Below are 123,514 nucleotides of genomic sequence, written 5' to 3' on the forward strand. Positions count from 1 at the left end.
TCGCAACACGGGTGTAAGGGGACGAGATAGATATATGCTGCGATTGCTGCTGGATGAATGGCTCATGTAACAAGTGAACCCGGGACGATCTCCTTTTTAATGGTCTCAAGTACCTACCAGTCTAGGGTCCCGAACAAGAAACCCCAGTTCGGCACACGAAGAATGTCGCTGGGGCTGATCCTTTAACGCTAGGATGCTGTCAAAGTCACCGCCAAGATCGATCTCATCGTTTCTGTCCTGAAAGAGAGGAGCAACACCTTCTGTAAAAAATCGCGCACTGTCTCGGTGGCCTGTGGAACCAGACGGAGTGTAGACATTGATAAATCGCACCCTAGTACTGCGAGGGCATCATTCTGGAATTGGAAAGGTAGAACACACCATCAGACTGTAGTCCCGCATCCAGGAGTATCACTAGGCCACTGTCGGTGGGTGAAGCGTGGGACGTAAATGCATTTTGACCATATACGTTGGGGAAGACTGTTGTGCTGACCTATTTGAGGAAGACTATATTGACATCAGCTGCTTTTAACATGTCCCATAATAACAGTAACTTAGGATGCGTGGATATGATATTGACATTGATGGTCGCAGTTCTGTATACCTGAATTCCATCTCCTATGCGAAAAGCTACCATCAGCTACTAAGGTGCGCGAAGGCGACCCAAGAGCTGTGGTGCAACCATCGTTTCGTACGATTGCGATCGTTGTCCCTCTGTAGCATGGGGGCACCCTCAATCTATTCACCATCGGCCATCGACATCTCGGCCTATTTGGTATTGTCCGTCCACGCGATATGGACGGGCAATGATTATGGGGAGGTATCGTATGTGACGGTGTACTGCAGGGCGTCAGCTGCAGAGGTCAGCTGGTTGGGAGCGGACTTGGCTGGGAGTAGGATGCCAGGCGCCGTGACCTTTAGACGCACTTGAGTGTTGTGTGGCCTCGGCTCGCGCATTGCTCTCGGCGGCCGCAATAGTCTACCTTCCACGGTTCATGTTCGGAAGGGAATGTTATCGGAGGGTGTCCGACGTTGCTTTTTATGATTACGACACGCGTGTTCCTTGCAGACATGTGAATGCAGGTGATATGTTCCTCTTAAAGGAAAGCAGAGGTCGGCACAATCTTAGCATATAAATACATGACATCAAACTCTGGGACCGACAATGACAGCTGGTGGTTGCTCTGCCTCTGGTACGTTATTCAAATCTGGCCTTGGTGTGGTGTCGGAACGTCACACCCCAGGAAGAACGAAGATACTGGCTTGACTCCGCAGCGGGGGTTAGGGGTCGCATGATCCTGGCTCCTGCGACTGACCGCCCAGTGGAGGGCTTCATTTGAGACACGCTGACATGACTTGACCTTCCTGGCCTCAACCAGAACACATTCATGGCATACATTATTATTCCCCGACGGCCTCCAATGTTGATATATGTTTAGTTAGCTCCATCTTAACTTGCCTGGCTCCGTCAAGGACCAGATATGTTGTGAACTTATTCCATTTTTCGGCTACATGGTCGAGCACTTTCCCGTATTGTCGTAAGGCAGCAAAGGTAATGCAAGGTGGCACTCCAACGGCAAGCCCGAAGACGCGCAGAGAGAGTAGTTCTAGCCCCGCATGATCAACGGTGACTGTTCCTATGTGACCGTCGGCGTGTTTGAACTTAAGGGCGCCGGAATATGTGGACACTACGTCACGACAGGCGTGGACGCTTGTCATTTTGACATATAAAACGCTACTGGTCACAGGAAAGTGAGTGCTTGCTGTGTCCTTGGGATGGAGGTGAAATTCGTCGGGAAGGAAGTCCTCAGTTCCAAAGCCCCTGGGTCGTGGAAATTCCGACTTTAAACTTAATCCCCGTAAGCAAAGGTCATAGCAGTAAGCGGCAGCAAAGATGTAAAAGACCCTGCGAGCTGGCGAACATTGTGAACGAGACGCAAACAAGATGTCCTCGCCGCTACAAACCCGAAGGCACACTGAGACCACTCGTCCACGGCGACTTTAGGACAACACTTCCTCAAACTCCCTCAAGCTGTTCGCTTGCACAATACAATACATGCAGTTTCAATGGCAAATACGAAACTGGTGTTGTGAGGAACGTAGCATTCGTAGTGCTGGAACGCATGATGTCACATTAGAGCACGCGCAGTCGAAAACAGATGGCTGCGTTCCTTGTTTGAGCTGACCGTAATTTCAACACTCGACACTAGTCTCCAGTTATGACGGAGGAAACTCTACAAAACGTATTTCCGTCCGTTTTATTTGCATACCAGTAACCATTCAAAGAGAAATGAAGTAATTTTAGTTCGAATTCCAGATGACAGACGAGGAGAAATGCATAATTTTAGTGCGATATTTACAGTGTACTGTAGCACGTTAGCACATAATAACCGGACGCCACTGCCTCTATCGCTGGCTCCACCGTTTCCTTCTCAGGAGACTTTCGGCAGATCGCACCAATGTTCACAACAGGTGTGTTAGGAGATCAAGTCAACGCATCTCAAACTGCCAGTTAGCAGAAAATCTTAACGTAACCCAGAAATTAATAAAAGATTACAATAGCAAATGAGAAATTACACAAAAATTCAAATCTAAAATTTAGACGCTTTTGAAAGTATAGGAGTTTCTTCGATTGTTATCTTGCCAGCGTTGATACCGAACACAGGTAAAAGTTGTCGAGATTCTCGATTCTCAGGATGGATGAGCATTCTATATATATATATATATATATATATATATATATATATATATATATATATATATATATATATATATATATGTATCAGTTAAGTGTATACACAATCCTCAGGCGCGAGATTTTCTCGTAATAGTTCAGTTTTTTAAACTACACCTTTCAGTTCTTTTTATCTACCCAGGCATGTTTCGACACCTATGTCTCACCTTTTACGGGTCAAATTTGTTTCTGTAAAATACAATACAAAGTTCATGCTCATTTATCTATTTTAGGTTTAAAAATTATAACATGTGTATTTGAGATTTGTTTTTTTTTTTTGGATTGCTCACCTGAAAATTACACTGCTATCGAAAATTCCTTTTTTGTGTCTTTTTTGTCCTTTTTACAGCATCTCATCTGTAAAGCAATCGAGAAGAAATTTTGTGTAGTTTTGAAATACTTTTTCGTGGGTAGTGGTTATGTATGTTCACAGTACTTGCGTTTTGCACGCTGTTGTGTATACCTAGCGGAAAAAAAATGGTTCAAATGGCTCTGAGCACTATGGGATTTATTATCGATGGTCATCACTCCCCTAGAACTTAGAACTACTTAAACCTAACTAAACTAAGGACATCACACAACACCCAGCCATCACGAGGCAGAGAAAATCCCTGACCCCGCCGGGAATCGAATCCGGGATCCCGGGCGTGGGAAGCGAGAACGCTACCGCACGACCACGAGATGCGGGCATACCTGGTGGATATCTCTTCCTATTGCTATTTTGTACACTGTTTTCGTACCGCATTTTATACAATTTCACCCGCATCTTGTGGCTGCAATGCTTTTTGAGATGGTGTGAGATGATGAGTTTAATTGAAAGTATATTAGCAATGATCAGATTGATCGTCAATTTCCTTGTTCCCCTAATGAACTGGTGGTATTAAACTCCACCTGTCGTTCTTCTGCTGTCCCGATCAAGGTCAGCATCAGGCTCCATCAGTATCCCAATGATAATAGAAAGAGACAACAGGGGGAAACCACAGCCGAACGAGAAATGGACATATCCGGTAACATGTTGCATGTATATTGCCTCAGAACAACACATTAAATGAGAGGTAGTTCCTGAGTTAAGAGGGAATGCGCGGAGAGATACTTGAATGCCAGTAGTGTTAGAACTGAGCAGATCGGCCTGGGGCTGCTGACCGACCATACTGTTACGAGCCACGCAACCAACAGCCGCACCCGTACGTAATGCGGCCACGCACTCGCTGGCGATGGTCACGAACATGTCCCAACCGAGAACTGGGCCGGTGATGGCGTCTCACGTCACTTTTGTGTATGAAGACTCAACAGCACTGTATATTTCCTCCGGCAAGAAGAGGAGCCACTTGACCAACACATGAGGTGGGTCTCTTGCGAATTATTCCAGTTCGTGATTGCAATGCCTTCGGCAACACATTGGGAGACCTAGGATAGCGGGTTTTCTGCCAAAAGGGCGAGGTGGGGGGTTGTATGGGAGGGGGGGGGGGGGTTCCCTACATCGCCTGCGAAGGACTGAAACACGTTTTCCAGAAATACTCCCGGGTTCGATTCCCGGCGGGGTCAGGGATTTTCTCTGCCTCGTGATGGCTGGGTGTTCTGTGATGTCCTTAGGTTAGTTAGGTTTAAGTAGTTCTAAGTTCTAGGGGACTGATGACCATAGACGTTAAGTCCCATAGTGCTCAGAGCCATTTGAACCATTTGAACGAGAAATACGCCATATTGAACAAATTTTATGGTAATAAAACCACGCATCAGAAAATTATAATTTCTTCACGAGCCAGAAGTCCTGTGGTTAGACAAACTTACGGAGGTCCCTAATTGCTTGGGGAAAATTCATTTGATATGATTTAATTGGCCCTTGATTAAATCCACTTTTGAACTATTGGGCCAATTAGCCGACGACCTGTATCAGTCTACTTGTAATTTAGAGACATATCTGAATTTGCAATCAAAATTATTAATTAAATTTAATTTGGGCTAGATGCTATCGTACTTTCAAATACTTTGTGGCTAGATAGTACAATACATCAGCGCTACGCACGTATTTTCTACAAAACGTGATTTTAGCAGACATTTAGAACTCCATACACATTGGGAGGTGCTATGTTATTATCGCTGTTGACTTGCTCATCATTTTGCTTATGTTCAGTCTGGCGTTAATTTTGAACGTGTGTTTGTGTATGAGGAGGGGGGAGGGGGGGGAAGTGAGGGATTGAAAAAAAAAAGATACTTTTGGTTGTATTAGGGTGTTTTATTACTATGTTTTATGGGGGAATTTTCTTTGTGTATAAAAGACTCTCCACAACTAACACACATCAGTAGACCAAGAAGAAACGTTAGCGGAAACGTTGGCTTCTCCAGAAGAGATTTTTATATTATGACATTGTATCATACTCAGAAAACTTTTATGTCATCTGACTCTGACCATGGAAGCCTACACAATTACATTACCTTGTATAACTTATTGAGCGTTCCAAATAGTGTTTTGTTGCACAGTGTTGTGTTTTCATTCAAGACTTCCTTTCCTTGTATCACTGCTTCCCGTATGTGGCGGTTAATTGTGATTTATTGAAAGAGACTATTGATTTCTTTGAGGGTCTTAACTAACTAGCCTCAATGTTGTTTCGATGGTGGTTTTCTTGTCTGACATGATCTGCAAAAGTGGAGTGTAAAGTGTCACTTCTTAAGGCTCTGAGGCGTTCAGAATGTCTAGTTTTAAAATTTCTGTACCTTTGTTCTATATAGAGAGATTGACATGAATGTCGGGGTTAGTGATAGATTGCAAATTTGGTGTACTTGTCTGTGAATGTGTTCTCAGTGTTTAGATTTTTCTGTACTGTGCTGTTTCAGCGGAATGATATTTACAGTCCTTTTTCTTCAGAATGTTTCCTACCCTGTTTAATGTTTTAATGTTTGCTCCTCTTTAATTTGCTTTTTTATTTTGCTGTTCAATTTGTTTATTATTTGTGCGGTGTAACCATTATCTCTGGCTGTCTGGTGTAACGTGTTTAGTTCCTGTATTTAGGAGCTGAGCTCTTTTTACTTCGATAAGTATTTTTGATACAACTGTCTCATAGTCATTGACACCAGTTTCGATGTAGACATCCTCAAAGCTTAGGTCTATTTATTGCCAATAGAACCGCTCTCCATTATTTTAGTTTTCCTTTTGCTGCTGCTCGTTTTATTACCTCTCTAGTCGTTTGCCGTCTCTGATAGACTTAATACCGTCTCTCTCCCTTCTCAACTACTGCTACCCTTTCATTTCGTTCGATTCTTCTAACTGCAGTCTGATATCTGCAGAAATTTTAGATAGCTGTTCTGTCTCCTTACTGTCTTAAAAACTTCAACGAGTGTATTCCTGTCGTATTGACGAAAGCCTTATCTGGATCTACAAATGCTACAAACGTTAGTTTGCCTGTCTTCATTCTATCTTGTATAATAAATCGTAGGGTCGGTATTGTCTCTCGTGTCTCTTCATTCCTCTGGAACTCAAACTGAATTACCTTTAGGTCGGCTTCGCCTTCGAGAATCATCAGAACCGACGGCGCGGCGCCTCGCCGGTAACAATAATAGTCTGCCTCACTAAGCCGAGATGTAAAGCGATGTAAATGATGATGAGTCAACAACAGATCGCGCTTACATTGTACAAGTGTAAATTCTACATCCACAAATAAAGTGTGTGATTTTCAGTAGAATAGTCTGACGAATGGATCGTGACAGAAATTTAATTATTGAAGAAGAACTGACTGATGATGTCATTTTAAAAGTGTTTTAGACACACAGGAGTCATCGTGAACTGAAAGTGACGCAGAAGAAACGCTTATAATTCACATACTTTGGGCTGAGGTTTATGAAGTCTTAAACATTTTCGTGAGATCCTCTGAGAGCAGCCAAAAATACTGTACTGCAACGCCTGCAGTGTCAGCAACAAACAACACATCAGTGCTTCGAAGATGCACAACACACAGACAATTTTTCTGTTGGCCATGCTCAGATCGTGACCCACTGCCAGAGGCCGTGAGCGCATTGACTATTCTCTTCCACAGGTCATGTAGTCGAAGAGAGGCCCGGCTGTATCCCACTGTCCAGTGGTATTTAGGGCAGCTCTCGGGAAAGAAGAGACCAGTTCGCTTCGAGTGAGTTTCCTTGGCAAGACGTTGATTCTGCAAGGATTCTATCGGTCAGGATTCTGAGTCGACCGCCGTCTCCATAGCGTCGCTGACACTGACGTCAGACATCGCGACCCCAGAAGTTGCCAACTGTGGAGTGTTTGTGGCCTCCTCGCCGAAGAATACGGGAACTCTGTCATCGTGGCAGACTTGCGAACTTTTAAAGTTATTCGTTTAACTTTCAAACGGCAACACGTTTTACTTAGACAATTCTGCATCCTTTGGGACTATGACATTTATAAAGTGTGAGTTTAAGAAACTTAGACTCAGTGACAATCTAACCAGCCTCCAGTCACCAGAAGTATTATTGTTCTGTTTCAAGAACAGATTTATTTTAATGTTTTGTTTCAATACATATTTGAGTAGACGTGCTATTAATCTTCGATCGATAAACCTATTCTTTTTTCCGCTATAGGCGGACATATCACATTCGTAGAAACATGTTTTTCTGCAATGTTCCAGAGGGCTCAGAAGAAAATTAAGCTAAACCTTCGGCCGTACATACCAGTCCGACATCTTCCACACCCTCGACATTATCAGATATCTGTGATGTTCTTTAAGACAGTGATTCCAATTAACCTATACCAAATTCTTGGAACAATTTTTATTACTTAGCTTGTTCTTCGTCTTTTCAAATCAATGATGCTTTTCTTATTTTGTAACTGGTGTACATGAGATTATTTCTATATTTTGAATTTTTCTAAATCCTTAAGTCTTAAAAAGATCTAATAGAGCGGTTCACTATTCGAGATTAATTCAGTTTTGTATCTAAGAAGTAATGCATATTTCTAACTTTTTAACCGTAATGTCCCCTGTTTTGTTTAACAGATAGCAGTTGCTCGTTTTTTGTACGTTAAAACTAGAGATTGTGCTTATATCCCTTTTTCTAAACCACGTTCGTAAAAATGACCTTGATAATCCGGCATATTTCATAATCCCTACTGACAGATCCCCGAGCATGCCGGATTCTCAAGGTCATACTGTATTACCTCCCCCAAATACAAATACAGCGGAGGTGGTCGCTTATCGCCAGGCATACACGTCTTCCGATAAGGTTTATAAAACGCTCGGATCATAAACTCTCTGTCCTGGTAGATAGTGCTTTCCGGGAAGCATTCGGAGTTGCTCAACAGAATTCGAAGTAAACAACTCATTAGCAGAAGGAGGAAACAGTACCAGGTTCCCGGTGAAGCCCGAAAATTACATCAACAGTATTGTATTTCTTGCGGCAGACCACGAAAGCCAATGATGAATAAAAATCAAGTATCTCCGCTAATTATTTCAAACCTTTCCTACGATACTATCATATATATCTACAGACATACTATGCAAACCGCTGGGAAGTGCATGGAAGAGGGTACTTGCTAAGTAGCACATATTAAGGTTTCTTCGCTTTCCAGCCGCTTATGGTGCTCGGGTAGAATATCCGGGTAATTTCCTCTGTGCGTACTGCAACTAGCCTAATCTCTTTGCACACCCTAAGGGGCGAATACTCAATGGGCTGAAGAATATCAACAGATTTCTCACGTAATTTGAAATTCTTGAAATTTTGTATGTAAGCTTTCGCGTCAGTCTTCGGGTGTCTGCCAGTTCGAGTTTTTCAACATTTAGACGCTGCAGTCTCGTGAGTCAGACAATCATGTGTCCATTCCAGCCGTTTTCTTACATTCAGTAGCCCCCGTTAGCCCTGTTTGCTATGGATACTACACACTTGAGGAATACTATAACATAGGACGCACCAATTATTTGTTAGAAGTCTCCTTTGTAGAATGACTGCTTTTCCTCATTTTCCTGCCATGTAACTCAATTTTGCCACTTGCCTCGCCTACCACTGAGCCAACTGATTTCATATCCCTAGAAATTATTACACTTAGGTATTTGTATGAGTTAATTGATTCTCACTGTGAATCATTGATACTTGAGTCATAGGATACTAGTTTTTTTTAGTTTGTTTACTGTATAGTTGTACATTTCTTTATATTTAAAGCAAGGTGCCAATCTTTTCATTTCTCTGAAATCTGATGTCATCTGATTGAATATTTCTGATTTTTTCTCAGACAGTACTTCATTATAGTTAACTGCACCATCTGCTAAAAGTTAGAGGTTCGTATTAATATTGAAACTTCCTGGAAGGTTAAAACTGTGAACCAGGCCGAGATTCCAATTACGGCCTTTCGCGGAGGTAAAGCTCTTGCCCGCGAAAAGCAAAGGTCCCGAGTTGGAGTCTCGGTCCGGCACACAATTTTAACATGCCGTAAAGTTTCATTTCAGCGCACACTCCGCAGCAGAGTGAAAATGTCATTCTGGTGTTGATACTGCCTTCCAGAATGAACAAAAAGAGTCCCAATACCCTTCCCTGGGGCAACCCTGAAGTTACTTGTATTTCTGTCGATGACTTTCCATCCAAAATGGCATGCTACGTACTCCTCACCGAGAATTCAAACTCGCCACACATTTAGTTTGATACCTCATATAATTAAACTTTTATGAGCAGTCATTGTTGTTGTACAGCGTCAATTAATTTTGGAAGTCAAGAAATACTACACCCGGCTGATTACCTTGATTCGTATTTTTCAGGATGTCATGTGAAAAAAGGGCCACTTGCGAAGTAGGTCATTCTGTTGAAGATATTCAATATGTTTAGGCTCCGAATATAGTCTAGGATTATACAACAGAAGGACATCAATGAGAATGGACGGTAGTTATGAATAAATTCTGTTGCCTTTCTTGTAGCCAGATGTGGCCTGTGCTTTTTGAGAAACACTGCATACAGATTTTTATTCAAGGTATCTGCGGTTTATTATTGTTAAAAATGGATCTAACTAAGTTGTAAATTCTACACAGAGTCGAACATGGATCCCATCGGGGCCAGTTGGCTTGTCATCACACAGTCTTCCAACACTTGTCTAACATGTTCGACGGGTACCCAACAGTATTCTAAAGTTTGAAAGGCGCCATATATAAGTATCCTACTGAATTCTTTCTTCGTCAGTGATAAAAACAAAAGTTTTGGTAATCCGTCACGACACAGTCATACTCCGCAAAGTATTTTACTGAACCAAACCTCAAAGTGAAAAAAGGGAGGTTAAGGTATAATGTTCCGTCTGCAATATACTCCGCCTGCGATGCAACTTGCGCCCCGGTTAGGGAAGGTCTGCGCTGATAAGAGTCTGTGTCTTCCTTGAAGGTACTGGCTCACCTAATTCGGGGAACCAAAGTCTGAATGGCTGGACGACTGTTTAAACCAAGTGTGAGTGCGGTAGCTTGAGCACAACTAAAGAAGAAGATTATAGCAATTCTGGAACTGACCAGAAATTTGCTATTAAATTATGTGAGGATCTCTTACTGGTGTTTGTGCCAAATGAGAAAACTTTCTTTGGCGACTGATCTGATAATTTAAAGCAGAAAGAAATGACAATGTCAGAAATTTCCAGCCAACCGGTTGTAAACAGAATTTAAAATTCTTTAACTAATTTTCAACGCCAGCTAGGGGCGCCTTCTTCAGAAGAAACTGTTACCTTACCAAACAATATCACAGGAAGGTACATTAATAGCAGCATTAGAACAGACACCTAGTTTTTACAAATTAAATTGCATAAAATACTCACATGTGGTTAAAAGGAAACTTGAGCGACATCGCTCTAGTCAAAACATTAAAACCACAATTAAAACATTTTCCACCTGAATACATGACAGATACAGTAAAAATTTTAAAACAATCTGTAAATAAGCCACTAAGGGCACTACAGTGGTAAAGGACACGAGTGAGTAACAGCGACTGCGTGATCGGGCCTTAGCAAATGACGACGTGAACATGATACAGCTCGCGCCATCTAGTAGCAGGATTTACCAAGACTTAACAACATCTATACGAAATTAATATAATAATGATTGACAAATTAACAGGATCTAAATCATAAAAACAAGGGAGAGGAAAACAGCATTTAAAGGCCTAACAGGGAAGCGGATAACCAACATTAGCTATCACACATCTTTAAGTAACGGCTTTAAGCCATTGAAAAAAAATATTTTATTACACGACTGCAGTTGTTCATTTAATGTGAGGCCGTCATTCAGAGAAAGATGTTTCAAGATCTATTAACTCTTCCAAAATGTTTTATTTTTATTACAAACCTTTGAGCTTCTGTGGAGTAAGAAGCATAACCGAAATTAATGCTTGTCAGCTTACAGAATACATTTTACTCGAAAAAAATTTAATTGTGGGCACATTTGTACAGATCTGTCAATGAGAAATAACGACAACAAATGACAGGAGTTGTATGGGCACAAAATATATAGCATATCAGAGTAATTACAGAAAATCCCATTTTAAGTACCCACATGGAAATGGAAATGACATGTGGCTAGGGCCTCCCGTCAGGTAGACCGTTCGCGTGGTCATATCCTCCAACGCTACAAGCAACGGATACAAATATTTTTCTTCCTGTGGCTTCAACCACAATAGGGCCATGAAAATGTGTATGTGATCTGCTGATTCTAGTGAAACTTATATTATACGAGGTGCATTCAAGTTCTAAGGCCTCCGATTTTTTTTCTCCGGACTAGAAAGAGATAGAAACATGCGCATTGTTTTAAAATGAGTCCGCGTTCATTGTCAATACGTCCCAGAGATGGAAGATGAGAACTGTTTTAAATACTTAAAATGGCGACGTTTTCCTTACTTGAACAGCGTGCAATCATTCGTTTTCTGAATTTGCGTGGTGTGAAACCAATTGAAATTCATCGGCAGTTGAAGGAGACATGTGGTGATGGATTATGGATGTGTCGAAAGTGCTTTCGTGGGTGCGACAGTTTAATGAAGGCAGAACATCGTGTGACAACAAACAGAAACAACCTCGGGCTCGCACAAGCCGGTCTGACGACATGATCGAGAAAGTGAAGAGAATTGTTTTGGGGATCGCCGAATGACTGTTGAACAGATCGCGTCCAGAGTTGGCAATTCAGTGGGTTCTGTACACAAAATCCTGCACGACGACCTGAAAATGCGAAAAGTGTCATCCAAGTGGGTGCCACGAATGCTGACGGACGACTACATGGCCGCCCGTGTGGCATGTTGCCAAGCAATGTTGACGCGCAACGACAGCATGAATGGGACTTTCTTTTCGTCGGTTGTGACAATGGATGAGACTTGGATGCCATTTTTCAATCCAGGAACAAAGCGCCAGTCAGCTCAGTGAAAGCACACATATTCACCGCCACCAAAAAAATTTCGGGTAACCGCCAGTGCTGAAAAAATGATAGTGTCCATGTTCTGGGACAGCGAGGGCGTAATCCTTACCTATTTGGTTCCAAAGGGCACTACGGTAACAGGTGCATCCTACGAAAATGTTTTGATGAACAAATTCCTTCCTGCACTGCAACAAAAACGTCCGGGAAGGGCTGCGTGTGTGCTGTTTCACCAAGACAACGCACCCGCACAGCGAGCTAACGTTACGCAACAGTTTCTTCGTGATAACAACATTGAAGTGATTCCTCGTGCTCCCTACTCACCTGACCTGGCTCCTAGTGACTTTTGGTTTTTTCCAACAATGAAAGACACTCTCCGTGGCCGCACATTCACCAGCCGTGCTGCTATTGCCTCAGCGATTTTCCAGTGGTCATAACAGACTCCTATAGAAGCCTTCGCCGCTGCCATGGAATCATGGCGTCAGTGTTGTGAAAAATGTGTACGTCTGCAGGGCGATTACGTTGAGAAGTAACGCCAGTTTCATGTATTTCGGGTGTGCAGTTAATTAGAAAAAAAAATCAGAGGCCTTCGAACTTGAATGCACCTCGTAATGAAAACAAAAATTGTTATACTTACGGAACACCTATCTTCTGCGTGAGTCCTCAAATAAACCCATGTTTGCACCACAAATCCTCTTACAACTCATATTTAAATTTTATTTTAATTTATTTCGTGCCGTATGTGAGTCGTCTATAATTCTCAAAGATATGTGTGAATGTGAATAATTGTAAGGGACTTTAAAAGACTTACATGTAGCCATACTATCGGTCAGGTTTATTACAAAACTATTATTTAATGGGTACCCAGCGATGGTTATTGGTAGTAGAAGGCCTGAAGCATCTAATTTTACCAGGAAAAAACAAAGGAAACATAAATAACAACTTGAATGCAGAACACTGACGGAGTGAAATATAGTGATGATTTGTACCTTGTTATTCAGACGAGCTAAACAGAACTTGTGCTTCTAAAATACGCAGTCCCGAAATGCCACAAAGTTAATATCTGTCTGTTCACGAAACTATCTGATATTGACAAAATGAAAGATCCGAAAAAATTATGTGATGGCTGGAAGCACTAACAAACTCTTCTGAGTATTCATGAGCAGAATGAAAACGAAGAGACGACCAATTCTATTTTAGTTCAAGTGACTGCGTAAATGGACACTTGAAACCCAGATGTCAAATTTGTCTTTAATACGCACACACGCATTAGATATACATTACTGAGAGTACACAGGGGGAGAAGTAGATCCTCTGTAGCAGCTACTGCAGCTTATCTGATGAAATATGTTAGTCGGGGAAACTAACAAGAAACGTGATCAGTGTGACCGCTGCCTTGGATCGAGGAATCTGTATTACGTCTACGAAAACTGTCGTATACCCAAAGTTCTGTAAGTTTCTTTGTCTTAAATGTGAGGACACTGTCTACTAATATTATTCATCTTCCTAATACTTACGCGTGCAAAAGCTGATCGGAGTGGAGTTAAGGTTTCTCGTCCTTCAAGTGAGATTGTGGAGTATCTTTACTGTTATTCGGTAAAACTGATACTAAGATACAAAGTTTTCTGTTAAAATCATAATATATTTGTGACAAGTAATTCCAAATAATTTTTCATTGTATGGGAAGACAGTATATGTTATTGAAAAACATCCTATGGTTATTTCAGCTTACTGGCAGAAATACAATGTTGAAACATCAAACAACGTTTGATCCAAACGTTTTAATAAATTAATTACATTCGTACACGTATTCATAGTTACTATTTGCCTTTAGCTAATGTGAAGGCATTACAGTTTGTTATCACAGTGACTGATGTATACTACAAGATAACTAGTCAGTTATCAGTCGTGTTCTCTCTAGTCCTCGTATTCAGCACTGTAGGTCAAGAATCGGATTAAACATCTCTACTTCATCACTCTCATCTGCCAGAAATATTCGTAATCAGACCTAAGAACTTTTCCCGTACATCTGATTTTCATATCGAATTGTTCTTACTCATCCTTTTCACGTTCCATCGCTAGTGTGCCACAGCAATTATACAGCAGGAACATCTATAAAAAAATGAGAGTCATAAATGTCCATGAACTCTGCCTTTGACAGTTACCGTCTGGCTCGTGATGCGTCTAAGAAAATCATGTTCTATAAGTGGCAGATACACAAGCTCGACGATCCGTGACCAACGCCCACACAGTACGTCACGTAAACCACAGGCATAGCTATAAAATTTTCGCTGAGAATACAGTGCAAAGCCACTGTATTATACATTCCTTTAAGAAGTTACAGCTAAAAATATTGTCTTGGAAACAACGGATGCTGATGTGAAGGAAGAACAAACGGGCTTTTGCACTACTTGCCTAGTAGGTTGTTGTGTCAACAGTAAAGCACATAATTCCAATGGTGAGCGATGTTTCGATCGAGTCATGGCATATCCTGCTTCAGACAACAGCGGAATTGGCGAGTAAATCACACTTGCGTTTTGGAACTCGAGTCGAAAACTTTTGCGGAAGAAGATGCTTGCACCTTGCCGTCTGGTCCGAGACCAGCAAAAGCTTCAGCCACCGCTACTGTGGAATCCGGAAACTTAATGAGTAATGGTCGAATAAGTTCCGCGATGTTCGTGTTATTTGTATCTGTGCCACTGGCAACACTGCTTCCACTGGCACTGCCATTCCCCATGACACTGCCCGTGTTTCCTAAGATCGCACCGGCCCTCTCCCTCCCGTTTCCGCCAGAGGCTCCAACGCCTGCGATACCTGCCTTGCTGCTCTCTCCAGCGCCACCGCCGATGTGGCTTCCACTGGCGTTTCCAGCACTACTACCGTTGCTTCCGTCTGCAGCGCCGATATTATCTGCATTTCCGTGAGAAGTAACATGTGCACCAGGAGCTTTAAAGCTGCCGTTGAATGGGCCAGAATCTCCCTCTTTAATGGCGCTACTTCCAAGGTTGCTCTCTCCCAAACCGCCATCTCCAACACTACTATTTTTTATGTATAAGTTATCCAAATTCCCTGTGCTCTCCACAATTCCAGGTGGCGGAAAAACAGTAGTACCTATGACACTGTTTTTCCCAGATTCACTGCCATTTGCCCCACTGCTTTGAGTCATACTACTTCCAGACTCTTTATGTTCAGCACTATAACCTTCTGTGACAACATCAGCAGATGCTGCTTCACTCTCCCCAATGTTAGGCACTCCATTGCCTATGTTACTTTCTTCCAGTGCGCTACCTCCAGACCACTCTCCCACAGATGTCCCTCCACTTTCAGTTCCGTTCTGTGCACCTCCATTTTGTAGTATACTGCCTACTCCACTAGAGTCATATTGCCCTAAACCACCGCCTAACATACTGCTACCAAACGCCTCTTCTCCTATATTACCAGATCCAGTGCTGTCGACAAGTTTGTTAGCTCCAGCGTTATTGTTTGTTACACTACTGCCAGTAACTTCTCCAAGACCATATCCGATACCTTCTTCCCTAGTGTTACTAGAACCGCTGTTGTGTTCCACCCCTGTTGGTCCCGTCTGAGTTTTACTGGCTCCGAGTATCTCGACCCCAGTGCCCTGGTCCCCTGTTAGGTTGCCACTATCAATGTAAGTAACGCCAACAGCATCTCCGAGATTACCTGCAGTGAAATTTTTAGGTTCGGTATCTGTGCTGGCTTTCTTCTTGGTGGCACTTCCTAGGTCGGTGTCCATAGCTGTACTGCTCAGTTCACTAGCTCCAGTAGAGTCACCTGAAATGCCACCTCCCCATGTACCATACCGTGTAGTTTGCTGTTCCACACTAGACACAGGGTTTCCTCCTCCACTGGTCTGTTGTGTAGCAAAGGTGTCAGTAATACCTAAAATGGGGTTCGCTTGTCCCTGCTCACTCAAAAACACTGGAACAGCGCTGGGAGGTAAGTAATCAACTAAATCAGGATCTATACCGTATGCACTATAAGGATCCTCATCTGGCATGGACCCTGTATACCTGATCCCAGAACCCTCATTACCACTTGACAGCAAACCAGAGATCATATCATCTGTCAAGTAACCCCTCTTACCGTCACTACTATACCCTCCATATATGGGTTGCCATGCTTCATGATTCCACAGATCCTCATCTCGCAGATTATCTGCATCGTACGCCTGTGGTAACGTATCATGCACATGACCGTAGGGTATCCACACATTCTGCGAGATTCCTGAAGGAGGCGGCACTTCTACACCTTGTCCACTGAGATGATACAAATGAACATAAGTGTCACCTTCTGGAATTTCTTCATTCATCCATGTCGCACGCTCTCCGTCATCAGCACGGATAGGTTTCCAATACTGTCTATGCCTCTGAGTGTCCTGTGAGCCAATGTCCTTTAGCCATACGTTCCTTTGTGCGCTTGGCTGAAACCGTTGGGCGTATATTGTATCTTGTGGTCTCATCGAAGTTTTCCTACTCGCTTGGTCGCCAAGTTCCGAAACGTATGCTGAGGACCCGTAAAGATCGCTGCTGGGTCGTGGTGATGAGCCAAGGCGGTAGTGTGCTTCGCCGTAAAATGCATTGTGCCATCCACTGTTCGGCGCTGCAGCTACCAAGCTAACCACAGTTGTTGGCAGGAAAACCTGAAAAAAGACATATACCATAAGTACTTAAGAGCGCTGAATGGTGTTTCCAGTTACATATGCAGTTCATGTAGTGGTTCGACGTAGCTGAACCAAATGAAGTTTACATGCAGATTTTATACTGTCACTGTACAGGGCGTCCCAGGACAAATGTCAACATTCAGGGTGTAAGTAGGCTGTTTAGGTTTTTATGTTGGTAACACCACGTAGCGCTCTGTATGAAAATTACTGACTGTGCTGTGTGCAGTCTGTAGCTGGTTGGCATTGTTGAAATATTCGCTATTGTAGGGTTGGGCTGTTGGATCTGAACAGCGCATAGCGTTGCGTAGTTGGAGGTGAGGCGCCAACAGTGGTGGATGTGGAGAGAGAGATGGCAGAATTTTAAGAGCGGACGATCTGGACGTGTGTCCGCCAGAAAGAGTAAATTTCTAATACTAGATATCATGAACTGATATATATATATATATATATATATATATATATATATATATATATATATATATATATATGCTTTTGAACACTATTAAGGTAAATACATAGTTTGTTCTCTATCAAAATCTTTCATTTGCTAAACATACCTATCAGTGGTTAAGTGCCTTCAGTAGTTAGAAACTTTTATTTAGCTAGCAGTATTGGCTCTAGCTGTACTGCAGTAGTTCGAGTAACCAAGATTTTTGTGAAGTAAGTGATTCATGAAAGGTAGAGGTTACTGTTTGTCAGTTTAGTATTGATCAGAATAAGTAGAGAGTAATGTCTGGGTACGTTCAGTTTTGCTCAGCTGTTTGAAAATCAAATAACGTAGAGGTTTATCAGCACAGTAATTCATTAATTTTTCTAAGGGGACGTTTCAAGGGATATGACCAGTACGATCATTTGAAGCCAAAAAGTCTGGTAAACGTGCGCACTAAACTGCATACCTTAAGGGCTATGTGCATCTGTTCAGTAGAAGAGATGTCTTGCAGAGTAGCGAAAATGAGGAAGTGCTCTTAGGTCTGAAAGTACGCGCTTTAGAGCCTACTTTTACAGGACTACTACCACTCAAAATATAAAAAGCAAAGAACTCGCAGTAGAAGAGATTTCTTTCATAGTATCGAAGATGAAGTACTCAAAGCTCTTAAGGTGCGCATTTTAGCGCCTATGTTAACTGGGCTTGTTTGCTTCGAGTGATCGTTCCCATCGTGTCCCTCAATATTAACCATTCCTCCTGGAACACCCTATTATGTACTGTCCAGTATACATTACTGTTATTTGGTTTTTTTTTTTTTTTTTTTTTTTTTTTTTTTTTTTTTTTTTTTTTTTTTTTTTTTTTGCTCTGACATTGTAACCAATATTACGTATAGTACTATCATCCATTCCCTAGGCCACTGGACTATGTATAATGCGTAGTCGTACTTTATCGATATACACGTGTAGTGTTTTTGTTGTATCTTTGTTATACGTTAGAGCACTTGATTAGACTGCAGTCTGCACGTGGATGTATCGAGAGAATAAGTTGAGGTTTATGTACGGAATAGCACGATTTTGTAATGGTGGGGTGTGAAATATGCACTTTAGATTTATTGTACGTATTTTCCTTCATGTATTATGAACTTATTAGATAAGGATCATATTAATGTTTATGTGTGGTTCACATGTGTACTAATGAACTAATTTACATTTCAGAATGCATAGAGACAATCTAGACTAAGTACTACACTGAATCCTATGTCGGATTCACGACGCTACCATTTGGTATGTTTTTCAGATTTTGTATCTGTTATACAAGCTATATGTTTTACTGTTTTTGTGCTTGATACGTTTTGTAGCTTGCTTAATATGATTATGCAGACGAAATAGGTCAGTAGCAAATAAATTAAAACCATACAGCCCGTATCGAAAAGCATTTTCTTCTGAAAAACATATAGAAAAGTTCAGCTTGGCACGTATCGGATGCGCTATTTTGCTGTGTAAAAATTACCCACTCAAAAAAATCGCTTAACTTCGTTACATCCTGTGAACAGCAAGCATCTTGGTGTTGTTACCTGAGGCTTTCCCGACGGACTAGTTATAAAAACGGTTCTCGCGCGAAACGTCAGATATCATTGTGAGATCCCTACAATATTTCAATCGACGCAACTGACGTAGGGCTTCAGCTACAATGAACACACGGCAGAGCTAGGTGGCTCCAGTGAAAGCTGCAGCACTGTGATCGTCAGTTGCGCCGACGAAATATTGTGGCGATTTCACAATGATATCCGATTTTTCGCCCGAGAACTACTTTAATGTCTTAGAAGTCTTTAAAATACCGTTAGTCGTTTTACGTCGAGATGCTTTCATCCTCTTGACACTATTTCAAGTCCGCCTATAGGAACCGTTAAAAACTGACATTCGGAAAGGTTATAAGTGCTATAGACTAAAGTAAACTTTCCAGGAGCATAATTGGAACAACTCGAACTGAGATTGAACCATTTGCAAATTATTTTACGTTTTAAAATTATTGTATGTTTTCATTCACTGTTAGCAGTAGACGAGGCACATTTATTCCCTCGTGAGGCTAAAAAGAAGTTGTACAGATTTGATAAGCAATAATACAAAAGTGATCGGTACACATCTAATTAAAAACCTATAGCACCACAAAAAATTTAAAAAAGCCATTACAACAACACGTTCGCTGTGTGACATTTGGACGTTTGTGTTATTTACTTACGAAAAGTAATTTTCCTCCCTTTACTGTAACCCGTTTATCAAAAGAATAAACCTGATGTAAACATTGCACTATGTGTGATTCCGCGTTTGCTAGAACCTCATTGGATTTCCGTTTGACGCGGGACTGCAGCTAAGCTGTCTTGAGTACTGTCAAGTGCGAAAATAATGGTACGTTTTGTGCTGTGCGTTCCGCGCACATAGACTTAGCGATAATACTGGATACAACCTTACCAGAGCATTTAACTTGGACAGCACCGCGCCCGGTTAGATGGTACAGCTAGCCTGCAGTGATGTGGCCAGCTGCAGTTCATACCAAAAAAAGAGACGAGCAGAGGAGCAATACAGCATCGAATGTCATTTCATTTTTAAGTAGAACGAAATAATACATTGCAAAACTCCCACAACACGCTCGTTAGACGACTAGACGAAAACCGCAACACGTTATCGTTTCTAGCTAACTAGTTAATTAAGCTAAGAAGCTAATTAAAAACAAGAATGACGAAATTTCTTGACTTAACCACAGGGTAGTTTTTCTACATAAGCTGTGCGTAACGTAAGATAGTATTGAAGGATTTCACAGTATAGTTAAATATTGAAGCCACTGAAGGTATTACTTACAGTCAGTCGTTTGGCAATCTCTTAGCTCCTTCCCTATCCGAATCCGAGAAATACATTTCACTTCTGGAAGGGTCACCTGCTACGCTGATAACGAGCCTATAAACAACGGAATCCACGAAGCCAATCGGGCGCAGAATTTTCTCTTCTTTGATGACGATCCGTTCTGTATCCCGCCAGCGTTCGGCAGTGACGTGTGAAAATGCTGCGTGCTTTAGTTCCAGTACGTCTGGCAGCTTATCAGTCTTGTTACTTCTCGGGCCAAATCCCGCCGCTTGGCTGCAGATCAGTTCTGTTGCGTTCATATTGTAATGGTACAGTAGCAAATGTAAAAATACAGCATTCGTATGATGCGCTCATGCTGTGAAAATGATTGTTTCTCATGTTTCTTCGATATGTATTTACCGCTATGGTATAAAACAATGGGCATAGTCGAAATAAACACGATTTGGTTTTTCATTTTTGCTTTAAAAAATTAAATTGTTATGTTTTCTTAATTTAAACAACTTCTATGAACAGTCTTTCATAAAACATCGATAATTAAGAATTTGTATTTGCAAAGGAAACAGGAATTTCGCTTCCAGTATGCAATTAGTAACAAGAAGACGTGCATTATTGACAAAAAATGATTATGAGTTCTATAATAACAAGATGTAGGTATTTCAAATTGAACGAGGGAAAAAAATGATGCGAGAGAGATCTGAAGCAATGGATGAATAACGACAGTTTGTTTCCTCGCCATAACGCTACCAACTGCTCTACACGTTTATTGCAAAACACCCGGTCGCCTGCATTATATACATATCTGGGAAAACATACAACCGATTATCTCCGTAAATTTATGAAAAACATTAAGAACAGCCTGTTTCCCGGCACTTTTTAACCATGTTTCACGCGCATGTTTCACTACGGAACAAAAAGCAGCTTCAATCATTTTTATTCTGTGCATTCACAGCGCGACAATCAGAGTACAACGCTGCAGAGGCTATGACTGTAGCTAAAGCGTGACTAAAACAACTTAGATGGATGTTAATACATTTGAATCTCTTAAAGTTTCATGCAACGTAACTTAGTAATATCTAATACATAAGTAGGACCTACTTCCAAGAGCGGAACAGCATCAGTGTACATGTCCTGCGGCTTCTGACTAATCATCGCATTTTTGTTTGTTTACATCAGGTTTATTATTATGATGAGCGGATTGTGGTATCGATTTGCATCTGTGGCAGCAACAGGTATTCACCGTTGCAGTTACTAACAAAGAAAAGCGTGAAAACAGAGCAAATAACTGTAATTTCAGCGTTTCAGACTTCGCTCAAAATGTAAAGAGGCAGCGCTATCAATAAGTCATGTGACTATTTCGATTTGGTCTTGGCGACATGAGCAGTATGCTATGCTCACTCCATAGTTCATAGATATTCCTACTCCATGAAGATTCTATGAATTACGAGGCAAAGTTAAAAAGTAAAGAGATTTTTGAGAAAAGGAATATTTATTCTAATGACAGAAGTCTGAAACATACATTATTTTTCTACATAACGTCCCTGCGCTTCAACTCTCTTTGTCCAATACTTCACAAGTTTTTTAATTACGTCGGAAAAAGTCTTTTGGTTGCACCTATACGCAATCATGCACCGCATCAGTGACTTCTGCATCGGTTGCAATCCTTCTTCCGCTGAGTACTTCCTTCATGGCCCAAACGCATGGAAATCGCTTGGAACCATATCTGGAGGGCGAGTGTTCCAACAATTCGAATACCCAACTCCTTCATTGTTTCCGCCGTCCCTTTGGCAGAATGTGGCTGAGCGTTATCTTGCTGCAGGATGACACTTTAGCCGGCCGCTGTGACAAAGCGGTTCTGGGCGCTTCAGTCCAGAACCGCGCGACCGCTGCGGTCGCAGGTTCGAATCCTGCCTTGGGATGTGTGTGACGTCCTTAGGTTAGTTAGGTTTAAGTAGTGCTAAGTTCTAGGGGACTCATGACCTAAAGTCCCATAGTCCTCAGAGCCATTTGAACCCTTTTTCATGGAACTTTTTCGCAGTTTTCCGCGACGCTTGGATCTGATGCGGGTTTCAGTTTAGTTCGCAACACGTCACAGTAGTTCTGACTGTTCACATTTTCTCCTCTTGGGGTGAAATGAACGGCGACCACACAGAATAGTGTTAACATAATCTTACCAGCTGATGTTTGACTTTTAAACTATGCTCGCAGCCTTACTTTCCGGTTCGTGACGATGCACCCACGTTTGGTCTAAAGTACTATTTTAGGTGGACAATATCTTCTTATTAGTGCAATTCCCTTTCATCTTCTCTCTAAATTGAATCATCGTCAATTCTGAGCTGTAGCCCATAGAACATATTAGCTGTGAAGTCAATGAACATAAATGGCCCAGACAAACAACAGACGCGTGGGGTCGGCATTCGCGCAAAGCCGAGGAGGATAGGCGCTGCGCTGTAGGTTGTTGTTGTTGTTGTCTTCAGTCCTGAGACTGGTTTGATGCAGCTCTCCATGCTACTCTATCCTGTGCAAGCTGCTTCATCTCCCAGTACCTACTGCAACCTACATCCTTCTGAATCTGCTAGTGTACTTATCTCTCGGTCTCCCTCTACGATTTTTACCCTCCACGCTGCCCTCCAACGCTAAATTTGTGATCCCTTGATGCCTCAAAACATGTCCTACCAACCGATCCCTTCTTCTAGTCAAGTTGTGTGGGTGTCGACATCAAACCGCGCCCCTCTGCACAACAATGATAAGTTACGTGCAATGTCGGAACACTAAAGGGGATGCGCATTGTTTGGACGGCATTTCTCGTTTTCCATTGTTATTGACACACAAGCACGCACACACTTGAACACTGCTGGGCACCTACAAAGACTCTGCTCCATTCTCCGCAGATCTAAGCTGTTCTGCACCAATCCGAGCGGCGCTGAGCTGCGTTTCACATCCGATGTCGACTCTTCTTTAGATGGTCACATCGCGTGATATGATGATATCGTCTGAAAACAATTCCCTTCTTCGGCACGTTGATGATGTATCCTTTAACCTTCGGGCGCTCGCGTGGGCGGCATGTACACCGCCTAACTATTTACGCGCTTGATTCTCAGGAAATCCCTGTTTATCGGCTCAGTTTATGGCGCGTGACCTTGATAAATTGGAAATTTGTGGTAAGGTCTTATGGTACAAAACTGCTGAGGTCATCGGTCCCTAAGTCTACACACTCCTTAATCTAACTTAAACTAACTTACGCTACGAAGAACACACACACGCATGCCCGAGGGAGGACTCGAACCTCCGACGGGGGGAGCCGCACGGACCGTGACAAGGCGCCCAAGACCGAGCGGCTCCCGCGCGCGGCGTGACCTGCGTACTGACTGATTTGCTCTCTAGTTCGATGTAATAATGTATGGGTATTCGAAAACGAAAACCAATTCGTGGTGGAATAAATACCGCCTCTTGAGAGCTAACGTTGCTTCAAATTGAGCGAGCGCCTGAAGGTTAATAATACAACGAAACCTGACTCCTATCTGTAAACTAATCTTTAGGGTAAGAAATGAGTTGAATAAAAATATTTCTCGCTTCTTTACACCGGTACTGCAGTCTCCAAAAATCCAACCACAAAATCGAATGTCGGCTCTTGATCTGACCCGCTGCTATGATATTATTACATTAGACCTATTTATTATTTCAAGTCATTGTCGTGCCTTTCATTTGTGCGTTTGCAGTTAGATTGTTAACAGCATTAATCGTTAGCCACTGCACTGCCGGTACTGTTACTGTTGTTCAGTTTTCTTTTCAGTGAAGTTATTGCGTTGTGGTGAACAGCTCTGTAGACTCCTCCGGTTCTACGTATTACTTTGCCTTTTTAAAGCCGGCATATCACATTTTTTAACTGTAAACTGTATAAACTATACTTGAAAATGTAATTTTTCAATCTGAAATGCACTATAGTAGATTATTTCAGCAAATATAGTTCCGGGGTTTCAACTACAGAAGATGTTTCGTGTGGTTCGAAAAAACGTGAAGCTGATTTCCTTGTTGTATGGCAAATATAGTTCCGGGGTTTCAACTACAGAAGATGTTCCGTGTGGTTCGAAAAAACGTGAAGCTGATAACGGCCCAGACTTCGTATACGAATAGTGCCACCGGAACAGGTATTGTTGAAAATAAAAGCTAATGATGTGAAGTAATTCCTTGTTGTATGGGTTCCCAAAACATATCTAATCATTCTGTTCGTTGGAACGACGTTACATGGAGAGAGTTTAAGACGAAATTGAGTGGTTATTGTGTAGGAAATGCAAGTTGGGTAGCTGAGTGTGCAAAGACGTGCAGAACATTGGAGTGAGTAAATAACAGGGAATGTACATTTCTAAAGAACGGAGTAGTATTTCCGTGGGTCCACATTGTGGGAGTAAAGAGTTAACATCACTGGGAAAATAAATTCATAAAAATAGGAATTCTGAAGGCCATGTAACTGCATTCAGACAACGAAAAAAAAGACAAGATAATGTTCCACAAAACCTAGTAGCTGAACAGCACAAAGACATTTTTGAAGGTACTAGGGAAGTGTAGATGGGTTGATCATATAACTAATGAGGAGGTATTGAATAGAATTGGGGAGAAGAGGAGTTTGTGCCACAACTTGACAAGAAAAAGGGACCGGTTGGTAGGACATGTTCTGAGGCATCAAGGGATCACAAATTTAGCATTGGAGGGCAGCGTGGAGGGTAAAAATCGTAGAGGGAGACCAAGAGATGAATACACTAAGCAGATTCAGAAGGATGTAGGTTGCAGTAAGTACTGGGAGATGAAGAAGCTTGCACAGGATAGAGTAGCATGGAGAGGTGCATCAAACCAGTCTCAGGACTGAAGACAACAACAACAACAACAACAACAGGGAAGTGTTTCACACAGCATATTTTGTTGCAAAAATAACGAACTTTCACAATCTTGTGGATTTGAAAATTTGAAATCGTCTCAACATGGGCAAAGCACTGCATAGTAAACTCAGTTGTGCCAACATTATAGACTGCACTGCGGACGCTATGAGGACGAAGCTCTGTTCGTTCATAATATCGAAGAATTTCAAGGTCTCCGTAATCATTAATGTATCACATCTGTTGCTCCATAGTCAGTTTACTAGTGTATTTAATGTATGAAATCAATGATGATTGTGTAAATACCTTCTTCTTGGATATTATTGAACTTAAATGAACAGATGCAGAAACAATAGAAGCAGAACTTCTAAAATGTCTCTCGAAGTATGATTTTTCTTCAAGTTATTTGAATGACAAATTGACTGGAGGATGCAGTGATGATGCTAGAGTAATGCTAAGTAAGAATTCAGGTGTTTTAGAACGACTTAAGAACAAGTAAAACAAACTATTCAAATGGCATTGTTTCTATCACCGAAATGAATTAGGGGTTGCTGATGCAGTGAAGAGGTTCCTGGTGTGAATCATATCATTTCTTTTAACAGGCTATATTCGTTGTACCATCAGTCCCCAACGAATCAGCATGAACTGTCAGCAGTTGCACAAAAGTTAGATGCAGAACTTAAGAATATCGTATCTAAAGTATTCTCAATGCATTGAGTAGCCTCAAGCTTTAGAGCAGTGCAAACAGAGTGGAAGGCCTTCCAGGCTCTGAATGTTCATTTCAATAGATGATAGAACGACATGACTAGAAAATCAATTGTAAGGGAAGAGTTCAAGGGACTGCGGAAAACACCTCCAAGCCCTGAGTTTGTGAACAATATTGCACTGTTTTCTGATGTTGAAGAGATTGGTATCCTCTCGCAGTACCTCCAAAAGGACAGTGTTAATATTCCCTCATTATACAGGGCAATTGCGAGGTCAATGAGAGCTCGCAAGAAGAAAACAGAGAAAGCTATTAACGAATAGTGCTTCAAAGATGTTTCACTGGTTCCCAGAAGAGAACTGAGCATAATGGCTCCCCAAATTAATAGGAACCAGTGCTCTTAGAGCCCGACAATTTGAGGCAAAGACAGATTTCGAAAGACATTGAAGAATTCAAATCCTTGATGAAATGAATCGATATTTTGGACAGTAGAATGACATTGTGAGCCCAAGAATAGAAGGGGAAGGCAATCTAAGAAAAGTGTGTGACCGTTTTCTTCTTTCTTAGACTAATGTAAGAGAAGGTTTCAGAGATTATATAGACAACAGTGGAGAGAAAATTCCTAAGGCCGGCCGCAGTGGCCGAGAAGTTCTAGGCGCTTCAGTCTGAAACAGCGCGACCGTACGGTCGCAGGTTCGAATCCTGCCTTGGTCATGGATGTGTGTGATGTCCTTAGGTTAGTTGGGTTTATGTAGTTCTAAGTTCTAGGGGACTGATGACCTCAGATGTTAAGTCCCATAGTGCTCAGAGCCATTTGAACCATTCCTGAAACCTGACACCAGTTTTTGTTAGTGCTGACACACTCCCTGTGAGCGCTTCGGACTGTGAAAGAGGCTTCAGCACAATGAACTTAACTATGACAACAAGGCGGAATTCGCTTTCTGTTTGCCATCTCTCAGTCTTAATTGTAGGTCTCCGCTACATCTCTGGAACCCCGAGGATTAAGTCAAAGTATGGATCAAAAGCCGAAGGCATACCGAGGACAACGAATGCAAGAAGGCTGATTTACACAAGCAGAAATCTGACCGGTACTCCAACATATGGGATCTTTTTTAGGTGAGTCCACGCACTATTTTTGTTGGGAATGCAGCACTGATGACGTATGTAAAGTACTGACGATTTCGTCGACTGTGATTCGTCTGTTTTCCATCACCATACCTAGAACGACTTCCAAATTGTCGTCAGTTGTTGACGTCGATATTCTGCCCGATCTTTCCTCATCACATAGAGAAGTTCCTCCCTGTCTGAAGCGCTCAAACCTTTTGTGCATCTTGCTTCGTGATAAACAGCTGTCACCATGCTGCGCTTGCAGTCGACTAACATTTGCCGCAGGTTTAACACCTTCCGCAAACAAAAAGCGAATCACTGCTCTAAGTTCCTCCTTGGTGCGGGTCGACAATTGAGCTGCCATGTTTCACTGTCTGCTACAATATAACGACTAACGCGGGAATAAGTGTGGCACGTTCCATAGAATTGTTGCAAACGACAAAATTTCAGCCCTGGATATTAGCAGTGCTGACCAAGTCCTGCGGCGAGAAATTGCAGAAGTCCCTTTACTTTTTGACTTATCCTCGTACATACTATTCTAAAGGAAGAATGTGTGATAAGAAGCATTACTTACCAAGATTATAGACTTCATACTGGGCGAGCACCGTATCTGCATACAATGTAGAATGGAAAAGAAGCGTGTGCCGTTGTCTTCTTATACGACATCGCTTAGCCAAGACCTGTGTCACTCTCGTAATGGCCCGCTGGAGCTGCCTATTGGAGATACACTTACATACGTCACGGCGCCTTTTATACGACAGAAGAATCAGATATTCATACGCGACACCGGGAGAAGCACAGCGTGAAGAAGCTAAGGCCATTAGCCGTAACTAAGCTTATGGCTCGCACTTCATAACATACGGTCTTCCGTGTGTGAATTCGTAATTGAGGAAGCTCACTTACAGTGCACACCTCACTTCATATGTCTAGAAAAGAGGAAATGTGAACACACGACGGGTAAAATTAGGTTACTACATCTTCATGATCATTTGCAGAAATACTCTCAGATAAATGTGTTACACTATAGTTGATGTGGGCACAAAATCATCAATACATGCGAATCCTGCAGCTGAGATCACAACTACCACTTGTAGGTAATCAACTTGCAAGTATTCTCTGCAGTTAGATTACTTTTCTTGTAACGAGGTGCAATGTGAGCTGTCAGATCTCAGACAGATTAAAAGAAAAGGAAAGATAAAACCGAAGGAAATTAGAAATCGTCGATAGCATGAAGGGCTGTGTAACTAATTTGTTCACTCTCTTTTCGTTACCATTATACCTTGACTAAATGTTTTTACGAATCTGTGTTGACAATTTAGATTTTTAATAAACTGTTGGCAGTCCATTTCCTCTTTTTATTTTTCATAAGGTGCTGTTTACATTTCTAAAGTTCCTCGTACACGATCAAACAATTTGTCAAACTTTACTATCTTTGCCAAATATTTGACCAACTATGGTGTTTGTCAAACACAGCGTGAGCCTGGCGTGTTTGAAGGAAATATTGATTAATCGAAAATTTGATAAAATGGCGGGTGTTGTTTGGGTAGATCTTTCGTCGCAAATGTATAGTGAAAAAGAGTTTTATTATACTTTATCTCACTGTGTCTTGAGTTTCCACAACTATGTAAACTACGATCAAGGATGAAAACAGATTAGCACTGGAAAGTACCAAAATGATAGATGTCGCACATTTCCCAGCCGTATATTAAGCAGGAAGGGGTCAAGACGAAATCAAATTCTACGCAAAACATATAAGCCGGAGAACAATCAAATAAAAGAATGGATTTATCCAGTTCTTTCACGGATGTTGTGGGCTATATGATCACTCTTTGAGGTATCTTAATGAACTGTTATTAGAGGACCAAATAGAAGAAAATAAATTTTCGCGTACTTGTGTCTCCTTTTACAACATAAAGGCAAATTGACTCTAACCAAGTAATTAAAAGTTTCACTGTCCATTCCTAGATAGATGATATAATCATCACGTTCCGAGTGTAAAATTTCCTTTAACAGGTTTTCATGTGCATATTCATAGGCCTCCGGAGTAGACAACATTCCATTAGAACTACTGACGGAATGGGAGAGCCAGTCATGACAAAACTCTACCAGCTGGTGAGCAAGATGTATGAGACAGGCGAAATACCCTTAGACTTCAAGAAGAATATAATAATATCAATCCCAAAGAAAGCAGGTGCTGACAGATGTGAAAATTACCCAACTATCAGTTTAATAAGTCACAGCTGCAAAATACTAACGCGAATTCTTTACGGACGAATGGAAAAACTGGTAGATGCAGACCTCGGGGAGGATCAGTTTGGATTCCGTAGAAATGTTGGAACACGTGAGGCAATACTGACCTTACGACTTATCTTAGAAGAAAGATTAAGAAAAGGCAAACCTACGTTTCTAGCATTTGTAGACTTAGAGAAAGCTTTTGACAATGTTGACTGGAATACTCTCTTTCAAATTCTGATGGTGGCAGGGGAAAATACAGAGAGCGAAAGGCTATTTACAATTTGTACAGAAACCAGATGGCAGTCATAAGAGTCGAGAAGCATGAAAGGGAAGCAGTGGTTGGGAAAGGAGTGAGACAGGGTTGTAGCCTCTCCCCGATGTTATTCAATCTGTATATTGAGCAAGCAGTAAAGGAAACAAAAGAAAAATTTGGAATATGTATTAAAATTAATGAAGAAGAAGTAAAAACTTTAAGGTTCGCCGATGACATTGTAATTCTGTCAGAGACGGCAAAGGACTTGGAAGAGCAGTTGAACGGAATGGACAGTGTCTTGAAAGGAGGATATAAGATGAACATCAACAAAAGCAAAACAAGGATAATGGAATTTAGCCAAATTAAATCGGGTGATGCTGAGGGAATTAGATTAGGAAATGAGACACTTAAAGTAGTAAAGGAGTTTTGCTATTTAAGAAGTAAAATAACTGATGATGGTAGAAGTAGAGAGGATATAAAATGTAGACTGGCAATGGCAAGGAAAGCGTTTCTGAAGAAGAGAAAGTTGTTAACATAGGATATAGATTTATGTATCAGGAAGTCGTTTCTGAAAGATTAGATTAGATTAGATTAATACTTGTTCCATAGATCATGAATACGACACTTCGTAATGATGTGGAACGTGTCATGTTAATAAGAAATTCTTTTAATTTATTTTTAAATGTTAGTTGGCTATCTGTCAGGCTTTTGATGCTGTATGGTAGGTGCCCAAAGACTTTTGTGGCAGCATAATTTACCCCTTTCTGTGCCAAAGTCAGATTTAACCCTGCATAGTGAAGATCATCCTTTCTCCTGGTGCTATAGGTATGCACACTGCTATTACTTTTGAATTGGGTTGGATTATTATCAACAAATTTCATAAGGGAATATATATACTGTGAGGTTACTGTGAGGATCCCTAGATCCTTAAATAGATGTCTGCAGGATGACCGTGGGTGGGCTCCAGCAATTATTCTGATTATTTGTATGGAGTGTAGCCATGTGTGGAAGTGAAACATGGACGATAAATAGTTTGGACAAGAAGAGAATAGAAGCTTTCGAAATGTGGTGCTACAGAAGAATGCTGAAGATAAAGTGGATAGATCACGTAACTAATGAGGAGGTATTGAATAGGATTGGGGAGAAGAGAAGTTTGTGGCACAACTTGACTAGAAGAAGGGATCGGTTGGTAGGACATGTTTTGAGGCATCAAGGGATCACAAATTTAGCATTGGAGGGCAGCGTGGAGGGTAAAAATCGTAGAGGGAGACCAAGAGATGAATACACTAAGCAGATTCAGAAGGATGTAGGTTGCAGTAGGTACTGGAAGATGAAGAAGCTTGCACAGGATAGAGTAGCATGGAGAGATGCATCAAACCAGTCTCAGGACTGAAGACAACAACAGCAACAACAATTCATCTCTCATTTTAAACCATTCCTTGGACCAGCGTCTTGTTTTCTTCTTCCTCTTTAAAAACAGTGCCCGATAGAACGCTAGAAATTCTTAATCGGCATTTGTAGCAATTCCGACTAGTGTTAAAATAATGTTTGCATGAGGAGCGTAGGGAGCGGGGGCGTGTTCGGATAGAATAAATAGTTAGGAGGGTGCTCGCGATTAGCGGGAAATCTGGTTTCGAGTACCGGTACGGTACAAATTTACAAATGTCGCTTTACGCAATAAGTCTATACATATTACAGTTAAGTTGAATCTCAAATTTCAGTATTTAAAACTGTAGTTCGTCATCAAATACACTACTGGCCATTAAAATTGTTACACCATGAATATGACGTGCTACAGATGTGAGATTTAATCGACAGGAAAAAGGTGCTGTGATAAGAAAATGATTAGCTTTTCAGAGAATTCACACCAGGTTGGCGCCGGTGGCGACACCTACAACGAGCTGACATGAGGAAAGTTTCCAACCGATTTCCCATTCACAAACAGCAGTTGACCGGCGTTGGCTGGTGAAAACGGTGTTGTGACGCCTCATGTAAGGAGGAGAAATGCGTACCATCACGTTTCCGACTTCGATGAAAGTCGGATTCTAGCCTATCGCGACTGCGGTTTATCGCATCGCGACATTGCTGCTCGCGTTGGTCGAGATCCAATGACTGTTAGCGGAATATGGATTCGGGGGGTTCAGGAGGGTAATACGGAACGCCGTGCTGGATCCCAACGGCCTCGTATCACTAGCAGTTGATATGACAGGCATCTATGGCTATAATGGATCGTGCAACCACGTCTCGAACCCTGAGTCAACAGAGGGGGACGTTTGCGAGACAACAACCATCTGCACGAACAGTTCGAAGACGTTTGCAGCAGCATGGACTATCAGTTCGGAGGCCATGGCTGCGGTTGCCCTTGACGCTCCATCACAGACAGGAGCGCCTGTGATGATGTACTCAACGACGAACCTGGGTGCACGAATGGCAAAACGTCATATTTTCGGATGAATCCAGGTTCTGTTAACAGCATCATGATGGTGGCATCCGTGTTCGGTGACATCGCGGTGAACGCACATTGGAAGCGCGTATTCGTCATCGCCATACTGACGTATCAGCCGGCGTGATGGTATGGGGTGCCATTGGTTACACGTCTTGGTCACCTTTTGTTCACATTGACGGCACTTTGAACAGTGTACGTTACATTTCAGATGTGTTACGACCCGTGGCTCTACCCTTCATTCGATCCCTGCGAAACTGTACGTTTCAGCAGGATAATGCACGGCTACATGCTGGCGAGAGGTGGTTGTTCTGGGTACTGATTTCTCAGGGTCTATCCACCCAAATTGCGTGAAAATGTAATCACATGTCAATTCTAGTATAATATATTTGTCCTATGAATACCCGTTTATCATCTGCATTTATTCTTGGTGTAGCAATTTTAATGGCCAGTAGTGTACGTACCTATTAGGCGAAGATGGGCATGTGGCGAAAATGAAAACGATAATCTATGACTTCTCGTTCTAAAACCTGCACGGTCATCACGGGATATGTGTAAGTGGATAAATGAATTAATGATCCATGAGACCAAATAGATACGCGTGTGACATATGGAAGACTGGGGTGGTCTGGAGAGCGTTCTCGGGTAGCCAAGCGGTAAGGCTGCTGTTCCCGATAAGCGGATCAATTGTAGCCCAATGCCAATATCATCAGTTGAAAAATCTTAAACCACTTTCAAACTGGTCATAGAATCAACTTTTAGCATCCAGGGACTGCACCCAGCTAGTTTTCGTCTCTCCAGATACTCACATTAGCGTGCAGCTTGCCAGCTGGAATGCAGAATTCGTAAACCTATGACTACTTGTGGAGCTGTGTTGCACCCAGAGACTCTAAGAACGTTCCAGCCCTGGTACGTATATTTGTCCACCTTGAAATTCCACGCTCTTTCCCCTTTTTGTAGCACAGATTACGGTATTTACCTTTTTTCAGCATGTGTGATACGTGTACACACTTACTGTATAACACGATTGTACTACAACACATAGCTCTGTGGTGTAAAAGTGTTTATAGTTTTCATTGTTCTCAAATTGGTAAATTGTTCTTCCTGCCACCGCACTTAGCAAATTCCCACTAAATCTAACTTAAACCTATCAATTTCCCTTTTTAAATTATCTAACCTACCTGCCCGATTCAGGGCTCTAACATTCCACGCTCTGACGTGTAGAATGCCAGTATTGTTATTTATAATGACGAAATCCCCTCGAGTAGTTCCCATCCTGAAATCCAAATGGGAGAGAGTTTTATCTCCGGAATATTTTATCGAAAACGATGCCATTCTAACTTAACCACACAACGGAGCAGCATGCCCACAGGGAGAGGAGCGGCTGTAGTTTCCCCTTGGTTTCAGTTAGGAGACCAGATCAGTAAGAAATGCAGACCGTTGCCCCTGCAAATATTGCAAAGGCTGCTTCCCCTCTTCAGGTACCACAGATTAGTCTGATTTCATCACAGATATCCCTCGCCTTCGTTGCGTCTATGGTACGGCAATCTGTATCCTTTGGGAACGGAGGCCACGCAACCTCGGAGAGGTCCATGGTTCATGAGGACCGGCAATTTACTGGTTGGCGTTTAATGTCTATTTCTAGTTACAGTAGGTCATTTTTTCTCGTTTGAAACCAAACGTGAGTCTTGCGAGATGAAGCCGTAAACTGAATGCTTTAATCCAGTCATTTGCTTTCGGTCCAGAGTGATCCAACTGTTGACGCACACACACACACACACACACACACACACACACACACACACACACACACACACACACACACACACACACACACACATTCTGAATTTTTATCTGGGACCGTTAACAACATTTTCCCAGAAATAAAATAGTTCCAATCTTCCAAGTTCTCGGGAGGTTTCCGTTTGTCGTGATCCGAATGTCGGATCTGAAAACTCCATCCCAAACATCCCAAAAACTCCCAGTTATGGTTTTCCTCTGCCCCACTCCCAGCGTACTGGGATGTTTGGCAGAAAGAGGTGAAGTTCTACAAAAGGCCGCCCTGCTCTCACAAGTTGGGAAGGAAAGAAAACGCGGGACTCTTCTGATGGACATTTTAGTTCTGAATAACGCGAAGGGGACTGTTTAAAAAAGTTGTTCCTCCCAAAGTGAACAATGTCACTAGCGCAAAGCCTATTGAAACCTAAGTAGGCAATATGCCAATTCAGTTTTTTAGAGGTAACTCTGGCTTTTTTAATACCATTTAGCTGGCAACTGAGTGATTTAACTGGGGCCCGGAAGTATAGTTTTTTTTCACAATAGTTTGGTTTTTTTTTGTTGTGGGAAAGGATTGAAATCCATGTTCACTAAAGGGAAACTAAGATTTCAAAAAAAGTTTTAATATACAATGAAAATTTATTATTAGATTGAATTAAGAGGTACACAACGCAAACTAAAGCTGCGTTGAAGTGCGTTGCGCCCTCGTCAGAATACACATACACTGTAACAAAAACGTAAATACGAAATATAAACAGTTGAAAGCTTTACTGGAAACGCCATCATACCTGACATCAGGAAAGTATCGCAATTCCACAATAACGAAGGAAGCTGTTCCAAGCAAGGCAGAATTTGATATATACAGGATGAATTAGAAGGCGTACCCTTCACAGCTGTAGTTAACAGTGTGCCAGCGACTGAACAGAGGAGAGGAACAGCGAACTTCTTTTCAGTGCAGTAGTTTGCTAAAGTGTCAATTTCACTACAAAGCACAGACGATTTGGATGAAGTAAGTCAAATGCTGGGACGGCTCCTTCGTGAAAGAGCTTTCTTGGATACAAATGAATGTTTAAATGTTAAATAGTGGTGCTTCTATAGCATGCAGATCTAACTTTCATGGATGTAAATAAATGTTGAGATGTTTAAATGTTAAATAGTGATGCGTGTCATCCGTTTTGAACTTTTAAGAGTGCTGGTCAATTTTTCATTATTATCAAGGATGTGTAATTTAAATAACCTCATATATGCACACTTAATTGTTTGTATTAGGGGTAATGTCCAGCAGATTGCAAGTTAAGAAAATAAATATCAGTTCATCCTAGTTTGTTACACAGCACAATTGTTGCAAAAATGAAAGTGCGCATTATATACTTTATTTCAGTTTTTTTCAGGCTTCTTTTTGTAGACATATTTAGCTTATTTGATCTTGAAGAGTTGGCAACACTGGAAGTAGAACGGTAGGGAAGCCCTGGAGTCACATTTGCGGTAGGGGGTTAGGTCGGCAATTCAAGTGCCCGTTCGATAATCCAGAATTGTTTCCAGGCGTTCCGCTAAATCGCGTAAGGCAAATGCTGGGACGGCTCCTTCGTGAATGTGCGCTCATTTCGTTCCCACAGTCCGATATTGAGCTCCTTTTCTAATGACCTTATGATAAATTCCATATTCGTTCTTTCTTCTCTTTTGAAGCCCGATGAGGTAACTTTGAGCCCAAGCTAGACTGTAAAATTGATAACTGTCTTCAGTTATACGTTTCAAAATGCAGCACTTCTTACACTGAAACCCGCTAATTTCATTCTGTGTTCCAAATTTCTTGTGTGAATGAAAGGTCGTGTATCGGAGGGAGACAAGAGTTACTTAACAAGCTGTTTCTCGTTATAAGCTTTTTGTTTGAAAACAGCGTAAGGCAGTCGTTTTGTTTGTTTATTTGCTACTGGTTGCTCCAGTTTGCTTGGAGGGGAACGAGGAAAGCCATTAGGGAAAACCATTCGGAGTGCACCAAATAGCGTCATGCAGATGTTGAACGAAGCCCCAGAAATACATTCTGTTTCGCAGGAGGATTGCTGAACACACAGCTGATCAATCTTGGTGGGAAATGAAGTCTAACATTTTGTCGATGTCGAAGTCATTAGAGACGATGCTCTAGATCACTTGTAAGACCGATAAGCAAGGGTTACCAGCCAAGGGCTGTTTCAAGTATCCACACTCCCAGTGTTTAGTTTCTAAAATTTTAGGTACTGGAACGCATCTCTTCACTACCTTATTAGTCATAAATATTACAAGTTTCGGTTTTTGAAAATTTATGTTAAAACGTACAAGGGAAATCAGTTTTTACTGTTCATAATTTCCGAATTTTAAAACATAATTTCTGGCCCCGGCGGAGGTTCGAGTCCTCCCTCGTGCATGAGTATGTGTGTTTGTCCTCAGGATAATTTAGGTTAAGTAGTGTGTAAGCTTAGGGACTGATGACCTTAGCAGTTAAGTCCCATCAAATTTCACACACACACACACACACACACACAAAACATAATTTCCTGCAATGAAAACAATAAATCCACAAGCTTTAACATAAAGAACAGTGCATGACTATGGCGTCACGTTTTCAACTGGTGTTAGCGGCAATGTTTAGACAATCGCATTGTGCCACGTAATTGTATAAAATAATTACAAACTATAAAACCGACATTTCCACCTTATTACTCGTACAACGGCCTTCTCTAGGCTGCTACTGGTTTGGAAGGAGGAAGGGTTTGGAAGGAGGAAAAATGGCTCTATTTATCGCAAACTATCAGTTTCAATACGTCATATCTGTGTAATATTATTTTATACAGTGATACAGTACAAAACCGAGAAGAATTTTAATCAGCATGAACCGGCCGTGGGAACATACGTAGCGTTCGATACAGTTCCCTACAGTCGTTTAATGAACAAAGTAAGAGCATATGGACTATAAGACCAATTGTGTGATTGGATTGAAGAGTTCCTAGATAACAGAACGCAGCATGTCATTCTCAATGGAGAGAAGTGTTCCGAAGTAAGAGTGATTTCATGTGTGCCGCAGGGGAATGTCGTAGGACAATTGCTACTCACAATATACATAAATGACCTTGTGGATAACATCGGAAGTTCACTGAGGTATTGCTATTCACAATATACATAAATGACCTTGTGGATAACATCGGAAGTTCACTGAGGCTTTTTGCGGATGATGCTGTGGTATATAGAGAGGTTGTAACAATGGAAAATTGTACTGAAATGCAGGAGGATGTGCAACGAATTGGCACATGGTGCAGGGAATGGCAATTGAATCTCAATGTAGGCAAGTGTAATGTGCTGCGAATACATAGAAAGAAAGATCCTTTATCATTTAGCTACAATATAGCAGTTAATTCCATAAATTATCTGGGAGTAGGCATTAGGAGTGATTTTAAATGGAATGATCATATAAAGTTGATTATCGGTAAAACAGATGCCAGACTGAGATTTATTGGAAGAATCCCAAGGAAATGAAATCCGAAAACAAAGGAAGTAGGTTACAGTACACTTGTTCGCCCACTGCTTGAATATTGCTCACCAGTATGGGATCCATACCAGATAGGGTTGATAGAAGAGATAGAGAAGATCCAACGGAGAACAGCGCGCTTCGTTACAGGATCATTTAGTAATAAACAGCGCGCTTCGTTACAGGATCATTTAGTAATCGCGATAGCGCTACGGAGATGATAGATAAACTCCAGTGGAAGATTTTGCAGGAGAGACGCTCAGTAGCTCGGTACGGGCTTTTGTTGAAGTTTCGAGAACATACCTTCACCGAGGAGTCAAGCAGTATATTGCTCCGTCCTACGTATATCTCGCGAAGAGACCATGAGGATAAAATAAGAGAGATTAGAGCCCACACAGAGACATACCGACAATCTTTCTTTACACGAACAATACGAGACTGGAATAGAAGGGACAACCGATAGAGGGACTCAAAGTACCCTCCGACACACGCCGCCAGGTGGCTTGCGGAGTGTGGATGTAGATGTAGATACATCAACTGCATTGCAGCTGCTCTGCGAATATGTGCCCAGTATTGATTAATAAAGGGTTTAGCGATGAATGACGATGAAGATACACTCCTGGAAATGGAAAAAAAGAACACATTGACACCGGTGTGTCAGACCCACCATACTTGCTCCGGACACTGCGAGAGGGCTGTACAAGCAATGATCACACCCACGGCTCAGCGGACACACCAGGAACCGCGGTGTTGGCCGTCGAATGGCGCTAGTTGCGCAGCATTTGTGCACCGCCGCCGTCAGTGTCAGCCAGTTTGCCGTAGCATACGGAGCTCCATCGCAATCTTTAACACTGGTAGCATGCCGCGACAGCGTGGACGTGAATCGTATGTGTAGTTGACGGACTTTGAGCGAGGGCGTGTAGTGGGTATGCGGGAGGCCGGGTGGACGTACCGCCGAATTGCTCAACACGTGGGGCGTGAGGTCTCCACAGTACATCGATGTTGTCGCCAGTGGTCGGAGGAAGGTGCACGTGCCCGTCGACCTGGGACTGGACCGCAGCGACGCACGGATGCACGCCAAGACCGTAGGATCCTACGCAGTGCCGTAGGGGGCCGCACCGCCACTTCCCAGCAAATTAGGGACACTGTTGCTCCTGGGGTATCGGCGAGGACCATTCGCAACCGTCTCCATGAAGCTGGGCTACGGTCCCGCACACCGTTAGGCCGTCTTCCGCTCACGCCCCAACATCGTGCAGCCCGCCTCCAGTGGTGTCGCGACAGGCGTGAATGGAGGGACGAATGGAGACTGCATACGACCGAGGCACACAGGGCCAACACCCGGCATCATGGTGTGGGGAGCGATCTCCTACACTGGCCGTACACCTCTGGTGATCGTCGAGGGGACACTGAATAGTGCACGGTACATCCAAACCGTCATCGAACCCATCGTTCTACCATTCCTAGACCGGCAAGGGAAGTTGCTGTCCCAACAGGAGAATGCACGTCCGCATGTATCCCGCGCCACCCAACGTGCTCTAGAAGGTGTAAGTCAACTATCCTGGCCAGCAAGATCTCCGGATCTGTCCCCCATTGAGCATGTTTGGGACTGGATGAAGCGTCGTCTCACGCGGTCTGCACGGCCAGCACGAACGCTGGTCCAACTGAGGCGCCAGGTGGAAATGGCATGGCAAGCCGTTCCACAGGACTACATCCAGCATCTCTACGATCGTCTCCATGGGAGAATAGCAGCCTGCATTGCTGCGGAAGGTGGATATACACTGTACTAGTGCCGACATTGTGCATGCTCTGTGTCTATGTGCCTGTGGTTCTGTCAGTGTGATCATGTGATGTATCTGACCCCAAGAATGTGTCAATAAAGTTTCCCCTTCCTGGGACAATGAATTCACGGTGTTCTTATTTCAATTTCCAGGAGTGTATTCGTAGCCCACCGGAGTCACACATTATGTCGTCCTACGCCCCTGTCCATCACATCATGTTGGCCACCCACTGTCACGTTCACAGGTATCGGCGCAGCGGCAAATTAGACGGAGGTACAAAAGTCATGGGACAGCGATATGCAGATGTAGAGGATAGTAGTATCGCGTACAGAAGGTATAAAACTTAAGTATTGTACTCAGGTGATTCGCGTGAAAAGTTTCCGACGTGGTTATGGCCACACGACGGGAATTAACAGACACTGAACGCGTAATGGCAGTCGCAGCTAGACGCACGGGACAGTTCATTTCGGAAATCATTAGGGAATTCAGTATGTAGTGATGGACAGTGGCAAGAGTGTTCCAAGAATACCAAATTTTTAGTCGTTACTTCCTTCCCACCACGGACAACACAGTGGTCGACGGCCATCACTTAACGACCAGCAAATAGGCGTTTACGTAGGAACGTCAGTGTTAACAGACAAGCAACACTACGTGAAATAACCGTACAAATTAATGTGGGACGTACGAAGAACGTATCCGCTAGCACAGTGCGGCGAAATTTGGCGATAATGGGCTATAGCAGCAGACGACCGGGACGAGTGCTTTTGCTAGCAGCGCGACATCGCCTGCAGCGCCCCTGGGCTCTTGACCATACCGGTTGGACGCTAGACGACTGGACAACATTGGCCTGGCCAGATGATTGCCGATTTCAGTTGGTGAGAGCTGATGGTAGGAATCGAGTGTGGTGGACACCCACGGAGCCATGGACAAGGCACTGTGCAAGCTGGTGGTGGCTCCTTTATAGTCTGGGCTGTGCTTACATGGAAAGGACTGGGTCCTCTGGTCGAACTCAACCGATCGGTGACTGGAAATGGTTACATTCGGCTACTTGGGGACCATTTACAAACATTCATGGACTTCACATTTGCCGGCCGGTGTGGCCGACCGGTTCTAGGCGCTACAGTCTGGAACCGCGTGACCGCTACGCTCGCAGGTTCGAATCCTGCCTCGGGTACGGATGTGTGTATTAAGTCCCATAGTGCTCAGAGCCATTTGAACCATTTGAACATCAGATTTCCAAACAACGATCGAAATTTAATGGACTACAATGCTCCATCTCAGTGGACCACAATTGTTCGCGGCTGGTTTGACGGACATTCAGGACAATTCGAGCGAATGATTCGACCCCCAGATCGCCCGACATGACCCCCATCCAACATTTGTGGGACATAATTGAGAGGTCAGTTTGTGCACAAAATCCTGCACCTGCAAGATTTTCGCAATTCTGGACGGCTATAGAGGCCTCATGGCTCAGACTATCTGCAGGGACTTCCAAAGAGCTGCTGAGTCCGTACCACGTCGAGGTGCTGCGCTACAACGAGCAAAATGACGTCCGACACGATTGTAGTAGATATCCAACGACTTTTGTCAGCTCAATACATAGTTACGTTACGATTTAAACACGTATTCTATTTTGAACGTCCGTTGCCGACTTGTTCGACTTAGTTAAAAATAAATCTCCCTGGGAGGTGCCGGAGAGCCGTTCCGGCCGAAATTAAGCCCTCCTTACTCCCACCCGTCCGAAGTCGCTTTGGGAAAACACGAAACTGCAGTCGGGATAGTTTCTCTGGAACGTGAGCTCAACTCCTACGGAATGCATTGCTCCTATCGTAACTACAGTGCTCTCTTTCTCCTTATGTATTAATGTAAGGACACAAATGGAAAATGAGTTTCACAGCGGGAAAACTACAAATTAGAAGGAACTAATTTGCATTGCGCCTTTCTTTTTCCCAGCACCGCGTAACGTGTCAGTAGTACGCTTGATCCGGAACTATTTTCCCGTACTAACTACAATAGCGTACCCAAACCCGATCTTAAATTGCTACTCGTTCGTAGCACGAATTGTGTCTTGCGTACATACTAAGTCTTCGACATTTTCTTGCCTTCCTTTATTCGCAAAGTTTACATAGTTATTCGATAAAATATTAAGTAAAAAGTCCATTAGGGCTGCACGAATTCGTAATTACTGACACACTGTGTCAAATACATGCATTATCAATATTTCGGAACGTTTCCACACCAAATTAAAACATTGTGAAAATTCATGTCATATCTGCTGTGCGTACCGTGTCCGCCAAAACTCACCCTGATTAGATTCTTTTAATTTTTAGTGATATTATATTTCTCTTGAATGTAATTACAGTAGCGCTGTTTTGTTTACCCAGTGTCATTACGTGAAAACGTCCCTACAAGTTAATCAAATTGTTTGCAATGTGTTTTAATTCTCTGCATGCCTCAAAGATCCCCTTTAGCACTCTTTATCTGTCGCAAACGCATTTATTCTCTGGATAGACTAGAGGTCAGCACGAATCTGGGAGCTCCCATCCCATCTACCTTGCTGTTTCAGGGTATACGATCCTCACTATTGTCGCTGTCTTTACATTCAAGTACGGCGCGCAGATAAAGTGGCCTCCATGTAGCCATTTATAGAGTACAAACTGTTGGACAAGTACGTTTGTGTCACCCTTCCTAAGCGAAACACCTTTTTTTTTTTGGAAGTTGACTAATTATTATAAAGCAAACTCCCCATATATTTCAAACTACCTTGAAAGTTGCAAAGTCTGTGGCTTGTTAAATGGATTTTTGTGGGTTCGAGTATGATGGCAATGAATATCATCATTCAACTGGAAAACATGCAGACTATTTTTTCAGAAATGTGATTGACTCAAGAATACAAATATGTGGAACAGCTAAAATAATGCCTTCAATACTGGTACTGTAGTAGTGTGAAGTGCCATTTTTTTCGTTATTTGTAATATAATGAAACCTCAGGTGATATTTTAGGTAAGATGTATGTCAGCGTATACTATTTTCCCAAATACCAAAAGATGGACAATAGTTGTATTTTATTCTAAACTGAATATCGTAGGAATAAACTGCCAAGCTACATAATTTCGGAGATGGTATACCACAGTTTCGTAATTCTTCAGGAAGTAAAAATGACTGTTATTTTTCATTGGTACTATTTATTTATACGTTTTATTATAGATGATCAAGTGAGGCAGTTAGTATTATAGAACAGTAATATGTATGTAGCATATTTTAGAATAATTAGAATGTTTTCTTAATTTTTATGTAGCTTTCCATGTAAGAACGTTACGTATCAGGTGAAAGCAAATTTTGAAATGACGTTGTGTATCAAAAGAAATATTAATTTTATGTTACAATAGCAAAATTGAGGAAAGTATTAACAGAATATATTATTCGACATAGTAAAATAATACAGAGTATTTGTTTAATTAATCTCCAAGCTAAAAAGTAAAGCTAGTTCTATATAGAACGAGAAACAATAACAGAAATGGATTAAACAGATGAAAGATAAATTCAACTGTTCACTCGGAAGATACGCACACATAAAACTCCCTGTATTGCACATCAAGGCATTTACTCTTATCCAAGAAGTTCCTCATTTTCTCTGCCTATAGAGGAACAAGCTATTTGTACAACAAATGAAGCCTCAAAACTTGTATAGGTATTTTAACTTGAGATTGATTTTATCTTTTATTATTAACAGAGAAAGACGTACCCAAGCCTGAAGGACATTATGATTGAGGCACAGATACACTGCATTTAAATCATCTGCATTGATGTTCAGCCACGTAACCAGTAATTTCAAGTAATGGTCAGACTTCATAATTCTTCAAGAACATTGACAGCAACAAAGTCATTTCGGCTCATTTCCTTCTTAATAAAAGATGTTCTTAAGTAAGCTTTGTGTCTGTAGGTACTTCCGTTCATAAGTAATCATGATATCCGTTACTCTTCTTTTTTCCCAATTAATGCGGAAAGCTAAGTCCAGAAACGATAACTCTATTGCTGTAAAATATCCTGTCAGAACAAGGTAGTTGTATAAAAGTATCATTGTCCAGTTGCTGTGTTGCCTAAACCAACGGCCAGACCAAGCAAATTATTGTGCTGCACCGTGTTTACGTTATAATGGTATACAACGTTATTGTACGTACCATTTTTTGTAGTTCTTTCAGGCAAGTGTTTACCAGTGGTAGAAATATAAGATTTTCCACAGTTCCTCCTTCTTTTATTGACATTCTGCTTCCAACGTGGTGAATCTGTTTTCCTCTCTATGCTTTTATTTAAGGATAGAGTACTCTTTCTGAGTGAAACTTACATCAGCCACGTCCACCTTTTTCGTTGATACATAACGTCCTTCCAGGAAGCTGAACTTTACAACTATAAATAGCTCAATTCGTTAAAAAAAAAAGGTCCGTTACTATGGTAGCATGTCTCATGTGATGTACCACTTTATTCTCGTGAACACTAAACTTTGAGGGAGGTACACAAATCAGAGTTTTCCTGTGTCTCTGTCACCAAGCCTTGGTGCAATTTCGTGAATTGAGGTGGAAATGGGGGAAATCGACACAAGTGAAAGCAAAGTGCTATACACACGCGGGAAAGGTTTGGTGTGTCAGAAGGGAAAGAACTCTCGAAGGTAGAGATACATAGTTAATATAGGTCACTTGTAGTGCTTATCTGTGTCTCGAGGGCGGAGCTTTCTATTTTCATACGCAAAAACGATTGAGGACAGTCTTATTCAGAGAGGATGTACGAGCCTTAAGACGACGAAAACTACTTTTTTGACATAAGTTTGAACTAGCGAAACCTCATGTTGACTCAAAAGTCGTTGTCATAGCCGTTATACTGTTTTGTCAATTTCAGAGTTCTGTGTACTTCATAATGTCTTTTGTAAAGGAAGAATGAAGTTTAACATACTTAACGCATGGTTTCATTCCGCACAAGACCTTCATTTACGTTTTGGTTTGATTTAAACAAACAAAAAATGCGATTGAGAGACGTAGGCGATTAACGTTGCTGGGAAGGAGTCACCACTAACGGAGTGTTAGTGACTGTGCTAAATGTGTTTACGGGTTTCCCTGTTACAACGGACTTCCCGTCTCACGGACGCTCCGCAGAATATCTTCCACTCGCGCAGGGCAGCGAACGCCTCTTGTCGTCACGTGTTGTTTGTGGAGGAAAAGAGAGAGAGACGCCTGCTCAATGAAAAACCGATGCGTCAGAGGTACGTCAGTCCCAGCAACGTGACACAGCCCGACAGCGCGTGCCGCACATGTCGTTGTGGTCGGGCCGACGGAACGTCACTTCGGTACGTAAACCTGAAAGCCTAGCGTTCCCAGGAATCCCCAGGGAATTTTAACACTTAGTACGTTTTAACTGAAAATAATAAACACTGTTAAGAGTTACTTTCGCTAAATTCTTCATTATTTTTAAAGCACCGAAATTACGTAATCGAACTGTGTGTATTTTCGAACGTTTAAAGAATGTTGTTGTTGTTGTGGTCTTCACCTCTCAGTACCTACTGCAACCTACATCCTTCTGAATCTGCTTAGTGTATTCATCTCCCTCTACGATTTTTACGCTCCACGCTGCCCTCCCAAAACTCAATTGGTGATCCCTTGATGCCTCAGAAATTGTCCTAACAACCGGTCTCTTCTTCTAGTCAAGTTGTGCCGCAAACTCCTCTTCTCCCCAGTTCTGTTCAATACCTCCTCATCAGTTATGTGATCTACCTGTGGTGTCACTGCCAGACACCACACTTGCTAGGTGGTAGCTTTTAAATCGGCCGCGGTCCGGTAGTATACGTCGGACCCGCGTGTCACCACTATCAGTGATTGCAGACCGAGCGCCGCCACACGGCAGGTCTAGAGATACTTCCTAGCACTCGCCCCAGTTGTACAACCGACTTTGCTAGCGATGGTTCACTGACAAAATACGCTCTCATTTGCCGAGACGATAGTTTAGCATAGCCTTCAGCTACGTCATTAGCTACGACCTAGCAAGGCGCCATATTCAGTTACCATTGATATTGTGAATCATGTACCGTCAAGAGCGACTTTCATCATTCATGTTAAGTATTCCACCAGCTACGTCCATTTTTCTAAATTCTAATTTCCTTGTCCTGTTCCAGACCTCACGCCAGCCTGCGTGAGCTAAAACGCGAGCATTGCGGCCTCCTTTAGTAAAGCGGTGTTGGCTCTCTTGCCAACCACAACACTACCCATATAATCTTCAGCACTCTTCTGTAGCACCACATTTCAAAAGCTTCTATTCTCTTCTTGTCCAAACTATTTATCGCCCACGTTTCACTTCCATACATGGCTACACTCCATACAAATACGTTCAGAAACGACTCCCTGGCACTTAAATCTATACTCGATGTTAACAAATTTCTTTTCTTCAGAAACGCTTTCCTTACCATTGCCAGTCTACATTTTGTATCCTCTCTACTTCGACCATCATCAGTTATTTTGCTCCCCAAATAGCAAAACTCCTCTACTACTTTAAGTGTCTCATTTCCTAATCTGATTCCCTCTGCATCACCCAACTTAATTCGACTACATTACATTATCCTCCTTTTGCTTTTGTTGATGTCCACCTTATATCCTCCTTTCAAGACACTGTCCATTCCGTTCAACTGCTCTTCCAGGTCCTTAGCTGTCTCTGACAGAATTACAATGTCATCAGCGAACCTCAAAGTTATGATTTCTTCTCCATGGATTTTAATATCTACTCCGAATTTTTCTTTTGTTTCCTTTACTGCTTATTCAATATACAGATTGAATAACATTGGGGAGAGGCTACAACCAGGTCTCAATCCCTTCCCAACCACTACTTCCCTTTCGTGTCCCTCGACTCTTATAACTGCCATCTGGTTCGTGTACAAATTGTAAATAGCTTTTCGCTCTCTGTATTTTACCCCTGCCACATTCAGAATTTGAAAGAGAGTGTTCCAGTCAACATTGTCAAAAGCTTTCTCTAAATTTACAAATGCTAGAAACGTAGGTTTGCCTTTCCTTAATCTATTTTCTAAGATATGTCGTAGGGTCAATATTGCCTCACGTGCTTGAATATTTCTGTGGAATCCAAACTAATCTTCCCCGAGGTTGGGTTCTACCACTTTTTCCATTCGTCTGTAAAGAATCCGCGTTACTATTTTGCAGCTGTGACTTATTAAACTGATAGTTCGGTAATTTTCACACCTGTCAACACCTGTGTAATTCTGTTTCATTAAATAACATATTTCATTCCCTGCAAGTCAGTGCAAGAGTCTTTATTTACAGGGTCTGCTGTATATTATTGCGAACTTGCTTCACATAATCATCAACAGAGGTAATTTGCTTTACGCTGTTAACAACGATTACCTAAAAGTCGTTAGCTAATATTCTCTCGCATGAAACGACGTCCATAGGCCACGAAGCCACTTAGCCGGACAATCAGACGCTCCAAATTTCTGATTCGTTTGAACTAAAAAAAAAAATTCTAATGGCTCTGAGCACTATGGGACTTAACTGCTGCTGTCATTGCTGTGAGTTACGCACACATCGACTTATCGATAATACGGCACTACAACTTTACCACCGCATTTAACTTGGACAGCACTGGCCGGTCGACTAGTACAGATAGCCTGCAGTGATGTGGCCAGCTGCAGTTCGAATGGCTGAAATGTCTCTGAGCACCATGGGACTTAACATCTGAGGTCATCAGTCCCCTAGACTTACAACTACTTAAATCTAAATAACCTAAGAACATCACACACGTCCATGCTCAAGGCAGGATTTGAAACTGCGACCGGTTCCAGACTGCAGCGCCTAGAACCGCTCGGCCACTCCAGCCGGTGTTTGAACTAAAGCTTTCTGCCGTTTCACACGGCATTTTTGAACGGTTTTCGTACGTGCTTTAACGTTCAGCCGACCCATATATGCCAGTGGGCTCATTGTTACCAGCAGAATCAGGTGGAACTAGATTTCAAGATTCTACCCCACCCCCTTGCGAGAGGTGAAACTAATTTAAAGTAAAACGGTATTTTTTTTTAAAAAAATCTGTACCATTCTTAAGCACGCATATTTAGAGCCCTGGTCAGCAGATTTTTGTTAATTACTTTCGTTTTCACCTAGTCACCATACTTCGTACATATTATTTTGAACTGCAGGCAGCCGCAGCCAAATGTCTGCATTTTTATGAGAAGGCAAAAACAAAAAAACCTCCAGCTGTAACTAGTTATTTACTAAAACCACGGCCGATTTCACGCCAATTTAGGCGCATCCTCAGGTGATATAAATTCTGTCTACAATGTTATTTTAAGCTGTCCTGAACCATCTCTCCCTCTCTCATTTATCAGTGAAGTGCAGGACGGGGAAAGGCTTCAGATTATATATATAAATGATTTGGCCGGCTGGGTGGGCAATCTGCGGTTGTTTGCTGATGATGCTGTGGTGAGATATCGAAGTTGAGTGTCGCAGGAGGGTACAAGATGATTCAGACTAAATTTATAGTTGGTGTGATGAATGGCAGCTAGTTTATAATGTGGAAAAATGTAAGTTATGCGGATGAGTAGGAAAAACAAACCCGTAACGTGCGGATACAGCGTTGGTGTCGTGCTTGGCACAGTCACGTCGCTTAAATGTGTGGGCGTAACGTTATATACCGATATGAAATGGAAGGAGCATGTAAGGGTTGTAGTAGCAAAGGTGAATTGTCGACTTCGGTATATTGGGAGGATTTTGGGAAGCTGTGGTTCATCTGTAAAGGAGACCGCGTATAGGACGCTAGTGCTACCTATTCTGGAGTACTGCTCAAGTCTTTTTTATCCGTTTCAGGTCGGATTGAAGGAAGACATGGAAGCAATTCAGAAGCGGGCTGCTAGAATTGTTACCGGTACATTCGAACGACAAGTAAGTGTTTCGGAGATGCTTCGTGAAATCAAATGGCAATTCCTGGAGAGAAACCTACTGGGAAAATTTAGAGAACCGCCATTTGAAGCTGACTGAAGAACGATTCTGCTTAAGCCAACATATACTCTGAATACGAACCACCAAGATAAGGTAGGAGAAATTTGGGTTCACGCGGAGGCATGTAGATGTCGTTTTTCCCTCGCTCTATTTGCAAGAGGAACAGGAAAGGTAATGACTAGTGGTGGTACAGGGTACGCTCTGCCAAGCACCCTGCGGTGGGTTTCAGAGTATGTATGTAGATGTAGATGTAGACGGCGTAAAATAATTTATACCACCCGGAGATGCGCCAAAATTGGCGTGAAAGCGGTCGTAGTCTTAATAAAAGGCTGTCTGCAGCCAGAGCTGTTTTTTTGCCTTCTTATAAAAATCTCAACATATTTTGTGTGCCCGACAGAATGTACTACAAGTGTTACGATCTCCCCTCCTGTTCATATCTCGAAGCACAAAGTAATATAACGAATATTGTAGATGTAAGAATGGTCGGGGAAACGCAGTATAACTGTACAGCAGCTACCAGCTGCTACAATATGCCTTTCAGAGTAACATTTGGAATTAGGCAGCAATGGAAGAATGAAACACATTACCTTTCAGTAGACAGAGTCTGGTTAACTGACATGTCACAGCCTCCTATCCATCCAAGCAGACAAGCAGCTCTGAAATCTCTGTCAGCTCCTACAACGATATCAAAACTTGTAACTCTAGAGTCACTCAGAAATTAGTGATGTTGAACAAGCTGATGGGCTGGCCAAAGCACCTGCCTTAACCATCACCTAGGTGATGGTAAAATCTTAACTACGTAGCTGGATGAGGAGACAGCATGTACAATATTGTGATCTGAGGTTTTCCCAGCGTACAGAAATCTTGAAAATTTCTCGGGTATTCAGCCGGGTAGCGTCGTCCAAAAGGCGCGATATTTCGGCAACCCGACTTCTTGCCTTCTTCAGGCGTTCTTGGTGTCCGCAAGCGGCCGTAGCGCGGAAGGACTGCGGCCCATGATCTGTCGCGGGGGCGCCGCGCTTCCCCCACCACCCACCGCCGCCCTTCCCCCACTACCGGCCGCTGACCGCTCAGAAGCGCCCAGACGGACGCTGCGGGAGAGGAGTGGAGATTATATAAAGTAGGCTCCATCAGAGATCAATCACCCACCAAGAACGCCTGAAGATGGCAAGAAGTCGGCTTGCGGAAATATCGCGCCTTTTGGACGACGCTAACTGGCTGGATACCCGAGACATTTTCAAGATGTACAATATTGATCTAAGATCAAAAAAGTAAAACATGGCAAACTAATGATACTGAAACCATATTTTAAGAGAAATTCGGCAGTCCTGTGTTTCAACGAGAAGCAGATTAAAACTCATGATAGTTCTAATGACTACCTGTAGCAGCTTCAAGAAATACCTGCACACTATGGCTATAGAGAAAGAAGCCCCTAGGTGCGAACGATGTGGTGTGGGGGATGCGAATAAATGGCATTCAATCATCAGGTGCTTCGTACTGGATGCCAAAAGACACAATTGTGGTACCTTCACTAACATAGCTCCCCAAAACCCTCCCCCCAATGCTCTGACGTTACTCCTCCCCACTACCTCACCTTGGAAAATGGGCAGTCGGTGCTGAGCTGCAGGAGAGAAAGTATGTATGGTATTTTTTAAAATATTTTGGCGGGAAATGTGTTCTTGTTGGTGTTATGCTGCTGGAGGATTGTCCTCCCCACTCCACACCGCCCCGCCCCCCAATTTCCACCACTCTCAGGTCCCGCTTTTTCCAATCGCGCGTGTGTATGTTCACCTGCTCTAGTCCACAATACCGCCACCAGAGATGGCTCGAAACTATCCTACAGCCACCATCCACTTTCTAGTTTCGGCTGCTTGTTTGGAAGCACTTTCAGAGTCCTGCAGCTACTGTTCTGAAACGCTGACTGTGTTTAGTTTATACACTCCTGGAAATGGAAAAAAGAACACATTGACACCGGTGTGTCAGACCCACCATACTTGCTCCGGACACTGCGAGAGGGCTGTACAAGCAATGATCACACGCACGGCACAGCGGACACACCAAAAACCGCGGTGTTGGCCGTCGAATGGCGCTAGCTGCGCAGCATTTGTGCACCGCCGCCGTCAGTGTCAGCCAGTTTGCCGTGGCATACGGAGCTCCATCGCAGTCTTTAACACTGGTAGCATGCCGCGAGAGCGTGGACGTGAACCGTATGTGCAGTTGACGGACTTTGAGCGAGGGCGTATAGTGGGCATGCGAGAGGCCGGGTGGACGTACCGCCGAATTGCTCAACACGTGGGGCGCGAGGTCTCCACAGTACATCGATGTTGTCGCCAGTGGTCGGCGGAAGGTGCACGTGCCCGTCGACCTGGGACCGGACCGCATCGACGCACGGATGCACGCCAAGACCGTAGGATCCTACGCAGTGCCGTAGGGGGCCGCACCGCCACTTCCCAGCAAATTAGGGACACTGTTGCTCCTGGGGTATCGGCGAGGACCATTCGCAACCGTCTCCATGAAGCTGGGCTACGGTCCCGCACACCGCTAGGCTGTCTTCCGCTCACGCCCCAACATCGTGCAGCCCGCCTCCAGTGGTGTCGCGACAGGCGTGAATGGAGGGACGAATGGAGACATGTCGTCTTCAGTGATGAGAGTCGCTTCTGCCTTGGTGCCAATGATGGTCGTATGCGTGTTTGGCGCCGTGCAGGTGAGCGCCACAATCAGGACTGCATACGACCGAGGCACACAGGGCCAACACCCGGCATCATGGTGTGGGGAGCGATCTCCTACACTGGCCGTACACCTCTGGTGATCGTCGAGGGGACACTGAATAGTGCACGGTACATCCAAACCTTCATCGAACCCATCGTTCTACTATTCCTAGACCGGCAAGGGAACTTGCTGTTCCAACAGGACAAAGCACGTCCGCATGTATCCCGTCCACCCAACGTGCTCTAGAAGGTGTAAGTCAACTACCCTGGCCAGCAAGATCTTCGGATCTGTCCCCCATTGAGCATGTTTGGGACTGGATGAAGCGTCGTCTCACGCGGTCTGCATGTCCAGCACGAACTCTGGTCCAACTGAGGCGCCAGGTGGAAATGGCATGGCAAGCCGTTCCACAGGTCTACATCCAGCATCTCTACGATCGTCTCCATGGGAGAATAGCAGCCTGCATTGCTGCGAAAGGTGGATATACACTGTACTAGTGCCGACATTGTGCATGCTCTGTTGCCTGTGTCTATGTGCCTGTGGTTCTGTCAGTGTGATCATGTGATGTATCTGACCCCAGGAATGTATCAATAAAGTTTCCCCTTCCTGGGACAATGAATTCACGGTGTTCTTATTTCAATTTCCAGGAGTGTATTTACTGCTGGAGACAGGGATGTTAAGAAATTTACTTTTTATTTCCCTCACTTTTCGAAGCAGAATTCCAAAATGGTAAACCCACAGTGGTGTCTAAGCACTGGCTCTTACTGAATTTACGTGGTAAAATTATGCTGCTGGCGTGGGAACAATGTCCGCCACTTTCTACAGACGCACTATTTTTGTAGAGGTCGTAAAAAACGTACGGCAGTCATATTGCATTGACTGTTAAACTCTGCAAAAGTGGACTGCATATCATAAAATAAAAATAAAAAAAATTATTGCCAAAGACACATAGTCCATTACATTGCTCTGCTACTGTCATGGAAAGCTTGACTTTTTCGGCGTGAAACTGATCTCCAACCAATGTACATCACCGCAAACGATTGTACCACCATGCTATATCGCTACATCGCTACATCGCCGCGGGCGGAGGGTATTTAAATCGGCCGCCGCCGCGACCGAACCCAGTTCCCCCTGAGCAGCCATAGCGTACGGATCTCCGTGCCGGCACGTTCACAGGAGCTCAGTCCGTCAGTTCACCTGATGATGGCGACATGTTTGATCGCCGAAATATTGTGCCCGTTGGACACTATAGACCGGCAGTACACCCGTGGATATTTTGATTATCAAATACGCCGGGAGAAACTCAAGAATCACAAGAAAATAAATGTTCTTGTAATTCCAGAGTCTGTAGATGGTCGCAGCTCGTTGCAGAAACGACAGCAGAAAGAAGGCCCGGCTGGAAACAGTACCGTTAGCAGACGCCCTTGTTCCGGAGGAAACAGCCCAGACTTTGTACACCAGTTCGATGAGCATCCGCTGTCCGTAGAGGGTGCAGTACACCCGTGGATATTTTGATTTATTTTCTTGAGCACTGTCGGTGACAAATGCTTCGTCAATCACGAATTAATTTACTGCCCTCGAAACAACAATATCCGATTTCACGGGCTAAAAAACGACGATATTTGTGACCCTTTTATGCTGAACTCCTAGAGTAGCATACGAAAATTTTCAGAATTTCAGGTACAGTATTTTCAAATGGATTGCAGGAACATCATCATCCCTTTTACGTAACTGTTCTCGATATCAACTGAATAGCAGTATGCTACCGATCACCTACACTGCATGATTCCGAAGATAAAGAGTGGAAGTTATTTCTTTAGAGAACCGAAACTTTAACGAGGTCATTACATGGGACGTGCTGTAAACCACAGATAACTAGAAACTTATCTCGTATGCGAAGATTTTTACGTGACAGCTCGAAAATAGAGGCAACTGCTAGTTTCACTTATGTTCCGTACAGTAATGAATACCAATGTCAATGATATAACAAATCATGATGTCAAATGACTCTAAGCACTATGGGACTTTAAATCTGTGGCCATCAGTCCCCTAGACTTAGAACTACTTAAACCTAACTAACCTAAGGACATCACAAACATCCACGCAAGAGGCAGGATTCTAACCTGCGACCGCAGCATCAGCGCGGTTCCGGACTGAAGCGCCTAGAACCGTTCTTCCACAGCCTTTATAATGTCAACTAAAGCATTAATACTCATAATACTAAGAGTTTCTCATATCTAGAGAACCAGGAAATGTCTCTTCCACTGGTGTTTCACCATCTCGATGTAAACAATACACCACAACCGATGCTCTCTCAATCAAATGAAGACGGGAAATGTGTAGAATGGCAGTATACCTCACAGTCGCAGAAGAGGCTTCTGTTTCCGGTCTGCAGAAATCAGTCACAGATGGGCAAAAGACTCAAGAACAGGACGCTTCCTGCAAGCTATTAAACGTATTTCTTAGAGGGACTGCCCCCCCCCCCCCCAACTCCCCTGGAACAATAGTGAAATACCTGGCCGTTCAACATGGATGAAGAATTGAACAGTCAACAGCGGTGTGCTTTCAAACATTCTGGGTGTGCTGGGCTGCCTGGAAGTAGTCCTCGGCTAAAAGCATCAGGCTCACGTAGGAAAAACACATGGCTTGTCAAAGCTACTCTTTGATGTTTCTCACTGGTGATACCTTTACTCCTCCCTTACACACGCCGGAAGCTTTTAGCACTGAAATACGGTCTCCTGTGCGTATTCCCATCCCTTTAGCTGGTGTGGTAGACTGGTCAGAGCTGCTCTTTGAATCGTTTCACTGCTGATACCTTCATACCCATACCTGCCGGAAACTTTTATAGTCTGTCATTCGATAGATTTGCACTCGCGTGACAGATGTTCACAATACATTTTTCGAAAAAATTGATGAGAAAGCTGCATTGCTGCATAACCAGGTCCACATGAATTTGATGACAAAGTTCACTCAAAAATCCTTCCTAAACACATTTACAGATCGCGTGCAAAGACTGCACAGTGAACACGTGTCGAACTGCCAGGTCTGAATCCGCGGAGGCCGGCGGCGAGGATGGCCTCATATGGCAGGTGAGTGATGCCTGCCGCTGGCTAACCGCACGGACATGTGCGGTTGCCGATCTCACAGTTAGGCGGTCCCCAATACCAGTCGTCAAAAAGCTCGTCTTCATACCACAACTCTCGTGATAAAAAAGTTCGCGAACACCGTCTACCTATACCACTAAACAATGCTCTTCGTCTTACTTCACTGTCTCAGAGGGCTCGCGGAGAGTTAGTTCACAATATAGCCTTCGAAAATCTCGTCCACTAGGAAAAGCTCTAACATAACAGATCTTACAACTGAACTGGAAAACAATCTTGGTGCTCGAAATACACAGATCACAGCACCACATCTGATGGAAAATGCACCACGAACATCTTCTAAAGGAATAAAACAACCATCACTCTAAATTGTCATGAGAAAACATTCAGATAATTATATATATCCCTAATATATCTGCTTTGGAGTGTCAGCGGGCACATGCACATACAGTACATTCACCGCAAAACACTGAAGCAGTTCGAGTGGCTTTGACTCGTAGTATGAGTAAATCAACAAGAAGAGTCAGTGCCGAGTTGGGAATTTCACGCCAAGCTGTACAAATAATTATTCAGTCCGACCTTCGCTTGTATCCATACAAGATGACAGTGGCGCATAAGTTTACTGCGAGAGGTAAGGAGCGGAGACTGCAGTTTGCAAGTTGAGCAATCGAACAAGACCACGAGACAGAGGTACACAACATGTGGTTTTCTGATGAAGCTTATTTTTATGCGAACGGTCTTGTGAACAAAAAGAACTTCCGATGCTGGGCACGTGAACCCCCGCGAATAACCCACACGAAGACACCTGTGGCGAAAAAGTGTGCGTGTGGGTCGCGATGTCAAACCACGGAGTCATCGGTCTGTTCTTCTTCGTTGCTACAGTAAACGGTGAACACTATTTACACATGCTGCGAAACCAGTCCCTTCCTCAACTCATGGCCTCGTGTCTTCCATTGCAGACACAATAGTTCATGCTGGTTCATGCAAGATGGAGCACGCCCCCACACTGCCAATGTTGTGCTTGATTTCCTACACGAAAGACTTGGCCTTAAGATATTGTCAAACAGATTTCCAGTACGTTATGCAGGAGGAGGGATGTGGCCGCCCCACAGCCCAGAAGTTAACCCATGTGACTTCTTCCTTTGGGGGTTCCTTAAAGAAAAGGTGTACCACAACTTAGGACCACCATTGTGGAGTTATGCTGCGCCATTCCAGAAGATTTGTGTCAGAGAGTCGTCGCAAATGCAAGTGCTCGACTTGAAGAAGTTGAAAACCAAAACGGCAGTCATATTGAACATGTGATTCATTAGGTTGTATTTTCAAGCTGTGTTTTTTATTTCTACATCAATAAATTACAAATCTTGTCGGCAACAAATGTGTTATTCATGAAACAAATCAGGTGACTTACCGTGCGCCTCCCTGTATAAGCTTACAAATATATTTACCTTGGTATTTTCACTCGGAGGAAGATCTCTGAAGGCTTAGTCACTTTGCCTGGAGTTTATAGTTTTTTGCTGATAAGTTCCTGATTAGCCTCCAGCAGTAATCGGCTAATACTGATGCACTCCAATTTCCCTGGTATCTCATTTCAGTGCCAGAAATTTTCTGATGGAAACATTCTCCAGATTCTTCGGTTACAGCACAAAAGTTTTCGTGAAAGAAGTCCAAATAAAAATCTAGGAAATATAACCTTGAGGACATGTTGCAATCCAGTATATCGTAGCAGTGTAGACTTGCCACAAGCTTGTTATAGTTTTCTGCTCTCCAATTTCCTAGAAAGTTTGTTGTCGCTTGAACAAAGGCATCCCAAGATAACTTTTCACCACCTGTCGGGAGGGGGTTGAAATGCTCATCTTTGAGCAGCTTGCGTTCTGGGGACCTACGAAAATCTCCTTTTTTATTTTCACTCCACTAAGACGTAGAAATTTCTCGCGCACATAGAGAAATATTTCTCAGTTTTGTCCATGGTCTTAACGAAGCTCTTTATTAGAACCACTTTTATATAAATAACAGGGAGAATTATGCTTTTGGATTCGACAAGTGCTTCGAGCATAACATTGGGAGATCCTGGTTCACGTTATTGACGCTTAGGCCAATCTTTTTTTTATAACGAACTGCTTTATCGCGGCCATTCCAGAGGCACAGGAAGCAACAGAATTTGGTGTAACCGCGTAATGTCCCAAGTAATATGCCTGTGGCTTTCAGATTTCCGGAGAACTGTCATTTAAACATGTCATAGTTCAATTTCAATAACAACAGTTTCATGTTATCGTGTTTTGACTTCATGTAAGGTTCATACCCAATCGGAATCGATGGTAACACGTTGCCATTATGCAGTAGCACACATCTACATCTACATGATTACTCTGGAATTCACATTTAAGTGCTTGGCAGAGGGTTCATCGAACCACAATCATACTATCTCTCTACCATTCCACCACTCCCCAAAAACGCGGGAAAAACGAACAGCTAAACCTTTCTGTTCGAGCTCTGATTTATCTTATTTTATTTTGATGATAATTCTTACCTATGTTGTTTGGGCTCAACAAAATATTTTCGCATTCGGAAGAGAAAATTGGTGACTGAAATTTCGTAAATAGATCTCGCCGCGACGAAAAACGTCTTTGCTTTAATGACTTCCATCCCAACTCGCGTATCATATCTGCCACAATCTCTCCCCTATTACTTGATAATACAAAACGAGCTGCCCTTTTTTGCACCCTTTCGATGTCCTCCGTCAATCCCACTTGGTAAGAAGGATCCCACAACGCGCAGCAATAATCTAACAGAGGACGAACGAGTGTAATGTAAGCAGTTCTCTTTAGCGGACTTGTTGCATCTTCTAAGTGTCCTGCCAATGAAACGCAACCTTTGGCTCGCCTTCCCCACAATATTATCTATGTGATCTTTCCAACTGAAGTTGTTCGTAATTTTAACACCCAGGTACTTCGTTGAATTGACAGCCTTGAGAATTGCACTATTTATCAAGTAACCGAATTCCAACGGATTTCTTTTGAAACTCATGTGGATCACCTCTCACTTTTCGTTATTTAGCGTCAACTGCCACCTGCCACAGGTGACCGTGCGGTTCTAGGCGGTGTAGTCCGGAACCGCGGGACTGCTACGGTTGCAGGCTCGAATCCTGCCTCGGGCATGGATGTGTGTGATGTTCTTAGGTTAGTTAGGTTTAAGTACTTCTAAGTTCTAGGGGACTGATGACCTAAGATGTTAAGTCCCACAGTGCTGAGAGCCATTTGAACCAACCACCTGCCACACCATACAGCAATCTTTTCTAAATCGCTTTGCAACTGATACTGGCCTCCGGATGACCTTACTAGACGGTAAATTACAGCATCATCTGCGAACAAGCTAAGAGAACTGCTCAGATTGTCACCCAGGTCATTTATATAGATCAGGAACAGCAGAGGTCCCAGGACGCTTCCCTGGAAAACACCTGATATCACTTCAGTTTTACTCGATGATTTGCCGTCTATTGCTACGAATTACGACCTTCCTGACAGGAAATCATGAATGCAGTCGCGCAACTGAGACGATACCCCATAGACCCGCAGCTTGATTACAAGTCGCTTGTCAGGAACGGTGTCAAAAGCATTCCGGAAATCTAGAAATACGGAATCAACTTGAGATCCCCTGTCGATAGCGGCCATTACTTCGTTTGAAGTGCACAAGAACGATGTTTTCTGAAACCATGCTGATTACGTATCAATAGATCGTTCCCTTCGAGGTGATTCATAATGTTTGAATACGGTATATGCTCCAAAACCCTACTGCAAACAGACGTCAATGATATAGGTCTGTAGTTCTATGGATTACTCCTATTACTCTTCTTAAACACTGGTGCGAGCTGCGCAATTTTCCAATCTGTAGGTACAGATCTATTGGTGAGCGAACGGTTGTATATGAGTGCTAAGTAGGGAGCTATTGTATCAACGTAATCTGGAAGGAACCTAATCGGTATACAATCTGGACCTGAAGACTTGCCCGTATCAAGCGATTTGAGTTGCTTCGCAACCCCTAAGGTATCTACTTCTAAGAAACTCATGCTAGCAACTGTTCGTGTTTCGAATTCTGGAATATTCCATTCGTCTTCCCTGGTGAAGGAATTTCAGAAAAATAACTCCGCTTTGGCGGCACAGTCGTCGGTAACAGTACCATCGACACTGCGCAGCGAAGGTATTGACTGCGTCTTGCCGCTTGTGTACTTTACATACGACCAAAATTTCTTCGGATTTTCTATCAAATTTCGAGACAATGTTTCGTTGTGGAACCTATTAAAGGCATCTCGCATTGAGGGCCGTGCCACATTTCTCGCGTCTGTAAATTTTAGCCAATCATCGGGGTATCGCGTTCTTCTGAATTCCCCATGTTTTTTCCGTTGCCTCTGCAATAGCGTTTGGACCTCTGTTGTGTACCATGGGGGATCAGTTCCATCTCTTACCAATTTATGAGGTATGAATATCTCGATTGCTGTTGCTACTATATTTTTGCATTTGAGCCACATCTCGTCTACATTTGCATAGTCAGTTCGGAAGGAATGGAGATTGTCTCTTAGGAAGGCTTCTAGTGACACTTAATCCGCTTTTTTAAATAAAATTATTTGGCGTTTTTTTCTGGTGGATTTGGAAGAAACGGTATTGAGCCTAGCTACAACGACCTTGTGATCACTAACCCCTGTATCAGTCATGATGCTCTCTATTAGCTCTGGATTGTTTGTGGCTAAGAGGTCAAGTGTGTTTCGCAACCATTTACAATTCGCGTGGGTTCGTGGACTAACTGCTCGAAATAATTTTCGGAGAAAGCATTTAGGACAATCTCGGAAGATGTTTTCTGCCTACCAACGGTTTTAAACGAGTATTTTTGCCAACACATCGAGGGAAGGTTGAAGTCCCCACCAACTATAACCGTATGAGCGAGGTATTTATTTGTTACGAGACTCACATTTTCTCGTAACTGTTCAGCAACTATATCATCGAAATCTGAGGGTCGGTAGAAGGAGCAAATTATTAACTTAGTTCGGCTGTTAAGTAAAACCTCCACCCATACCAATTCGCACGGAGTATCTACTTCGACTTCACTACAAGATAAACCACTACTGACAGGCACAAACACTCCACCACCAATTCTGCCTAATCTGTCTTTCCAGAACACCGTCTGAGACTTAGTAAAAATTTCTGCAGAACTTATTTCAGGCTTTAGCCAGCTTTCTGTACCTACAACGATCTCAGCTTCTGTGCTTTCTATTAGCACGAAGCTCAGGGACTTTCCCAACACAACTACAACAATTTACAACTACAATTCCGACTGTTCCTTGATCCAAGCACGTCCTGTTATCTGCCATGTACCCTTTAAGATTGCAGCCCAGCCCGTACTTTCCCGAGGCCTTCTAACCTAAAAAAAAACCGCCCAGTCCACGCCACACAGCCTCCGCTACCCGTGTAACAACTGAGACGTATTTCGGAGGAGTCGATGAACAACCTCCACTGACTTTATGGAAAAAGTTCAAGGCAATCGTAAAATGCGTTTTAGACAGGTACGTGCCGAGTAAAACTGTGAAGGACGGGAAAAACCCACCGTGGTACAACAACAAAGTTAGGAAACTACTGCGAAAGCAAAGAGAGCTTCACTCCAAGTTAAAACGCAGCCAAAACCTCTCAGACAAACAGAAGCTAAACGATGTCAAAGTTAGCGTAAGGAGGGCTATGCGTGAAGCATTCAGTGAATTCGAAAGTAAAATTCTATGTACCGACTTGACAGAAAATCCTAGGAAGTTCTAGTCTTACGTTAAATCAGTAAGTGGCTCGAAACAACATATCCAGACACTCCGGGATGATGATAGCATTGAAACAGAGGATGACACGCGCAAAGCTGAAATACTAAACACCTTTTTCTAAAGCTGTTTCATAGAGGAAGACCGCACTGCAGTTCCTTCTCTAAATCCTCGCACAAACGAAAAAATGGCTGACGTCGAAATAAGTGTCCAAGGAATAGAACAGCAACTGGAATCACTCAACAGAGGAAAGTCCACTGGACCTGACGGGATACTAATTCGATTCTACACAGAATACGCGAAAGAACTTGCCCCCTTCTAACAGTCGTTTACCGCAAGTCTCTAGAGGAACGGGAGGTTCCAAATGATTGGAAAAGAGCACAGGTAGTCCCAGTCTTCAAGAAGGGTCGTCGAGCAGATGCGCAAAACTATAGACCTATATCTCTGACGTCGATCTGTTGTAGGATTTTAGAACATGTTTTTTGCACGAGTATCATGTCGTTTTTGGAAACCCGGAATCTACTCTGTAGGAATCAGCATGGATCGTGTGAGACCCAACTCGCTTTATTTGTTCATTAGACCCAGAAAATATTAGATTCAGGCTCTCAGGTAGATGCTATTTTCCTTGACTTCGGAAGGCGTTCGATACAGTTCCGCACTGTCGCCTGATGAACAAAGTAAGAGCCTACGGAATATCAGACCAGCTGTGTGGCTGGATTGAAGAGTTTTTAGCAAACTGAACACAGCATGTTGTTATCAATGGAGAGACGTCTACAGACGTTAAAGTAACCTCTGTCGTGCCACAGGGGAGTGTTATGAGACGATTGCTTTCCACAATATATATAAATGGCCTAGTAGATAGTGTCGGAAGTTCCATGCGGCTTTTCGCGGATGATGCTGTAGTATACAGAGAAGTTGCAGCATTAGAAAATTGTAGCGAAATGCAGGAAGATCTGCAGCGGATAGGCATTTGGTGCAGGGAGTGGCAACTGACCCTTAACATAGACAAATGTAATGTATTGCGAATTCATAGAAAGAAGGATCCTTTATTGTATGATTATATGATAGCGGAACAAACACTGGTAGCAGTTACTTCTGTAAAATATCTGAGAGTATGCGTGCGGAACGCTTTGAAGTGGAATGATCATATAAAATTAATTGTTGGCAAGGCGGGTACCAGGTTGAGATTCATTGGGAGAGTCCTTAGAAAATGTAGTCCATCAACAAAGGAGGTGGCTTACAAAACACTCATTCGACCTATACTTGAGTATTGCTCATCAGTGTGGGATCCGTACCAGATCGGGTTGACGGAGGTGATAGAGAAGACCCAAAGAAGAGCGGCGCGTTTCGTCATAGGGTTATTTTGATAGCGTTACGGAGATGTTGAGCAAACTCAAGTGGCAGACTCTGCAAGAGAGACGCTCTGCATCACGGTGTAGCTTGCTCGCCAGGTTTCGAGAGGGTGCGTTTCTGGATGAGGTATCGAATATATTTCTTCCCCCTACTTATACCTCAAAAGGAGATCACGAATCTAGAGGAGGTTAGAGCGCGCACGGAGGCTTTCAGACAGTCGTTCTTCCCGCGAACCATTCGCGACTGGAACAGGAAAGGGAGGCAATGACAGTGGCACGTAAAGTGCCCTCCGCCACACACCGTTGGGTGGCTTGCGGAGTATAAATGTAAATGTAGATGTAGATGTAGACCACTGTTATAGTCAATGCCCATAGCTGTCACTAAACCCTGTACATCACTACAAGATACCAAGTTCTTTTCATTTTCTAAAAATTGAAGGAATGGCATATGGCCGTTTCGGAACGCAGTCACATTTACGTTCTTATCAAGACAATGCCACTGTTGGTGTCTTGACGCCAACTGTTCAGTTTTACCTTTCGGCAATTCCAGATTTCTCAATTATGTTCACGCTGCGTTATTTTGTGAATTTCTGTACACTTATTGTTGCACAAAATCAGGATCTTTCGAACAACTGAGGTTTGAAGATAATGGTGCAGCACTAGTTCACTGCTGCCCTCGGGAGTCATCACTATCACAATCAGGTGTGACAGGAACAGGCAGTTCGTGTCCATGAGGCGCGGGTGTTAATGGAGTTCTCAAACATCAGCAGCAACCATTCACATGGTTTGATGGTTCTCGCTCTTCACATGGTTTGATGGTTCTCGGCGGATCATAGGTATATCAAAGCCCATGGGAGGAGGTCATTTATGATTCAACCACGAATGAAGATTCGAGACACGAGATATAAAACATATATGAGGAATCCTGGGCTTTTCCTTGTCCCTGAGTTCACAGTTAAAGTACAATTTGTATATATTCCTTATTCATCAACACTGTTTACGCATTTGCAAAGTGTACTGAGTCGCATAAATTACATGACCACATGCACTTACTACACTTTGGTAACTCGTCCTTCCAGCACACCAACAGAAACAGCTTTTAATAGAATGAAACTACGCTTAAATGGAACATGTACCACTCCTCCCTTCCTCTTCCCCTTTTCCTTGTTGCTACAAACCCACTCTAAAGATAGCGACAAAATATGGGGTGTTTATAAATGAATATCGGTGTTTTAACGCTTTATAATGTTTATTGTGTTAAACTTACAGTTATAAATGATATGTCAAATGAAAGAGCAACTCAAACAGTTTTACCAAGAACCTTATAAATGTTCAATGTGGGCACCATTTGTCACATGGCACGCATGAAGTCTATTGCCGAGTTCTTCACAAACGTTGATAAGTGTGTCTTCAGTGATAGTAGCAACAGCTGCTTCAATCCGATTTCTTAATTCAGGGAGGTCTGCTGGTGGCGGAGGCACGTAAACACGATCCTTGATGAATCCCCAAAGGAAAAAGTCGCACAGCGTTAGGTCGGGTGAACGTGGAGGTCATGCAAAGCAAGCCCTGTCATTGGGCCCCTTGCGGCCTATCCAGCGCTTGGGTGCAGTGAAGTTCAACCAATCGCCTACTTCGCTATGCCAGTGCTCACATTGAACATTTATAAGGTTCTTGGTAAAACTGTTTGAGTTGCTCTTTCATTTGACATATCATTTATAACTGTAAGTTTACTGTAATAAATATTATAAAGCGTTAAAACCCCGATATTCATTTATAAACAACCTGTATACACAGCTACTTGTGCCTGAAACTTCATCACTCTGTCTACCATCAGCGGGATTTCGAGGGCTCTATGGGAAGGGATTGACATTGAACGCTAATAATGCGTCAGTATAATTAAATGCACGCTCCACCTTTAACTTGGAAACGAGAGCTGATTTCAGTTTTTCATCGTCGTTTTTATCAGTGTGATCGATATGGTTAACAAACATTTCTTTCATCCCAATTACATTCTCACTGTTGGCTAGTGTGATCTCTACAAAAATTATAAAGAAAAATTTTACAAAGGATTCTTAACAATGATCTGAAAAATAAAGAGCTATTGAAAAATAGTCATATAGCAAGTATAGCAAGATTCACTTCAGGTATTGCTGTATATTACTATTTTTCTGTAACTCTTTGTTCTTCTCATCATTGTTAAAAACTTTTTGTAATATTTTTTTATATTTTTTTTATTCACCTAACGAAGCGTCTACAATTGAGGCGAAACCGGTCGTGACTTTCAATAAAAGTATTTTACAGCCAGGGAAGATCGTTTTATCAAAACACCGTTAATTTGTCTCCCTTATTAAATCAGACCAAAACGACTCACCATGAAAAATAGCTGCCGTATGGTGAGTGTTGGTTCCCCAGCTTCAACACAGAGTCGGTATGTGACTGATCGTGTAAGCAAGCATGTCCTGCGTGACACATATTGGTGGACAGCAACAAGGTCTTCAGGTGAGTAGGTCTCGTTTATCCGTAGTCTAGCAGGGATGTCATGAAAGCCTTATAAAAGTGTAACAGACACGTCACGTTTGCTCTCCAGGGCCTGTGAATAAGGTACTTTTAAGTTATTCAGTGCCTTCACCGTCATTGCCTTCAGACCTTTCAGGTGTATTAAACACGACAATTTTGAATAATAAAAAAAAGAGGCTCAGAAACCTCGCTGCATCTTCAAAATGTAGAATGGTATCCCTCATATGCCTGTTGGGTAAATTAAAAATACGACGAGATCGCTTAAAATTAACACACACTCACTTCTTTGCTCAAAATTAAAAACCTATCTTTGCACTTCAGCCCTCTAACCTCTTGGCTGTGAGTTGTGACTGATGAGTTGCTATTGTGGATTTGTAGGAACAAAAAACTGCAAAATCGTCCACAAATAACGAGCATTGTACAGGAATTCTTGCTGTGTACGTTTAACTGTTTATGGCTATGGTAAAGGGGGTAACACTTAAAACGCTTTCCTGGGAAAACTATTTTCCTTCTCAAATCTGTCAGAGAGAACTTCACCACCTTGGTATGTAAAAAAAGTGTTCTGATAAAAAGGATGAGCAGTACTAGAACGTTATGCCTCCAGGTTGTGTCGTACACCTTATTTATGTCAAAAAATATGCCTATCAGTGTTGTCTACCTAGGAAAGCCTACTGGATACCAGTCTCTATTAGGGTCAGGTTGTCGACAGTGGGTCACGTCCCAAGAATCTACACTGAGAGAGGCTAAAGGGCTGCTTGGCCTCCAATATTCGGATCTAACGACGGTTATCTACTCGCTCCTAAGTACTTCCTACACGACGTTTTAAGGTGACGCTACCGTAATTACTTACTGGGGCACGATCGATCCTTACCTGATGTGAGAAGAAGTATCAAAATTGTCTCTCCCCATGAACTGGGACGTCAGTCCTTCTGCCATATCGAACAGGAACATTTTAAGTGAATTTTCTTTCCGTTTTCAAGGTTGCAGCGTACTGTATTTGATTTGGTCGTGTCTGGGTGTAATATAATGAGTTTCAGACAGGCTGAACCCAGCTCCTGCATGGAGAAGGGGCTGTTGTATGACTCAGAATTGTTATATTTGAAGTCCAGCCTTCCACTCTCTCCAGTTGCTTGGTAGCTATGGTATGCTGGATCTTCTGAGGCAATAGCAGTAGCTTTCATAAAATTTTCTGCCATAGTCTGTACGATGTGTCTGGGTTTTGCTTGCAGACGTCCCTAATTCAGTTCCGGATTTCCATACTTTTGTAGAACTGGTGGAGCTGTCGATAAAGGCTAGGAACAACGCTTTTTGTTGCTCTCTATGACTGTTGAGCTTTGGCTGTCACGACTCGAGAGGCTGTGAGGTTTCTCTGCTGTTGGCTGGTATTTAAACCATCGCAAAGCAACACACCTGATCCTGATAGATACGTGGCATACATCATTCTACAAAGGTACAGACTGTCTTCGAAGATGACCTGAGGAATTTGGGATGGATAAGTCAGTGGCATGGTAAGATCACTCTCGTGATGTCCACCAATTCCTCAATGTTGTCTCGAGGTTCACAAACAGCCAGCTGGATATACAATGTCCAGTCTGCTCTGCCGATCATCCATATTAGTGGGTTCCATCTGGTAGATGCAGCTAGAGTTGGAAGCCATCACTAGGATGAAGGTCATCAGATACATTGCAACGAGCAGATTCTGCGAGTTCTGGAGAAAAAAAAGAAAGGTTTGTGGATAAGGACGACCCTGTAACTGTGCTGAAATACATGGGATTGCCCTTGTTGAAGATACTCAGTACATGAGACATCATGAAACTCTCTGTAGCGGTGCAGCAAAATAGACAGTCACATGTACCCATGGGACTGTTGGGGGGTGGGAGGAGGGAATGACCACCGTGTACAGGTGGAAGAGCTGTTCTTCTGTTGATCAAGGTGGTGTTAATTCTACCATCGGGCTATTGTGGGAACAAGTATTGGCAAGGGCTACAGGAGTCGACTGGAGGTGAAGGTGGCTGCAAAAAGACACAGCCCTACTGAGGTATAGTAACCATGCAAGGCCTTGGAACTATGTTTGTAGAAGCTGTCGCCAGCCTCATGACACCACTTCCTGTCACCTGTATGTTGTGCTATGCTGCTGCTGGGAGGGAAGGGGGGGGGGGGGGGGCTACATTCCATCCAGCTGAGGCAAGTGATTGCTGCTCTCATGTGCAGGTAGCTTGGTGACCAGGAGGTTGTTGGTTCAACCCTTGCTGATGGCAGTCTGCAGCAGGAAGAAAATTGGTAGCCTCACGATGGAAGACAGTACACAGCACATGCCATTTCGAAGCCCAGATGTGTCAACAGCTTCAGTGTCTCTGGATGTCCAGCTTAATACACGGTGAGGCTGGTCTTGTTGTGGCTGAGGTCACATATGCAGCCTGTCAAATACTGTATAGTTACACAGAAGTTGTATGGCGTAAGTGCTGAGCCTGTGGTGGCGACAAGCACCTAGATTTCGACAACAAGCCCTGGCTTAATCCTGCATCACTACATCTCTATAACTAGAACTCTGGGGCAGGCAGAGAATGAACCTTATAAAACATTATGTACACTGGACTATTCCAATAGGACAACAATCAGGGGAGTTGTGCGATAAGGTCATAATATAATTTCTCTTTTGGTGGTAACTAAAGGGAACACACAACAATCCTTTGTCGTACACAGCATTCCTCTACAGCTGTTTGAAGGTCAGTAACCAAGGATTTAGTGGATGCATGATATGTGTTATTTACCCACACAGCTACCCTGCACTAGGTGTTTCAGCTGCTCCATATGTGTCCTGAGCCCACTGATGTTTCACTATAGTATGGGAGCCATCGTGGTGTTAAGGTCTGCCTCTGTCATTCTCCCCTGTCATTTCTAAATGGAGAGGGGTTAACCTGAGGGACTTGGCGATTCCCTCAGGTAGTCATCAATATCCTTACTGTCAATGGTTTGGTCATCATCTGGTCCATCACATAAGACTAAGGTTGCATGCAACTGATCTTTCTGCATTTTTTTAGAAGGAACTGCTGCCACCATTGTGTCAGCTGTAGGCAAACTGTTTGGTTTAACCAGTGACATGGGTTTGCAGATGCATTTACAACTGCAGGCCATTGTGTATTGCTTAAATTCTGTCAGTGTCTGTCCAGTCTTTGGTACAGGCTATTTCAATGCTGATGTGAATAATTTCTCAAAAGTGTGTGGCTGTATAACATTAAAAGCCTTCTTTATCTCAGAACAGGAGATCTATTGAGTTGTCTTTATCTCCCTGATTTTTTACTTACTAGAATATAGAACACTTTGCTCCAAATTGAATGGTTTTGGGAGCAACTAACATACTTGGCAAGGACAGTTCAGTGAGTACCTGATGGTCAGCTAAACGTCCTCCATATGTAGCCTGGGTTTTGCATACCAACGTGGCATGATCAAGCTTGGAACTTAAAACAGCACATGCGGTAAGGTGTTTAATGTCTAACTACGGCAGTTAAAGCCTGCTGCAATGCAGTCAGGCAACTTCAGTAAGTGGAAAGTCAGCATAAAGGGTGGTGTTTTCTCAAGCTTACCATTTAGTCATTTCAAAACTTTCTTTACTTCAGTAACTGCTTCATAGTCCCATTCCCACTATAGTTCTTTAGTATCCACTTCTATGGCATAACATCAGGTTACAACAGCCGTGCAGCAATTTAACATGATGTGTACTCTCCAAGTGATTTGGCATTTAATAACTTGCTCACATGTGAAGCCGTCATTGTCTTGACTAACAAGAGCACACTATTATACAGCTTTTTGATTGATTGTATTTGACTTATAACTTTATTTATGTAGAAAGGAAACAATTTCTCAAACGTATCTTTGACACATTTAACAACAATGAAAATTTTGTTCACCACAGGATGTGGTCTGTTCTGGTGCTTGAGAGATGTATCAGGTTGAAGGACAGCAAGCTGGAATCTTTCTATGATCTCTTATTGCACTCTTGACTAATAAATATGTATTTTTTCTTCTCTTTCTTAATTTCCATTTAAATCTAGTTATCAATCCTTTTCATAATGTTGTCAAAAATAAAGTAATTCACACATACAGATATTTACATGCCTTAAGGTCTAGAATGACAAAGATGGGACAGCCCTGTAGTAGGAACCATCCTGCATTTGCTTGAAATAATTTAGGGCAACTATGGAAAACCTAAATTAGGATGGCTGGATGAAGACTGGAATCTCCACTCTCCCAAATACAAGACCACTCTGGTTAAAACACCCCATTTGATTTACCCTAGGGCAAAAACTGTTTTACATATAAGTTATTTAAATATGATAAAAGGCTAATACTACACTTATCATTCATTTCTCACACAGTATACACTCATTGTTTCATGACACCCCACACACTGTCAGTTGCTATCAGGATCATTTTGCGCAACACAACCTGAACCTGAAAAACTGAGTTAGCATTGGTGTCTATTGACTAAGATGTTGACTCAGAAAGAGGATGAGGTAGATATACTGGATAGATTTGGGAGTAAGTTCTTCCAGAAAAAGAAAAAAAAGAAAGAAAAAATATATTGTGAAAGTGTTGTGTGGAGTGTTAGATGTTTCATCATCATCATTATTATTTTTGGTTCTTTTTTTACCAAGCCCCAGCTCTGTGTTGTCTAAGTAATCCTACAGTGTGTGAATGTTTGGGTTAACAGGTACTTTTAACTTCCTTTTTAAACAATTTTGTTTAAGCATGTTCTTTAATCTCCTTTGGTAATTTATTCTGCAGTTTCATTCCTTGGTAGAAAATGCTATTTTAAATTTTATATTTATTCTTTCTTGGTAAAACTAAGTTCAATCCAGATCTTGTTCCATGGTCGTGGACAGACCTTTTTTGGAAGTAATTATCAATGTTAATTTTGATGTGGACAGCTGTTTGGTAAATGTATTCAGATGGTGCAATTAAAATCCCCAGTCTTTTGAATAGATCTTTAGAATGAACTCTGCTAATATCTTTATTATTATTATTTCTTTCTTATCTCAGACGTTATGTCTGGTCAAAAGTAGAAAGTGACTTGGACCTTGATCAAGCGTGACTTCCTTTTAACTGTACGGTATATGTTATATTGCATTTAGGAACTTTCGGGTAATTGAACATGTATCAATAATTACGGATTCCTGAAGTTGTATATATAAGTTTGGATGTAGCTGTATTGCATTGATGTACTGGTGGATATTGTGTGGTATGACTCCTGTAGTTGATAGTGTAATTGGTATAATGTCAACTTTATCTTGATACCACATATCCTTGACTTCCTCAGCCAGTTGGATGTATTTTTCAATTTTTTTTCCTGTTTTCTTTTGTATATTTGTTGTATTGGGTATGGCTATTTCGATTAGTTGTGTTAATTTCTTCTTTTTATTAGTGAGTATTATTATTATTATTGTATTATTATTATTATTATTATTATTATTATTATTATTATTGTTGTTGTTGTTGTTATGACCCTTTTTGGCAATTTGAAAACTGTGTTCATATTTTATGCATTTGATCCCCAGAAAAGAAAGCCATAGCTACAAACTGAGTGTACATAAAGGTAGTACACTACTAAAAGACACTGGCTATCACACATTGACGACAGGATTCAAAGGGCAAAACGTGCTGATGACATTCTTTATGCAGATATCTTTGTATGTGCCCAAATCAATAAAAAAGTTATTTAGACCATACACCACACAACTTCATTATTCAGGTGTTAATTGTCAGTCTACTGATTAGAACAACATATTTAATTTTTCTAGAAACTACATTAATTAAAATTAATTACTACAGTACATAATGATGAATTTTGACTGTGCTAATTGGCAATTTTGGAAACACTGACACATATCTGTAGGAAGACCACATTCCAGACATTGCAATAACATATTTTTATTTTCCTAAAAGTGAATTAACTTAACAGAGAATTGTTGACATTTGTGCCATTATAGCTGCTTAGTTCCCAAGTTTAACTTGTTACTTCCGTTGCTCCGGTTTTTCTGGACTGAATGACACCCATAATTAATTAATAAAACACTAATTAAGAATTTGCATAATTTGTCATAATTTCAAATAAGGCAAGTGTACTTGTAGACAGGGAATTCCCAGTGTAGGCCACAAAAAAAGCTCCATAATATTTCATAACTTACGTTTTGTATGTCATATCTTCACTCCCATGAAATATGGACCTTGCCATTGGTGGTGTGGTTTGCGTGTCTCAGTGATATAGATAGCCGTAGCATAGGTGCAATCTCAACATAGGGGTATCTGTTGAGAAGCCACACAAACATGTGGTTCCTGAAGAGGGGCAGCAGCCTTTTAAGTAATTGCAAGGGCAACAGTCTGGGTGATTAGCTGATCTGGCCTTGTAGCACCAACTAAAAGAATTTTGCTGTGCTGGTACTGTGAATGGCTAATAGCAAGGGGAAAGTGCAGCCATAATTTTTTCCGAGGGCATGTAGCTCTACTGTATGGATAAATGATAATGGCATCCTCCTAGGTAAAATATTCCAGAGGTAAAATAGTGCTCCACTCAGATCTCAGGAGAACATTGTCATAAGGGAAACAAAACTGGCATTCTACAGACTGGAGTGTGAAATATTAGATTGCTTAATTGGAGAGGTAGGTAAGAAAATTTAAAAAGTGAAAAGGGTCAGATGACATTAGATGTAGTGGCATTAGTGAAATTCAGTGGCAGGAGGAGCAGGACTACAGATCAGGTGAATACAGGGTTATAAATAAAAAATAAAATAGAGGTAACATAGAAGTAGGATTGATAATGAATAAGAAAATAGGAATGCGGGTAAGCTACTATGAAGAGCACAGTGAACTCATTATTATAGCCAAGATAGATACGAAGTCCACACCAACCACTATATTACAAGTTCATATTCCAACTAGCTCTGCAGATGACAAAGGGATTAAAGAAATGTATGACAAGATAAAAGAAATTATTCAGATTGTTAACAGTAGAACCATCAGAACGGTCAAAATGACTGCAACATGTTTTTAAAACATTATTTTGACTGCAGTTTTTGTTGTATACCATTGGCCTTAGTGACTTTTCCAGTTTGAAGGACAGAATCACCCATATTAAAAATATTTTTTTTTAAAAAAAATATTAGGACGTTGTTAACAAGTATACCTAGCATTGCGAAAATGGTGATTTTGACCACTGTATTGATTATTGTAATAAAATGTCTTATAACATGTCCTTCTTCCTCTGGTTCAAATTGACCTGTTGGCAATCACTCTGAATGGCAATAATATGCACAATAATGAAACTCTTTTAATTTACTTAAATCCATTATTGTTTCTGCGTCTCCAGTCATATTGTCATTTGTTAGCTTGTAGCAACATAGTAATCATGGCTCGCATATCTGTGTCACTTACCAAAGCAGAATTGTTCACTCTCTTACATGATATTCCAGATGATAAGTCTGAAGCAGAATGTGACCTAGAAGCAGAAAATCTAAGAGCAGATGTGGACAAAGATTACTGTCAACAAACAAACAGATTATGCTGAAAACGTAGTTGCTCAGCCAGGTTAGTAATAATTATGAAATGCATTATTTACATGTCAAAACTCAACTTTCATTTAAAATTCAGGATTTAGATGACAATTACTCTGAGCAGACCATTCTAATTTGAAGTTTTCTATTGTTTTACTAGCAGCAGAAAATGTATCATGTAACAGAACTTACTCGAAGGGACAGATCAACACATGCCTCCCAGGACCATGTAATATGTTTCTGGGTACTGATGGATCACGGAGCAGACTGTAGCAGAGTTTGCAAAGACCACGTCTGGCAGACTGGCAAGTCATAACATTGTAAGAGAAAATCCAGGGCCTACACCATATTCAAAGTGGTGTATTTCTGATGCCAGTGTGGTGAGTGTGTGATGTCTGTTTATTGATGAATCAATACTGAAAGACACAAAACACTGTACAGAAACAGAGGCAAAATGTGTTGTAGTAAATGAATTGTAGAATGTAAGTTTGGAGAAACTGAAGGCTTTTATTGCTTTATTGTATGTCCATGGTGTCCTTAGAGCCAATAGTACTGAATTTGAGGAACTGTAGTCTAAAAAGTGGGGCACCTATCTTCAGTGATGATATGGGGAGAAACTACTTTTGAGAAATTTTAAGAGTTTTGCACTTTGACGTTAGAAACCCTAGATCAGACAGTTTGAAGACAGATCAATTCACTTTAGCATCAAAAGTTCGCAACAAATTCATTGAAAACTGACATTTGACCAATACTCCAGGTGAAAATCTAACTGCTAATGGACAGCTTTTTCCAAGCAAAACAAGGTGTCTGTTCTTACAATTTATGCCAAACAAATCAGATAAATTTGGTATCAAGTGTTGGCTTCGCATCAACATTGACTCAAAGTTTCTGTGCAATGGGTTCCCTTATTTGGCAAAAGACCACCACAGATCACATGGCCAGACTCTTCTTGAAAGTATAGTAATGAGCCATTTCTAAAGAAGGGCCAAAATGAGACCATGGACAATTATTTTGCAACAGTGTAACTGGACTAGAAGTTGAGAACTAATGGTACTATCATTGTTTGAACAATTAAATGATCAAGAAGAGAAACACCTAATGCTGTGAAGGCAATGAAGGCTAATCTTTATGACTCAGATCTCTTCAAACATTCCAGTGCTACTCTTACTCCAGAGACAATAGATTTCTACTACAATACAAAATATGGTGCTGGTGTGGTGGATAAAATTTCAAGAAAATACACTGCTCAAGCTGATACTTGTAGATGGCCAGTTCATGTATTTTATGATATTCTTGACTCTGTGTAAGGAAATAAAATGAGGCAACAATGTCAAATGAAGAAGTGTAGGAATAAGACAAGTTATATTTGCAAAAAGTGCAAATGGCGAGTGTGTGGTTCTTGTTCAAAGGACAGAACTAAGGAATTGGTATGTAGTTCCTGCTTTCCTTAACCTAGCTTCTAAGATAAGTTGTGGACTCAGTATTGCCTCATGTGTTCCTACACTTCTCCATAATCGAAACTGATCTGTCCTGAGGTCAGCTTCTATCAGTTTTTCCATTCTTCTGTAAAGAATTCATGCTAGTATTTTACAACCATGACTTGTTAAACAGATAGTTCAGTAATTTTCACACCATCAGCACCTGCTTTCCTTGGAATTATTACATTTTTCTTGATGGGGGTATTCTGCCTGTCTCATACATCTCGCATCCCAGATGTAAGAGTTTTGTCACAGCCTGTTCTCCCAAGACTGTCAGCAGTTCTGATGGAATATCGTCTACACCCGGGGCCTTGTTTCAACTTAGATCTTTCAAATTCCTGTCAAATTCTTCTCATAGTATGATATCTTCCATCTCCTCTTCATCTATGTCTACTTCCCTTTCTATGTATAACATTGCCTTCCAGAACATTTCCTTTGTGTAGCGCCCCTATGTATGCCTTCCACCCTTCAGCTTTCCCTTCTTTGCTTAGGATTGATTTTCCATCTGAGCTCTTGATATTAATACATTTATGGCATTTGTAGACTTGGATAAGGCTTATGACAATGCTGACTGGAATACTCTCTTTCAAATTTTGATGGCAGCAGGTATAAAATACAGGGATAAAAAGGTTATTTACAACTTGTACAGAAACCAGACAGCAGTTATAACAGTTGAGGGGCATGAAAGGGAAGCAGTGGTGTTAGGAAGTCTTTTCTGAAAGTATTTGTCTGGAGTGTAGCCATGTATGGAAATGAAACATGGATGATAACCAGTTAAGAAAAGAATAGAAGCTTCTGAAATGTGGTGCTACAGAAGAATGCTGAAGATTAAATGGGTAGATCATGTAACTAATGAGGAGGTACTGAGTAAAATTGGGGAGGCAAGAAATTTGTGGCACAACTTAACCAAAAGAAGTGATTTATTAATTAGAGACATTCTGAGGCATCAAAGGATCACCACTTTAGTGTTGGATCAAAATGTGGAGGGTAACAACTGTAGAGGGAGGCCAAGAGACGAATACAGTAGGCAGATTCAGGAGGACATAGGATGCAGTAGTTATTCAGAAATGAAGAGGCTTGCACAGGATACAGTAGCATGGAGAGGCTGCATTAAATCAGTCTTCAGACTGAAGACCCCAACAACATCTTCATAAATCTCTCTGGTCAAAGTTCAGTTCATGCATAATAATCATCTGTATAACGCTGCTTGTACTACGGTGTTAATATCTCCTTGTCAACTGTATGCATTTGTATACATTATTATCAGTCATTATGAAACCTACTTTGCCCACAAACTGCGTAATTTGATACCAACTTCTGAATTTTCATCCGTCAGACTCTGTATGTAAATGTGTACTGTAAACATTTAGCCACTGTCCGTCTGATGTGGATATTACTGAATATGTCTACCAATTGTCAGTACCTTATATGAGAACTAAGATTGGTCATCATGTTGATCCAAGTGTTAATAAATATGGAAAAGAGTTTAAGTAATTTAAATGCTTTTTTGTGCCCAGTATTTAATAATATATCATAAAACCATCAATGAGAAGCCAGGTGCAATCAACTGATAACAGACTAGGATACATATGAATGTACAAGCCTTGTGAAGTCTTTTTGGGATTGTGTGTTTGCTCAATGGATCACCCAAAGTGCCAGGAGTATTCAGGCTTGATAAAAGTTTCATGGATATCCCACAAGCAAGTAGGGAAACAAGAGTCCACTCAGACAGATCCTTACTTGCCTGAATAACCTTACATAATTGAAGTATGGCATGTTCCATAGCTTATAGTTATAGAAAAGTGGTGGCATTCACTATTTCCCAGTTCAGGCTCACCAAACCCATACCCAGCCAATGATGGGTGAGCTTCCTGACATGTTCACCATTTAGAATAACACGAGGGGGGACATGTGGCTCTGTCATGAATAGTACGGAGGCAGCAAGCATTGCCCCCTCCCACCCCCACACACCTGGTTCAACATCACATAAAGGGAATGGAGATGTTGCCACAATATTTTTCCAAATTAATTCCCAAAGTGTGTGGTTTCACATGGAGCAATAAAATTTGAGGGTTTTTATTCCTTAATGATATTTCTCTTGCTATAGAGGAATTTTAGATAAGTTTTTATGTGTTTATTCAACAAAATATTCTATTCTTCAAATATTTCCTCAACTTTTTATGTTTTCAGTGTTATTATATTTTTTTGTATATAATACTTTGTTTAAAGAACAAGGTATAGGTGGCAACTGGTACATTTTCTGACTGATCAAATAGCAACAGGCAATGTTATAAGTCATGGAGTATATGCTTAAAGAGAGAGAGAGAGAGAGAGGGAGAGAGAGAGAAAATTTAACCAATTAAATTTATGAAACAAAGTGGTTCAACAAACTGAAAAACTTCTGATTTATTCCATTTTTTAAAACACACTACATAAAGTTAAAACAACTTTTTTCTGAATAGAATACATATACTCTTCAGATAATTGATATGTTCCTCCAATTGATGTTTTACAGGGTTAAAAAATACCAAATGAAGAACTGGAAACAGAATAATAGCCTCTCATTCTGGCCAAAAGAATGACATCAGTGATACTGATGGATGTATAAACTGAATGGTAATACCAGTTTATGCTGTATTTACTTCATGATGATACCAAAGTACTACAGATTGTCATATTTACAAGCTACATAATTAGTTAGGATCATATTTTCCTATCTTACAAGGGATATCAGTTGATTCTTTAAATTAAGTTTCCAACTGTGTTTCACATCATTACTGTTCTATTTGCCTCCAACTTTTTTAATCTGTCTTATGGCTTAGCGTTAAGGGAATTTCTGGTTTCTCAAAGTGTTTGAAATTATGCAAAACATTCCACAAGGTCTAAAATGTCTGACATCGGCCCTGCAGTCTCTTCCAAAATAAAATAAAAATTAACTTTGATGATGTTAAGATTACAAACAAATCTGAAGCAGATAATATCTGACTTCTTAGAGGTATTTGTAAGCTTTCACTTCTTGCTACCATTTTAACTCTCCATCCTATAATGGCACACTCATTTTTTTCATGGCTAGTTGCAAATAATGAACACTCAGCCAACCCATTGATCTTACAATCATTTTGATGCAGACATAGATTTATAAAATTAAATTTATAATTGTACTGGCTTGTACATCCAAAACTAAAATAATGGATTTTTGTAACTTGTGAATACTGTAAGTTTCTTTAATGAAATCTGTCATATTTTTTGAATTTCATTGGCCTTAAAGACGTCATCTTTCATGTTGGCAGTCATGACAAAGAGAAATATAACTAGTCTTTTGGCGACAGTATTTTTTAGGTTAATTGTAACAGGAAATGCAGGCAAGAGTAAGATGTCCAATTGTATTCTTAGGTTTCAGTATGGACAGTAAAACCAAATTTTCACTAATGCCCATCAACATTGTGGGAATGTTTACATCAAATGACCCTTTGAGTGTGTTATAATATTTTTACTGAGACTTTAGAATGTAAGTGGAACAAATTTTTCCAATTGAAGTGAGATACCCTCAATATGATCATTTATGTTTTGTCTGTGAAACCCACTGATTAAATTCAAAGCTTTCATCTTCACCACGGTGTTCAATATTTATTTTAGTATTTTTGAGAGCATTCGGTACAGAGCCTTAGCATATATGCATAGACTAAGTTGTCACATAGCAAATTTTTGTTTTGTTTTAGATCTTTTTAGTTTTCTTTGGAATGTACTAGATCAATAACCAGAATTATGTTCTCATGAATGGTGCAGACACGTACTGAGAGGATATCATTAGCACCTGATAAAATGTACGACTTGGGGTAGAGTGAAGAGAATTTAGAAATAGGTACTTTATTTTTAGAATGGTCACTTTTAAAATTTGGGTATAATACATGTGAATTACATGAAATCAATTGCCACCTTTCTTCCCCTGAGTGTACTACATCTTTCACACCTTGTGAAACTCCTGACTTTTTACTGGGCAATGGAAAATCTTGGGATCAAATAGCAATAGTAATAGCAATAGATTAGTACTCACCACATAGAGAGGCCTCCAGTGGCAGACAGGCACATTTAAAAGTAGGCTGTTGGATATTATTGAGCTATAAGACTATTCCACTTGGGTGAGTAGTGAGGACACAGAGAAAAATGTGGTGCAGGGAGGGAGATTGTATAGCACTGTAGGTTTTGGGGAAGATGCTATAATGCTGCTTGTGGGTGTGAGCAGGGATGTGGTGGGGAGAGTATGGTGGGCTTCTAGGTGCAACATTGGGAGACTGTGCTGCAGGTGGAGGAGGAGAGGGGTGGAGAAGGGGAAGGAACTATACAACTTGGATTGTGTTTGGAGGGATGGGTGGAGGAAGAAGGTATGTGAGGCTGGAGTGGGAGTGGGGAATAGGTAGAGGCAAATGGAGGACAAGGACTAACAAAGGCCTTGGAGAATATGAGAATGGGAGATATATTGTAGGGAGATTTCCTACCTACACTCTTCAGATTAGCTGGTGTAGACATGAATAATACAGATGGCAGGGGCTGTGAAGCAGTTGGAGAAGTCAAGCACACTAAGTTTTGCTACTTGCTCAGTAACTGGTTGACCAGCTGTCTCCTGGCAGTGACCATTCATGCAGACAGGCAGTTTGGTAATGGCCATGCCCACATGAAATGTTGAACATTGGTTAAAGCTAAGTAGGTTGATCACATTTGTGCTTTTACAGGTAACTATGCGTTTGATGTGGCAGGAAGTGCCTGTGACGGGCTTGGAGTAGGTGGTAGTGGGAGGATGTTTGGGACAGGTCTTCTGTCTTGATCTATTATAGCAATATGAGCCATGGGGTAAAGTGTTGGGTGAAGGTGCAGAACAGGGATGTACAATGATGTTATTTAGGTTGAGTGGGCAGCAGAATTTCACTGTAGGTTGGTTGGGTGGTTTAATGGGGAGGTTATTTGTCATTTACAGGCATAACAAGATGTAGTCAAAACCCTTGAGGACAACATGATTCAGTTGCTCCAGTCCTGGGTGGTACCAAGTCATAATTGGGGTTCTCCTTAAAGACTGGTCAGTGGATATGAGGGGAATTGGATCACTGGGGTACATAATTTGTATTCTGCTGTAAGGCTAGTATTGTACAGATGCATTAAATATAGTACTTTCTGTATTCACATTTTTAGTAATTTTTCACATAGGCTGGTAATTTTGTCACTTTGGTTGGTTATGTAAGAAAAAATATGAATTGAAGGGACTACACTAGTGGAAGCTTTTTAGCACACAGCTGAATGAGGCATTTTAAGGACAACAGCTGTGAATGGCTAAATAATTGAGAAATTTTATGAGAATTTGCTCTGGCCACACTTGCTACTACTGATTGTCCATTAAATGTTCTTGCTTGGTTCAAACTTACATGGAATTGGTCACAAGGGTGGATGAGTTTGTTTTGTGAAAAATATATATTTTTTAATTTTTTTGGTGAAGTTCAGCTGTCCTCCCCTGCCTCATTGTACGTACAACCTTGATATTCTCAGTTTCTGATTGCTAGGGAGTCCAACATCAATCCCGGTTTGTCATTTACATTAGAGCCGCAAGTCTTCATTCCATATCCTTAAATTATCTGTTGCAACATGATGTGTTGCTGTAAGGGCACAAACACCAATGGTCATGAAATAATCATTGCATCAGTGTTCTTTTATTATTTCTAGATGCAAAGTGGGAAAAAACAGCTGCTTTCACTCATATGTTGTGTAGTTATTAAACACACTCGCTATATTTTTAGATATTTCACTGTACAGCAAATGAATCATTATCCTCCCTTTTCATTCTCAGTAATGTTTCCTTTAAATTGCAACTACTCCTCTGGCACAAAAAAATGGTTACATAGGAAGAGGCCAAAACTGAAGAAACAAACAATGAAGAAAGAAGGTAAAGATTTAATAATAGAAAAAAAGCATTGACTGAGACTGGGAAGCTTAAGGCAAAACTTTATGAAGCATTAGATGTATGAAAAACTAGTAAGATGTGGGAGTACAAAAATTTTTTTGGTGGAGGAAAAAAGCAAGAAGAAAGCTTTTAACTTCTGATCACCAACAGAATCATTAGAAGGAAGGAAAGAAGGAAGGAAGGAAGGTGAGGGTTTAACATTCCATCATAGTGTGGTCATTCTTGTTGTTGTTGTTGTGTCTTCAGTCCAAAGACTGGTTTGATGCAGCTCTCTGTGCTTCTCTATCCTGTACAAGCCTCTTCATCTCCATCCATCTGAATCTGGTTAGTATATTCATCTCTTGGTCTACCTCTACGATTTTTGCCCTCCATTCTTCCCCCTAGTACTAAACCTGTGATCCCTTAATGCCTTAGAATGTGTCCTACCAACTGATCCCTTCTTCCAATCAGGTTGTGCCACAAATTCCTCTTTTCCTCAATTTTATTCAGTACCTCATTAGTTATGTGATATACCCATCCAATCTTCAGCATTATTCTGTAGCATAACATTTCAAAAGCTTCTATTCTCTTCTTGTCTAAACTTTTTATTATCCATGTTTCACATCCATACATGTCTACACTCCAGACAAATACTTCCAGGAAAGACTTCCTGACACTTAAATCTATACTTGATGTTAAATTTCTCTTCTGCAGGAATACTTTTCTTTCCTTCACCAATCTACATTTATATCCTCTCTACTTCAACCATTGTTAGTTATTTTGCTGCCCAAAAAGCCAAACTCATCTACTACTTTAAGTGTGTCATTTCCTAATCTAATTACCTCAGCATCACCTGATTTAATTCAACTACATTCCATTATTCTCATTTTGCTTTCTTGATGTTCATTTTATAGCCTCCTTTCAAGACCATGTCAACAGATTTTCCAAGTCTTTTGCTGCCTCTGACAGAATTACAATGTCTTCAGAAAAGTTTCTATTTCTTATCCCTGTCCTATAGTTCATACTCCAAATGTTTCTTTGGTTTCCTTTACTGCTTATTCAATGTACAAATTGAATAATACCAGCAATGGGCTACAACCCTGTCTCACTCGCTTCTCAACTGATGCTTCCTTTTTATGCCCCTCAGCTCACAATTACCTTCTGGTTTCTGTGCAAATTATAAATAGTCTTTTGTTCTCTGTATTTTACCCTTGCCACCTACAGAATTTGCAACAGATTACTCCAGTCAACACTGCCAAAAGCTTTCTCCAAGTTTACAAATGCTATAAACATAGGTTTACCTTTCCTTAACCTAGCTTCTAAGATAAGTCATAGGGTCAGTATTGCCTCATGTCTTCCTACATTTTTTAAGAATCCAAACTGATCATATGCGAAGTTGGCATCTATCAGTTTTTCCATTCATCTATAAGGTATTCATATTAGTATTTTGACTTGTTAAACTAATAGTTTGGTAATTTTTACACCTATCAGCACCTGCTTTCTTTGGAATTGGAATTATTATATTCTTCCTGAAGTCTGAGAGTATTTTGTATGTCTCGTACATCCTGCCCACCAGATGGAAGAGTTGGTTCATGGCTGGCTCTCCCAAGGCTACTAGCAGTTCTAACAGAAAGTCGTCTACTCTCATGGCCTTGTTTCTACTTACGTCGTTCAGTGCTCTGTCTAATTCTTCATGCAGTACCAAATCTCCCATCTCAACTTCATCTACATCCTCTTCCATTTCCACAGTATTGCCTTCAAGTACATCGCCTTAGTATGGTCCCTTTATATACTCCTTCCACCTTTTGCCTTTCCCTTCTTTGCTTAGGACTAGTTTACCATTTGAGCTCTCGATATTCTCTTTTCTGCAAGGGTCTCTTTAATTTTTCTGTAGGTGATATCTATCTTACCCCTAGTGATATATGCTTCTACATCATTTCATTTGTCCTCTAGTTACTCCCACTTAAATGTTTTGCACTTCCTGTTGATCTCATTTTTGAGATGTTTGTATTCCTTTTAGCCTGTTTCATTTACTGCATTTTTATATTTACTCTTCCATCAATTAAATTCAATATTTATTGTGTTACGTTTTACCTACTTGATCCGCTGCTTCCTTCACTGTTTCATCTCTCAGAGTTACCTTTTCTTCTTCTACTGTATTCCTTATTCCTGTCCTTGTCAATAATTCCCTAATACTCCCTCTGAAACTCTCTAAAAACTCTATTTCTTTCAGTTTATACAGGTCCCATCTCCTTAAATTCCTACCGTATTGCAGTTGCTTCAGTTTTAATCTACATTCCATAACCAATAAATTGTGGTCAGAGTCTGCATCTGCCTCTGGAAATGTCTTGCAATTTAAAACCTAGTTCCTAAATCTCTGTCTTACCATTATATAGTCAATGTGAAACCTTTTGATGTCTCCAGGTCTCTTACACATATACAACCTTCTTTCATGATTCTTAAACCAAGTGTTAATGATGATTAAGCTATGTTCTGTGCAGAACTCTACCAGGCAGCTTTCTCTTTTATTCCTCCCCCCCCCCCCCCCCTCCCCCAGTCCATATTCACCTACTACTTCTCCTTCGCTTCCTTTCTTTACTACAGTCACTTGAGCCAACCCTGCACTAGTCTTCACAATTCTGGTGGCCTGGTACTCACTCCCCAACATTCATCTACTGCTGTTCCTTCTCCTCTTTTTCTTGCTATCAAATTCCAGTCCCCCATGACAATTGGTCATTACAGATGGTGAATCAGCTGGAAGAGATTGTGGGGTTAACTGGACTTTTCTAAATTTTAAACATCTTCATGGGTTTTTGTTGGAACACAGACAGAAACATATGCTCCAGAAAAAAATACATGATGTTAACACAATTTTAAGAATAGATAGTACATAAATAAAATTCCTTCATTCTCATACTAGTTATAATTCCTGTCTTTTATGTAGTTATTGGAAAGTTAATAGCACTGTATTTTTACATTTTGTAATATACACAGGTCTTTTAATCAGCATGGATGATGCCATATGAGGTCACCACAAAGTTATAGCAGACAACAGTCAAACACCGCTCCTATTACAAACTAATAACCTCACAGAAAATATTAATTATTACTTGAGGTAGTGAAAAGAGCAGTACTACTGGACATTGGATGTCTAGAAATAAGTTATTTGTAATGGTGAATCCTGTAGTAATCTGATGGAAGAATTTGGGTTTGGAAAGCACCTGGAGAACATTACCCACCATTATGTGTAGTGCCAACAGTGAAATATGGAGGAGCTGGTGTTACGGTACAGGGATAATTTTGTGTTAAGGATATGGTACTCTTAATGCACTTATGAAAATGCTAAATGTAAAAGCATATGAACACATTTCACAGCACTGTGTGCTTTGTGTAATACAACAGCAGTTCAGAGATAGTGATTGTTTGTATCCCTGTCCTAAATCAGCTGCAATGAAGCAATGACCTGTGAACTTTAACACTTCTTAAATGCAATAGCCTGACAAGAGTCCCAACCTTAACCCAGTGGCACACATGAGTTATCACATTAAGTTCACTCTAGACCCCAGCATTCAACACCACTATCTCCATTGGTTTCAGCTATTGAGGAAGAATGGTCTAAATTGCTCCAGACATTCACACTCCTCATTGAAAGTGTCTCCAGCAGAGTTCTGTACATTATATAGGTGAATAGTGGGTACACCCTATATTAATGTCCACTACTAATTGTAAGGATGCGTTTCATCAGATGCTCTATGCAAGTCCTCCTATCCCTGGTGTTGCAGTCTCATTTCATCGAGACAGCATCATACAGAAATGGCTGTTACCTAATTAAAAGTCCATTGCTAACATGGTTTAAGTGGTAACAGTGTGCTTAGTTCACACAGCTGCCACATACACAGCTTCATCATGTACAACAGTTTAGTTCCTGCTGCTGCTTCACTGTGGTATTGTAGGATCCTAAAGGTGACTGATTTAATGCTGCCTGCAGTGGGTGGTAAAGCCTGTGACTTATCTCATAAACTTAGCAATGGAAGAAGGAATGTTCCTAACACGTTTAAATAAGATCCCTAGTTTCAAAGGAGGCAGCAAGGAAGATTTTGGAAATTACTGACAAATAACTATTGCACCTGTCTTATATAAAATAATTAAAAGTGAAATTAAAGACAGAATAGTAAATTTTATAGAAAAATTCAATTCTTGTGTTTAGGAAGGACAGATCCACCAAAGCAGCAACAGCTGGATTTATAACATGTGTCACTAAGGCACCATACCAACGAAAGAAGGTTTGTAGTATGTTTCTTGTCTTTTCAATGGTCTTTAGTTGTGTATGCCAGAAGATGTCAATAGAAAAACTCAATTGTTATGGTATAAGGGGGAAAGTAGCCCAATATAAAATCATTAATGGAAAATAGAGAAAAGTGTATAGAAATAACACAAAATATGAACAATACTACTGAAAATATATCTTCAAATTCTGTATTTGTTAAATACAAAGTTCCTCAAGGCTCAGTTCTTGGCCCATTACTTTTAATGTTATATGTAAATGAGGACAGCCACATCGAACCTGGTAGCAGTGGTCATGATGCGGTTGTGGCAACAATGATTACCAAAGTACAAAGGACAACTAAAACAAGCAGAGAGATATGTATGTTCAGTAAACTAGATAAAAAAATCAGTAGTGTCATATCTCAATGAGGAACTTGAAACTTTCAGCACAGGTCAGGAGCATGTAAGGTAACTCTGGCTCAAGTTTAAAAGAATAGTTGACCATGCACAGGTTAGATGTGTACCCAGTAGAACAGTTCATAATGGGAGGGATCCTCCATGGTCTACAGTTACTGTAAATAAACTGCTAAAGAAACAGAGAGTACTGCATATTAGGTGTAAAATAAAGTATAGGGCTATAGATAGAGAGATGCTGAATAAAACGCTTTTGGCTGTCAATTTGTGATGCCTTCAGTGACTACTGGAGCAGAATATCGTCAAGTGATCTTTCACAGAACAAAAAGATATTCTTGTCATATGTAAAGGCCATTAGTGGCACCAGAGTTAATGTCCAGTCCCTAATGAATGAAACAGTAACTGAAATTGAGGGTAGCAATGCAAATGCTTACCTCCATTTTCAAACGTTCCTTTAGAAAGAAAAACCCAGGAGAACTGCCCCAATTTAATCCATGTACCACTGAAAAGTTGACTGAAATAAGTATTAGTATCAGTGATGTCAAGAAACAGTTGAAATCATTAAAATTGAGCAAAGCTCCTGGCCCCAATGGAATTCCTGTCAGATTCTATACTGAATTAGTGGCTTAGTTAGCCCGTCTTCTAACTATAATCTATCATAGATTCCTCAAACAGAGAAACTGTGATGAGTTCTTGGAAAAAGGCATAGCTCACCCATCTACAGGAAGGGTAGTAGAAGTCATCTACAAAATTACCATCCAATAGCCTTGATACTGATTTGCTGTAGAACATTAGAACATACTCTGAGCTCAAACATAATGAGCTATCTTGAACAGAATGTCCTCCTCAGTGCCAACCAGCACAGATTTCTGAAAATCAGTCATATGAAACCCAACTTGTACTTTCCTCACATGACATACTGAAAACTTTGGATCCAGGAAACCAGGTAAATGCAGTGTTTCTTGATTTCTGAAAAGCATTGGGCTCAGTACCACACCTAAACTTGTTGTCAAAAGTACACTCATATGGTATGTCAAGTGAAATTTGTGATTGGACTGAAGACTTTTTCGTAGGGACACAGCAGGTCATCTTGGGTGGAGATACATTGTCAGCTGTAGGAATAACTTTGGGTGTGCCCCAGGCAAGTGCATTGGGACTCTTGCTGTTCATTTTATATACTAATGTCTTTGCAGACAATATTAATAGTAAAATTAGGTTTCTTGCAGATGATGCAGTTATCTATAATTAAGTACTAACTGAAAGAAGCTGCATAAATATTCAGTCAGATCTTGATAAGGTTTCAATGTGGTGCAGATTGGCAATTTGCTTTAATTCTTCAGAAAGGTAAAATTTTACTCTTCAAAAAACAAAAGAGCATAGTATCCTATGACTATAAAATCAATGAGGCCCTGTTGGAGTCAGCCAATTCATAGAAATACCTTGTAGTAACACTTTATAGGGATATGAAATGGAATGATTAAGTTCAGTTGTGGATAAAGCAGGTGGTAAACTTCAGTTTATTGGTGGAATACTGGTGAATTACAATCAGTGTACAAAAAGACTGCTTACAAATCTCTAATGCATCTGGTTCTAGAATATTGCTGAAGTGTTTGAGACCCATACAAGATAAGACTAAGAGGGGATACTGAACATATATAAAAAGGGCAGCGCTAATGGTCACAGGTTTGTTTAATACATGGGACAGTGTCACAGAGGTACTGAAGGAACTGAACTGACAGACTCTTGAAGACAGATGTAAACTATCCTGAGGAAGTCTGTTAACAAAGTTTCAATGACAAGCTTTAAATGATTACCTTAGGGATCTATTATAACTCTCTCCTATTGCCCACTTAGAGACCATGAGGATAAGATTAGAATAATTACTCCATGCGCAGAGGAATTCAAACAATCATGCTACCTGCACTCCGTACTTGAATGGAACAGGTAGTAACCCTAATAACTGGTGCAATGGGTCACATCCTTAGCCATGCAGATCACAGTGGTTTGCAGAATGTAGGTGTAGATGTAGATATGCTCAAAATAGTAGGTGAAAATAGTGTCATGTATGCAGATGACATCAATTGTTAAAAGTAGTGTCTCAATGAATGACTTACAAATGCAAGATTCTCTAAATATGGAAAATGGAAATTATTACTTCAGAGGAAATAATATTCTTATAAACATAAACAAAAACCCCTATTAAAAAAAACCCTTCGGCAATATTAATGTGCCTTGGACAAAAATACTGCTAAGCTTGGAGAAACTTGTAAATTCCTGGGAATGACAGTGCATAGGTACTGCATAGTGGGGAAGCAAATAAATAATATATGTTGTAAAGTGAGTTCAGGTATATTTCTAATGAGAAATATATCAAGGGCAATAAACACACAAAATAATAATAATAATGGCGTGTGACGAGGGCCCCCCATCGGGTAGACCTGGTGCAAGTCTTTCGATTTGACGCAACTTCGGTGACTTGTGCGTTAATGAGGATGAAATGATGATGATTAGGACAACACAACACTCAGTTCCTAAGCAGAGAAAATCTTTGACCCAGCCGGGAATCGAACCCGGGCCCTTTTTTTTTAAATCTCATTTTGTTCGCTTTTGTTCGTTGCATCTGCTCAGGGCGGACGTTGTAAGACATCCATTTTAGTTCGTTATTGATCAATTAAGTCAGTTTTTTTATTACAGTGGGCAGCTAACCCTCTGACCGAACACGCTGAGCTACCGTGCCGGCAGGCCCTTAGGTTTGACAGTCTGTCGCGCTGACCACTCAGCTACCGGGAGCGGACTAACACACAAAATTTACCATGTGCTATGAGCTAATTCATTCACAAATTTCATATGTTATCCTGGTCTGGGGAAATTCTGCAAATGTGCACATACAAAGAGTACTAAAGCTACAGAAGAAGGCTATTAGATGCATAAGAAAATTATCTACTAGAGAGTCCTGCAGAAATAAATTCAGGGAACTAAACATTTTAATAGTAGCATCGCTATACATGCATGAAACAAATATGTATGTAAAAAGTAACCTTACTGCATTGTTAAACAGAGATATCCACAACTACAATACAAGAAATAAAAATGATTATGATGTTGAAGGAAATTGGCTCCAATTAACTGACAAGCAGCCTGTAAAAGCAGAATACCTTCTATACAACAGTCTATCAAACTATATAAAAACAAATGCAAACAAGACTGTTTTCAAAAATAAAAACTTGCCCGTCGAGTGTTACAGCATATCTTTAAGCTAACAAGTAATCTAGAGGTCCCAATATAACTATGCAAATATGTAAAAATTTTCATAAGGTATAAAGTGATTTTAATATTTGGTAATTAGGCATGTATGTCAATGTTTTTTTTTTCCTTTTTTTAAAAAAGAAATTTTACTGATATACAGTCCCTGGCCACTTCAAGAGACACACTACTTTTCATTTAAGTCAAACAAAATTTGTTTTTTAATACATAAATTATGATAAAATGATTATGTGTAGTCTACTTAATAACTAAGGTGACATAACAAATGAATGAAACGTAGTATTTCTTGAAAATATTTTATTTTAATAATTACAACAAAAATTAAAATATTGTGAAAGTGAGAAGATGACTTATAATATATTGTCGAGCCACTTTTTGCAGCTATGAGAGCCTTAATATGACTTGGCATGCTGTCAATGCAGGACTGTACTGTGTCCTGCATTTGTGGATGATGATACCACACATGGATGATCTTTTCAAAGGGTTGTGTTTTTGGTGTGAAATCATATTTTGCCACCTCCTTCTTCATTAGTTCCCATACATTTTCTACCTGGCCAGTCTAACAAAGGGATGTTATGTTCCTTCAGAAAGGATTTACCTAACATGGCTTTGTGACAGGGAGCTCCATCCTGCATAAAAAGAAATTGTTCCCCATTCGGGAATCATTCCATCAGCAATGGTATTAACTGTTTTTGCAGATCTTGCCTCATTATGCCTTTAACTACATAAAGATGCCATGTACCCTTGCTACAGATGACAGACCAGATCATCACCTTCATTGCTTGTTTACATTCTGAATAACACACTCAGGATGAAATTTTGCTCCTGTTTGACGGTGCACATACTGAGATTTGTTAGTTAAAATTTCAAACATGCTTTCATCGCATAAGGATACCTGTAAAACTCAAGAAACATAATTAATATACTATGAATAAATGCACATAGTTTAGATCATATCATAAATAATAATTTAAAGTTAAGTTACTGATGTCCGGAAGTCCAGATCCTTATCACACCACTGTTAAGCCCACTTCAGATGCTTTGCTTTCATTGTGTCTGTTAACTTTCGTTTTCTAGCCAGATGACAGGCCTTGAAATCAATATTCTTCAACTTTCTGTGAACAGTGCACTCAGCTGCATTCACATTAGCCTCTTCCAGTTGAAGTTTTATCTATTTTGTTGTTGCAAATCTGTTTTCTAGGCAAATTCTTTTGAGAAATATTTCTGAACTGGGGTGAAAATTTGTTTTCTTCAACATTCATGCTTCCTTCTGGGGCTCAATTTTTTACCTCAATCCAAGTTCTTCTTTATGTGCCTCACACTAGCTGCTGACATTTTGAACCTTTGTGAAATTTCCTGATTGGAATATATTTATGTATTAATGAGAGTTTTGACCTCAGCTTTTTTATGTAGTGAAATGACCTCTCTTTTGCCCATTTTTAATGGTCACAATTAGTAATATCTGGCTGTTAAACAATCAATTGTGATGTTGCTATTACGAAATTGATAATAAAAGTGAACAAAGTATCACACTTGTTACATGTGAGAATTGCCACTGAACAGGTCCTTCCCTGTACGCTGTACTCTGCACATTGATACCTGCAATAAGTTAACAATCCAATGTCACATAGCAACTATAGGTACAAAATTCAACCTTGTAATAAGTGCCCTGACTAATGGACATGAATTTTCCTATTAATTGCGTTAAATGTAGTACTCAACATGTAATTATTACAAATAACATGAAAAATGTTCAGGGTGTCAAATAATTTGGCATGTAGTTCTGTAATTTTGAAACTTTTAATTTTTCAATCTTCATTTAAACAAGATGTGTCCAGTACCATTTTACAGGATGGTCTGTGGTTAAAAATAAGTAAAGAAATAAAAATTTCCAACAGAAGTAGGCTTCTGAACTATATATTGTCAGTGGTTTTCAGAGGAGGCACTTGGTATTGTTTTTCAGAATGTCTTACCATGCCTGCCACTTACAAAACTAAGTACCCCTGTTAATTAGTGGATGATTGAAGTATCATCTGGTGATGACAATGTAATTGGGGAGTTACATGCCCCAGAATTTAGTTTTTTCCCCAAAGTTTTTGGTTACATCTGGGGACGAGTCCTTTGGTTGAAAGGAAGATCCAATTATAAGTACACGGCCACCCTTGATAATGAGCCTTGCCCAAACCATATTGCATGCAGCTTTAATTCAAAACCAAACTTCCATGTCCCAACCTAACCTACACCTTGGCTATGCTACAGATTAGTGTATCATCACAATCTGTATTCTGGCTTTGAGATGCTATCATCTGTAATATTTCAACATAGACAGTGAAGAAGTGCTCTAACAGAAATAATTGTATATGGAAGAAGGAAACTGAAGAACATGACTAATCACATCCAAGATTCATATTTCAAGCTAAATAATTAACATTTCAATAGAAAAGGTGGTAGTGTCCTCAATATATGTAGACGTGTACATCAAGAACATAGAAGTCAATATCAAACCAATACATTCTGTGGAGAAAAGAAAATCCAAAAAATGTGATTAATTTACCTTATATTGCCACCTTAGCATAACAACTAGGCAACTTGATTTTGTACAGTTTTGAGTTATCTATATGCTTCTTGTCTACTTGATGTGCTCTGGTCATTCCTACAACTGGATACCTCTTAAGACTGGCTGTTGAGACACAATAGGCATTTCAACAAATAGGTAATTATTAAACCAGGATGTATTTCTCAGCTATAAATACATATCTTGAGTTGTTCACTTGTGCTGTAAGACAAACCCCCAATGATGAAGTAACTGTAATGATGCATGTAGATATCTTGATATCTTTTGATACATAATTAGCATATGATATTGGGATATTTATGTAACCTGTGGAGTGGTAACACTGTCTAAAATGTAAATAATGTTCGACAAGCAATGCGTTCCCCATTCTTTACATGTTTCTCCATTTCATGCTGTGAAAAGTGAAGAAATTGTGTGCGTGTGCGTGCGTGCCTGTGTGTGTGTGTGTGTGTGTGTGTGTGTGTGTGTGTGTGTGTGTGTGTGTGAGAGAGAGAGAGAGAGAGAGAGAGAGTGAGAGAGAGAGAGAGAGAGAGGGAGAGGGAGAGAGAGAGAGAGAGAGAGAGAGAGAGAGATTTCAAAGCTCTCTTATAGTGTTAATTTGTCAGTTATGAATAGCAGAGAAAAAAAATGGAGGAACCTTTTCTATAGAATTTAGAGTCTCATGCTGGTATGTATTACAATATTCTTCTGAATTACTGTAGTTATGAAACCATACTGCAAAACTGTATTTTTCTTACATGTCTTATTTATTTTGTACAGATGCAAAATGGAAAGTTAAAAATTATCTTTTTAATAATTTGTAATATTGATTAAGCTTAATAGTAACAAATGTTTTAAAAACAAAATAAACAATGTCCTAAAATATGTTTCTATTCTTCTTCAGGTAGCACTGATTCTTTGCAGCTTCTAAGCGAAAAGCAACTTGATCAGCTACTTTGCCTTCCAGTGAAGACAATCTTTATTCACAATTGCCATCTGATATCTGTCCTACTACTCCTCCTCCTCCAACCATCATATAATGATCAATCAGATGAGGAGCCACAAAGAAGGGTGAGTGTTGAATTGAGGCATTTGAAGCTAGCTGATTCTAATGAAGTAGAACTACTGAAGATGAGGTTACTGGTGTGCAGTCCTTTGAAGAACAGAATTTTGAAGGCATTGAACAAACAGCTTCATGAACAAGCAAAACTAGGAAAAACTTAAATCTTCCAGAACAGTGGACAAGAAATGTTTCAAAAATCAGATAGCAGCACAAAGAAGCCATCATTTCATCCAGAAAAGTGTATGTTCCAGAAATATGAATGTCACTGACAAGACAGCTGATAAAGGAAGTGTTATAAAAGCCTTATACATACATAAAGGCCAAACATTTCTTAAGGATATTATACATTAGAGGCATATGAGATAAAAAGAGACTTTATTCACAGTAAGACAGACAAGATGTTTAAAGAAACTAGTTCATGTGTGAATTCACGGATGTTCACTGTTGTCTTTTGCTTGCCACAAAGAAGGGAAGGAATCCTAGTCAATAAGAAAATGTTTTTGAATACATGTTGAAATGAGTCTGTACCACTGTGTACCCTGATCTGTAGTAGTTGATAACACTTCTCTGTTTATTGAACCATTGAATACCAATTCATATATGTTTCTATGAAAATTGCACATCTTATTTTCATTGTAGGATTTATTGGAGGATTATATTGTTGGTGAATAATATTTGAAGTTCTGTTTCTCTTTTTATATTTTCTCTATTATATTATAAAAATGCTATACTTTCACTTTCATGTTGCTTTTGAAAATGTTAACTATCCTATGAAATTACAGCTGCTTCTTTCATCAGTAATTGGCAGACATTTGAGTATCTAACTTTATTAAGATACCAAAAACTTTATTACAAAATTAAACCAAGATTATTTAATTGAATTATTAGCATAACATTTGTTTATATATTGAATATTATTTTGTCAGTGGATATGACCTTAGACTTTCAGTAAATATTCATTTCTGACTCATTTCTCCACTGAGTCATAGTATATTTGTTTACTGTGTGCCTTGTAATAGTATTTGGAGAGTCCTTTGTGGGCTGATAGAGCCTGACTGTGACTTGTCTCCATGTCAGATGAAGTGTAATGTTTGTCTTGTGGACTGCAGATATCCAAGAAATGCAAATGTTAATTTATGTAATTCAACAATTATGAGAAAGAATACAAATACATCAAACTGAAAGCCAGTGTTTATTTCTAAGGTGACCAAATACATTCAGATTGTTATATGATGATACTGATGAATACTAAAAAAAATTCCACAACAATTCAGTGTTTTCATGGAAACTGTCAGACTTGGGCCTCTCAAGATTCATATCTCAGCAGATTATTAGACAGTGAGATCAGCCACCAATTCTATGAAAAAATCAAGATGAATATCTCCATTATGTTACACTTCAATCAACAATCATTTTAAAGTGAAACATTATTGTTCCATTTCCAATCAGTTACTGTCACACATTTAAGTGTCAGTTTGTACTAACAGAAAAATGTTAGACAACTTGAATTTTATTATTTTCGTCGTCTGATTGTTAATGACATGAAGAGGTTGGATAGTTTAGAACTTGGAATCTGTAAAGGTGTTATGGATATAGTAGTCAAGAAAAGAACATCCAAAATGTCTTCAACATTTTGTGGCCCTGTCAGCAACTGTATAAATATTAATTTTAATAATCAACAGCCTCAGTTGCACTGTTTACCTACAATTTACCTAGGTTTCACTCAGGATAACCCAGCCTTCTTTAGAATAACAGTAACTACTTGCACATTATGTTGTTTTAATGGACTACTAAAGGTGTACAAGTAAATCTGTGATGCCAGTAACATGGTTTCCCCTTGTTAGTTCATTCCAGAACTGCCTCCATGCTAATTTAATCCTTTTGGTAGCTTAAAACAGTGTAAACAACATGTGATGAAGTATTTAATTGAATTTTGATCAAGAAAACTTTAAACACACACAGAATCACTCATAATATTTGGATGCTCTGAATTCTTCCAACACGAGGGAATGTACTGAACAATTGTTTTTTAATCCACCAATAAGCAAGAATGTGTAATTGTAGTTGTTCCTGAAAATGTTTCTGCAAATCAAGTACACTCGGCAATGACTGTCTCACATCACTTTCATCTAGTTTCTAGTGATCAAATTTTCCAATTTAGAAGAGCTCAAATATAATCATAACTATATTTAAAAAAGTGATAGCCTGCCTTATCTTTCTTGATTGAATGTGCCAAGAGCAGTGACTAGCTTTCTTGATGTCATTATAGGAGACCATTTTTACAGCTTATGCTGTTTGTTTGTTTTACATTATAAGATTCACATGATGTTGTTTTATGACTGAGAAAGTGTGTGTCCCAGTATCTTTCATACTACTAAACTTATTTATTTATAATCACCCATTGTTAGTTTGGGAACATGTTTCAAATCATTGTCATCATCAAAATAATTTATTTCCACGACATGGTTACAGTCAACAACTACAGATGACAAGTGGTACTTGTTCCTTATTGTCTCAGCAATATTTATAATCGTATATAGCCTAATGATTTTTTAACAAGCATGGCACATCTGCAGTGATGTATATTTTTCTGAATGGGTTTTTGGGATTTAAAATGTAGTTTCAAATGACAGGATTATGCCCAGAAATAGTTATAAAGTGTCCTCACATATTTATGCTTAACATTACTGGTTGGAAGAGCTGATACAGAAAAACTGACAAACATGAATGAATTCAAGTACCCCGAGTTAAACAAAAATTTAAAAAGGTGTCCAGTAGCGAGAGTTATTCAATGACAAAAGAGGAATAATTGACCATAAAGAAAAAAATGTATGTGATGACTGTGCTGCAGAAATTTGGTGAAATGCACTTGATTCAGTGATAAGTACTAGAGGGTGCAAGGAGGTACTTCTGAGGACCCCAGGGCAGTTGTCAATGTTATGTTGCTGTACAGCAGTCAGAGGAAACCAGAAAACTGGGAGTCATTGCTGTTGCATTTGATGTCCTTATTGGGGCCAAGGAGGCAACTTCAGAGCTTCAGAGCTGGAAAACCTATGGAGCAGCCAGTGGCATAAAGTGGTACGCATGTCAGTGGGAAATCTTAAAGAAGTGCAAAAATTACAAATTTAGACTATTCAGCCTGGTCATGGCCTTCCACATTAGAAACGCCATTCTGCAGTCCAAAAACATGGTGCTATCTATTTTTGAAGTAAATACGAATTTTTTTGATGTCCTCCTTCACTCCCACACCACACAGCAATATTCCAGGAAAGGGTGGACAAGTGAAGACTTGTTGCCTTTTTCTAACTGTTCTACCAATAAATCACAGTCTTTGGTTGGTTTTACCCACAACATTATCTATGTGTTGTTACAATTTAATTTATTTATAACTGTAATCTCCAAGTATTTGGTTGAATTTACAGTCTTTAGATTTATATGATTTATCGTGTAAACAAAATTTGTCAGGTTTCTTCTAGTACTCAAGTGGATGACGTCACACCTTTAATTATTTACAGTCGATTGCTGTTTTTTGCACCATACAGATATCTTGTGTAGATCATATTGCAATTGGTTTTGATCATCTGATGACTTTGCAAGACAGTAAATGACTGCACCATCTGCAGACAATTTAAGAAGGCTGCTCAGATTGTCCCTTATGTCATTTCTACATCTACACTCTGCAAACCAATGTGAAGTGCATGTCAGAGGGTACATCCTATTGTACCAGTTACTAGGTGTTCTTCCTGTTCCATTCACGTTTGGAGTGCAAGAAGACTCATTGTTTGAATGCCTCTGTGCATGCAGTAATTTTTCTAATCTTATCCTCATGATCCTCATGTGAGCAATACGTAGGGGATTGTAGTATATTCCTAGACTCCTCATTTAAAGGCAGTTCTTGAAACTTTGTTAACAGACATTCTTGGGATAGTTTACGTCTGTCTTCAGAACTCTTAATGTTTAGTTCCATCAATATCTATGTCACAGTCTCCCATGGATTAAATAAACCTGTTACTATTAGTGCTGCCTTTCTCTGTATATATTTGATATCCCCTGTTAGTCATATTTGGTATGGGTCCCACACACTTGAGAAATATTCTAGGATGGGTCACATGAGTGATATGTAAGCAATCTCCTTTGTAGAGTGATTTCACTTCCCCAGTATTCTACCAATAAGCCAAAGTACTGCCTACTTTACCCATGAATGAGCCTATGTGATCTTTCTGTCTCTTACCCCTATAAAGTCTTACACTCAGGTATTTGTATGAGTCAGTCAATTCCAGCAGTGACTCACTGATATTGTAGTCAGCACACAACTGCTGTCATATCAGACAATGTTTGTTGCAAATTAAACACCATAAATATTTATTATGAAACAGCTTGCACATTATCCTCATAAACAACTCCTGTACCATGCTCTATTCGAACCCCCTACTCATAGTATGGAATTACTGTTGGGGGAAACTACAACAGCTATAATACAAAAAGAGGTTTTGTGTTGCAAAAAAGGCCATTAGTACCATTTTGAATAATAAACCAAGAGACTCATGCACAACTGCCTTCTGTAATCTAAAAAGTTGACTTTTCCATTCATTTACATACACAAAACTGTAGTTTGATTAATCAAAGGTAAAACATTACTAGAAAAAATGCAGATGTTCCTTCATATGACACAAGAAATAAATCCCAGCTCAGAAGTATATCGCCCTGACAGAGCTGCTGAAAATGTTCCTCAGTATTCGGTCATACAACTGATAAAGCATCTTCCCAAGAGTTTACAGAACAGTCAGCGAAAAGACATTTTAGAAATTTCTAAATTATTACTTAAGGAAAAGATAATTTTATAGTGGAGAGGAGTGTATATGTAAATAATGAGGAATGCTGTTATTACTTTTATCTATCCTGCAATCAGTTAAAAATACAATTCACCAACAGCTGAATGTTCTATTGGGCTATGGCCAGTCACCTACAGGCCACTGCCTCAATGTGTAGTGGATGTGAAGAATATGGCGTATCACATGGCGCACCGCAGGTACTTGTTTCACCGTAAGGCTCTGCTACTGAGGCACCTCCTAGTGCACCCGAAAAGGCGGATCCACCTTCACAAAGAGTGAGTGGCGGGTTGTAACCACTTTGTGTCACTCGCGGTGGAGAGCCAATGTTGAGACTAGTCAGTTAGCCTCTCCATTTACCCTGTGAGTGGTGGGGTGGCTGCTCCTTCAGCAGGGTCTGAGCAGGCACAGGGGTTTACTAGTTATTGGGAGCTCAACGTTAGGCATGTTATGGAGAGTTTTATGCAGGTAGCATTCAGGGCTGGAAAGAAAGCCAATGTACACTCGATATGTCTGCTGGGAGGCCTCATCTGAGATGTGGAGGTGGGCTGCCTGTGGCTATTGAGCGTGCAGGGTGTAATCATCTGCAAGTTGTGGTTCACATGGACACCAACAACGCCTCTGGCAAGGGTTCTGAAGCCATCGTAAGTTCATAGAGGCGGCTGGAGGAAGTTGTGAAGGCTGCTGGCCTTATGCATGAGCTGCAAGCAGAGCTCACGGTTTTCAGCATTGTTCCCAGAGTTGATCAGGGTCCATTGGTTTGGAGCCAAATGGAGGGTCTCAAGCGAAAGATTTGTTGATTGTGTGACAGTATTGGCTGCAGATTTCTTGACATACATTATCGGTTAGGGAATCGTAGGGGTCCCCTTGGTAGGTCATGGGTGAACTACACAAAGGAAGCAGCTACTCAGGTAGCAGAGAACTTGTGGAGTGCACGTGAGAGTTTTTTAGGCTAGACAATAATTTGAGGTACTTTGATGAACTCTCGTCACTCAGTACGTATCAAAGGAAGTCCGGTCGCATTCAGAATAAAGACATTTTGTCAAAATGTTATCAGTAAACTGTCGGAGTATTTGTAACAAGGTTCCCAATGTTACTGCCCTCCAAGAAAGTTCTCACACTCAGATTATTCTCGAGACAGAGAGCTGGATGAAACCCGAAATTGACATTTCTGAGATATTTAGCGAGTCATGGAACATACAGTAGATCATAAAGACAGACTAGAGGTCATAGGGGGAGGTTCAAAAATGGTTCAAATGGCTCTGAGCACTATGGGACTCAACTGCTGTGGTCATCAGTCCCCTAGAACTTAGAACTACTTAAACCTAACTAACCTAAGGACAGCACACACATCCATGCCCGAGGCAGTATTCGAACCTGCGACCGTAGCAGTCACGCGGTTCCGGACTGAGCGCCTTAACCGCGAGACCACCGCGGCCGGCATAGGGGGAGGAGTGTGCATTGCAGTTGACGAAAATATTGTTTCTATTGAGGTCGAAACTGAGTTTTAGTGAAGTTATCTGATCACGTAGAGAACAGGTCTAGGTGAGACAAGTTTTATGTTGGATGTTTTTATTGGCCTGCCAATTCTGCTGTGACAATTATTCTTGAGCGCCTGCGATGGTGTACTCGACGACGAACCTGGGTGCACTAATGGCAAAACCTCATTTTTTCGGATGAATCCAGGTTCTGGGCGGTGAACGCACATTGGAAGAGTGTATTCGTCATCGTCATACTGGCGTATCACCCGGCGTGATGGTATGGGGTGCCATTGGTTACATGTCTCGGCCACCTCTTGTTCGCACTGACGGCACTTTGAACAGTGACATTTCAGATGTCTTACGACCTGTAGCTCTACCCTTCATTCGATCCCTGCGAAACCCTACATTTCAGCAGGATAATGCACGGCAGCATTTTGCAGGTCCTGCACGGGCCTTTCTCGATACAGAAAATGTTCGACTGCTGCACTGGTCAGCACATGCTCCAGATCTCTCACCAATTGAAAACGTCTGGTCAATGGTGGCCGAGCAGCTGGCTCGTCACAATACGCCAGTCACTACTGTTGACGAACTGTGGTATCGTATTGAAGCTCCATGGGCAGCTGTACCTGTGCGCGCCATTCAAGCTGTGTTTGACTCAATGCCCAGGCGTATGAAGGCCGTTATTACGGCCGGAGGTGGTTGTTCTGGGTACTGATTTCTAAGAATCTATGCACCCAAATTGCGTGAAAATGTAATCACACGCCAGTTCTAGTATAATATATTTGTCCAATGAAAACCCGTTTATCATCTGCATTTCATCTTGGTGTAGCAATTTTAATGGCCAGTAGTGTAATTTTTCATCTGAGTCACAGAAGTTCCTGCTAGTCGTTCTGCTGCCCCGTTCGATTGCGGGTGGGAAGCAGGAGCTGTGGCACAGCGAACATAACTTTCTTTTAGAAAAATCTTCAAATTCTGAGGTTTGAACTGGGGACTGTTGGCTAACTTATGTATATGCGAGACATTCCACTGCAAAAATGTTTGACAGAGTTGGAACTGTGGGCATTGCGTTAGTAAAGAGGCAACGCACCACACAAGGAAACTTAGAATAAGCATGAATTACAACAATCCAGTAGAAATTTAAAGAAGGTCCCACAATATTTTCATGAGTTTATTCCCAAGGCTGTTGTGGATCGGGCCATGGTGACAAAGAAACATGAGGATCTGCCTGATGGGTGGCATACTGTGGGCAGGATGCAATAGCTCGTGCTTTTTTCCCAACGATGGTGGCCAAAAACATGAATGTGTGCTAACGTTGTTGTACGTGACACCCTCATGTTCCACATATGATGAACGCATAACCTCATCCCGAAGGCTGAACAGGGCGACAACCCGGGTAGTGCTGTCCTCTGTCACAAACAGAAAGAAGATTTTGTACTGCAAAATAATTTCTCAAAGGATCAGAAGCACAGCCCAGAGCTTTGTCCAGCCTGCCATTTTACATAAAAGAAACAACTTTATGAACGCCTGGTGTTGTAATAATGCGTGATGTCTGTTCTTTCGGACCAATCGGCAAACGCGATGAGGCGTTAGCATTTGCATGTTGCGCCATAGGTAGAAAATGTACGTCATAACAGGAAAAGAGCCCAGCACTGCAAGCGATGGGCGGCTTTGTCCAGCAGGGACACCGAAGGGTTAAAAAGAGACACCAATGGTTTGTGGTCTGTGGTCAGATGAAACTTAGACCCATATAGAAGAACAAGACATTATTTTAGAGTATACGTGATAGCCAGTCTGAGAATAACGCTATTGCGCTGAATTTAGGATTTAGAGACATAAGCCGGCCGAAGTGGCCGAGCGGTTCTAGGCGCTACAGTCTGGAGCCGCGCTGCTGCTACGGTCGCAGGTTCGAATCCTGTCTCGGGCATGGATGTTTGTGATGTCCTTAGGTTAGTTAGGTTTAAGTAGTTCTAAGTTATAGGGGACTGACAACCGCAGAAGTTCAGTCCCATAGTGCCCAGAGCCATTTGAACCATTTTTTTTAGAGGCATATGCAATAGGACATACAGATCCGTCCACGCCCATATGAGCGAGGACAGCGCCACGGTCAAACTGAGACCCGTCCGTCGCTAACACAGTGTGCTGGCCCGCGTGCAACGTGACCCAACAAGCGGTCGACTGCTGCTTAGATTTCAGCAATCGGAATGTTCTGTCACAAGCTAGGGACCAGCGGAAAGGAACATCTTTACGTAATTTACGTAATAGTGCATGGAGTAGTTCTGCCACAGTAGCAGCATCAGGTGTGAATTTGTGGTAGCACTCATTTCGTCTAAAGATGTCTGTAATTCCTTGACGGACGTGGGATGTGGCAACGTGGCAATAACTTCAGCATGCTGGCGGAATGGTTTAATGCGTGCCTGCAACACTTCAAAATCCAAGTAAGTAATGGTTGAATGAAAAAACTGTCTTGTCCAAATAGCACTTCAACTCTACAGACTGTAAAAAAGAAACTAGAGCACGATGATTCTGTAAATGTTCCTCTGCAGAAGCACCAAACCCTACTACGTCGTTTAAAAAGTTGATGCAGCCTGGAACTGACGCAGTCAGTTGCTCCAAAAAGCGTTTGCCAAATCAAAAGCAAACACTGGTACTTATAAATCCCAAATGTGGTATTCATAACCTGAAGGTGGTCAGATGCCTCGTCTAGCGGCAGTTGTAAATATGGCTCCGGTAACTCAGTTTTTGAAAAATAATGGTCCCCCGATAATATTACTAACAGTTCGTGAGGGCGCAACAAAGGATAGATATCAATGTTGGACTGTGCATTAATTTCTTTCTTCATCACAGCAGAGGCGCAATTTACATGTAGTTTTTTTTCAGTATCACTAGTAGTGTTGACCATTCACTGGAAGAAATCTGTCGAATAACATCAAAGGGACTACACACAATCTAATTCTGTTTTTACTTGATCCCGTAAAGTTATCGGAACCACGAGGCACCGCGAAAAACGACGTCGGGCCGACAGTTTCATCGTAACATAAGGCTGAAATTTCGTCGAACGACCCATTCCTGCGGAAAATAGAGAAGAAAATACGGTGCAGAGAACCGGATCAGAAACCGAATGCACTTCATCATCGATGGAGAATGTCCAATGATCTGTGGATGAAGCCCGACCAACAGGCATTACACGCATTGATCAAAAATGATAGTGCATCGAGAATGGCTAGTTTCTATCTGAAATCTGGATCTGCCAATAAAATTTAAAAAAGACGACTGATAGCTTGGCTTCGAAGAAGGGTTCAAATGGCTTTGAGAGCTATGGGACTTAACATCTGAGGTCATCAGTCCCCTACAACTTAGAACTACTTAATTCTAACTAACGTAAGGACATCACAGACATCCATGCCCGAGGCAGGATTCGAACCTGCGACCGTAGTGGTCGCTCGGTCCCGCACTGCAGCGCCTAGAGCCCGCATCTCGTGGTCGTGCGGTAGCGTTCTCGCTTCCCGCGCCCGGGTTCCCGGCTTCGATTCCCGGCGGCGTCAGGGATTTTCTCTGCCTCGTGATGGCTAGGTGTTGTGTGCTGTCCTTAGGTTAGTTAGGTTTAAGTAGTTCTAAGTTCTAGGAGACTGATGATCGTAGATGTTAAGTCACATAGTGCTCAGAGCCAGAGCAGCGCCTAGAACCGCACGGCCACCGCTGCCGGCTACTGATAGCTCAAATATATTATTTACAAGCCACATCATTCTTCCATCAAAAAACGCAAAATATCTATGTTCCATTATTTTAATACAGAACCGGTAATCGAGCCCCTGAAGACCATCTCCAGTCGAACCAATGCACCTCTAACTTCGGTAAAATCTGGAGCATTACTACAGTGCTAATCCCATCAGCGTCGCAGATATCCATCACCATATCAAAACCATATGATTCACTTGATGAAATTAGCACATTTTAACACATTTTCTACTCTTATATTATCTTTATTGTAATCGTGGATGCATACATATACTAAGCTATTGCTTTACGTCCGGCTTTGAAGAAATGAAGAAGATAACAAAATCATTTCGTAGCATGATCCCATTATCCGCACTATCTGGTGGATATATTTGGCGTAATGACATAGATGAATGTGTGTTACTTTGGTAGTCCGTTCAGAGTATCTGTGTTGAATTGTTAGGGACAATGACTTTATATCATAAATTTTTTTATTTACGGTTTTTGTTGTGTAAATTGGCACATCATAATTCTTCCTCCTACCAACATCTTGTTTTATGTGTGTACAAGATACATGTTCAGCAGTTTTACTATTTACCAGACAAACTCTATTTGCTTACATGCTGATGGTTTCTCTGGATGCTGGTGGAATAAATATTATTGTATGATGTGTGATGACTAATGCATGATTATGGTGTTTCATTTGATAATTTGTTATATCTGCAGACACAGCTCTCTTAGTTGTAAAATAGCTCTGTTTCGTGCACTGGACTGACACTGTTGTCGCTTATCGTATAATTATTTTTGATTATGGAGTTGTCACTGAGATTGTTTAGTTACGCAAGGTGGTCAGAAACAGTCTGTAAATCTTGTAAGGGTGTTGCAGGGTTGATTGTGCTGAGAAATAAATGTAAAAGAAAAAAAATGGTATGTCGCGTCGTTTCCGAGTTTATTAGCACAGAAGTTAGCCAATCAGGCCGTCGCGCGCTCAAATTCAAGTGACCCGCCGTATGCAATGTTAGTTGTTCTCTTAGTGTAGATAATACGCATGAAACTGCTCTCCCTTCAGCTCAAGTTCGATCCTTATTGCCGTCCCCTGTCCAGGACACATTTGGCCACACCATCTCTGGCGGGCCGCTTGAATCTGAGCGAACAACTGCCTGATTGGCTAATTTCAATGGTAATTAACTTGGAAACACCGCAACGTATAGGTTTTTTCTTAACAATTATTTCTCAGCACAACCTACCCTGCTACACCCTTACAAGCTATGATAATGAAATCAAGACCCTAAGCTGTTGACAGACGTTGATATACATCAACGGGGACAGTTGGAAATGTGTGCGCCACCGGGACTCAAACCCGGAATCTCCTGCTTACATTGCAAACGCTCTGTCCATCTGAGCCACCGAGTCCCGGTCGGGGCACACATTTTCAACTGTCCCAGTTGATGTATATTAACGCCTGACGACAACTTAGGTCTTGGTTTCATTATCATTTCATTCTAGAGAGCTGCACGGTCACCGATGGTATCTGTTCTTTCGGACATGTCGTGTACCCTTACAAGCATTTAAGACTGTTTCTGATCACCCTGAATAATTCCTAAGACAACGTGGAGTACATAAGGGTTTGAAATGGCATAACATTATAGGCATTGGTTATTTTAATAGACAACTTGTAACTATTCTGTATTTGTACTGTTTTTTCAATTATTATATTTACACGTATGACGAAATTCTTCACTTACGATGAAATTCCAAGTCTGTGACCTGATAATTATGATTATGTAATTGCGAGTGTACCTTTTTAATTACAGGTCTTGAGAGACTAAATATAGAATCTGTGGACTTTATGGGGCACAGCATTGCTGTTGTTACATTATCAATTTTATTACACTCTTTAAAAAATAAAACAGTCAAGACACACCGGGAAGGAATTATCCGAATGGGATGGAAACTGGTAGATGCGATGGACATATATAGACAAACAAATGATTACAACTTCAGAAAAATTGGATCAGTGACCAAGAGAAAGACCTTCACAAAGTGAGAAAGTCAATTAAGCGTTGGTCCACCTCTGGCCAGTATGCAAGCAGTTATTTGGCTAAGCTCTGATTGACAGAATCGCTGGATGTCCTCCTGACGTGCGAGTACATCGTACCAAATTCTGTCCAACTGGCACGCTACATCCTCAAAATACCGAGCTGGCAGGGGGACACTGCCCTCAATGCTCCAAACCTTTGGCAAGCATGAAGACAAGCAGTAAAAACTCTCGCCACGAGCGGGCGGGTATTATCTTGCTGAAATGTAAGCCTTGTATGGGTTGCCATGAGGGACAACAAAACGGGGCGTAGAATATCGTCTACGGACCGCTTTGATGTAAGAGTGCTGCGGGTGACAGCTGAAGAGGTCCTGCCATGAAAAGAAATGACGCACCAAACCATCACTCCTTGTTGTCTAACCATGGCGAGCAATAGTCAGGTTGGTATCCCACCACTGTCGGGGCACTTCCTGAGACGTGTTTGGCCTGGAATCTCATTGAATGGAATAGAATTGTCTTCATCAATAAGTCCCACTTCCAGCTGAGGCCTGATGTCCAACGAAGACATGTCTGGAGACTCTCGGGACAGCAGTAGGGTACCACCCTGACTGTTGGGAGCCACACGGACCGATAACAGGAGTGATGGTCTGGGGTGCCATTTCTTTTCTTATCGGGGCCCTTTGGTTGTAATCCTTGGCACCTTTACGCCCCGTTTCGTTGCCCTTCGTGGCAAGCCATCTTGGGCTTGCATTTCAGTAAGATAATGCCCTCTTGCATACGGCGTGAATTTCTACTTGTCTTCATGCTTGCTGAAGGTTTGGAGCATTATGAGGCAGGGCCTTCCTACCATCTTGGGATTCTGATGATCTAACGCGTCAATTGGGCAGAGTTTAGCACGATGCTCAGCAGGAGAACATCCAACAATTCTGTTAATCAATGCCAAGCCACATAACTGCTCGCCTAGGGGTAGAGGTGGACCAACGAGTTATTGACGTTCTCGATTTTTGAAGCTCTTTGTCTTTAATGAATCATCCATTTTTTCCGAAATCGAAATCATTTGTTTGTTTGTGCATACAAATCACATTTACCGATTTCGGTCCTATTCGGATAATTCCTTCGTAGTGTGTCCTTTGTTTATCTTAGAGTGTATTTTATAGTAATCTGTCTTGTATGCTCGATTAGTTGTCAAGTACGATGTAAGCTTTAGGAATACACACACACACACACACACACACACACACACACACACAAGTGATGCCACAGCTCGTGGTATAACTGCTTTGGCACTGTGATGACGAGCTATGCAGGCTAGGAGCTAGAGTTTCCTTTCGAGGAGCCCAGGTATAATATGCCGTCACCACCACATTTAACTTGCCACAGATATGTACGATTTAGCAGAATCTTTGCCGATGTCGTCACTCTTAAGTTTCATATTATTTTACTGTCCGAAAATGAGTTCTGAACTTCATATACGTAAAATAAAAACGCTTCTACAAATTTTTGTATAAATTTTGTAGAAAGTTTCCTCCTAGCCCTCTTCCTCGGATGCGCTTCTGGAGCCATGATCACACAGGTCACTAAACCGTATGCATTCTTTGTAGTGGCACAGCTATAGGTATGACTTTGGATAAGATGGTTAGTGCGGATATTAATGCTGTTGCGCAGGTTATCGCATTAGAGCTGGCCCATGAGTTAAAGACAGGGAAAATACAAGTTATGGGCGCGAAAATAGATTTTGCGAAGGAATATAGTTGAGGCAACAAACACACTAACAAAAGAAATAACACTCGAAGAACAACATCTTGTCCGCTATAGGAAATCAACCAACACTTGGCTTGTATCATCTAAGAATGTGCCATTCTGCCGAATTTTAGAATTGTCTTGTATTCGTTAATGCAAGGAATTCAAACACCGGGAGCTATTTACTACATGCAATTCAAAATTCGTGTTTGGTCTTTCAAACAAAGATCTTTATGCAACTGGCATTTTGGTTCCATGTTTATTTTATTTATTTACTCACCAAAAAATCTGTTCAGGTCGTAGAATACAACATTAGTTTCAAAACATTGTGCACGAATGTGCGTTCGTGCACATTCCTCCCCCCCCCCCCCCCCCCAATCCCCCCCCCCCCCCCCACACACACACACACTCATTTTTACTCCTACAGAAAATTTTACAGGTGTGTCAGGTCGCTCTTCGTGTTGTTAAAGAAGCTGCGAAACTGTAACTGCCAGCCACTTTTTTAATGAAGAAAATGAAAAATCACTGAAACCGAGTGGTCTACAGCAGCAATTACTTTACAAAGACATGGGCAGAATGCTGATATTTTGAAATACAAGCGCCAGGGAGCAGTCAGATAGTGCTTTAGGGTGATGAGGGAAGGTTATGGAATTTGCTAAGAACAACCGACTTCTAACTTTTATTGGAATGGCAGAATGTTTCACCAGTGCATTGATGCTGCCGAAAACTGGGTTTTCATAAATGCAACTGCAGCGCTAGTGTCACTAAAAACTAAAGCCTGCAATATGGTGAGTGCATTTAAAAACATCATGAAGCTTCTATGTTTTTGCTGGATGCTATTACAAACATGTAAAAGAATGACTTTTTTTTAAGAAAAACTTGAGATCTCAGCTGATGTGCGTCTCCTCCCGTAGGAGGTTCGAGTCCTCCTTTCGGACTTGGGTGTGTGTCTTATTCTTAGCGTAGTTTAAATTAGTGTGCACGCCTAGGGACTGATGACCTCAGCAGTTTGGTCTCATAGGAACTTACCACCAATTTCCATTTTCACTTAATGTGGAACAGTTGTATGCAGTATAGACCATACTTTCATAAAAACTTGTGATACACTGCTTTAGGAGATTATTAAAGTACAGGTCAGATTATTTGTGTGCGTTGGAAAAACAATCAATAACAAAAATCCTATTGCAAAAATATTTGTGGTTTCATTTAATTAGTTGTTATTATACTCACAACTATTACATAACAATTTAAGTACTTCATGAAATATTGCAACCAGTGGTGGCCGGTTATAATGTGTTAATCTAATACGGCAGACTGTAAATAGTGCATAAAAATTATGCTATTTCTCTGCGAATAGGAGCTGGAATTCGCACTAAAATTACACCATCTCTCTTCGAATGCATGCTGTTATGCAAATAAAACGAAGAAAAATGTTTTGTAGCACACTGACCGAGCCATCCAGAAACCATGATGGTCAGCCTCACTAAGATCAACTCAGAGAAGGGATGCAGTTCTCTGTTTTCGTTTGCACATGATCTGGTGTGAATGCTACGTTGCTCAAAGCACGAGGACAGTATTTTCCTTTGAAACTGTGTGTAACGCACTCTGGAAGTGTAGAGCATGGACGATTTTTGAGGAACACGTGCTGCAGTAGCTACGTGGGCAAGTTGTCAAGGTGACCAACTTGGGACTGTGGGCTCCGGTTCAGTCAGAGTATTTAAATTTACGTTTTGTATTCTTTTTGGTTCAAAAACACCTTTGCAAATATTACCCTAAAACTAACAAGACAGCATTTGTGAATCAAAACGTATTACAACACCTTTCTAATTGTCAAGCTGTCAAAGCAACAAGACAGGGTTTGTGAACCAAAACAAACAGAAAATACACATTAAAGACGCTGATATTTCAATATCTAAAGTACACAGTTGCTGTTACAGAATCACAATATCACTTAAGATGGCATACAAGGATCAATCTAGTGGTGAACGAAAAAAATTAATGCAACAAGTTGCCTCCTTCTTTCGGTATGAAAATGTTTTCTGCAGACAATCAGCTAAAGAGGCTCTTTTCCAATTGATCTTTGGTGGAGAAAGTGAGATTTAAAGAGTTGAATAGATCTTTTCCAAATGTGGCATGAGGCTCACCGATGTGGCTCATACTATGTGAGTAGAAGTACGTAATTATCCCTTTCAAATTCAAAAAATATTTACGCTGAGAGGGTGTATGAAAAGGTAAAACTCTCTCTAAACGTGTATCCTTATTGTGTGAGGGACTTAAATCAGCAGCCCTCTCAGTGGCAGGGTAGTGTAGTGGTAAAATGAACAGACCCGCAAATTGGAGGTCTTTGTTCGATTCCCTCTGGTTCTGACACTTTTTACTTTTTAAAAATTTTGTTCCTTATAATGTTTAACCGATTAATTGTAATATATATAAATATATTTGAACACTTCAATTTATTTATGTAAATTAGTTATTTATTATTATTAGTTATTATATGCTCTTGTATGTCAAAGGGCTTTTAGTCCACCACTATTGTAGCACATTGGTGACAACAGAACTGAAACGAACAATGCACAGCATAAATCGATAAATCGAAGTGAAATGCACAAAGAAATTCGACGATGACTACCGCAGCCGCTAACTAAGTTTGGTGGTGCCATGCACGAAGTACCTCATGTCCGACCTCTACAGGTTCGTTACGTTATCATAGTCCAAGACACTGCCCTGTCCACTTCCCTAAACCAGCCACGTTGAAGTGTCCGCACAATACAATAGCTTAGTCAGATTCTGGTCGTTGTTGTTGTTGTTGTTGTGGTCTTCAGTCCTGAGACTGGTTTGATGCAGCTCTCCATGCTACTCTATCCTGTGAAGGCTGCTTCATCTCCCAGTACCTACTGCAGCCTACATCCTTCTGAATCTGCTTAGTGTATTCATCTCTTAGTCTTCCTCTTCGATTTTTACCTTCCATGCTGCCCTCCAATACTAAACTGGTGATCCCTCGATGTCTCAGAACATGTCCTACCAACCGATCCCTTCTTCTAGTCAAGTTGTGCCACAAGCCCCTCTTCTCCTCAATTCTATTCAGTACCTCCTCATCAGTTACGTGAGCTACCCGTCTAATCTTCAGCATTTTTCTGTAGCACCACATTTCGAAAGCTTCTATTCTCTTCTTGTCCAAACTATTTATCGCCCATGTTTCACTTCCATACATGGCTACACTCCATACAAATACTTTCATGAACGACTTCCTGACATTTAAATCTATACTCGATGTTAACAAATTTTTCTTCTTCAGAAACGCTTTCCTTGCCATTGCCAGTCTACATTTTATATCCTCTCTAATTCGACCGTCATCAGTTATTTTACTCCCCAAATATCAAAACTCCTTTACTACTTTAAGTGTCTCATTTCCTAATGTAATTCCCTCAGCATCACCCGACTTAATTCGACTAAATTCCATTATCCTCGTTTTGCTTTCGTTGATGTTCATCTTATACCCTCCTTTCAAGACACTGTCCATTCCGTTCAGTTGCTCTTCCAAGTCCTTTGCTGTCTCTGACGGAATTACAATGTCATCGGCGAACCTCAAAGTTTTTATTTCTTCTCCATGGATTTTAATACCTACTCCGAACTTTTCTTTTGTTTCCTTTATTGCTTGCTCAATATACAGATTGAATAACATCGGGGAGAGGCTACAACTCTGTCTCACTCCCTTCCCAACTACTGCTTCCCTTTCGTGTCCCTCGGCTCTTATAACTGCCATCTGGGTTCTGAACAAATTGTAAATTACGTTTCGCTCCCTGTATTTTACCCGTGCCACCTTCAGAATTTGAAAGAGAGTATTCCAGTCAACATAGTCAAAAGCTTTCTCTAAGTCTACAAATGCTAGAAACGTAGGTTTGCCTTTCCTTAATCTATATTCTAAGATAATTCGTAGGGTCAGTATTGCCTCACGTGTTCCAATATTTCTACCGAATCCAAACTGATCTTGCCCAAGGTCGGCTTCTTCTGGTTTTTGCATTCGTCTGTAAAGAATTCGTGTTAGTATTTTGCAGCTATGACTTATTGAACTGATAGTTCGGTAATTTTCACATCTGTCAACACCTGCTTTCTTTGGGATTGGAATTATTATATTCTTCTTGAAGTCTGAGGGTATTTCGCCTGTCTCATACATCTTGCTCACCAGATGATAGAGTTTTGTCAGGACTGACTCTCAAAAGACTCAGGTCTTTCAGTGCTCTGTCAAACTCTTCACGAAGTATCATATCTCCCATTTCATCTTCATGTACATCCTCTTCCATTTCCATAATATTGTCTTCAAGTACATCGCCCTTGTATAGACCCTCTATATACTCCTTCCACCTTTCTGCTTACCCTTCTTTGCTTAGAACTGGGGTTCCATCAAAGCTCTTGATATTCATGCAAGTGGTTCTCCTTTCTCCAAATGTCTCTTTAATTTTCCTGTAGGCAGTATCTATCTTACCCCTAGTGAGATAAACCTCTACATCCTTACATTTGTCCTCTAGCCATACCTGCTTAACCATTTTGCACTTCCTGTCGATCTCATTTTTGAGACGTTTGTATTCCTTTTTGCCTGCCTCATTTACTGCATTTTTATATTTTCTCCTTTCATCAATTAAATTCAAAATTTCTTCTGTTAGCCCTCGCCTTTTTAATATTTGATCCTCTGCTGCCTTCACGATTTCATCCCTCAAAGCTATCCATTCTTCTTCTACTTTATTTCTTTCCCCCATTCCTGTCATTTGTTCCCTTATGCTCTCCCTGAAACCCTGTACAAGCTTTTTGCAGTTTCTTCAGTTTTAATCTACATTTCATAACCAATGTCTTACAATTTAAAACCTCGTTCTTAAATCTCTATATAACCATTATATAATCTATCTGATATCTTCTAGTATCTCCAGGACTCTTCCATGTAAATAACGTTCATTCATGATTCTTGAACCAAGTGTTAGCTATGATTAAGTTACGCTCTGCGCAAAATTCTACCAGGGGGCTTCCTCTTTCATTTATTATCCCCAATCCATATTTACCTACTATGTTTCCTTCTCTCCCTTTTCCTACTCTGGAATTCCAGTCACCCATGTCTATTAAATTTTCGTCTCCCTTCACTACCCGAATAATTTCTTTTATCTCATCATACATTTCATCAATTTCTTCATAATCTGCATATAAACTTGTACTACTGTAGTAGGCGCGGGTTTCGTGTCTATCTTGGTCACAATAATGCGTTCATTATGCTGTTCGTAGTAGCGTACCCGTACTCCTATTTTTTTTATTTATTATTAAACCTACTCCTGCATTACCCCTCTTTGATTTTGTATTTATAACCCTGTATGCAACTGACCAAAAGTCTTGTTCCTCCTGCCACCGAACTTCACTAATTCCCACTATATCTAACTTTAACCTATCCATTTTCGTTTTTAAATTTTCTAACCTACATGTCCGATTAAGGGATCTGACATTCCACGCTACGATCGTAGAACTCCAGTTTTCTTTCTCCTGATAACGATGTCCTCTTGAGTAGTCCCCGCCCGGAGATCCGAATGGGGGACTATTTTACCTTCGGAATATTTTACCCAAGAGGACGCCATCATCATTTAATTATACAGTAAAGCTGCATGCCCTCTTGAAAAATTATGGCTGTAGTTTCCCCTTTCAGCCGTTCGCAGTACTAGAACAGCAAGGTCATTTTGGTTAGTGTTACAAGGCCAGATCAGTCAATCATCCAGACTGTTGCACCTACAACTACTGAAAAGGCTGCTGCCCCTCTTCAGGTACCACACGTTTGTCTCGCCTCTCAACAGATACCCCTCCGTTGTGGTTGCACCTACGGTACGGCTATCTGTATCGTTGAGGCACGCAAGCCTCCCCACCAACGGGGACCATGGTTCATGGAGGGGGATTCTGGTTATGACACTAATGGAGTCACATGGGAAATCTGTGTGCAGGTTCAATAAATTTGTCATTTTTGTGTTTTCTTTCTTTCCTTAGTTGCTTGTATATTATTATTATTATTAATAATATTATTTGCTACGAAACTATATAAAAGGGTGTTCACTTATGTGCATTTCACTGGCTTCCATTTACGAAGCATCCTCAGTAGTGTTTTTTTTTTGTGATCTTGTTATCATATGTGTGTCTCCCTGGAGTTGGATCTCGTTGTCATGCGTGCATCAGTAGTGCCGTTTTCGGCGTTTACAAACACATTACATTAATTCTGGGTTTCGACATAACTGTCATCAAGGAGTGTGACCGAATGAAGTTTATAATGTTTATTTGATACCACAGTCACTAAAACAATGAAATTTTGAAACGGTTACATAACTAATTTCAACGCCCTGCGTTATCGTTTTAAAATGTAATCACAAATCTGGAAAACTGCATTAATAACTGCAACCACACTTCTTTCAAATATTACGAAAAATACACTGAAAGCAGTAAACACAAGCAAAGGCACCAAAAACGGGTCACAAGATGTCACAATTTTTGGTTGATCATTCATTTCACACCTTAATGCAGTCTAGATGAAAACTCATTACACTGCATTAAGGTGTGAGATGACAGATAAACCAAAATTTTTATGACGTCTTGTGACACGTTGTTCCTGCCTTTGCTTCAGTTTACTGGTTTCAGTGTATTTTTGGTAATATCTTAAAGAAGTGTGCTTGCAATTATTAATGCATTTTTCAAGATTTTTGATTACACTGCAAAATGACGACTCAGGTCGACGAAAGTAGTTACGTAACCTTGTAAAAATTTCATTGTTTTCGTGACTGTGACTTGATGACCGTTTGTGGTGTCAAATAAACATTTTAAACATTACATTAAAATACTTGATTTTCATTTGATATGTACGTTTCAAGAATGTATATTAGTGTTGTGTGTTTACTGTTTATAATCACAGCGACAGTTAGTCGTTTGAAGATGGTTAGTGGGCAAAATACGTGAGGAGAAGAGATTCAATAAAAAAATAATTCTGGTCAAGTTCGTACGATTGTGTTACATAAGATATATCACTGAAGTCATGACTAGCGAAGAGGTCGAAAAAGACCGTTTTAGTATACGGACAGCAGAAACATTAGTGAGAGATATGAACATGTTTATTGAAGGTGAACTCTTGTAGAATAGTGATGGTAGGCAACATTTTATGAATATCATTTTGTCCAACTGTGTCGCACATAAGGGAACAATTAGTAGTGCATGATAAAGAAACTAGCACCAATGTGTCCATGGAATATTCTTGCTGGGGCGATGAAAAGTGGAAAACTGAATATAAGTTTTGAAAGTCTATTTTCATTTAATCCTCAATGAACATGTCGATGAGAGAGTGCTATTACTTTGCGATTTTACTCAGTACACAAAGACTGTAGTCTGACTCCAGAATATTTTCGCAAGTAGGACATTACACAAGATATCCTGTCAAAGGATATTACCACCCAACACAACCAGGTGCTGCCCCAATGTGCATAAAGTACCTGTTGCAGGAAGATTCAGCGACACCTAATTCGATTTATATGGGCATCTTACCGTCCAGCACCACCATGTGCTGCCCCAATGTGCGTAATATGCCTGCTGCAGGAGAAGTTTGCGGCGACTAATTTGACTTACATGTGTGTCTATGTAAAATTTTACCCCCATTATGTTAGACTGGGCACACATATCACTTGCAACCTGAAAAAAATGACGGTGCGAGAGCGTATACCTATTAAGTGACATTCAATATTCTAACATCGATGTCTTCAAAGCACAAGTTATTGACAACAGAAAAACACGATCTAAGTAGCCAGCTGGCTCTCCCTGTTCCCGTTGTGCAGCCATAGTGCTCAAACAAATAAAACTTGCTGCATTAACACCACAACTCCACATTAACTTGAACTCTGAACACGATACATTGGTCAACAACACTGAAAGGCAACTCTCAACTTCATGGAAGTAACTGAGTCCACATATACATGAATAATATGAAAAACAAAAATTTATTGCTTTTTTTCTTCTGCAGTGGTACTGAAAGAAATTAGCACCCAAGAAGCCACAACTGTGACAGAATTATTCAGGTGAATGATATTTATGAAACTTAAGCCTTGCATTGGTAGGTTGTCAGGAATAGTAGGTAGTCAAGAAATTCACTTACTTGTGATGTCCTCATAGCTTTGAAACTGTTCCATACTTAATATTTTGGAAGTATGTCTATAATGGACAGTGTCAATAAGTTTCAATAACTTGAGAAGATCAAATATCTTTTGTTAATGATGTATTCCCTGAAAAAATGGTGCTTTCTGTAAAACGAATTTTGAACCATGGCCACATCAATAACTTCAGTTGGTAACACTCTGAGGTGACAAAAGTCATGGAATACCTCCTAATATCACGTCGGATCTTCCCACCCAGTGCAGCAACTCTACATGGAATGAACTCAACAAGTTATTGGAAGTTTCCTGCAGAAATATTGAGCCATGATGCCTCTATAGCCATCCATAACTGAGAAGCCGGCAGATGTGGCCGAGCGGTTCTAGGCGCTTCAGTCAGGAACCGTACAACCGCTACGGTCGCAGGTTCGAATCCTGCTTCGGGCATGGAAGTGTGTGATGTCCTTAGGTTAGGTAGGTTTAAGTAGTTCTAAGTTCTAGGGGACTGATGACCTCAGATGTTAAGTCCCACAGTGCTCAGTGCACGAGCTGACCAATCGATTATGTCGCATAAATGTATGATGAAAGTCATGTCGACCGATCTGGGTGACCAAATCATTCTCTCGAACTGTCCAGAATGTTCTTCAAACTAACTGCAAACAATTGCGGTCCATCCATAAAAATAATAACGTTGTTTGGGAACATGAGGTCCATGAATGGCTGCAAATGGTCTCCAAGTAGCCGAACATACCCAGAACCTAGTCCACACCATGTAAGTACAGCATACACCATTATGGAGCCACCACTATCTTACACAGTCGCTTATTGACATTTTGGGTCCACAGCTTCGTGGCATCTGCGTCACACTCAGACCCAACCATCAGCTATTATCAAATGAAACTGAGACTCATCTGACTAGGCCAGGATCTTTTAGTAGTGTAGAGTCCAACCGATGTGGTGCAGCAGGTGATGCTGTGCTGATAGCAAGGACACTTACGTAGATCATCTGCTGCCATGGTCCATTAAAGCCAAATTTCGCCACACTGTGATAACGGACACCTTCGTCATAGTCCCACATTGACTGCTGCGGTTATTTGATGCAGTGTTGTTTGTCTGTCAGCAATTACAAAAAACACTAATATATGTCGTTAAGTGTCCTTAGTGCGGTAATACCTGAAATTTAGTATTCTTTGCACACTCTTGAAACTCGAATCTGGGAATTATGAGTTCCCAGACATTCTGCATGCACAGTTCGTTAATTCCCATCATGCGGCCATAATAACCTCGGAAACCGTATCGCTTGAATCAAGTGTGCACAAATAGCAGCTCTGCCAATGCACTACCCTTTTATACCTTATGTATGTGATACTACCGCCATATATATATATATATATATATATATATATATATATATATATATATATATATATATGTGTGGATATGTATATCCAATGATTTTTGCAAGTATGTTCTTCAGTATGTATTTGAAGCAACAAGTGTAATTTCACAAGATGCTAATGGGCCCTTTCTTTATGTAACGCAGCGAATGGCAGAGATTAGTATTCCTCTGATCAACGCAACCTTGACGTTACGAACTTAATTAGCCCATAATTCTGGAAAGGGTCTTCAAAAGGGCAACGTTAGTGTTGCCTATGGTGGCGGTGTCCTCTTTCAGTGAGAGGCGCAATAAAATGCCTATTGACTTCAACAGCTGTTTCGTGGCTCCCCCTCCCACTCCCACCCCCACCCCTCTATGTTTGGCCATCTTCAGCATGCTTCCCTCTCTGATGCCTCTCCTATCATGAAACACTCACATCAATTGTCTTTCCACCTACTTGTTTATGTTAATATTTCATATCGTTGTGTGGTTGAGAATACCATGGAAAAATTAGTATTCATCTTACTTTTCTGGAATAAAACATTACTCTCTTATACTGTAGGCCTAAAGACTGTGTAAGAGTTAATATCTTCTGTTATGTATACATACAGGGTGATACAAAAAGGTACGGCCATACTTTCAGGAAACATTCCTCACACACAAAGAAAGAAAATACACTACTGGAAATTGAAATAAGAACACCGTGAATTCATTGTCCCAGGAAGGGGAAACTTTATTGACACATTCCTGGGGTCAGATACATCACATGATCACACTGACAGAACCACAGGCACATAGACACAGGCAACAGAGCATGCACAATGTCGGCACTAATACATTGTATATCCACCTTTCACAGCAATGCAGGCTGCTATTCTCCCATGGAGACGATCGTAGAGATGCTGGATGTAGTCCTGTGGAACGGCTTGCCATGCCATTTCCACCTGGCGCCTCAGTTGGACCAGCGTTCGTGCTGGACGTGCAGACCGCGTGAGACGAGGCTTCATCCAGTCCCAAACATGCTCAATGGGGGACAGATCCGGAGATCTTGCTGGCCAGGGTAGTTGACTTACACCTTCTAGAGCACGTTGGGTGGCACGGGATACATGCGGACGTGCATTGTCCTGTTGGAACAGCAAGTTCCCTTGCCGGTCTAGGAATGGTAGAACGATGGGTTCGATGATGGTTTGGATGTACCGTGCACTATTCAGTGTCCCCTCGACGATCACCAGAGGTGTACGGCCATTGTAGGAGATCGCTCCCCACACCATGATGCCGGGTGTTGGCCCTGTGTGCCTCGGTCGTATGCAGTCCTGATTGTGGCGCTCACCTGCACGGTGCCAAACACGCAAACGACCATTATTGGCACCAAGGCAGAAGCGACTCTCATCGCTGAAGACGACACGTCTCCATTCGCCTCTCCATTCACGCCTGTCGCGACACCACTGGAGGCGGGCTGCTTGATGTTGGGGCGTGAGCGGAAGACGGCCTAACGGTGTGCGGGACCGTAGCCTAGCTTCATGGAGACGGTTGCGAATGGTCCTCGCCGATACCCCAGGAGCAACAGTGTCCCTAATTTGCTGGGAAGTGGCGGTGTGGTCCCCTACGGCACTGCGTAGGATCCTACGGTCATGGCGTGCATCCGTGCGTCGCTGCGGTCCGGTCCCAGGTCGACGGGCACGTGCACCTTCCGCCGACCACTGGCGACAACATCGATGTACTGTGGAGACCTCACGCCCCACGTGTTGAGCAATTCGGCGGTACGTCCACCCGGCCTCCCGCATGAGCACTATACACCCTCGCTCAAAGTCCGTCAACTGCACATACGGTTCACGTCCACGCTGTCGCGGCATGCTACCAGTGTTAAAGACTGCGATGGAGCTCCGTATGCCACGACAAACTGGCTGACACTGACAGCGGTGGTGCACAAATGCTGCGCAGCTAGCGCCATTCGACGGCCAACACCGCGGTTCCTGGTGTGTCCACTGTGCCGTGCGTGTGATCATTGCTTGTACAGCCCTCTCGCAGTGTCCGGAGCAAGTATGGTGGGTCTGACACACCGGTGTCAATGTGTTCTCTTTTCCATTTCCAGGAGTGTATGTTATGGGGACATGTGTCCGGAAACGCTTACTTTCCATGTTAGAGCTCATGGAATGGAAACACACAGCAACAGAACGTACCAGCGTGACTTCAAACACTTTGCTACAGGAAATGTTCAAAATGTCCTCCGTTAGCGAGGATACATGCATCCACCCTCAATCGCATGAAATCCCTGATGCGCTGATGCAGTCCTGGAGAATGGAGTATTGTATCACAGCCGTCCACAATACGAGCACCAAGAGTCTCTACATTTGGTACCGGGGTTGCGTGCACAAGAGCTTTCAAATGCCCCCATAAATGAAAGTCAAGAGGGTTGAGGTCAGGAGAGAGTGGAGACCATGGAATTCGTCCGCCTCTACCAATCCATCGGTCACCGAATCTGTTGTTGAGAAGCGTACGAACACTTCAACTGAAATGTGCAGGAGCTCCATCGTGCATGAACCACATGTTGTGTCGTACTTGTAAAGGCACATGTTCTAGCAGCACAGGTAGACTTTCCCATATGAAATCATGATAACGTGCTCCATTGAGCGTAGGTGGAAGAACATGGGGCCCAATCAAGACATCACCAACAATGCCTGCCCAAACGTTCACAGTACTGTAGTGCAATGAGTCGCATGTCAACACAAGCACCGAAGTCAACGTTACCTTCCTTCAATTGGGCCAACTGGCGGTGAATCGATGAAGTACAGTACATACTGACGAAACTAAAATGAGCTCTAACATGGAAATTAAGCGTTTCTGGACACGTGTCCACATAAAATCTTTTCTTTATTTGTGTGTGAGGAATGTTTCATGAAAGTTTGGCCTTATATTTTGGTAACACCCTGTATAAATCAGAGTGAATGTGTGTGTGTCCAGGCTCCTCCCAAACCCCTATATCGATTTCAACCAAATTTGGCACAGAAACATCAGGCCTCACAAGTATCAGCACTGTGGGGTTTGTAAGCTCCTAGCTCCAATTGGAGTGGGGATACAGGCAAAGTCGCGTTTTTTTCAGCTCTTGGCACATAGGCTGCCCTGTATGACAGGTAAATTGTGTGGTAAAAGAGCATCCCAAATAAATCTGATTTGTAGGGCAGCCTAGATTCCAGGGGCAAGAAAGGGTTTACTGGACTCCAACACATAGGCTGTCCTGCATGACAAGTGTTTTGCATTGGAGTAGTATTGGCCTGCTTTATGCACCTGCAATGCATATTGCTTCCATGTTAGGGGCATTAAATGGCTTTCCAGCCCCTGATGTGTAGTCTGCAACGAATGTCAGGTGTACTATGGGAGTAGTATTGGCTTGCTTCATTGAAGTGCACTGCAGGGGTTGCATGTACCAATGAGCATCACTGGGTATGTGTTGAGATGGATAGAGGAGGAGATGGACAGGGTGAGGGGGAGAAGGAAATAGAAAGTGGGGAGAGGGGGAGATGCATGAGGCAAGTGGAAGGTGTAGAGCGACTGTGGGGAGGTGAAGAAGGAGGAAGGGGAGGTGGAAAGAGAGGGGGAGGAGGATACAGTCAAAGGGAGAGGGAGGGCAGCATGGTTATAGAGGGGGCATGGAAATGGATGAAAAGTCTTTTTTTACACGAGTATCACAAGCTGAGGTGCAATGAAATATACACTGAAGAGCCAAAGAAACTGGTAAACCTGCCTAATATCGTGGAGGGCCCCTGTGAGCATACAGAAGTGCCTCAGTACAATGTGGCATGGACTCGACTATTGTCGCAAGTAGTGCTGGAGGAAACTGACAACATGAACCCTGCAGGGCTGTTCATAAATCCTTAAGAGTACAAGGGCGTGGAGGTCTCTTCTGAACAGCACATTGAAAGGCTTCCCAGATATGCTCAATAATGTTCATGTCTGGGGAGTTTAGTGAACAGGGACAGTGTTTAAACACAGAAAGTGTTCCTGGAGCCACTCTGTAGCAATTCTGGACGTGTGGTGTGTCGTATTGTCCTGCTGGAATTGTCCAAGTCCGTCAGAATTCACATCGGGTGTGAATGGATGTAGGTGATGAGAGAGGATGCTTATATACGTGTCACCTGTCAGAGTCGTATGTCCTTAGGTTAGTTAGGTTTAAGTAGTTCTATGTTCGGGGGACTGATGACCATAGATGTTGAGTCCCATAGTGCTCAGAGCCATTTGAATTTTTGTCAGAGTCGTATCTAGATGTATCAGGGGTCCCATATCACTACAACTGCACACGACCCACACCATTACAAAGCCTCTACCAGCTTGAACAATCCCCTGCTGACATGCAGAGTCCATGGAGTCATAAGGTTGTCTCCATACTCATACACGACCATCTGCTCGATACAGTTTGAAATGAGACTCGTCTGACCAGGCAACATGTTTCCAGTCATTAACAGTCCAATGCTCGTGTTGACGGGCCCACGCGAGATGTGAAGCTTTGTGTCATGCAGTCATCAAGGGTACACAAGTGGGTCTTCGGCTCTGAAAACCGATATCAGTTATGTTTGTTGATGGCGCAGCTTTGAAATCTGCAACAGTTTGGCAGAGGATTGCACTTCTGTCACGTTGAAGAATTCTCTTCTGTCGTCGTTGGGATCGTTGTTGCAGTAACTTTTTCCGGCCGCAGCGATATCGGAGATATGATGTTTTACCAGATTCCTGATATTCACGGTAAACTCGTGAAATGGTCGTACGGGAAATTCATCATTTCAGCGCTACCTCAGAGATGCTGTGTTCCGTCGCTCCAGCGCCGATTATAACATCACGTTGAAATTCATTTGAATCTGGATAATTTTCCATTGTAGCAGTACTAACCGATCTAACAACTGGGCCAGAGACTTGTCTTATATAGCCGTTGCCGACTGCAGTGCCGTATTCTGCCTGTTTACATATCTCTGTATTTGAATACGCGCGTCTGTACCAGTTTCCTTGGCACTTCTGTGTATATTTATTTTATGCGAGAAAATGGCGGAATTTATTGGTACATTTTTCCCTTTCGCGTATTTTGGGCTTATTTATTTACTTCGATATGAATGGTTTCCCGGCAACTTCACCATTCTTCGAGTAGTATTGGCTATTCTCAAATTGGATCATCATCGAGTCACCTCTAATACATTTTTTCTGTACCAAGTAGAACCATTTCTGAAAGTCGAGATTCTTTGTACCTAAGAGTCGGAAGTTGTCTTATATACTTTTGGAAATCTATTTTCTGCAACCTTAGTGTGTTTCAGCCAGATTTGATCCTATTTATACCAGATTTAATTAATTTTTCCAGCACGTGTATTGCAGGTTCGCTGAAATCATTCTGAGTGGCCAGAACAGCTCATCCTAATTTCCCAAAATGCATTATATCGAATGCAAAGTTAGGTTTTTTCATGTTATGTTAATCTAAAAAGTACATGTGTGAAAGAAAAAGCATTCGTTTCATACTTCCTCGCACTACGCCGCAGACCACCAGAATGTGGAATTTGTTTCCTATTGTACTCAATGTTTGCCTTAAATTTACTAAGCCTATATACTACTAAATGGCATCAAGTCCTTCACATTTCAGCCACTACCAAGTGTAGTCCTCTTTCAAATATTTATGGGGGAGGGAACTGCTGGTTAACTTTACAAACATGTCGTATCATATTCGAGGTTCCGGAATGAGTGTTTAGTTTCTTTTCACACAATTTCCATTGAGAAACACGTAGCGATTTATTTGCAGCTGCTTCAGAAACACGCAGCAACTGTTCCCCTGCTAGACATTGGCTCTTTTTTTTGACAGTTCTATGTTCCCAAATTCTTAATTTCTCCTCAGTCTCCTTTGGTTTGCTCATTTTGCTGCCCCTACCTTTGTGATAAATGATCTGCAGTGAAACTACCTATGGAAACATACAGTGTGTTACAAAAAGGTACGGCCAAACTTTCAGCAAACATTCCTCACACACAAAGAAAGAAAATATGTTTTGTGGACATCTGTTCGGAAACGCTTACTTTCCATGTTAGAACTCATTTTAATACTTCTCTTCAAATCACATTAATCATGGAATGGAAACACACAGCAACAGAACGTGCCAGCGTGACTTCAAACACTTTGCTACAGGAAATGTTCAAAATTTCCTCCGTTAGCGAGGATACACGCATCCACCCTCCATCGCATGGAATCCCTGATGCGCTGATACAGCTCTGGAGAATGGCGTATTGTATCACAGCCGTCCACAATACGAGCACAACGAGTCTCTACATTTGGTACCGGGGTTGCGTAGACAAGAGCTTTCAATTGCCCCCATAAATGAAAGTCAAGAGGGTTGAGGTCAGGAGAGCGTGGAGGCCATGGAATTGGTCCACCTCTACCAATCCAACGGTCACCGAATCTGTTGTTGAGAAGCGTACGAACACTTCGACTGAAATGTGCAGGAGCTCCATCGTGCATGAACCACATGTTGTGTCGTACTTGTAAAGGCACATGTTCTAGCAGTACAGGTACAGTATCCGGTATGAAATCATGATAACGTGCTCCATTGAGCATAGGTGGAAGAACATAGGGCCCAATCAAGACATCACCAACAATGCCTGCCCAAACGTTCACATAAAATCTGTGTTGATGACGTGATTGCACAATTACGTGCGGATTCTCGTCAGCCCACACACGTTGATAGTGAAAATTTATGATTTGATCACGTTGGAATGAAGCCTCATTCGTAAAGAGAACATTTGCACTGAAATGAGGATTGACACATTGTTGGATGAACCAGAAGTGTACCCGTGGAGGCCAATCATCTGCTGATAGTGACTGCACACGCTGTACATGGTACTCCCGTATCGCTCTCCTTACAGTGACGTGGTCAACGTAACCTTTTACAGCAGCAACTTCTCTGACGCTGACATTAGGGTTATCGTCAACTGCACGAAGAATTGCCTCGTCCATTGCAGGTGTCCTCTTCGTTCTAGGTCTTCCCCAGTCGCGAGTCATAGGCTGGAATGTTCCGTGCTCCCTAAGACGCCTTTCAATTGCTTCGAACGTCTTCCTGTCGGGACACCTTCGTTCTGGAAATGTGTTCGACACAAACGTACCGCGCCACGGCTATTGCCCCGTGCTAATCCATATATCAAATGGGCACTGCCAACTCCGCATTTGTAAACATTGCACTGACTGCAAAACCACGTTCGTGATGAACACTAACCTGTTGATGCTACGTACTGACGTGGTTGATGCTAGTACTATAGAGCAATCAGTTGCATGTCAACACAAGCGCTAAAGTCAACATTACCTTCCTTCAATTGGGCCAACTGGCGGTGAATCGAGGAAGTACAGTACATACTGACGAAACTAAAATGAGCTCTAACATGGAAATTAAGCGTTTCCGGACACATGCCCACATAACATCTTCTCTTTATTTGTGTGTGAGGAATGTTTCCTGAAGCTTGGCCGTACCTTTTTGTAACACCCTGTATACATGGCTAGTAACGATGGACTGATAGCGCAACCTGTTCTCAGGCGCACCTCGCTGAAAGGGTCCCTTGGAGCTTGCCAGGCTTGCGGAAACCCAAGCTGGTCTGCTTTAATCCATCGTGCTTCAGTGCACATGTACTACTGTGTCTCCGTAGCGGCAGGCTGGAAGGAGAGTTTGTACACCGCTGGGTAACTCACTCGGAAGGCACGGCGAGCACGGCCGTGAAGTCAGAGCAGCGATAACAGGCCAATTGGTTCCGTAAGGCGGCAGCAGGCGGCCTTGGTGTGCTCTGCTGGCGGGGAGAGCGCACTTCCCGCCGTTACGTAACGCTGCCTGTCAAGCAGGCAGCGCTGTGGGAACACGCACGCTCCTGCCGGCAAGTTAATCTCTCACGGTGGCAGCACTGCTGCGGTATCCTGTAAACAACGGTCACTGGAATTTGCGTCGAGGAAACGTCCACTAATCCCCATGTCCGAGCACCTCAACTTTCTCGGCAGGTAATTCAACCGTGAGCTGTTCGTTTGTGCACTGGTGAAGAGGGCTGGAGATGCTCGAATACGAACTGTAACGCTAAAGTTCTCACAATTAGATCATACTTTATTTTATTTGCTGTCGGATGCAACCACAAAATCTTGGTCACCGCTGAACCTTCTGCAACTGCAATTGAAAACATAAAAGCAAAACTGCAAACATGAAATATAAAAATCGTGTCACTTCTACATGACAAAGCATACTTTCAAATAAATAAGAAGTAAAATCCGATCCAAACCTGAGGATCAGCTTATGGTGTGTTTACAAATGATACTTTGTCATACTAACTAAAAGGCCAAGTACAGGTAACTTAAGCTGTACACAGTTTCTTCTCCCACTTTCACACCTACATGTGTTCGATGTCTATATATTACGTGACTTCAAAACATTAAATCAGTTCCATGCACACTGAAGAGCCAAGGAAGCTGGTACACCTGCCTAATATCATGTAGGGCCCCTGCGTGCACGCAGCGATGCCGCAACACGACGTGGCATGGACTCGACTAATGTTTGAAGTAGTGCTGGAGAGAACTGACACCATGAATCCTGCAGGGCTGTTCATAAATCCGTAGGAGTTCGGGGGAGGGGAATCTCTTCTGAACAGCACGTTAAATAATGTTCATGTATGGGGAGTTTGGTGGCTAGCGGAAGTTTATGAACTGAGAAGAGTGTTCCTGAAGCCACTCTGTAGCAATTCTGGACATGTGTGGTGTCGCATTGTCCTGCTGGAATTGCACAATTCCGTTAGAGTTCACGATGGACGTGAAGGGATGCAGCTGATCAGACAGGATGCTTATATATGTGTCACCTGTCAGTGTCATATCGAGACGGATCAGGGGTACCATATCACTCCAACTGCACACGTCCCACACCATTACAGAGTACCAGCTTGAACAGTCCCCTGCTGACATGTAGGGTTCATGGAGTCACCTAGGTCGTCTCCATATCGCACACGTCCATCCGTTAGATACAACCTGAAACGAGACTCCTCCGCCCGGACAACATGTTTCCATTTATCAACTGTCCAATGTCGTTGTTGAAGGGCCCAGGCGAGGCGTGAAGCTTTGTGTTGTGCAGTCATCAAAGGTACACGAGTGGGCCTTCGACTCTGAAAGCCCATATCGATGATGTTTCGTTGAATGATTCGCATACTGGCAGGTGTTGACGGCCCAGCATTGAAAACTGCAGCAATCTGTCACGCTGCACGGTTCGTCGTTTGTTCCGTTCTTGCAGGATCTTTTCCGGTCGCAGCGATGTCGGTGATTTGATGTTTCACCGGATTCCTGATATTCGCGGTACACTCTTGAAATGGTCGTGCGGGAAAAATCCCCATTTCATCCCTACCTCGGAGACTCCAATACCACATTCAAACTCACTTAAATCTTGATAAGCTGCCATTGCAGCAGCAGTAACCGATCTAACATCTGCGCCAGACACTTGTCTTATATAGGCGTTGCCGACCGCAGCGTCGAATTCTGCCTGTTTACACACCTCTGTATTTGAAAACGCATGCCTACACCATATCCAGATATTCGAGCATTATAAAACTGTTTAGCCTACATTATGTGATCAGAAGTATTCAGATACTTAGCAATGGTAGTTAATATGGTGTTTTTCTGCCCTTCGCCGTTAAAACGGCTTGATCGGTGCTCGGGACACTTCCAATAATAAATTTGAATGTCTTCCTCAAGAGCCGAAAGCAGAGAAGGTAGTAATGCGGGATATTGGGTGAGCTAAGTCGATAGTTTAGCTCGTCTTAAAGGTGTTCCATTCGATGTGGGTTGGGACCCTGGTCAGGGCAGTCCATTTCAGAAATGTTATTGCGCAGAAACCATTGCCTTAGACATACTGCTTTATGACAGAGTGTACTGTCTCAGTCATTATCTCCGAACTATTCCCACAATACATGCAGTACACAGTGCTGGTAAATGTTTTAGTGTCCTTCCGCATTTAGTGTGTTCTTAAGCGCAAGAAGAGGCTCACACACTCACCACGAAAAATACCCCATACTTTGACACTACCTCCTCTGTGCTTCAGTACTGGCAATAAACATGATATGTATTCAACAAACCCGAACCCTTCCATCGGCATGTCACAGAGTATAGTGTGGATCATCCCTCGAAACCAAGCGTCTCCAGTTATTGTCCTGTGGCATCGCTCTTTGCAGCACCTCAAGCGTGGTTTATCATTCACTACAGAAATGTGCAGCTTACGAGGAGCTGCTCGACCGTTACACGTCGTTCTTTCAACCCCCTATACACAAGCACAGCGCTAGCTGGACTGCTGACATACAGTGACTAGTCCACATTCGAAGTCACTGAATTCTCCTGGCCGACTCAGTCTGTTATTACTGTTTCTCTCCTCAAGCCTTCTCGTTTTATACTGGTGGGTTTGCCTCTCATTACTTCTAGTAGGCAATTACGGTTACAAAGTGGTGTCTACATATATTTGATCTGCTAGTGTACGTTCGTTACTAGATGTGCCTGTAACGCCACTTGGG

General features: G+C 41.5%; 1 protein-coding gene and 1 long non-coding RNA gene across 3 annotated transcripts; one reads left to right on the plus strand and one right to left on the minus strand.

Annotated features, from left to right (window-relative positions):
- Positions 1 to 13,831: 13,831 nt before the first annotated feature.
- On the minus strand, positions 13,832 to 27,365 carry LOC126266813 (uncharacterized PE-PGRS family protein PE_PGRS54-like). Its single transcript, XM_049971368.1, has 2 exons — positions 27,291 to 27,365; positions 13,832 to 16,732 (listed from the first exon to the last, which is right to left on the minus strand). Exons 1-2 carry the CDS (start codon positions 27,330 to 27,332, stop codon positions 14,594 to 14,596), a joined length of 2,181 nt encoding a protein of 726 aa, XP_049827325.1. The 5' UTR covers positions 27,333 to 27,365; the 3' UTR covers positions 13,832 to 14,593.
- Positions 27,366 to 43,957: 16,592 nt separating this feature from the next.
- LOC126266819 (uncharacterized) lies at positions 43,958 to 90,835 on the plus strand. 2 transcript variants are annotated; one of them, XR_007548932.1, is made up of 5 exons: positions 43,958 to 44,038; positions 70,612 to 70,726; positions 70,853 to 71,072; positions 74,686 to 74,786; positions 89,499 to 90,829. It is a non-coding gene; the product is annotated as an uncharacterized LOC126266819 (long non-coding RNA). The 2 variants fall into 2 exon arrangements; XR_007548931.1 differs by lacking the exon at positions 74,686 to 74,786 and having other exon boundaries at positions 89,499 to 90,835.
- The last annotated feature ends 32,679 nt before the right edge of the window (positions 90,836 to 123,514 follow it).

The sequence above is a fragment of the Schistocerca gregaria genome, chromosome 4, assembly GCF_023897955.1.
Source record: "Schistocerca gregaria isolate iqSchGreg1 chromosome 4, iqSchGreg1.2, whole genome shotgun sequence".
NCBI classification, from domain to species: domain Eukaryota; kingdom Metazoa; phylum Arthropoda; class Insecta; order Orthoptera; family Acrididae; genus Schistocerca; species Schistocerca gregaria.

What these genes read in the sequence shown, in the direction of transcription:
- LOC126266813 (XM_049971368.1), bottom strand. Translation starts at nt 27,332, where the DNA reads ATGCAGATACGGTGCTCGCCCAGTATGAAGTCTATAATCTTG. An exon ending in GTATGAAGTCTATAATCTTG is followed by an intron (nt 16,733 to 27,290) that starts GTAAGTAATGCT and finishes GTCTTTTTTCAG; the next exon opens with GTTTTCCTGCCAACAACTGT.